The 144,179-nt window shown below is 33.8% G+C and overlaps 3 protein-coding genes and 1 non-coding gene across 5 annotated transcripts; 1 reads left to right on the top strand and 3 right to left on the bottom strand.

Annotated features, from left to right (window-relative positions):
* The first annotated feature begins 10,852 nt into the window (after positions 1-10,852).
* On the top strand, positions 10,853-36,942 carry LOC124366149. Of its 2 annotated transcripts, none has more exons than XM_046822472.1 (2): positions 10,853-11,040; positions 28,444-36,942. In XM_046822472.1, the coding sequence occupies exon 2, from the start codon at positions 28,524-28,526 to the stop codon at positions 29,514-29,516; it is 993 nt and encodes a 330-aa protein (XP_046678428.1). In that variant the 5' UTR covers positions 10,853-11,040; positions 28,444-28,523; the 3' UTR covers positions 29,517-36,942. The 2 variants fall into 2 exon arrangements, with proteins under 2 accessions (XP_046678428.1, XP_046678427.1); XM_046822471.1 differs by lacking the exon at positions 10,853-11,040 and adding an exon at positions 16,037-16,279.
* Positions 36,943-49,746: 12,804 nt separating this feature from the next.
* Positions 49,747-89,078, bottom strand: LOC124366150 (zinc finger protein 260-like). Its single transcript, XM_046822473.1, has 11 exons — positions 88,760-89,078; positions 85,276-85,395; positions 83,436-83,571; positions 82,580-82,727; positions 81,476-81,602; positions 77,928-78,035; positions 60,349-60,551; positions 56,880-57,087; positions 55,912-56,056; positions 54,334-54,496; positions 49,747-51,847 (listed from the first exon to the last, which is right to left on the bottom strand). Exons 1-11 carry the CDS (start codon positions 88,820-88,822, stop codon positions 51,574-51,576), a joined length of 1,695 nt encoding a protein of 564 aa, XP_046678429.1. The 5' UTR covers positions 88,823-89,078; the 3' UTR covers positions 49,747-51,573.
* Positions 89,079-113,629: 24,551 nt separating this feature from the next.
* On the bottom strand, positions 113,630-113,701 carry Trnat-cgu. Its single transcript has one exon. It is a non-coding gene; the product is annotated as a tRNA-Thr (tRNA).
* A 6,591-nt stretch (positions 113,702-120,292) lies between these two features.
* On the bottom strand, positions 120,293-121,627 carry LOC124366583 (nuclear envelope integral membrane protein 1-like). The gene has a single exon (XM_046823176.1). It carries the CDS (start codon positions 121,502-121,504, stop codon positions 120,362-120,364), a length of 1,143 nt encoding a protein of 380 aa, XP_046679132.1. The 5' UTR covers positions 121,505-121,627; the 3' UTR covers positions 120,293-120,361.
* Positions 121,628-144,179: the final 22,552 nt, after the last annotated feature.

Below are 144,179 nucleotides of genomic sequence, written 5' to 3' on the forward strand. Positions count from 1 at the left end.
TATACTAGGATTTTGTGAGTCCAATCTTACTGTAGAAACAAAGTTGTTAGAGAAGGAGTCAGGTTCACTCTCTTTGTGTAGCAAGAGTTACTGAGCTGACAGCTTTGGCTGTGTAGGGCTAGCGATTGTCACTTAGACAAGGTTTTCAAAGTATGCAAAATAATTTACTAGAGCGGTATGGAAAAATAGAAATAATACTTATTATGAAGGATTTTTTCAAACATTTTCCATTGTTCAGTGGTCCAAAAATAACACATTGGTTTCTTACGAAAATCTAATCTGTTTGATACTTTAGGTTTCCTTTTTAGTTCATTTTTCAGACTGGCAACCAAAGCAGCCAAATTCGACTGATGGTTGACTGATCGGTTGTTCTGCCAATTTAAAGTACGAAGCCTCAATTAAATTCCTTTAAAGGAAATGGGGTTCCGATGTATTATGTTGGTCCTAATTCATACGATGGTCTTCAGACCAGCAATTATGTGCAAATTTTACTTTTCTGTTAGCACCTTTCTTGTGTTTTCTTTGTGTTCTTTATGCTTACGTTTAATTGTCTTTTTGTCTCGCCTATGTATTCTCTATTGCAATTACATTTTATATTGTAAACACACTTTTTGGAATCCTGTGTGCTAATTTTTGGTTTTGTTTTTACGAAACTTTGTGTAAGAGTATAATGTGTTTTGAATGCTGTTGTAATGTTGTACTCTCTACCTATTCTTCTAATTTTCTCCAATATTCTTGGCACATACGGGTTTGACATTGTAGCAAATTTATATCTGTTCTGATTTACTGACTCATAAATGAGTCTTCTGGTTCGTTTGCACTTGTTTATTACTGATTGAGGGCATCCAATGTGTCAATCATCCTCCATGTACTTATTACTCACATGTTTGTTAAGGTCTTATCACATTAAATGAGAAACGTTCATGTGAGGCAGAAGCTCTCCTATATTGAAGAGTTTCAAGATGTCTGCTGTCTTCAAATACACTTCTCTATGCTGTGACATACAAAAATATTACAAACATCTAAAGGAATAATAAATTGTAACTTACATAGATGTCTCAATAAAATCACATACACACACATAACATAAAATCATAGTACATACTGATAATTTTGTTGAGTATTTAAGTTTCCCAAAAGAAAAGGAAAATTACACGGTTCTTCTGTACAAGTTGCTTGCCCTACTCAAATACTTTGTTTGAAGTTTATTTTTGACTATGGAAGGATTGTGAAGGAAACAGGATTTTTCCGGATATTTGCCATCGTTCAGTGAAACAAGAAATCAGTAACACTACGTTTCGAGATCTGCAATCTGATCTATTCTTCAGGTAAAGAACTAACTTAATACATAATTACAAACTAGGTTAAAACCTAGGTTATTTTACTCAAATAACAAATCTTGTGACATATCTACCTAGAGCTTTCGCCAACGATCTTCGCTCACTTGCACCATTGACAATAATCTTTGCTCTGGCAACCTCTCACCAATGGTTCCTTTAGCACTAATGGGTGATTGACCATATTACCTCCTGCCATAGTTTGTATATTTTTATTCACACTCAAGATGGTTGCTATTCTAATGGTTTCTTTCTATAAAGTATTAAATTTGTCATTCTAGCTAAATGTTTCTTGAAAGAGATATACTCTGTTTTGAGACATTATCACAAAAGTGGTGTTTTAAATTGACCACTACTCATCAACCGAATAGTACATTCTCAGATTTTCTTCTGACACACATGAATATTTCCTTAAATCTGGAAAGTAATTTGAGGAATGAGAGGCATGTGGAGAATGTCAAATATAGAAAGTATTACAAAAATTGAACTTCATTCCAGCTAAGGAATTACGTATAAGAACTTTTATGCTCTGATTGTGTTTTATGTTAGCATATCTGCTTCATATTAGCGTTTTCAATTCTGAACAACAAATTTGTACCACTATGTTTTGGTGCATTTTTGGCCTAAATTTTAGTGGCAAATGAAGAATAAAGGTTAGAAATTAATGTTTTAGTTGTGTTAGTAATCTGCCAAGAGAAATAGTAGAAGATAGGTTCTTTTCTCCTTTATTCATGTTAAATTTAAGGCTTGAACTCAACACAATGCACATTCTCATTGCCTTGCTGTCTTTATTAGCAGCTTTTGATTGAGATTTGACCATAGAAGAGTTCAAGATGTACTATTTATAGTATTACTAACATAATTAATTATACAGTTTATTACAATATCAGTTTAACCAACGTATCAGAACCTAAAACATATTCTCTGAATGTGCATTACTGCAAGAAGAAATGTATAACTGACGAATTGTGTTGCAGGAAATCGAGAGGAAAGAGGCCCTTCAAGATATGGGACAGTTGGCGCAACATAAGGAAAAGTCTTGTCGTGAACAGTCTTAAAGATCTTGAATTTAGAGGTAAGTTTTTCAAGTAGTAGAATTATACAACAACAGTTACAGGAAATACGCTTATTTGATCTTTTGTCAGCATAAGCAGAGGATTGTTTGTTTGTAATGTGCCGAGTAAAAGAAGCGTATGAGTATCGCAAATTGTATTGGTGAATTCACAGAAACCTTCTTTGAGACTTATTTTTCAGACTATGGAGATTTCTTTGACCACTTCTTTTGAAGTATAACCATACAAAACTGGGAAAATCTAGTGTACTGTTGAGATGTGTGAATCTGTCATAAAGAAGACAATACTGACAGTAAAGTGCTAAAATTACTATACGAGGAAAGAGGACTATTTTGAAATACATTGTTACACTTGGTATAGGCTAATATGATGACGTACATTTATTACTGTAATCATTATTATCTCCAATATCACAATTTAGACAGTTTAGTCGAAATCTACCTTAATATACAGTGATTATAGTGACCACAATAAATTAACGAATACATCAGGACATTGTTGTTACACTAGTGATTTTAAATCTATTTTCTCACATAATCTCAGTTGTATGAATGTATTAATATGTCAATACCCTTAATGGTGGTGGTCTTCACTGCTAGGATATTATTTATACACAATCATTAACAATGGGTATCTTTCATAAAACATCAAGGACTACAACCATTTACTCTGACTAATACAATTTGTTAATATTATATTTTTCATCCTAGTACTCATGTTTTAATAATTATAGGCTAACGTTTTCAGTCAATAATAGTTTTATAAATATATATATATATATATGGATAATATTATATATATATATAATACTAGTACCGTACATAAACACGGCTTCGCCCGCAATTTCTGCGTAACATTCCATGTATTTGATTGAATAGCTTTCACGATTCCAGTAACAGTTGTAGAGGAACTGCAAAGTTAAGTTCATAGTTCATAAGTCCTTTCTTAGTGAAAGCACTTATGATGTAATATGGTAGGGTCCTGTGATATTTTTAAAATAGAATTAGTCATATATCATGAGAATTAGTCATAAGGTATCCATTTTCATATAAGAGGACCAGAGGTTAAGCAAAAATGCAAGTAATTCTTATTTCAGGTTTTACATTTCTAGTTCAAATTAATAATATTTTCAATGCAAAATTGGAGTTTGATATTTTGCCCTGAGAAATAATACATATGTAGACATACATATGCAGATATAGTATAGACCTTATTATATATAATTTTGTAATTAGGTTGGATTCAAAACAGTTCAGTTTTCTTAATTGAATAGATATAGATATTGTTATTGAAAATTAAAAACTAAAATCAACATAAATTATAATAACAGATTTCAATACTTACATTATTTATGACAGTTGTAAAGATGATAACTGATACAGTAAAGTTCTTGCTTCCCCATCCATGTTCACTATATCATATTATTTCCGTGGTCCAGTCTAAGAATTATATCTAAATATATACGAGTATATATAAACATTTACATTTACTTTTCCAGAGATCATTAATACAAGGTCCACTTGAAGTTTTGTTGAAGCAAAAGAAAATCTAAGTTGAAGAGCAGTCTGGAAATGAGATAGATTTTGTTTAATGGTTATAGGTTTTTTTCTATACTAGTGGTATTTTAAACTACTACTAAACATTTTTAAGGAAAACTGGTACAGATTAATTTGCAGGTGTTTATGACTTTCCCAAGAATTGAACCCGTAACCTCTCAGTTAGAGAGCCGTAGTCTTACTCTATTCTAGGCCGAAGGTCAAAGATTTTTGGATTTGGTACACATCGAACCCACACTCAGGTGGTAGTTTTGCCCGCGAGAAGATTGCAGATAAGTAGGAAGACCGATCAGAGGGGATATTAGGGGAATGGAGAGTCCTTCAGTGAAGACATTGTGATGGCATGCACTACACAGGGAGTGTACCCTTGTAACACCTATGCTTGTGGGGTCTGTTGCCTTTTGCTGGGCTTTCAGAGGGTGTAATGTACACCCTACAGTATAGCTCAATACAAAATGCTGATGCGGCACTTTTCCTCTCTTACGTTTTGCTCACTGTAAAAAGTTAAGATAATATTATTTGGGAATTTAAAACCACTTGAAAACATAGGGCAATAAATATGATATAGTTTTCGAAATTACATTTTAGAAACCAATTTAGAATTTTAGATAGTGAGTATTTGGCTACAATCAATTTGGTAGAATCTCTGATGAAGGTTGTGAATTATAGTACAGATTTTGAAGTAGATCAATATTCAACATGCATAATTTTTTTTATAACCTAACATACCTATTAATGTACTTTAAACTACCAATTTATCTATCCTAGGCTGGAAATTATGATGCAAACTCATCTAGCACTTTCCATATTCTGTGCTCCTGTCTCAATATACATTTTTGAGAGGAACACAACATTCCACTATGATTGGTTTTTACACATTTTTTACTTTTTAGGGTTTCTAACATGATGTTTGGAATTCTTAGTTAAAGCAAACTTAATAAAAAAATAAATGTCTCAAGAATTTTAAAATAAGCTGTTTAATCAATTATGTAGTAATTAGTAACATTGTTTCTGAACAGTTTCCTTTTTATTTTTGTAACATTTTTTTTAAAAATCAAATCTTATAATTTAGAACTACTTTTTTGGTTCCCTTTTATTAGATCAAATTCTGCTCTAAATTCAACAGTGAGTAATGTGATATATCTCTTTAGTTTTTTCTTCTTGTAAAAGTAAATATATAATTTTTAATTTTTTCCTCGTTTCAATACAATAGCCTCAATAATTTGTTAGTAATGGTAAGTTGATTAAATATTCTATTTGATTCATTAGCAACTTTAATTTTTTGTTTAGTGTTCATGTATGTTCCACTGTATTTCATGTACACATACAATTTTCTTTATCACGCATCTATGCATGGTTCACTTAAATTTTCATAAAACCTTGTTTTATTACTGGATCTTCCACTCTCATCAGATTATATCAAATCAAATCATTCATTTGTCATGTTAAATTACATGAGGTTCAACTTTGCTCCTGTATTATATGCCACATTAAGAACATTAAAACATGCTAAAACCAAATTGAATAATAAGTTATAAAGAGATTAACATTTCAGTGATAATAATTAACTAGTAAACATTTTAATTTCTGAAAGTAGTGATAATGGTATTACTTTAGGAATGAAAGAGTGAAACTCTTCAACTTTATATATGCAAGATGTAGTAAGTGTTTTGATGAAAAACAAAACAAATTTGTTGAAACTATCTTCTTTTTTATCTACTGGCAAAATATTATAAAGTTAAATTCTCATGTAATTTGAACCTTTTCCCAGCAAAGTAAGACTATGGATTGGAACTTGGTTTTATGTATACTGTTGTGGTATAAGAGCTTCTGTAAATAATTGAAGATTTTTCCATAAGAAATTGTAAGGTTTCTAAAATATAAAATGCTGGAATATTTAAGATTTTGCCTTTAACAGTTTCTCTGCATGGGTCTCTGTAATTTAGTTTAATAATGAATCTAATATCTTCTTTTTAAAGAAGAATGGTTGAGTCAATCTTTGAGGTTTGTCCCTAAAAGATTATGCAGTACTCATCAGAGAAATAAAATAACTATGGAATATATCAAATGTGGTCTGTCTGTCTGTCTATCATTTCCGATATAATCTTTATTACAAAATATTGACTTGCTCATCTTCTTTTGAAGCATATTTTATCTGATGCTTCCAGTTAAGTCATCTAATTTTATTCCCAGAAATTTAAAATATCTTTAGTTGGTAATATAATATCAGAATAAGTATCAGTATGGAATGTTTAAAAATTTAAGAAATATGTTTTAGAAATGTTCAGTTTCAAATCACGGTGAAAGCATTAAAAAAACAATCATACATTTCCGTGATAGAATTCTTAGCTGATTTTTTTCAGTGATAATTGATTTCTATCAATTGTTAGACTAGTGCAGTAATAACATCTCATAGAAACACTGAGCTCAGAAGGAAAGGAATGCAGACCAATCTGAGAATCAAGAAGAAGTTTTAAGTGGTATTTCATAATGTTATAGATAAAAATGTTTCAAGCTTTGTATGTATGTATGTGTACACATGTGTTGTAGTACGTATATATGATATGTATATGATAACTAAGCATGTGCACTAAAGAATATGTTTGAATACTTGTTTTAGTTCTATTAAAATCTATGAAAATGTCACCACATTGAGCAGAAGTGCCAGCACTGATATTTGTTTGGCTTTGGGGTTATAAACAAAATCTAAATAACCAAATTTCATGTCTATTCTGAGTATAGTTTGTAATAAATCATTTAATACATGTTAAGGATATTGAATTGTACCGAGATATTAAATTACTGTATAAGAGAAGGTTATTTAGTAGATTTCAATTATTTTCCAAGCATACATAGTTAACTATAAAACTAAATGTTTAAACCAATAATATGGATTGTCCTTTTCATTCAATACTCCCCCTTCCTCACTTGCATATATTATTCAACCAAGGTAATTATTACTACCATCCTTGAACTACTGTATTAATATAAATTAAATGGAGAGATTTTAAATTGAAAAACATTTATGGGTTCTTTACTCAACTAATATATTTTTAGTTACTTCAGCCAACCTTGAAAAAAAACCTAATAATGTCTTGCATTTTTTATAATGCTTATTCTGGATATTTCAGGATGTTGGTCTATAGGACATAAATAGCCTAAATTAACTGCAAGCAATGTTCTATCTCCTATTGTTTACTATCAGTTCTGTATGTGCTTCTTTATTAAAATATCATTGCGTTACGGGACAGTGAAAGTCCTGTTGTACTTGAACAAGGAGGAAATCAGCAGCAGAAAGATCTTCACAGAACTACTCATTCATTTAACATTTGATTGCATTTTCCTTGTTTAGTAGGAACTGTCAGGTACGATACGTACTTGATATCAACATGTTTCACCGAGCACATGTCACTTAGAACGAACACCAGTTTCGTAGAAAGGCATATTTTACTCACCCAGTTTAATCAGATTTCTTGGTAAAGATCTTTCAGACAATGTATTGTTTCAGTTTACTCTGCAAATATACATTGTTATTTAAGTAATTGGGTTCTTGTGTTAGTTTAGAAATACCTACTCGCTTTACGTAATAAAACTACTTCTCTTACAGGAGAAAGATTTTGGAATAATTTGTCAAGTGTCACAGTAAATGTATTGCTTATACTCAGTGATTCAGAACTCTCATTCCATATTTTAGGATATTGTTTTTTATTTTTCTGTAGATATTTTCATTAAAATAATAATATTTTTAAATATGTATTTTTAAAACTACTCAACTGACTTTAACCAAAGTCAGTAAGTTTTTATTATTGATAGTTGATTTTGTAAAATTAATGCTTTTAAGAAATTTTGGATTAGATATTATGAATAACAATGACTTTAAAAATTTAACTCCAGAGTTCAACCACACCTATAGCAATAAATCCCACCAATTTAAAGAATTTTCTAAAATTTTGACAAAATGGTTAAGTAGTTTTTAAAAATATGATGGGCTAAATTAACAGTTAAAGACAGACAGATGTGAAATTAAAAGAGATTTGTTTGCATTTAGTTTTTTGGCTCCTTTCTTTCCATGGAACAGTATTCTAAATTTTGTACTGAAATTACTTTTATTATTATTTGTTAATTAGGTACTGTAATTGATTTATTTTCTAACTTTAAAATACATCAACATTGATGTATAGAACTTAACAAATCGGGTGACATTTTTTTCTCAACTGAGGAAGAATTAAAAAAAAGAAAAAATTATAAACAGAAAATTGTTTTTATGAATTCATTAATATTTTATTAATTCAAGTGAACTTAAAAATTATTCTGATTATACATAATATAGTTATGAAACAATGTGTTGCCTTCGGTTACAAATTTATTGAGTTAATTTAAATTTGAAAACTAAAAATAAAAATTTAAAAACCCAAAACACTGAGAATCGATTTTTTCTTAGGGGGATTTTCTTTATAGATTTCAAGAACAATCAGATTGCGTGCTTATATATTGGAAATTGACTCTTGGCTCCTGGAATATTAAAATTATTACAACCCCATGTTGAGTTACAGTGATTCTAATATAATTGTTAGATAACTTGAACGAACTCGATATGCAAAATGTTTTATTACTCTATTAGTTCACCAATTCGTTATAAACTAACATGATAGTAGTTGAGTTTATAGATTTTCTGATTAAAAATTAAAAACATACTAGTTTTGCAATATCATAGAATGCTACCCTTTGAAAAATCTTACAGAATCTCAATGTACATAATTATATGCTTTCTTGTTACTTTACTATTTCAATTGATAATTAGAAAGATAATTAATGTGCCTCCTTTATACTAGTTTCATATGGCCCAATCTCTTATTTTAACAGAAGTTCCAAAGAACTCATAAATGAATATAATTGTACAGTATAATTGATTAAGTCCTCTTCAGAAATATTATTTTCACTTTGACTTTAATTCCCCCTCCCCCCACAATGTAGTAAGAGAATTAAGGCACACTAGACTAATATTATAGTACCTTTCATCTACTGGTAGGGTAGGTAGAGCGTATTGTTTACCTCACAAGATGTTTTATCCAACAACAGTGTTTATATTAAATATTTGACATCCATATTGTCTACAAATTACAACATATTAAATCTTCTAATGTTTTATTATTAGAAATAGCAGCTGTAATTTCCATATATTTATGAAGATACTCTAGAATGCCTTTATGGATGCATCAACAAAAAAGTTAAAGTTTAAAATCGTTTAAGTTTGAGATATTTATTATTCAGAAAGGAGTTATTTTTTATATTATAACTCGGTGCAGTAAATTTGATAATTTACATGTTGTATAAGTTGTCAACAATTTCTATATGCAACAACATGGAGCTGTATCTCGGACTGAAAAGGGCCTGTAGAGTAAGGTATGGGAAGATACTGTACAGGTAATACGTAGTGAATTTATCTATTACAAAGCTACGGAATCTATTAATTAAATGCAACATTTGTAAAACCAATGTTGAGGCAACAAATAACTGTAAAACTTATCTTGTGTCACACCATTGTATTGTTGTGATTTCAAAATGGCTTAATCATTATTTTATTAAATAAAAAGTGTACAGTTTATTATTATAATTATTCAAACAACTTTTGTTTTTCATGGTTTGGATACAATTAGAAATAAAACTAATACCTTCAACTTTAATCTCCTTGTATTATGTGGTAACGCACTCCAAAATAAATTACTGTTTTAGTTTTTAAGTAGGTAATTAACTTTGTAAAGCTGAAGCCGAAAAATAAGCAGTACTATAGGTTTGCTCACAAAGCAGGCAGAAGTGTTCTTTAGTTATTTATTAACAAATTAAAAAGATCTGTCTACACTGTAATGAGCAATTTGTATTTAGGAAGAATAGAAACACAGAGCCAGCCTTCAAGTCATTTGTGAATGGATTGTCTGGGGCCTTAGATGGTTCACAGCTTGCAGCTGGTGGGTTTTGTCACCTTTCTCAGACTTTTGATTGTGTTAATCACAGGCATTTTCCTATTAAGATTTTAATTTTAAATTTTAAGCATTGGAATAAGGAATAATGCACTTTATATCATGCAGTCATATTTAACAAACAGCTTCAAATCTACATGGATTAATGCTTGTTTTAGATTTGTCCCACAAGGGTCAATCTTGAGACCAATTAAATTCTTAATCTGTATAAGAAGACCTTCCTCTGAATTTCATACAATTTTGCAACGAGGATTTTGGTTAATACAATTAATTTTGGATAGTGGTTAATCTCTTGAAAGTTGCAAAACTGTTTATTTTTCCTACATCCAACCTGTTTAAAATATGGGATATTCATACGGGGAGCCTCAAACAGTTCACAAAAACACTTTAAAGCCCAGCAAAATGTAATGAGAGCATTTATGAGGACAAATAATAGAGCTAGTTGATGACCTTTATTCAAACAAACTAAAATTTTCACTCTGCTTGCCTTTATCTATGAAATTTTGATAGCAGTACACAGAGATCACTTATCATTTGAATATTTTAAGCAAAAACATATGTATAAAACTAGACATAAAACTATTTAGAGTTAATAACTAAGTTCACAATATATGGGATTACGTCTATATAACAAACTTCTCGTAAATTTGAAATCACTACATTACGTACAATTATTCTGTGCCAATCTTAAAGGTTTTGAATACTACTATATTGTTAAAAAATATTTAAACAATATTTATTTACTATTACTAAGCTAGTTATCCTAGTTTTGGCTGTTAGTTTTAATTATAGAATTAGAATTTTATATTTTGCAATGTGCCAGTTAGTTTTACATTGCTTGTAAACCTGTCAAACGTTTGTGCAATAATGATCTTTCATATTTATCTTCATCTAACTGTACTGAAACTGGGTGTTGTTGTAGGCAAGGAGAAGCTCTGCGTGCCAGCCAGCGAGCCGGTTAGACTAGTCCTTGAGTCCGATGGAACTCAGGTAGAGGACGGAGAGTACTTCCGCACACTTCCCAACAACACTGTGATCTTACTGCTGCGACAGGGAGAACGCTGGTACCCCACCGGAGTTGACGTTATCCGCACTGGTAATAAAAACATAATGCAGGCTGTAGTTGGTTTGAGGGATTACCTATGTTCAACCTTTCCTTCCTTCCCCAGAAAAAGTTTATAAATGGTTTTATGAAAATCTTAAATTAATTTTTATTTTGAGGTTTGTAGTTTGTAGATGAAGTATTTCCAAATATCATGGGGAAATCATGTGGCAATTTAGTATTCTCTAACATTGCAACAAGATTTTAGTTTAGTTAAAATAATCATCAGAATCTATCAATTCACTGTCTTTGATTTGAGCATGAGGTGAGCTTACACAAAGACCAACTAAATTTAGATTTTGTATCCTCTTAAGTTCTGATCAAATCAATCAAATCAAATCAAAATCTTTATTGTCTTTAGGCATATAGCAATCGACATGGTCATCATTTTATGTTACAAATCATAACTTGTCATAGTTAATGTTTATACTACTTAGGTAGGACTAACTAGTGTAAATTGATAATATAAAACATCATTTTTGCTATACCTAATTCTTGAATTAAAATAACATTGATAAATATCAAATAAAATCTTAAACTAAATAATAAACTAAAATAAATAGTCAATAAATAAAATAAATAAATCTTACATATATAACAAACTTACAAAACATTAATTTCAGAATTTGGCATGTTTAAAAATTCATCGATACTATAGAAGGGATGAGCAGCCAGCCATCTATGTAACTTACATTTAAAGAGACTAAAAGATAAATCTTTGGTTGAGAGTGGTAACTTATTATATAGTCTAATACACATTATAGTATGGCTAGATCTAATTTTTTCCAATCTTGTGAAGGGTACATCAAGACGATTACCATGCCTTGTAAATCTTTCATGGATTTCATTCCTTACATTATATGATAAAATATCTTTATGAATATATAACAACAAATAAAATATATAGAGATTAAAAACAGTTAAAATACCTAAATTAATAAAAAGTGGTTTACAATTAGTCAGGTAGTGAGACTTGGTAATTATTCGAACAGCCTTCTTCTGTATCACAAGGATATCTTTAAGGTTGCTGGAATTGCCCCAGAAAATCAAACCATAGCTTATTATGGACTGAAATAGACCATAGTAAACAGTAACAATATAATGTTTAGGAACACAACTCATAAGACGTCTTAATAGATAAATCACACGAGATAGCCTAGTTGATATTTGTTCAATGTGTTTTGCCCATGACAGCTTACAATCAATGTACACACCTAAAAACTTGACACAATTATCAAACTCAATATCATCTTTAACAGGCCTAAGACTAAACAGAACTGATTTAGTTTTGTCATTATTTAAAAGTAAGTTATTAGCTGAAAACCAATTTGAAGCTAGTTCTAAGGTATTATTGACTTGTAATTGTAAATCAATGAAGTTTTTATCAATAGAAAGAAAATTGGTGTCATCAGCATACATACAAGTTTTAGACTGTTGAATATTAATAGGTAAATCATTTATTGCTATTAAGAACAAAAGAGGGCCCAATATAGACCCCTGTGGAACACCACATCTAAGCTCCCTAGCTGAAGACCACCGGCCATCAAGATAAACAGCTTGACTCCTCCTAGACAGATAAGATCTAAAAAATTGTTTTGCAGATCCACTGATGCCATACTGTTCCATCTTTTCAAGCAACAAGCTATGATCAACACAGTCAAAAGCACGGCTTAGGTCAATAAAAGTGGCCCAGGCATATTCTTTGGACTCAAAAGCGTTGAGAATCTCCCTTACTACAGTATCAATGGCAGATATTGTTGATCTACCTTGCCTAAAGCCAAACTGTTGATCAGACAAAAATCCATGCGATTCCAAGTACAGGCTTACCTGCTTATAGACAATGTGCTCAATTACTTTACCAAAGACTGGAATAAGCGAGATGGGACGGAAACTTGCTGGACTTGTTGTAGGCCCTTTTTTAAATACCGGTATTACTTTAGAAATTTTCAGACTATCAGGAAATACACCCTGCTCAAGGCATAAATTAATACTAATGGTAAGTGGTTCTGCAACATGATCCACTATTTCCTTCAACATATTGCTAGATAGGCCATAGAAATCCTTACTATCTGTTTTTTTCATTTGACTAATAACAGACCTTATTTCAGAAACTGACACTTGATTCCACTTAAAACTATCTGGGTTTGCAAACATTGGGCACATTTCAGTAGCCAAAACTGAGCTAGGCTTTTTTATATTAGACCTTATTTCAGTTATGGAATCAATAAAATAATTATTAAAACTATCAGGGTTTAAGTCCCAGTTCGACTTATATTTAACTGTATTGTTAATATCATTAACAATGGACCAGGCAGCTTTACACTTGTTATTTGAGTTTTCTATAAGATTAGCATTGTAATTTATTTTTGCTTCATCAATGGCTGCTCGATAAGACCGTTTAAGTCTGGTATAACAATTTTTATCACATATAGACATAGAAACTTTGTACTTGTCATAAGCAACCATTAACAAAGATCTAAGATATTTTAAATCGTCATTAAACCAGTTACCCCTGTTTTTAGTTTTATTATTGGGCATACAACTTAATCCCTTAAGAGGAAAAATATTATCAAAGATATACATAAATACCCTAAAGAACCTATTAAAAAAGGCATCAGCATCATTAAAACACAAAACACTAAAACATAATGTATGATTCCAGTTGATCCTTGAGAGTTCATTCCTTAGTTGAAAGGTTTTGTCCCGTGAGTAAACTCGCTTCTTCACCGGTTGACTCCTTACAGGTGCTGGGTGGACAGTTGAGGAATTACTGGTGACATAGACCCTGAACCATAGCGCGTTGTGGTCTGAATATGGGAAATGTTCCACAAAAGAAAAATAGTTTTGAAGTGGGATATTTGAAAAAACATTATCCAAACACGCATTAGAACGAGTAGGTTCAGAGTTATGACAATACATATTGAATTGTCTCAAAAGATTTAGAAATTCTTTGACAGACCTAACATCTTTGGTTACATCAAACTGAGCATTAATGTCACCACCACACACCAGTCTATAATTAGCCCACTTATCAGTCAAAAATGTCAAGAGACTTTCAAGTTTTTCCAAAAACAAACACTCATCACTTGCAGGAGTACGATACAAACTTATAACAATAATCTTGAGTTCGTCAAGCAATAAAGCACATGCCTCAAAATGATTGTCAACACAAAAAGACACAATATCAATATTACAACATTTTAGCCTATTAGAAGCATAAATAAGTGTACCACCATAATTATTAACTTTTCTCTGATATATTGAAACTAAATTAAAGTGTTTTATGCTACAGGCATTAATTTCAGAACTGCTCAGCCAATGCTCGGATAAACAAATAATGTCACAGTTATTATTCATAATCACAGACTCAAGAGCGTTTAGCTTGCCAAGCAATCCGCCCTGAATGTTTAAAAATAAAAAGGACAAAGGAAAACTGTTCAAAAAACTAGACTCAGAACTAGTTGTTCCCAAGCCTCCTGACCCAGGGCCTGTGTTAAGCTGTAGATTTCTTATAACATTGGGCTCAGTTCTTAATGTAGTCTTAGGTTCTACCGAAGAGGGGATCTTAGAGGACAAGAAGAGTTTCCCAGAGACATACATCCAACGTCTTTTTGTGACTTAAGAGCAGGACTAGAATTGTCCATCGGAATAAACTTAAGTTCAAAATCTTCTACCGCCTTAATTATTTGATTAGACAACCATTTTTTCCTCTAAGATTAAAATGCATCCCATGCCTTGTATGAAGAGTCCTTTCAGCCTTACTAGCCTCTACTAAAGCTAAATTTGGATTTTTGCTACATAGTTCCTTAAGAATTGAGTTAGTTTTATTAACTTCCATGTTTACACATGACCATTCCACCAGATCATACCTTGTTGGCAAGTCTACCAAAACTATCTTGCAGGTTCCATTAACTCTCTTGAGAATATCAGAAACTCCATTGATGAGTACCTGTGACTCATTCTTTGCCACATCGTTCGTCCCACACAAAAGAACCAGAGTGTCTTCCTTGTGAAGTTCTTCTAGATTGTTACACATTTCTATCACTTGTTTTGAACCAGCACCGGGTCTGACAAAGCCAACAGCCTTATGTTTTCCTGTTGCGAGTTTACATACCACGACAAATCCTTGCCATGGCTGTCAGCACAAATCCATATTTTCTTTTCAGTATTTCGTCCGGAAGACTCAGGCCCCATACCAATCTGTATACTCTCTTTTTCAACCATATTTTCCTCTTCGACTTCCAATACCTCAAAACGGTTAGTGGAATTAAAACTATAGTTTGACCTTCTAAGCCTACGCTTAGACTGATTTAGTTTTAAATTATTTCTTTTGTTTTGTTTCTTCTTAACTGTACTAGAATAATGTTTTGCAGTAGGGCTGGTCATGCCTAACTCATTCATTTTTATTAATTCCCCATTATCAATTTTTGGTGTTGAGATTAAAGTGTCAATCAATCGTTCATTCTCTTGTTGTTGGTCTAGGCCATTGGCTACTTTGACGTCTTTAACTAATTCAGTTAATTGTTTTAATTTCCCTTCAAGTAATATGATCTTTTCTTCTTTTTCCAATACAAGTATTTCAAGTTGGCTATTATGGTTTCTTAATTTTTTAATCTCATCATTAGTCAGGAGCAAATCTTCAGACATTGTCTTTATTATTGAGTCTTGATTTCTCAATTGTTCCATTAATTCCTCATTAACCAGATTATCATCTTCATCTTTCTTGTCAATTTCGGATGTAGTACAATCTGAACATGCCCATTTAATTTGTTGTTTTTTTTACTTTTTCATAAATGTTATTTGATTCATCAATACATTTACAATGAAACCACTGTAAACAAACCTTACATAGAACTGCTTTACTGTTCTTAGAGACATTTTTTAAACATTTGGCACAGGAGTATTTGGGTCCTTTCTTCATCATTACCACTATATTATTAGGATTTGAACTGATGAACTTCAGGTTGGGTGTCCACTACTCTATCAGTTGTGCTATCACTAGCTGATAAGAAACTGGAGTCAGATAGTAGTATCCTTCTCTTCCACCTGTTAGTTCAAGCATGTGACATTTCCTGTGAAGTAGTGTAGTTCTCAATAAATAATATTATAGCAAGCCACATTGATTACAAACAATTTGTTTGTTTTTTGTCTTTCTTTAATATGGTAATAATTTGCCTCTATGGTGCTGAGTACATACAGTGAAAATTACAGAAGTTCAAACATGACCAAGCTGGTAGGCCTAGGTTACACTGATTATTTACAAATAGTTCACTTTTAAAATAATGTGGTCATTATATGCACTACTTAACACTGCCCTATTATTCTGCAACAGTTACCAGTACGGTACTGATAATGTTTAAGAAAATTATCAAAACAGTATTCAGTAGATAACTTTTTAATTTAATTTTAGGTTAATTATGTCTCCCTAATAAGTGTAAAAATAATAGAATCTCACTGTAAAAAAAAAACAAAATTTTATTTCTTAACTTGTTTACTATGAATTTATTGATAGTATAAACAAAACCAAGAGTCACTAGTTAGCACTTTACATTCAAAAACACTTATAAAACAGTATCAAGACTGATAGCACACCCACTAGCCAGAGGAACACTTGATATAAGGTGATATCTTAACACTTGATATCTTAAATCAATTAATAATAGGATGTAAAAGGTAACAGAAACCTTTCACAATTATAGAAAAATGGTGAATAAATGAATACACACATTTACACTTGTTATAAGTCTCATTCTGGTACAGATGCAATTAAATAGGAAATCCATAAACCAATTTTGAGGTGGTTAACGTATACAAAAATAAACTTTATGTATACTGTTGTGTTCATTGTAACAGAAATATTACCAAAACTCATTAAATTAATCATTAATTATTTTGTTTATTTTTAAAGAAGAATATTAAAATGTACAAATTTACTTTTGAGAATGGAGGTATTTAAAAATTTTTAATCAAGCAGTTTATATCCCAACGCAAATCTAGTAATAAGGTAAACCAATACAATGGTGTATTAAAGAATTCAACAGAATACGTACATACAATCTAAATATATCCATATATAAACAACATGGCACTGAATAGTGGCATATACTGTCACAATTTTCCCCTTTGACCTCTTGGCCCCTAAATCAATAACGTTTTTCCTTTAATCAAGACGAACATTTATACCATGTTTCAAGTCTCTTAAGATCTTTCCATCAACAGTTATCGCACAAATGGACAGACACAACGACATGATTACATAAAGAAGGACCTGTAGGTAGTTTCCTAAATACCTTGGCCTTTAACCCCTTTGTATACAGTGTGAGGTAAAAGTGTGGATACACTTTATTTAATTTTTGATGGATAAAGATGAAGGGATGGAAGTCGAGACACCTTTCTAGGAAATAGTGATGTGAACTTTTTAGTCACTGTTACAACTTTGCCCATTTACCCAAAATGGGATTTTTGGGCGAGGGCTGCTCAAAATTTTTAAATGTAAAGACCCATTAAGTGACAACTCATTTGAAAGGTCTTGATAAAAGATAACTATATAAACCTGATTTTGTAACATTTCCTGGTAAACCTCGGCATTAAGGTTTCCATCAATAAAAAAGGGCCCAACAAACTGATCCCTCACAATGCCAAGCCAAAATTTTAATTTTTCAGGGTGTTGGGTATGTTGTTCTCTCATCCAATGAGGGTTAACATCGACCCAATAATGAGCATTGTGTCTGTTAATGTTATTGTTTAATGCTTCATCTGAGAAAGCAATATTATTTAATCAGATTGTATTATTATCAATGTTCCGCATCATTATTTCACAAAATTTTACTCGACAATCATTTTTACTCAAGTTGTCCTCACTTAGCTCATGAACTAAACAAATTTTGTACGCTTTATAACCACTGTCATGTAAAACTTTACAAACCAATGTTTGAGATATACCCAATATTTAAGAAACATTTCTTGTTGAGGCATGAGGATCTTCTACAACAAACTATAAAACATCAAGTGACAATGCTTCATTTGTAACCAATTTTGGTCATCCAGGTTTGGGGCGGTCTTTAAGGCTGCCTGTTTCCTGGAAACGTTGGGTTACTTTTTGAACTCCTGATTTAGATACAGGGTTTTAATTGGGATAAGTGTCATTAAATAAATTCCTTACTTCATCATAAGATCTCGCATCATCAGAATAATAATACGCTCTTGTTCACTTAAACACTCCATTTCTACATAAAGTATCATGAAAACACTTCTTAACTTTGTTAATTCCAACCAGAAACTGAACAGACTTCCTCAAAACCAATGTTAAGAGAGGCCTGCCCTGCAGCAGGTAATAACTGTAAAACAGGTTTTGAGATTGTAAGGAAAGTGGTTGTCTATTGAAGTTATTTACCTTCTGAATGTGAATGTTCATGCTTTGCCTCAATTAGTTTTTAATTAATTTCAATGAGCTGCCATTTTGTACTGGGTTGAGATTGAAAGCTCTAGTTTCCATTCTTCGTTTTTTATCAAGACCTTGCAAATGGAATGTCACATTTTGGAGAAATGGACAAAGTTGTAACAGTGACTAAAAAAAGTTCATATCTATTTCCTAGAAAGATGGCTCGAGTTCCATCCTTTATCCATTAAAAAATAAACAGAGTGTATCCATACTTTAAATTCACACTGTATATTAAAAAGGCTAACTCTAGAACACATTTAATTATATGGGAAATCGATTAAAGTATTGATGAATTATGATTTCTAAAACAACAGAGCATTACGTAAAAAGAAAAGAAATACAAGTATATTTCTTTTTTTAAATAGAAAGAATCTTAAAAGTTATTTAATTAAATGCTCACATATTACAGTTTTCTTTCCAAAAATGTTAAAACATAGATAAATGAAGAAGTTGTATTCGTTTAGTCTGACTGCCCATTCCCCAAAACATAGTCATAACATTACATAGGTACATTGATAATGTAATATGTGGACAATGGTGACTATATGTGCTGTTGTACAAACAGAACTAGAACCTATTAATCTATAAATTAATCTATAAACCAAAAGCCAAAATGCACAGAAAAAAATACACAATTTGGTATTTCTTCAAATCTATAGAGGAATTTTACTTAAGAAAGAAATAGATTATTTGCCACGCTAATTTTGGTGGAGGTTGAAATGAGAAGGTATCAAAAGGGTTAAAAATATGAAATGATTATTTTTTTTAGATTATATATTTTTATAAAACACATAAAACCAATTATCAGACAAGTAAATAATAGTTATATCATCGTCGCACAACTATATAAAAAGATTGAAAGTCACCACTTAAGAGTCTATAGTTTATGGATGTTGATTTAACATTTGTTTGTGTGTCTGATGTTTGGTTTTAAGTATCTCAGACCATGAAAAATATGATCTGGGAAAGAAATTATCATTTATCATATTTTTTAACCCTTTTGATGCATTCTGATTTCAACCTCCACCAAAACTTAGTGCAGCTGATGATCGGTTTTTTACTTAGGGGGAATTTCTATATTCACGAAAATTCAATTCAATTCAAAATTTTTTATTCATTTTTATGCACATGTGATACAATGAATAGTGTCAAAGTTACTAGATACATTAGATACTACCTAAATAATATTTACAATGTTAAGTACAGCTAGTACTTAATTGCAAGCATCTTGGAAACTATACAGAGAGGTGGATAGTTCCTCAATGGAATAGAGGGCTTTGTTGATCAGGTACTCTTTTAGATTTTTTTTGAACTTAGGGCCACTTTCAGTTTTTATGTTTTGTGGGATGTATTTTAAAAATTTGTTCCCCATGTATGTAGGTTTTTTTTTCATAAAACTTCAACTTATGGTTCGGAATAATCTCGTTTTTTGCTCTAGTGTTGTAATGGTGACTTGGTGACTTAGAATTTAAATTTAATTGTTGATTTTTTGCTAGAAGGATTGATTCAAAAATAGATTGTCCATAAACAGTAAGATTTTTAAATGTTTAAAATGTTCTTTAGCTGAATCATTATATTTCAGCTTCAGCATTATCCGTATTGCCTTGTTGTGTGCTTGTACAATGTAAACTGGCTCTATACTCCTGGTCTGTATAAATATATACAAGTTAGAATTATACGCCAAGTGTCATGTAACAGACTTCGCTCAAGTCCATCCATTATTTTTTTCTTTAGATTTTCTGCTTACAGTCAGACAATCAGACTGTTAAGAAAATTCCATTAAACAGACAGAAGAGTTAATCTGCAAGTATACTGCTGATGATTTCCCATGGATGGACATGAACCTTCATAAATTTTTGCTTGTGTAGAAATGACGTTACATGCAGAATTTCATTTCCATAGAATTTTTTCTTGAGATATACAGTGTAAAACGTACGCACAGGTAGATAGATAGACAGAAGAGGAATTTTGCTAAAACCCTTAGCAATAGCTAAGCAAAATATACAAGATTTCAAGTTTATAGCTCAATCCAACCTCGAGATATCAACCTTAGTTATATTAAGCTTTGCTAATGCTCAGGCAAATCTAATAGGGTGACATGGACCATCACCGAATATGAAAGGAAACTTCACATGTGGACAGAGATACCAATAAAAAATTTCTCCAGCCCATCAAGTAATATGTTTCACTAACGCTCATCTAACTGTTCAACTCTAAATCGAAAGCAAAATGCCTCAGCTGATTTCCTAAAAAAGTTAATGCAGAATACACTTTTTTAGCAATAGAAATAAAATTGTAAATTGAGAATCACAAAATGTTAAGAGTAAAAGTTTGTCTAATAGAACAGAAACTAACCATAGAATGAGTTTACACTTTACATAATTTTTTCAATAATATAAAAGGTATACTACTTTGAAATATGACAGTACAGCACTAATTGTGAGGAAAAATGCAGGCAGTGAAACTGTCAGTTTGTGTTCTTGAATTTCCTTACCAATTTCCATAGTTTTTGTTGTGGAATAATATGAGTATGATGTAATATTGTCTAAAAACAGTTGACAAGATACAATGCATACAAGCAATGGTAGTTTCTTTGTTTATAAAAGTTCTTTTTTCTAGCAGTAGATAATTCAATACAATAATTTTTAAGTTAACAGAAAAAGAATATAATTATTCTTGAATTTCCTCTTTATTGCAGATCGTTGTAACAAAAATAGAAAAATTTTACTTTTTCAACTTTAAAAATATTAATAACAATTAAAAGCATTTTTAAGGAGAAGGCTGATGCAGGGTATGTGAAATGGGTTAACAATACTCTACGGAAAATTTGGTTTATTATTTTGTAAACATATTAGTTATGATCAAGCCCACCTTGTACATGATAAGTTTTACAAGTTTTATTGTTGCAAAGTAAGAACTCTTTGCTTACTTCAAAAAAATAGACTGGATAAAAGAAACTGTTGTATAAAATTAATTAATTTTTTTTAATTATTATCTATTAAATATTGTAAAAGGTGTTTGATTCATGAAATGTATACTTATCCTTCACAGACTGCATATTTAAATATACACAAATCACAAGTAAAAGATATTTACACAGTTTTGTGGTTTGAATTATTTTCTTCTCTCTGGATGGATACCTCTGTACTAAATGAATAGTTCCAGTCAAGTTACAAGAATTCTAAAACTTTGCCACTCGCTTCTTTGCTTACAATATTCATAATCTTCTGGTTAAATATTTGAGTTATTTTCTTGAACTGGATACCTCAGTACTAAATGAATAGTTCTAGACAAGTTACAATAATTCTAAAATTTTCCACCTGTTTCTTAGCTTACAATATCCTTTTTGTTCATAATCTTGTGGTTAAATATTTCAATTATTTTCTTCATCTGGATATCTCTGTACTAAATGAATAGTTCCAGTTAAATTACAAGAATTCTAAAACTTTGCTGGCTCACTTCTTAGCTTACAATATCCTTTTTGTTCATAATCTTCTGGTTAAATATTTTAATTATTTTCTTCATCTGGATACCTCTGTACTAAATGAATAGTTCCAGTCAAGTTACAAGAATTCTTAAACTTTGCCGGCTCGCTTCTTAGCTTACAATATCCTTTTCGTTCATAATCTTCTGGTTAAATATTTTAATTATTTTCTTCATCTGGATACCTCTGTACTAAATGAATAGTTCCAGTCAAGTTACAAGAATTCTTAAACTTTGCCGGCTCGCTTCTTAGCTTACAATATCCTTTTCGTTCATAATCTTCTGGTTAAATATTTTAATTATTTTCTTCATCTGGATACCTCTGTACTAAATGAATAGTTCCAGTCAAGTTACAAGAATTCTTAAACTTTGCCGGCTCGCTTCTTAGCTTACAATATCCTTTTCGTTCATAATCTTATGGTTAAATATTTGAAATTGTGGGATAATGTAACCTTGTTACATTGAGTGTGCAGTTATTGTAACCAATTGAGTCAATTGCTGCTGAGAATACTTGAATACTTACTTGAATACTTGTGATCTACGTCGCTGACCGACACTTGTCAGATAGACTGCGTCATTAATACACACAGTGTACAATAAATAGATAATTAAAACATGTAAAAAATACATTACAAAATATTTACAAGATGGCGTACGACGTGAAAGTTAAAAAAGTGGCTCATGATTTAGTTCTTCCAGGGAGTACAGAGGCCTCTCAAGCAAAACGATCCTTTAACACCCTTTTAAAATCTCTCATTTCCAGTACTCGCACATTCTGCGGCAAAGTGTTAAAAATCTTGATTGCAGACTGTGGGTAGGCCTTTTGAGTGCCACTGAGACGACAGCGGGGCATGTCGAGGTCCTGAGCTCGGCGGGTGTTTATATTTTATGCACGTTTGTCTCTGGTCACAAAATCAGCCAAGTTCTCCCTAAGAAGCACCAGGGTGTTGAGGATGTACTGGCTGTATACGGTGAGAACGCCGAGTTCCATAAAAAGGGGCCGGCAGTGTTCGCGCGCGGGGCCGATGATGTTAAGATTCTTAAGGCCTTTTTCTGCAGCAGCAATACATCCCGAACAGCCGGGGAATGTCCCCACAGCACAATTGCCATACATCAGGTGACTATGAAAAAGGGCATGATACACAGTCAAAAAGATAAGGTCTGGTTATCAAAGCCCTTAGCTTCCTCAGGAGGTAAATGACTCGAGGAGAGTTTGGTACATACCTTTGATAAGTGGTCGTTCCAACTTAAACTTAGAGTCCAGCCAGAACCCCAACAGCTTTACCGCCTCCTGGAAGGGGGACCCCAGTCTTCAGAGTGCAAAGCAGCGTCTGGGTTTTTTCTTCATTTATCTTAAGTCTATTACAGTTGAACCAATCTTTAGCCTCCTCTAGTAGGTAACTGGCTTCCCAAACGTAGTTGGGTGATGTCGCTCCCTCTGCTCATCAGGGTCGTGTCGTCTGCAAATAACAAAGTTTGGTCGTTCATATGCAGGTCATTGATCATGATGGTGAACAAAAACGGCCCAAGAACAGATCCCTGTGGAACACCATGCAGGATACTTTTAGTGTTTGAAGAAGCCCCCATAAGTGACACTAGCTGTTTACGATTGGACAAGTAATTGCAGACGCTGCTTAGCACTGTGCCCCCTATCCCGTACTTTCGTAACTTTGCTGACAAAATTTCGTGGGAAACTACGTCAAACGCTTTACTTAGATCACATAGACCAAGCAAAACGGAATCTCTGTCCTCAAAAGCTTCAGTAATCCTATCAACTAGGCTAAGCATGGCTGTGTTGTTGTTGAGCGTCCCCTTCTAAACCCATGTTGAGCGTCAAGTAGCAATTTGTTCTGCTCAAAGTACTTCCATAAGTTGGGTTTTCATTTATGGTTTCAAAACACCTTGGAAAAGATAGGCACCAAGGAGATCGGACGAAAGTTAGATGGCAGCATGGGATCGCCCTTTTTAAAGACTGGTACTGTTCGAGAGGTTTTCAGAATCTCTGGAAATATCCATTTCTGAGGCATGCATTAACAGTTAAAGTAAGAGGCCCTACAATCTCATTTATTACAGATTTCAAAATAAAATGTAGACAACCCATGAAACATCCTGGCTCCTTGAGTCCTTAAATCCCCTAACCATGCTTAGTACTTCAATGGTACTCACCTCCTTCCACTTAATAAGCCTCAGTCCTGGTATAGGGTCCATCATTGTTGCAACAGGGTCTGTCTGCACATCAGGCAAGCTTGAAATGATGTTATCAGCTACATTGGCAAAATAATTATTGAACTCATCAGGAGTCGCCATAGTCATGGGGACAGGACCAGATTTCCTGTGGGACTGTTTACTATTTCCCAAGCAGACTTGCATGGATTGGAAGATTGTAAGATGTGGTTAGTATTACTGTTCTTTTTAGCCTCCTTGACCATCCAACCTGTACTCCCTTTTCCTTTCACAGTACATTTTGTAATAAACATCCTTAAGAGCCAGGTTACCAGCACTCTTATGATAGTCATGAAGAAGCAAAACAGATGCACGCATTTTAGCAAGTTCAGGGGTGTACCATTGTTTAACCTTGGGTCCTCTGTTGGAGTAAGATGGTTTAGGCTCATTATGCTTATGCTTGAAAAACTTTACAGGAAACAAAGAGTCGAATTTGTCCTTAAATGTCAGAAAAAAGATTCAAAATTAGCAGCAGGGTCAATAGGTGTTTTGCTTAATTTCCACTGGGCATTCATTAATTCCCTACGTAGCAAGGACAGGTTATTTGAATTTATAACTCTCTTTTCAATCCTGTAATTAGCAAGCCAAGAATTGGTGCAGGGTCTTACCATGTCTGTTGAAATCGTCAGCACCACAGCTCCATGGTCAGCTACGAGGGGATTGACCACTTCAGTTTCTGTGTTCCACGAGTCAGCGTTAGTGGCTGCAGCGTCCAAACAAGCAGCCCCACGGGTGGGCACACGAGATGTTATATAGAGACCGTAGCTACGCAGAAGGTTTGAGAATGCGGCCTCTTCTCTAGAGGGTATCTCCAAGTGTATATTGAAGTCGCCACAGAGAACTATATTCTCAACTTTAAGTTTGGACAAGTAGTTTAAGCACAAATCAAGCAGGTCAATAAAATGCTCAAAGTCCCCAGATGGAGATCTGTACACTGATACAAGAATGGTGGACACATTAGACATCTCTACAGCTGTCAATTCCAAAACCATTTCAACACAAATAAGCATCAAGATTAATTCAGCATCGATGTAACTTTCATTCCTAGACGGGACACAAACAAAACGGCTTTCTTGCGGCCGGTGTAATGGTGGCGGAGTGATTTTTGGACGTACCAACAATAACTCTAGAAAAAGAACTACAAAAAGTGTAATGAGGTTAAAATTAATTGTATTATACTTTTTGATTGTAATCTTTTGAAGCGTAACTATCACTGACGTGTTTTATTTATTTAATGAATAATTTTATAAAAGTATTTTGTTAGTATATCAATAAAACTAAATTCAAAATTATTTCTAATAATTTATAAGAATATAAAATCCCTTGATTTGCTTAAAAATGGTCACAACAGAGACTGGAGCAATATTATTTGTACCTGTATTCCATTCTTCAAAAAGTAACAAAATCTAACTGCTTTTTGTGGCTGAATTCCCAACAGAAAACCAGTCTATTTTACATCAGAACTGAAACAAATCTGATCAGTTGTATAAAACTCTGTCTATTGCAATCATTCTAAAAAGGAATATCGAGAAAATATTTATACTTATTATAATCTGCAGTCAGAATTATATCTCGTATTTTGTGCTTCACCAAAGGAGAATACCTGTAACCAAGATTCAGTTGTGCATTTTTAATAGTAGTATTGATTCAGCACATTTTTGGTTTGTTATTTTTTTTAATTTTAATTCATTCAAAAGTTGAGCTAAGCATCTTTAGTCATTTTGAACTCCTTGCTGTGTTTAAAAATAACATCTATGATAGTCAAAAGATCCATTTCTATGGTTTTTGTGGTGATCAAACACATCTCAAATCCCTCAGGCTCCAAGAAATGGAAGATTTGAATGATTAAAACCAGCATTGAGGATACAACAAGTGTTCTGAACATCCAAAATCTAGGAATGCTACTCTGTGGTTTGAAATCGACTTTTAATCTCACATATGTTTAGTTTAGTATTGGTTCTGACGGTACTCATAACTTCCGCAGATACCACTGTTAGAGCTTTTATTCAGTCACCAAAAAATCATCAATGATAGAATCATTAAGATACTTTATTATATCTAAACCAGATCATTAAATATAAGACATAACAACATATACAATAATGTTGTACTTGACTGTTACGTCTTTTAAGGAATATAAGGTCATGTAATCTTGAGTAACAGTGCCATAGACTGTAGTCTATGAACAATGCTACTAAAGAAAACATTGATATGAACGTATCATATCAGTGAGCTGAAGCGCTCTTCCTCAATTCCTCCCAGCTGTTCTCTCTGATTTATTAAGTTCAGATTAAACCAAAGCCAGCCGAAAAAAACAATAACAGAAAGTATACTTATGCTCTCAAGGGTCCTTGGGATTGTCAATAGCATAGTTGAAATGGCATTGTGAACGGCATGGGTGAAATTCAAGTGCCAAAGGATGTACCAATTGAACTTTTGGAATGGGCATCAGGTTGAGAGCCAGCTTCTTTATCCTTTGTCACTGGAACTTCCTGCTACAAAATTCAGATTTATTGAAAATTTAAGTCGTCTGGAGGTATAGATGAGTATGCAGGTTATTATAGATTCACAAGTGAAGTAAACCAGAATTAGATCGCTGCAGAAGGCACAATAAACTATAGAAAATGATGAAAATAAGTCCAATTTACTTCAGAAAATATGTTTTCCAGTTTTTGGAGAATTCTCCTTCTGTTTTAATTTACCTCACTGGGCTGTGGTCAAGGTTTGAAGAATACTTTGCTTCCGCAGTTGCTATTAATCTCGATTTAAGACCAGTTATAAAAGGAATCAGAGGTGGTAAATATATCTGAATTGAATATTTTAATTCCATCCAAATTGGTTGATGCTAAAGAGTCTCCAAACAAGGTTAATCTCGCTCAGCCTGTACAAGTGATGATTTTTCAGTGTTAAGTATGAAAAGTATCACATATATCATTGCTCCTGCTCCATTGTTATTGTTCACATTGAGCTATTGATAGCATATTTTCCTTCCACCTGGAAAATTAGATTAGTAATGTAAATTCCAAAAAAGAGTCCCCAGATTCTCTCTAATGTTGGACTAATTTGTAGATGTCACTCTGTAGATGTCGCACCAAAGGTAGTCTTTTTTATGAAAGAGCTCAACATCTTATCTCTCCTTACCACTGTCATCTGACTACTATGCATTGACTGATCCTGAAGCAGAGCAAAGAGGTCATGATGATACTATCTACCTCGATTTCCCAAAGATATGTTGGAGGAGTTCTTCCAACATATCTTTGGATTTTTGGATGCTGCAGAGAAATTCCATTGATACCTACAAAGTCTGTTTCACTCTCTGACTTCAGAGCTCCAAAACACTGTTATTTAAGTTTAAAGTCTGATTAATCTAAGCTGGATCAGGGATTAGAATAGCTTCCAATGACCATCACTTATCTCAAGTGTGTTTGGTATGCCTTTAAAAAATATATGATCATTACATCCCTGTTATTCATATCAAATTATACTATGAGTAGGAAGTCATGAGTAACTGCTAATTAGTATTAATAGTATATATAGACTAATAAAACAAAGAAAATATTCATTTGAACAAATAGACTTCCATAGTTAACAATTTCATTACGTACTAAAAAGCTATAGGAGTACACTAATTACATATTGCATAACAAGTTTTGCTGAAGTTACATGCACACTTTCAAATCTATAGCTCTTTTATTCTTGATATGTCACCTAAAGTTACAGGCTTGACTAAAGTTTAGACAAATCCCATGGAGGGAAATGCACCATAAACGGGGAATTCTGTCTTATCTAGATACAAGTAAACCAATACAAGGGAAAATTGAGGTACCCGTTAAAATGTATTGAAACTATTACTGATCAATCGAATAAAATTACCTCAGTACATATGTTTTTATGTTACATGGTAAAATTGCACATGACTGTACACAAGTTTTTTTACAACTTTGTTTATTCCGGTTTTCGGTTTTATTTTTGCTATCATGGTTACCCATAAGACCAATAAAAATATTCACTTACACTCATCCAAATCCAATAGAATGACGCACCATTATTGAACTCGATATTGCGTTTATAAAAATTTAGCTTTATGTAAAATTTGAAGTACATAGGTTAGCTCGTTTCCGAGATATCCTGTGGAATAAATACCAATTATTAAAATAAATAAACAAAGAAAAATCATTCATTTGCACATATAGACTTCCATAATTAACAATGTGTGACATAACTAAATACACAATTTGTTTTGTTCACAGCTATCTCAGCGATCCCAAAGATCGTATGTGAGACGATTCATGCGTTGGAATTGCAGAATGAAACACCCTCTTGGAAGATCATGGACAACAAAGGTCGGGTCACTGTCGTACTGCACTGGGACCAGCGACAGCAAGGCAGCAGCAGCAAGAGCGAGCCGGGTACGGCAGCGTCTAGCGGCACGGCGACACCCAAGAAACAGTCTTCTCTGGTGATACAGACCAGCGTGGACTCCAGCGGCAAGAAGGAAACGTTGATCAACGATGTGTACCCGCCACGCTACTCGGCTAGCCCACAGATCACGGTCATCAACCACGACGATGTCACGGCGGGCAGTTCCTACGGCTCCCATCACCACCCGCGGCTCACCAAGCAGGGCTCGTCTTTCGAGAGTGCGACGGTACACGTCCACACGCCTGAGTGTGCCAATCACGCGCACCAGCCGTCCGCCTCACGCAGCGGCTCGCCCAACAACAACGTCAGCGAATGCGACTTTCACTGCTGCGCGCTGCACGAGGAAGGCAGGAAGATCGCCGTGCACAAATCCGTGGCGACTTCTCCGATACAAGATTCGCTATCGACGTCGCCCCAGCAGCACCCGTCGTCGATGTCGGACGGCTCGCGAAGGGCAGCCGGAGTGCCTAAAGGTCACGTTCGTTTTTTAGACATTGAGGGGGGCCACCAACACCCCCACACAGATCACGAGAGTTCCGAGTCGGAGACGGAGAACACGGTGATGGAAGACGAGGCCATCACCACCGAGAAGTTTCTGCTCCTGATAGATCAACTGTCGGTCGATCAGAAGAGACATCTGACGATCAAAGATATAGGTATAATATTGGAGAGGTTAAGTTCCAAAATTCTCGATGTCGAGAGACTCGATAGAGAGAGCGAGAGCGACGACTGTTACAACTGGACGATCAAAGCGACGATCAGAGGAGACGTGCTCAGAGAGTTAGGTGTTATTTACAACGGTAATTATTACGCGATATCGGAACATCCCGGGTACAAGGAAGAGTCGGAAGAGACTCGTGAAGATGTCGAAGAAGAGGAGGAGGAAGACGATAGACTTTAAAATCAACTGAAACTAGGCGGCGTGTTTAGTTTAGTTTGTTTTAATAATGAAGTTAAATTTTCAGTGGTTTAATATATTACAGACATAGGGTTTTTCTAGATTTTTAGTGTCTAAAGGGTGCTCATAACGCTCTGTATGGTGTAACCATCGGTGGTGAACATTATAGTGAAATCGAAGTTGCCCCGTATATTGACCCGATACCGATTCTCCCTGAACTAGACGAACGATGGCAATCAAGTGTTTTAAACCACAAACTCTACTGTATACTAGTTTTTTAATGCGTAACACGCGTCATGTATAAAATCGTTTTGTTGTTGTCCAGCGTGTTTTCAATTCTGGACTATAAAAGTGAACACGGTTATGTAAACTTAATATTTTTAAATGGATGAACATTTCCTGATGTTTTAAGGGGCCTCCCTCAACAGTAATGGACGAGTGTTTGTTGCCGTGTTAGTGACGGTTGCTAGCGAACAGACAGGCAGTTCGTTCACTTTTCTCGATTCAGTGCGTCAACTGTGTTTTTACAACTTTCCTCCATTTATTACAACTCTAGATACATTCGAGCAATAGGTATACTAAATATAGTTGTTTTATTATGTGTTGATAAATTAGTTGGTAAAACAGGTTTTTAGGATAAGCTCGAGCTAGTATAGAGAACTCTTCTCAAAGACTATTTAAACTTTGATACATTTTTTGTACCCACAAGTAAGTCACACACTGAAACAGTTTTTGTGTTTGCTTCAACAAAGATTGGTGACAGAAAACCATACATATTTTACATGTCCACAATTATGTTAAAAGAATAGTACTTTTTTGCTGAGCAACCTCTTTTTCTTGATTTCATGATTTTTTTGTTAAATAATGTATTAAAACAGAGAATTTGTAAAGTTTACCTTGAAAGTAATGAGTGAATCGTCTATATAAGAAGAAATACCCAGAATGGAGGTGTTAACTGTCCTGACATAAAATATATGGGTTATGTAACAAGGTTTTGGAAATCAGTCTCCAATAAAATATTATAAAATGTTTACAGCAACACTTTTTTGTTTACTTCTCTTAGCAAATAATTAATTTTATGGATATTAAAATCTTCACTTGAAATATGTATACAGAATATTTATAATACAATTTTCAAAGTAACGTTGCAACCCTGAAAGAGCTGCTTATAACTAGAGTAGGACCATCAGGAAATTTACAGATAAGACTTGAAAACTACAAACACTGAAATAGGATACACACTGTAGAATACCATATTAAGAAATAACATCCTTGATGCAGGCCTTTTACTCATTCTGTTATCAAATGTTCTTAACCTAATACTTTATTTTAAAATCTCAAAAAAATGTATCCAAAAAGAAAATGCTTTGTTACTTTTTACCTGAATAAATAAGTATATTTATTTCAATAGTGAAAATGCATTTTTTCAGTTATTTGTCAACTAATCAAAGAAAATCTTTTGCCTTTTCTAGGGCTGAAATTACATGTCCCTGCATTTTTGCTATAACGAAAAAAAAGTTGAAACCAAATAGTTCCATTTAAGATCAAAAATTATTTGTAAGACTAACAGCCATAAAAAATTAAAAGCTTTCAATTAAACTGTTTAGAATTATGAAATTTTAGATAAAATAAACATATACACCAAAGTAACAATTTTCTGACATTTGATATTTTTAGAATTTTTGTTTTTCTCAATACAAAAAACAATCTCCAAGTCATTAAAGTGTTTGGAAACACTCTATATCTACAAAGAAACTAAGTTAAAATACATCACAAAGTAATATGTAAACAAATTTTGAGTGGTACTGTATATCAGATTAATTTACAAAATGTAATACATATTTTTATGATGGTTTACAGAATAAAGTAACCCAGTTTTGCAAAAAAATGTCTCAAATCTGTCACATGACTGAATTTGTTTTCGGAATTTTACAAAGGGTTATTTACCAGGGGGAGGGGGAGATTAAAGACAGTTTGTTTGTACAAAAATTTAACAGTGGGTTGATTACCCAGGGAGATTTATGGCTAATAGTATTGTTTGGAATGTGACAATGACTTGTTTATTCTGAGAGATAACTATTCAAGTTGTTGTAGTATTTTTCATGATAAGTTTATTATTAAGGACATTAATAACAATTTATGCCTTTGAGTAAGTTTTGCAACAAGTTCATTATCAAGGGTAAGGTAACAAAATTTTGTGCTGTCAAGAATCACCTGACAGCAGTTGGTGAGGGATAGAAATTACATAGTAAAAGCTATGTCTGAGTTACAATTTTATTCATTACATTCAACACACTGAACTTACTATCTTAGGATTCACCTTTTAAATGCTACGTTTTGACATACAGATTCTGCACCACATAAATATTTTTTCTGTAATTTTCTTCGACTTTGAAGATTAAAAAAAAATCATCTGATATAAATTATTAATTATAATATCTTGTATTAAAGAGACTTATTTACATTAAATGTTATATAAACTTTACAGAGATTAAAACCATTGCATTACAAGGCTTTTGTTACTCACATTCCCCTTCTTGAAGATTCAAGTTCTTTGGATACAGTTTTCCCAAACTCATTAAACTTTTATTTTAAACGGGTTGTAACAACTTTTCCACAATCCTCACGCCTGTTTACATACTGCATTGAATTAAAGACAGATTCATTTAATTAATTGAAAACCTTGTAAATTCACTCACTCTGTTAATTGGGTGAACTCAGCAATAAAATACTGTAGGAGTCCTACATTACTATACAATCCACCGTTTTGCTATCAACCCTCGAAACCAAAGAAGAAAATCGATGTACACGCAGTAGAAGAGTTCTCTAGCACGCATGCCGAGCGCTGAGGGCGAATCATTCTAAAGCAAGACGTAGGCTCAATGTTTAAAACACTGCCGATAGAGGACAGCAGATGCAGTTGTTGCATTTATTTTGGCTTTACCAGGTGTTTTATTTTAATATAGTTACAACCATTATTTGTTTGTTTTTCCTTCTCTCTCTCTCGCACTATTAATTTTAATTTCTTTACAGAGATTTCCTAAGGGAGCCATCTATATTATAATATCTACCACCATTAAACCCTTTAGAAAGAAAATAGTAAAAGAAATTAATTGTGAACAACTTTTAAATAATCATGCGCTTTTTATGTGACTTTTAAAATATTACAGCGTTTAAATTTGATTTTTTCCTATGTATACTTTTAAGATAATACCGTTAATTTGTTATACTTGCAAGGACATTTAGAAGGCCTGACAAGTTCAACATTTCTGTGTTTTGCTGTCTTCCCACTGACGTTAATTTTTGGTTAATTCTAAAAAATTTGAACTTTTTAGGCAATCTTTGTTGCTAAATATACAGGACTGATATATAAGAGTAAGATACTTTACTACACACAAAGTGTTGTAATAAGTTTGTAAAAAACTAGATCGTTTAAGATTTTTTATAAGTATAATATTTATTTCGGTTGATAATAAATCTATTTAATACACAAAGACTAAGAGGAAACTACACTACAAATATTACAAAGCGATATGTTTAGAAATAGTATAACGGAGAAAAAAATCTGTCACGATTCTGAAAAGGTGGTTGTGATAAAATTTTGAATTATTTCCACCGTTTTGCGACAAGACAAGGGTTAGCTTAGTGTCAGACAAAGAGTCTTAAAGCACAAAAAAATTGAGTGTTAACATAAGTTTGTTTAATAGTGCTAATAATAAACCTAGTTAGCGATGGACTCGATTTATAAATGTTAATAATCTGCCAGTGGCGTGGGCAGTGCACTGTTGGGTTGCTTGGGTTTTCTTTACTTTAGAATGACTGAGTCTGTCTCTCTCTGTTTTTGCCTGTTATAGCTCAATAATTTGTCTACTTTTACACTATTTGTGCCAAATGTTTTGTGCCAAATTTGGTTTGTGCCAAACACCTAAATACTGTGTGCCAAAAAGTATTTATATGTGGACTGAAATTTTGAAAAAATTACCAGAGTTAATAAATTGTGACATCTTGTTAAGAGGAGATATGATCTCATTAATAGAATTAAAAAAAACCTCTGGACAATGTTTTCGTAGTTTGAGTCCTTAAACTGAATAATAAAATTGAAATAAAATTATGTCATATTTAAAATAACAATATTTTTAAAAGGCTGGAGAATTTAAGTTATTCACTGTTTTAGTATTGTTTAAAAATATAATGCTCAATCAATAGTACAAAATTTTAATAAATATGAGTGATAAATAAAAACCTAAAACAGCTTTAATATAACAAAACTGTTAAAAAAAACTCTATAATTTGAAACAAAAAATATCCAGCAAAATGTAAAAATTTTATTTCAATTGTATCTGTGCCAAAACCTAAATATTATATATCTAATGTTTCCCCAATACAGCTTATAATAGTATGTAATACATTTAGTTTAACTATAGTACATAAATACATATTATCTACTAGCACAAGTAACTTGCTTGAGAGTTGGATCAGTTTCTGTAAAATATTTTACTATTGTGGAAGGAGTAAACTGCTTTGTAGTTTAGGGGAATAAATATACTAGTAATGTATTTATTATTTATTTTTAACTTACAATAACGCACAATTTGTTAATGAGTTCTAATAACAGTAAATAATGAAGTTTCAGCTGTATTATATATTGTAATTGTTTGTGTACTGTTAATGTTAAGTACAAAATTTACCTTAGATTGTTTGGACAATTCTTTATTTATAATTACTAGGCCTATTACATTATTTTTTCCACTGTCCAATGATTAATTTTCTTCTGATACAAGTGTATTATTTTCTAATAAAAAAAATTATTTAAAAGTCTCTATAGATACGTTAATTTTAATCAGAATAAGATGTACTTGGGGAAACTTGTTGTGAATGGTGAAAACTTAACCTATAAATGTAACTGCACGAATACTAATATTTTCCATACTAAGGTTGTTTCCCAGAAACTCTGTCGCATAGTTGTCTGTTGTAAGCTCCTAATGTTTTAGAAATTAGGCATATTTTTTAGACAATAAGAGGCCAATGCTGGTAGTTGGTCCCTTATTGTCAAAAGAATACATTGTGTTAATGTTTGTTTTTAAAATGTGTATCTTAATGGCAGAACTAACAAACATGTAAACACGTTGGATCGCAAACTTTAAAAATGCCTACTTATTATAAGTTTTGCTAGGAAACTAATTTATTGTATTGTGACTTTTTCATTTGGAAATTACGGGTTTCTATAACTATAATAGGAGTTTCTGCTTTTACTAAGTTTTTATTAATAGGATGCGTGTACGAGAGTGATTGTGAATTTTTTCATGTTAACGATTTTTGTGTAATCATTTAGTGTTGTTTTTGTTTGAACACATTTATGTAAAAATTTCCATTTGAGTCATATCCCCTTCAAAATGCCTACGGTCAATAATAAAACAACCGTGTGTGAACCGTTTTCAATTCACTTACGTAAGTTTTGTCAAGTACTCGACACCTGTACACATAGTTTTTACAAATTTTCATTTACAGAAGTAGATGTTACGTAAGGCCTGTAAAATTGTAAAGCTCAAAACATTGTAATTTACGTCTCATAATCTGACAATCACTCAGATGTGGGCACCAAGCTGTGGGGCTGTACTGTACATAGTGGTGACGTTTATTTGTGGTCCTTGTGCTACGTTACGCGCCGAGCTGCCGCCTTGTTACATGTTGTCTTGTACAGTGATTGTTACTCTGACGCCGCGGCAGCGCGGGGACTGGAGATATCTGGATAATTTCACCATCTGCAGATCTACAAAGGTCATTCCGATGCAATGTTCTTGTCAAATATGATTTCTGCTGCAATTAAACTCAACAGCCATTAAAAATGGTTTCCTTTCTTTGTCAAAAATTGATTAAATTTAACAACTCCACAGAAAACTCTTTAGGTCAGCTTCAATCAGATCTCTTAATCAGATTCAAAAAGAATAAAATGTTAGATTTTATATTCATTGCTGTAATTGATGTTAATACTGTTACCATTAAAAAATTGATAATTTTCTAAAAAAGTTATTGGGTAAAACTTTTGCTTTTTTTTACTCTGTGATATTGATAATACACTATCACTATTTAATGGTACTGTTATTAGTTAAGGAAATTTGTAATGTTTTGTAATTTTTGAATGGTTTTCGTTCTGTGTAGTACTTTATTGTTGTAATATTTTTTATAACCATTTCATGAAAAAATTGAAACATTAGACTATTGTTAAAATACTTTTATACTGGTAAATAATACTTGTGCATTACTGCTGATCCTAAAAAATGGAGTTAATTTACCTTTTTCTTTTCAACAATAGGAAAAACTAAACAGATAATATCAACTGCAACGGAAAGCGGGTGAAATTTTCCAGAAGATTCCCCCGAAAAAGATATCTCTCAGATGTAGAAAAGATTGTAAATTAATAGAAATCGCAAGAATACCTTTTGTTACATTAATTATGTTATTCTTACGTATTCTATTTGGCTGTTGTTGTGTTCGTCCTTGCTCACCCGATTGGTTTGTACTCCTGTAACATAGGTTCTGTGACGCGTTACCTGTGGCCAGATCGAGAAGCTCAACTGTGTATTTTCGTTCACTAGTGTAATATATTGATTTAAGATGTTTCAGTTGTTAACGCTGCAAAGGTTACTTGCCCTCAATAGGGTTATTGTAATATATTGTTCTCTTTCTAAATTTGTATCAAGGTCCTGGTCGCGGAGGCCCTGGTTGTCAGATCGTGTCACGTAGATCTCACTTAGCAACAGATCTCGCACCGTTTATTTTTGTGTGAAAAACTCACTCAGAAAGATTTCAGTTTTTTTTAAGTAACATCCAAACTTTTATTTTATATTTGCAACTGTTTTAAATTTAGAATAACAGAGGCAAATATGTATGTTTTATTATTGTTATCGAAGATTTAATTACGGTATTTTAATAGCAAAATAACCTTTTTTTAACTACCATAAATTTTAAAGCTGCTGGTGCAAAAAAACAGAATGCCTTGATACCACATCTGGTTGAGTAAATTTGAATTATTGTGAATTATGAAGTTGTTTTGAAACCTTATTCAGTTTGAAAGTAAGCTCACTGTTAACGGGTTGCTGCGAGTGGGGTGAGGTCTACGCTCCAGACGACCTTGGCCAGGACCAGGTTGGCAAGACGACGGAAGGGTAGGAAGACGATGCCCATGCTAATCTCCACTGCCAGTTCTAACAGCGACCGCAATTCGTTCAACCGTTTGTTCGTTCTGTAAGTGCGAGAATGTTTTTATCGGCCAGTGGGCAGCCATACACTTGATTATATTAATACAAATAGGTAGATTTTAAGTAAAGTTAATCCAATGTGGAATCACGCATTGTGATTTTCACTATGACGACTAATTATATTTGTTCGTTATTATAAAGCAAATTATATTTCATTTTCAAAAAAATAACTACGGCAGTGTTTGTCTCAATCCCTTTTCCCCACATTGATGCAAGATGTGACTCTTCCAGATTTAATGTAAGTATAAGTAGATTGTTTGAATGTACAAGCAGATTGTGTAATTGATTGAGTATCCAATGTAATTGGATCACTTTGTGATCTTAAGGAAATAATTTTACAGTGTAACACAATGGCTATTGTTATGAAATGGATTAAAGTTTGAACCAAACTGAAATGGTTTTATTCAACTTAAAACGAAGCTACATTTAGATAAATCGATTTACAGAAAGTAAACAGTAAGCATAAATAATGAGAATAAATAAACAGCTCTTTTAAGGCAGAAAAGATATAAGATAATACCATATTCACCCTTCCTTTATTTAAATATAGTCTCTGAGATATGTAGGGCTCTTCTTACTCTGGAGGAGTGACGGATTGTTGACTGCTCTAGGTGATGTGTTGACTGCAAGTCGTCATAGATACAATACTGCTGTATCATTAGGTTCAATAGGGGCCTCCTCTTGCTGGTTATTATTCAATTCTTGGCTACTCCTCCTTGTTTGAGGTGAGATACAAACTTGATTTGTGTTTTTGGATGCAAGATCAGAGTGTGAAGATGCTGGTATGTATAAAGAGTCCCTTATTTTGTAGAGTAGCTTCAGGTGGCGCTGCAAGGTTACGGGTTGATATAACTGCTTCTCTCCGAAGGTTGTAGTTGGTGCGAGCATAGTCAGGGTTAGCTTCAAGTTGTGCCTGCGTATCCAGAGATTCGTATTTGTTACTTCACACTTGTCTCCTAACCAGTACCGGACCAGGATTCATCAGCCACTGCGGTTGGGATGTTCCTACAAAGACCTTCTTGGATGTTTGAAAAAGCGTTCGTGTGGAGTTTCGTTTGTGGCACTGTGGCATAAGGAAAAAATCAGTGCAAGTCTTCTGGAACAACACATTCCCATTGTTTTGTCTTCATTCCTTTACTTTTCAGGATAAGTGAAATCGTATTTCAAATGATTCCGTTGTAACGCTCTACTTTAGAATTACCCTGAGAATCATTGGGTGATGAGCGACTTTTGGCAATTCTGAATGGTAACACATCCTCTAAGCTTTGATTACTGAAGATGTGGATGTATGTATCTGAACATCGAATAGCAAATGGATATCATGAAAACTCATCGGCAATGGTTAGAATGTATTTGTTTCGTGTAACTGAGAGAATAGGTTCTGTGAAATTAATATTTAGTCTCTAAAAAGGTGCCAGAGCGTTAACTAATGTAGTTGTAGGTTTGCGATAGAATCTTGGCTTCATTTTTGCGCAAACGGTGCATGTAGCAGTCATCCTACACACATCCTCTATAGAGTAGGGAAGATTGGGGATCTTGTTTTTCAAGAAGTGAAACATTCGTACAATATCTGTGTGCATCTGATAAAGTTTTTCAGATTCCCGAGTTGAAAGAGAAGAGGAAACATGAAAAACAGCATCTGCTACAACATTTTCTTTCCCAGATTGGTAGACACTAACATAAGAATATAGTGCTAATATAGTCTCATCAATTGTAATCATACTGGAACTCACTATTTCCTCTTTTAAAGTCTTGAAGGCAAATTTCGCTTCACTATTTAAAGGGAATGAATTTATGTTAGTGAGAAACCGAATCTTCTAAGATAATTTTTGTATCCACTTGACATAGTAAGATGTATACCAAGATCTCGGTAAGAGTTGCATTATAATTTGGGTCGGGAAATTATAAAAGAGACTTGAATCGATTTGGATCAGGGCGCATAGACATGTTTTCCCCAATGTACCCCAGAACCAGAATGATAGTTTTTGAGAATTTACATATGTGTTTATTTACAGTGAGATCGTATTTATTGATTGCTTCCATGAATCTGGAAAGATTACGATCATGTTCAGCCTGGTTTTGACCACCAATAGTGATGTCATCCAGATAAGCAAATATATCTGAGATTTTTTAATTCTATAATCTGATCAAGAGTTATTTGAAAACAAGCTACACCATTAGCAACGCCAAAAGGAATACAAGTGTAATGGTAAGTTATCTGTTAGTTTCAAATGCTGTGAATGGTCGTTCTTTAGGAAGTATTGAAATTTGATGATATGCTTCATTTAGATCAATTGTACTACTGTAAATACTTTCTTCAGATCAATTATTGTACTAAATACTTTGTACTGAGTAATGGTTGATACAAATTATTCTATATGCGGCAAAAAATATGCGTCGAGTTGTGTTAACCTGTTAACAGTTTGCGAGTAGTCAATGTACAAACGTCTCAAGTGTCCATTATTGATGACAACTACTTGGGCTCACCACAGCGTGCTACTGGGTTCAATTATTCCTTCCGAGTGCAGTCTTTTAACTTCATTTTTTATGAACTTGCTGTCTTCTTTAGAGTAGTGATGAGACTACATCATCGGACAGATTACTGAATAATAGTGGTGGCTGGACTTTGGCACTAATAAGGTTATAATATACATTCAAGGGTGGCCGTCCTCCATCAAACTTTAACTCTACAGTTGAATGTTGGTGAAGAATATCATGTCCTATAATAACATCAGGGTATAAATCACATAGAATTAGGAGTTTGCGGGTATTTATGTCCGTTATATTCCATGTCAACAATACAATGGCTGATTGTAGAAGAAACATGACTGGTTGATGCCATAGATATTTGATGCTTCATTGGATATTTACGAGTGTTGTATTTTCTAACAACAGTCTCAGGTATAAAACTATCAGAGCTCTCTGTGTTAATTAAGGCTTCGACTTGATTTCCATTGATAACCAGGGAACTGTTGCTTTGGAAAGACATTTTTTAGATGTAGCCAATGTGGATGATGTCATGGAGTTTACTTCTGTCCTTTTGCTTTGAAAGTGTTTGTCCTTATTTAACTAGATTGATTTGTAGAATTAAACACTGTGGCCCAATGTCCCTTTTTCTCAAATATTGCAAATAGAATCCTTAGCGGGATATCTGTTTAGTGGGTGCCTAGGTCGTCCACAGAAATAACATTCATTCTTCTTAAGTGAGGAGACTTGATGGGAAGACAAATCAGTCTGATTCAGATTCAAAAGAGTACACATTTTTATGGTATGGACTTGAATAGCCTTTGGACTTTGGTCTCACCAACAATGCTCCTCCATGCCCTCCTTTTTTGGCTTACTCTAAGATTTTTCCTATTTTCCCCAGGTCTGCTATTGTCTGATATCCCCACCTCATTCTGGGTCTTCCTCTTGGTTATGTTTCCTTTGGTCTTCCTTCCCATGCTTTGAATGACCAATTCCTTCCCCTTCTATTAATATGGCCCAGTAATCTAAATTTTTTGCTTCTTATTAAAAAGAATTCTTGTCCAATAAAAAATTTAATTTATACTAATATAGTTACTTTTATTAAATGCACAGCCTAACATTATATTAGTTATTTCAAACTAGCAGTTACCGGTGGCTTCATATGAAATTTCATAGGTTTTGCACGTGAATGAGCACTTGTGGTTTGAGTAAGTTATTTTCAATACCAAAGTTCAGTTAGAAAATATGTAAAAAAGTGTACATTTATGGGTAATGTAATTTACTCCGCTTTTAGTAGTTTTTGTTCCAGAGTTAATTTTGCCTTGTTTTCCTGATCAAAAAAATATGTTCACAGGTTTGAGAAGTCTACATCTGTCAAAAAAAAGATCGGTCTCTAAATTTGTAGTAAAAGTTATATAAAACTTTGCATTTGATACTTACTTGTAACTTTAAGTATATAGTAAAAATTAGATAGTAACTTTGTATTTTATGTAAACATTACAATATTAACCAAGCACTGCATACTTAAAATTTTATAAAATGTACAGTTAAAGTAAATTTTAACTAAAACTTTTAATTTTGTATCTAGATAGTTTCCTACTCTGTGCTCAACAGCAGTTGCAGACAGGACCGTACTCAGCTTTGACGGGCTCCAGAAAAAGATATTTGGCCGGGCCCTGTCAAGTTCCACCACCGCGTCTGTTGATGCAGTCACTTCAAATAAACGTAAAATTGTTCCAAAACCGGTCTGAGTATGAGTCTGGTTACAGAAAAATTTGAAATAAGAAGTGTTACTATCAATCATAATCATAATAATATTTTTATTGCTTTCAAATAATTTTGCATGGCATTTTGCAAATGTCAATAAATTCAGCTAAAAAGCTTGCAGATTTACTATTCTAAAATTTATTTATTGCACACATACATATATTACATTACATTCTCTCACTCATTTATACATGGCATTCATACATCGGTACTTAGTTACGAAAACTAGTCCTCCCAGCGGCGTAACATGAACTCATCTACAGAGTAAAACACTTCAGACACTAAAAGTCGTATAATTGAACTTTAAACAATGTTGGGTTGTTGACATTTTTTATGCTCTCAGGAGACTATTAATTAATCTGACACCAGCTTGTAAATTTGTTGAAATGCCAGTCTTCTATGATGCATCCTGTAGCTGTCCCCTACCTTTAGTATCATACTTGTGGATATCTCTGGCCCGCACTAACTCACATCGGAATCAACAATATAGTGCTACATCCAGGATATAGAGGCAGGGTATGGTCAGAAAACCGTGTTAGGGAGCACGGGAAAAGCATTGCAGCACATCCCTCTTGGTTTCAATTTGAACATAATTCTAATGACTTACTTCTGAAGCCCCTGAAAACTCTGTTGAATCTGATCCTGGCACATCCACCCCAAAGGTATATGCCGGGGGGTATAAAAGGCCAAAATAGGTCATCTTTACAATGCCATAAAAGCAAACCTGTGCCAAATCCCTCATGGCAAAACCCCTAAAGCAACCATTGCACATACATGCTTAACATGATTGGTCCGAGTTAATCCTCTGTCGAGGTACATTCTTATAAAGCGAGTCGATTCCACTTTCTGTAGAAGGGTGTCCTTTACCATAGTAATGGATCGAATTTCATTAATTTGTTGAAGGAGACAAAATCGAACCTTGGATATGTTGTCAGCTCTCTTCAGTCTACTTTCAATATCACAGACTTTAGCTGCTTTTATGACTTTTAACAAATTTTAAACCACTCATCTTGAGATTCCCTAAATATGGAGTAGTAAAATTGTGATTTTTTTAGAGTGCCCTGGATAACCCATTGACTTTTTTTGAATTTTTATTTTTTTCCTTGAACATTTTGAATGGGCAAATGGCATCAAGATGTGTGGTTACAATTACTGACTGCGTTGCATGCCTCATTTGGGGATTGAAAATTGTTTAATAAAAGTCCAGGATTCCTTTGAAAGAGCTGACAGAGATAATAAACATTTCTGGGATGTAGAGACTGAATGTTTTAGTTTGGTGTTCCGGTTCTGGCGTCACTTCATGGATTACTATCCTCCTGCACAAAATGGTCAGAGATGGCGGTGTCCTATACAAAGACCTCAGTAGTTGAAATGTTTGTGATGACTTGTCAATGGCTGTGCTCGATGTAGCGGTCACTCTAGTGGGCAAGCTCACAGCCCACTCCAATCCGAAGGAATATAACACGTCTAGAAGCCGCTGGGTCATGGGGTCGGTATGGTCAATGTATTGACATCATTAGTTCCAGTGATTAGTGTTGTACAGCTATCAGGTGGAGGCAGAGTGTCGGACGTCACACTTAGAAGCTTCACTCCTGGCTTAACCATCGCAGTAATCCTAGGACGCAGGTCTATAATCCCCTGAAGTAATGCTGCAGATGGCCGTGGCTGTTACTCTCTTTGAAATATAATAAGTGGAAGGTTTTGTTGCTTTTTACAACTTTTTGTTTTCTGCTTATTTCTTGTTTGTTTATTATTAGTTGGTTTTTGTTTTGGTGTTTTAGAATTGGTGTAGTAGAATTGTTTCTGTTCTTTTTTCAGATTCTGGATCTGGTTGCGATGGGCATTTTTATTCATTGTTAACTTGGAGGGGACTATGCTTTTTGTTAATTTGCACTTTCTACTTGTGACTGCTACCTTCATATCATTGAGGCATTTTATTTCTGCTCCATAACCTCTACGGTGTTCTTGAGGCTAGTTATGAGGGTCTTATCCTGCACGCATTGAGTATTGTGACAAGCTGTCTGACGGTCACATTGCACCGTGATGTCTATGGTAGAAGGCGCAGCTGGAGGGGGAGCAGCTGGAGGGGGAGCAGCTGGAGGGGGAGCAGCAGCTAGTACTGGTGATGTCATCGGGCTGGTTGGGCCTTGTGAATTCATCACAAACATTTCATTGGTGAATACTCATATATTAGATTCTATAGAATGGTCCAAAATTGCCCTTACTCTATCCCTCAGTTTAAAAACATTTTCTATAAGAACATTATTTTCAGCCTCTAAGTTTTGAATACAAGAAGGATGCGAGGTACTCAATGTACTTGCAACTGGAGTGGTCTGGGAAGCAGAGAGAAAAGTAGAAAAGAAGGCTAATGGAGTCAAAGACAATTCCAGTGATGAAGGAAGAGCGGTGGGTGCGGGCGTGAGCAAGATGGTGCCTTACTCTATGCAAGCTTACTCTATGCTTTTAAGACTATAAATGTAAACAAATTGAAAGTAGTGGTTAAATTAACATAAAATATGGTTGTGCTTTGATAAAACAATGTTTACACAAAACAGTTGATTACGTACTGAACAAGCTCTTTAAATTAATAGGCCTAATATTTGTTTGCTGTAATACTACTTTACAGACCAGTGGGACGTAGCCTGGAGTGATTTTCGAAATAAGAATAGGACTATATGTTAACCAGGATCCTAAGAATGTCCATGTAAAGTTTCAGTACAATTGGTCCAATAATTGTTATGTGTCTGAGTACACAGACAGGCACCATTAGATGTTTATATAATAGTACAGATATACAAGTGAACTACCAAAAACAGAGCAAAAATTCAATAGTGTAATGTACAAATGCTTTAAGATGTTTAAACAATTTTTCATTAATGTTGTTTTTGTAGAACCAGTTACTTTTTGTACATACAGATATTGAAAAGAAGTGAGCTTTTAACATGTGCACAGTAGCTCCAAGGTTCTAAATGTTATCTAGTTAAAAAATTATATTCTATTTAATATGTTTTTAACCCTTTGCAGTCAGGACTGTCATTTAAGAAATGTTCTCTCACTTCTGGCCATTCTGGTTTCTTCGTCACGTTTCCCTAGCAACAACATAGAATATAAACAAAAATGATGAATGGCTTTTCTGGATATTATATGGGAAGAAGAAGAAATCACTAGTCATATGGCTTAGTATTTAATGTTTCCAGTGAATTAATTATGATAGTGATGGTTAGAAAAAGGAAGAGGCTAATGTAACTATTATTCTGAACCATCGAAATTAGTGCTATTCTTCTATTGCATTGCATTGCAGTTGCAACATATATCCGGTTGGGGAGGTGTTATTTCTTATCCCGGCTGAGTGAATAAAAGAAAGCAATAGACTAACACTAGAGTTAATTAAAATAATTATATAAGCAATTAACATATAACTTGAGAGTATATTTTTGTGAATACTCAATTATATTTTGTATTAACAATTTTATTGAGAAGTGCAATAGTGTCATACATGTTAATACAATGTTAGGTCAGTTAAGTAAAATTAGGCATACAAATTTTAATTAGTCTTTGCGCTGTGTTGACAGGATTCCTCTAGAGTGTGATATCTTTAATTATACTAGTTACACACATAATCAAATCAAAGGTGAAATTTAAGCCCTGGGTGCATGTTTTGAATTCATCCAAGCTGTAGATTGGATCTGCAAGCATCCAGTTTTATAATTGTGTCTTCAGGTACCCTTGGAGCACTCTGTCTTGAGTTCAGGTAGTAGTAATATGAATTAAATGGTCTAAATATAGCATATGAGAGTTTCTTTGTGAAGGCTTTCATTCTGTGCACTGGTAAGGCAAAGTCAAGTGAATTTCTTGTTTACTTGTTACAAAAATCAGCTAGTCTGTTTAAATTTTGTCCTGAAGAATACAGAATGGTTTTTAGGATGTAGACTGCTGGTAGTGTCCAGATTTTGAGACATGTCTACAACTAAGACTGAATGATCTAAGAATTAATAGAACAGCATTTCGATGATTTGCCAGTTACCTGTAAAGGCAGATCTCAGATCGTGGAACTAACCTACTCAATCAAAGATGGAACATGCAAAACAAGATCTATTCCATTACATGTCTCTAAAGGTGTTCCTCAGGGGTCAGTGTTGAGGAAATCTTTATTCATATTGTTTATTAATGATTTACCCACCTATATCAACCCATATAGCAAATGCTTCATGTACGCTGGTGATACTGTCATCTTATCTTCACACAAATCTGTGAACAATCTTGAGATCAACTCTTTCATAGCAGTGAATATGGCCCTTGACTACTGCAACAACAATGACTTGGACCTTAATGAAGAAAAGATGAAGTAGCTGATATTTGGAGCAAAGAAAAATGAAGTTGCTGGTATACCTAATCTTGAAACTAAAGGCCACACCAAACATCTGGGAGTTATTGTGGACGTTGACCTCTCTTGGAAGAACCATGTTGACATCCTCTGTGAAAAAACTGCTTACAATAGTCTTTTTGAGAGCCATATGACCTATGGAATCACCTTATGGGGGGGGGGGAGCTCACCCTATAGCAACTTAGAAAGGGTTTTGCTTCTCCAAAAGAGGGCAATAAGAACATTGGCTGGATTGGGAATACGTGATAGCTGTAGGAAAACTTTTCAAGATATGGGAATTCTGACAGTGGTTTCTCACTACGTCCTGGCAGTGATTTCGTCTGCTTGTACAAATGAATTTCAAAGACTTGCTGCTATTCATCAACACAATACCAGATTTGCCAACAACTGCAAACTTCCATTTCACAACACAGCATTGTACAGGAAGAAACCAGCATACGCTGGTGCCAAGTTTTAAAACCATCTCCCAAATGAGTTGAGAAGGTTGTAAAATAAAGAGTCAAAACAACCATAATCTCAGACTCCATTTAAAAAAAATGGCTTGCTCAACAACTATTCTACACTGTGGATGAGTTCCTGCCCTGGAAAAACTTTGACAAATATATTTAATGTAACATTGTTCTGTAAAAATGTGATGTAGTGTAATTTTTTGTTGCCTTTCAAATCTTAATGATTTTTTAATAAAGTTATTCTCTCTCTTTCTCTAACTACCTCGATGTTGCAGTTCTGTCATTATTCTTAAGGCACACTTCTGTAGAAAGAGGACTCTTTTTGGAATTTATTATTTGACAAACTATATAGCATTATGCTATGGCTTTCAAAAAGAGCATGGTAGACTATTAGAATGTGCCAAAATGGCTAGAAATATCTTTTTGACAAACAAGTACACTTGATACTATTTGCTGGCTCTAGTTCTAGCTTAATCTCCAAAAAAAGAAGTAGTGTGTCCTTTCAGATGACAGTGATTAAGCTAGTGACAAAGTAAATTGAACACTTTTAAATATACTACAAAAAGTAAATGGCAATATTGATAGTAAACAAAATTTGTTACTATTGGTCTATTTATGTTCTAGGCCTTTATTATAACTGAAAATATTATTATTAGTTGATGTTGATAACTGATGTAACTGTTTTAAGCCTGTACTTAAATATGACATCTGTAAACATTTTTACCCAGTAATATCTGCAGTATATTAAATTTTACTTCATCTTAAAAAATATTTGCTAGAAGTCATCTCTCTCCTCAGTGGAGAGTCTTCAGCTAAATTCTCCCCCCTTTCTCTCATTTCCTTATGGAAAACCTATCTTACGTAGACTTGGTCTTACATATTCATTCAACCTTGTGTTGGCAAAACTTCCACTCCTCAGTCAGTTATGGTGGCTTCTATTTACAGTTATTATGGACCTGAAAGTTCACCTATGAGATAAATTTTGAAAAGAAGGTCCTAGACACTCGAAACTCCGCACATAGGTTTGATCCAAAGAAGAATTTTATTGATTTTGAGATCAAAATGTCAAAGAAGCAGTTTGTCCGTCTGTATAAAATGGGTTAGTTTTTTGGCCTTAGCCTCTTAACTTATTTGCTGAGACAATTTTGAACTAGATGGAGAATTTTATTGATTTTGAGATCAAAATGTCAAAGAAGCAGTTTGTCCGTCTGTATAAAATGGGTTAGTTTTTTGGCCTTAGCCTCTTAACTTATTTGCTGAGACAATTTTGAACTAGATGGAGAATTTTATTGATTTTGAGATCAAAATGTCAAAGAAGCAGTTTGTCCGTCTGTATAAAATGGGTTAGTTTTTTGGCCTTAGCCTCTTAACTTATTTGCTGAGACAATTTTGAACTAGATGGAGCATGGGGCATCAGCATTTGCCTTAAGACCAACAATGTGTAGTGTTTTGTTCAAAATGTAAATTGTTTTGCATTTCAGACTTGTTTTAAGTTTCCCATAGGCCTGGGTAATCGTCAAACAAATCAAGGATATTTAAAACTGTTTACGGATATAAGTTGCGGACACTTTTATATTGATCACTCTGTACATAGAATTCATTGAAATAACTACATATATTCTACATTCTACAGTGGAAATTAGCCTACATGGGCAAGCAGCCTGTGCGTAGGCTAATTAGCACAAGCACAAAGTAACACTTTAAGTTTGTGTTTGTCAAAACTGACCTTGTTCTGAATGACGCTAAGACAAAACAGCAAAAATTGAGAATATATTGAAAAATAATGTAGGGCATTCTTAGTGTTACACTTACAGAGGTTCAGTAGCGAGTAATAAAGAGAAGCTCTATGGGGAGGGATCCATAAACAGTTGCTATGTCAAAAACTGAGCTGCTATCGTTGCTATGTCAGCACTCCATGAATGAGCAAAACGGCATACAATATATGCTCCTACAGTATAAACCATTGTGGTCTGGTAAGGCTTGGCACCAAGAAATGCACAAGAAAGGAATGTTCAATCCATAATTAGTTCAGTCAAGAAAGAAAGCTATAGTCAAGTATTCATAGATCTAAGAACTCTCGTATCACTCTCAATATTCATCTTGTTGACCATACCCCACACGCTTCCATACACACTTTCAAAAACACAAAGAGACATGTTTTCTAGATTAGAAATGCCTCTGACTACGAATTGTTTCTACAAGGGAAGTACTCTATGAGAAGAAAATCCACTTATGATGGTGCAAAATTCTTTAAAAACCTACCACAAACACTCAAGATTCCCAACCAAAACCTGTCCAAAAAGGAATTGACTGCATGGCTACTGGCATAATCTTTCAAAGGCTTAGAGAAGTTCATGACCTGAAGGGACAAAGAACTTGAATTGCTGCTGAACACCATTCAAGAACTCCAGACAATTCACTTACAGATGCCTTTACCTTTTATATACTCGTACAATGGAATATTATGAGATTACCACAGTCACAAGTTAACCATATCGGTTATGTAACTAGAGATGAGGGGGATATAACCCCCTAAATTCCCTGAACAATAAAAAAAAATATATATACATATATATAACAGAAAAATTATGTGTTTTAAATACAAAAGTTGAACGTTTTACTTTGAATTAGGCCTGCCTAATTTATTTAACCCTCCTACTGAGAGCCAGCAACTCATTTTGGGTTCCCCTAGATTCACACTAATGATCAGCAACTCATTTTGAACCACTAGTTTTTAGAATCAATTTTCTTTGTAAGTGCTAATACTTTTTCCAGTGCAATATTCAAATTCTACCTATTTTGGTAAAAATAAATATGTATAATAAGTGTACTTTTACTTAAGCATGTCCATTTTTTTAAATAGTTTACAAAAACCCTTACAAATCGATAGGAGGGTTAAATTTATATTTATTTCATACCGTCTGGTGTAGTGTGTTCTTCAATCAGATTCATCCCCCAAACCCCATCCCTCCAAGTCCCAGTTACACCACTGAACATTAAAAGGACAGGTATAAAATATCTGTTTTAAGAAGTTGGTGCTTTTGTTGTTGTTATTGTTCTTTTAGGACAAGAAGCTCATAAATTGCACCTAGTCCAATAAGGATCTTTGGGCTGCTTCTGGAGTGACAGGATATTCAAGATGGGTAAAGAATTCAGGAATTTAGGGCACTAATCTCATAGTCAGTCATGTCTCCTCGAAAGAAGGGAAGGCCAGCTCTGAACCAGCCTCAAAGCAGGTTGGGAGTGGTAAACCCTTGTTGAGGCTAGCAAGACCTCTGACACTTAGGGAACGAACCCTACCAAACCCAACAATCATCTCCCGCAGTAATTACCCATAAGGTTGCCCAGATTTAAGTGACTCATCGGTTTTTGCTGTGCCCAGTGGTAGGTTCAACTAGAAGGTATAAATAAGCCAGACGTGATCCCTGCTGGGTTAAGAAGTTAGTATTACGCAGGTTTATTGTTTTCTTCAGATTAAAAAATTATTGAGATTTGTAAATATCATACCTAGGAAGTACTTTTTTACAATTAAATTCATAAAATTTGAGGAAAAATTATTTTTGAAAAACTTTTACTTTTGAAGCTCTATTAAATTTTGAGCCTAATAAAGTTTTCTCATATAAGTTATTTAGTGGAAAAATACTTGTGCAATTTAAAAGCAATAATATTATTACAATTTGTGTCTTAACTCACGTTCTGGTATGCTTAATAACTCTCTTGTTTAACTATAATAATTGATATATTTTGATACATTTTTTTCAAACAATACATCACTTTTTTGGTCAAAAATTATTCTTGAAAAGTATATATTATATTTACAAAAGTGAACCAACAAAAAGAAACAAAAAATGAAACACTTCCCAATAACCACTGAGGATTTCATTTAAGGATGGCTAAATAAATCCCACTTTAATCATTGAATATTGTTTAATATAAAACAAACAGAAATTATTCTCCACAAATATTTACATCAATTACACCAAATTAACAACAACCTTTTGATTTGGAAGACTAATATGTATGTACAAAAATATAACATTATATTAATACTGTAAAATAAATACTGCACTGAAGTTTATAACGATAATCAAAGTAAAGTAAGAAGCTGCTGAATCGTGTTATACATAAATTATAAATAAATATAAATTTTTATACAAAATTCTGTTATTTTACAGGTCTAATATGGTAAATAAATGTACCAGACAACATCACATTAATGCTAAAACTATATAGCTGCTTTTCTTGTGATTCAATTTTACAACCATTCTGTAATGTCAGAATATTTTTATATTGGTTTGTTTTGTTACAAACGATCAAAGTCCATACACCATTTTATACACAATATATGAAGAAAAATAGCTGACTAATTTTGTTTACTGAATTAAAAATGTAAATTTTGTACCCTAAATAATTCATGCAAAAGTAAAAGTTGTATTAACTTAATAATAACTAATTCAACTCTGAAATCTGATATGTTCATTTTTTTTTTATACTTGCAAAAATTACTTGATTTAATATTTTATATTCATACCTTTGTGTATAATTACCAATATGTATAATTTGTATACAATGATCCAAAAGACTGTAAACTGCCATAAATAACTTAATACTAGGTAATAATCATTACATACAAAACTTTATTGCTCTACGTCTTCGTTTTTTTGCTGTTCAGTACTCCATACAAAATATACCTTATATATTTTAATTTTAAAATAAAAAATTACTTTTGTGTATTATCAACATTTTTCAAGAAATAAATTTAAAAATTTTATTATGCTTGATCAGAATAGAATCTTGTTTCATAAACAAATAATCAAATTTATTTTATCATCCCAAAATTTCGTTCTAAAGCGTAAGGGTATTATTGTGATAAGAAGAGGCTTAATCCCACTTTGATAGCAAGAAAGTACTATGTACATGCAAAATACATGTAGTTTATTTAAACCTAATTTTTAGCGTCAGGATTTCATGACACTGACTGAAAATACAATATTTATTTGGTGATCTAACACCCTTGAGAATGAGTTTTGTCTTCAACCACTTACGACATTCAAATTAAAATTAGTTTATCACAGCCGTTATAGTACACAGTTTCTGTAAAATCCTCTCATATAGTAAAGAATTCAAGTGTAGTCACTAGTTTACAGATTTCATGACTATGAATTTGAATTGAAAAAGAAAAATGTTGTAGTATGAGTGCTTAAATTTCTTGTATTCTCGTTTTACTACACCATCAAGGATTCTTTGTACTTTGGACTACAATTCTATATAGTTAATCCCATGTTGTATTTAAGAAACAAACTATTCCAAAAATATTTTTGTTTTGATAAAAAAAATAACTTTCAAAACAAAAACCTTTTACTTAAAAAAAGTCTTTGCTTAATTCATGTGCTGCTTGAATGATTTCCCTCTTTTTTCTGAGGAGGTGGTTCACAATTACTAACCAATCATATCTAACTTAAAACTATTCTTATAGCCTTTATTGAATTCTAACAGTTGTTTCACTGATAGCTTTTCCATTTTCATGTATGACAACTAGACCAGAAAGGAATCATAATGCTTTCAGATGTGCATTACATCATAAAGCGTCAGCAGAAGTAAGGTGCAGAATTCTGCATATTGCCAATGAACAAACATGCTGATATTTACACTCCTCTTGGAGCTGTAATTCAATGTGGATTGATCAAACATGTTCCTGACTTGTGGTTCCAGGAGAAGAGTAGTCCATCTCAGATTCACATGCCCATGACCGTCTCGTAGCTGGTGATGACCACACTCTGCGGAACAGTCACCGATCTCACCATCTGCAACGGCTCCTGATAGAACTGCATGCTGTTGTACAACTGACTACCAGGGTTGTCAACTTGCAGGATCAGTGAAGAAGGGTACATATCCACACCGGAAGGCTCCGGATGCTGTTCCACTCTTGGCAAGTCCGGAGTCGCTACTATACACTCACTATCAGCTGGTGCCGTATCAACTAAATTCTCTCCAGATGGGTGGATTTTCCTACAAAAAAACAAATTTCAGATTTCGTAAAATATTTTTCTCCATGTTTAGTGTATTACAGTTTAAACGATCATAATAAGGTTTATTTAATTCTAGAGAAATGTCAAATCTACAATCATATCTCAAGGGAATTTGAGAAATCTACAGAATTACTGTTTGTTTTGTTTAAAAGTATATTAATTTTTATGTGGAGTCGTCTGCCAATGAAACCTTTGGTTTTGAAAGGCCTTGTCCCAAAAATAAAAATTATATTGGATAAGAGTTGTTATTAATAATTTAAAATTATTTCCAATTGCTTCAAGAGTCTTCAATGGAAAACACTGTTTTTGGAAACCCAGTTATCCCCATAAACATCAACACATCAACAGCTCTCTTATGGAATCCCTTAGAAACATGGGGACCATACTTCAGATTGGTGACTTTCTGTTTTATTGAAAGAGAAAGATTCAACATTTGTGCAGCTATAAAGTTGACAAAAAAGCTACTTCAGAAACTTAAAAAAAACCAAGCTTAAAAAAGTGAAAATAATTGTTGAACATCACAAAAGTAAACTAACAATAATAAAATGGCTTCATAGAGACTGATATACTTTTTTCATCCTACCATACACACACATAAATACTGGGTAGTAATAATCTGGAAAATAGGAGATAAACCCTGTTCTTGTGTATGATTATTATAAACAAATGGCAAATGTAAATGATATTTGTTATCTTGTGCAAATATTTTTTATTGAAAAGAACAGGAGTACAAAATGGTAAAATAAATTATTTTGAAAACTATTTAATGCACATATATTGGATTCTTATGGAGTTTAAGAAATCCCAAATCTTGATGACATGAACCAACACAAAGGTTAATAAAAAAGTATGAATCGCCAGGGCTAATTAAATGTCATGTGAATGTCTATTTACAGTGTTCCTTCAAAATGTGTGCTGCCTGTGGAATACGTTTTTGACAGCAAGAAACATTTCAGCAACAAAATTCACTGACAAAAGTGAAGTGTACAACCACATTGCGATCAGAGGCATTGAAATGTGTAAGTGGGTAGGAAACTTTCAAGGATGGACGGAAAAATGATCATCATGAATCATAATCAATGATCTACATTTTAGTTGATGCCATGGACAAAAAGATCAATTAAGACTGGCAATTCACAATCTCAATCTTAACATTGGAATGTGTGTAGAACAACATTGGACAATTGCCATTAAACAATTAGTGATTATTGGTAAATCTTACTAATACAAGGTGTGGATAGAAATTACCAGATTAGTATTGGTGGAGTCACAAAACAAATGCAATAAAGCTGAATATCGTACAGCCGATTATGTGACTCCCCCTTCCACCCCTTCTCGAGTTTTCTATGGCTCCTGTACTTATTCTGCCTGTAGTGTCAGTTATAAGCAGTTAACCTTTTCTATCTGTGTTGGAAAGTATTAAGTATCAAGAAAGAACGGTATCAAATTTCTATTCAACTTGGAAAATCTGCAAATGAAACATTTGTAATGTTACAAAAAGTGTACTATGAAGACAGTTTATCACAAACACAAGTGTTTCAGTGCTTTTAACATTTTAAAGATGGCCACAAAGACACAAGTGATGACGCACCATTTGGCAGACCATCGTCGTCAAAAACTAATGCTAACACTAAAAAGGTTGGTAAGCTTGTTCAACAAGAAAAGTGTTAAGCAAATTATTCATGAAAGTTTCAAAATGAAAAAGTGTGTTCAAAAATAGCTCCAAAGTATCTCACACCTGAACAGAAGGAATGCCATAGAATGATTTGTTCTGACATTTCACAAAGCATCGAAAGTATCTTCCTTCTTAGAAAACGTGATTACATACGATGAATCATGCTATTTTACTTACGATCTCAAAACTAAATGTCAAACGATAAATTAGAAATCCTCTGCTTCTCGATGGGTAAAAACCATGAATGACAAAATCAAAATTCAAGGCCATGATGAATGCGTTTTTTTATATCAAATGGATCGTGCATATTGATTGGATACCGGAGTGAATCAAAATTGTCAGTGAAGACTTTTTTGGTGGAATACCACATCCCCATCTTATATCATCAACCCTGATCACCTGACGAGGCCCCCTGTAACATTTTTTGTTCCTTGTAGTCAAGTCAGCTTTGAAGGAATGCAATTTGAGACTATTGGAGCAGTAAGAGAAAAAGCGATAGATGTCATGAACAAGGTTACAGAAAATGATCTGCAGCATTATTATACACAGTGGAAAATTCGCATGAAGCGGTGTATAGTTTGAGGAGGAGAATATGTTGAAGGGGATAACGTAAAATTGGAAATATCTGTCACTGAAATTTGTTTTCAGCCTCAGTCTGCTTATTTTCTAGCCACATCTTGCATATCAGTAATCACTAATATTAGTAGAATTATTGGTGAAAATGTTAGCAATCATCAGTAAAATAACAAAATTATTGGATGACACCACTCTGTGATTAGTGGCAGACAGACCTGAGATGTATCCTGAGGTCAGGTTTGTTGGCGTACTGCTTCCCACAGACAGGACATTTGTGCCGCTTCTCTCCATTGTGACGTTGCAAGTGTTCCGTCAACTTGGCCTTGGACACAAACGATTTGGTACATCCCAACCGGTCACACACAAACGGTTTCTCCCCTAAACAATAAACACAGTTTATAGCACCTGTTATAACGAAAAAGAATTCCTGAACATGTATTATGATTTACTCCTGAAACAGTTAACAATTTAATTAAATTTATGCATACAATTTACGACCTTTGAAACTAAAAATAATCACAGAGGATTAATGTGTGATATCTTATTATACATGGGTCCTTTGTTCATGTTTGTTTTTGACAACAAAGGTTTGTGAAGAGGAATTTTTTTAACTTGTGAATTTTCAGTGAAAAAAATCAGTACCACAACATTTCGATACAGATTGTAGATGCAAATCTGATGTCTTACTCACTTGATAACACATAACTACAATCTAGATTAAAATAAAGAAACTATACCAAAGCAGTGTGATACACATAAGTCAGGACTCACAACAGATTTTGTGTGTCTTTTCCAACTATTTATTATAAATTGAACTGAGTAACATTCTATACACCCAGCAGGGATCACTTCTGGCTGGTTTATACCTTCCAGCTGAACCTAACACTGGGCACAGCAAAAACCGATGTGTCACTTAAATCTGGGCAACCTTATGGATGTCCAGGAGCGGCACATCACTAACCGCAAATGTCGAGATTCTAGAGTGCAAGGGTAATTCGATAAGTCAACAAGGGTGTGCCACTTCCTGCCTGCTTTGACTGGAGAGGCTGGTTCAGAGCTGGCCTCTCCTTCTTCCGGAGGGACATGACTTTGAGATTAGTGCCCTAATTCTTCCTCATGTATCTCAATAGGAGGCGGCTCCTACCCCCTAACCTCGCCCATCCTGAATATCCTGACACCCCGGAAGCAGCGCTAAGGTCCTTATAGGACTAAGTGCAATTTATAAGCTTGTCCTAAGAGAAAAAAAAAACATTCTATAGATCACAATAAATTTGCTCGCAATAACCTATGCCGAAAACCAACTGGTAACAAATAATAAATTGTATTAGTCAATGCAAAAACAAGATTGAGAAAAATCAGGGAAAGGGGTGAGCCATTTTTATTATTGGTTCATTCTAGAGTTCTTTAAACCATACAGTGACTGCATTAATTTCTTCTGTTTTACCCCTTAGGTTACCTATTCAGTTCTTTTTTAAATATTGGCAAGCAAAGTAGCCTAATAACACAATGACAGTAAACGTAATTTAAATCAGTCACCATCTGCTTGTGTCCAAAAATTGCTGCCGAATAAAATCAATGGATGTGTTGTACAGCTTATAAATCTAAATAACTGAAATACAATTGTACTGTTAAATAAATTATTATAATATGGATCTTTGAGTATCTAGTAAAACATATTACACAAACTGTATTGGATAGAATAAAACTACTTTGACATTCTCTCATTACAAAATACACTTTGAAAGTAGTAATAGTAGGAAAGTAAATAATTAAATACAAACAGCCCAACTTACCCGTGTGAGTTCGTACATGGAAGGTTAATTTCTCATTGGTGGCAAACAGTTTGGAGCAGATGCGACACTCAAATCTCTTCTTGTTGGTGTGGAACTCGAGGTGACGAGACAGACTGTCTTGAGTCATGAACTTGTGTCCACACACCTAGACCCAAATATCTTTCAGCCAATACAGAAAAAAGCAGGAGCAATCAAAAATAGAGCTGGTTTACACACATCATGAAATTTGAAGAATTTGAACTTGGAAATTTATCTGCCAGTGTAATGTCTTTGCCTCATATGCTAAGGCATTTCAGATTTGTATTCAAGAGAAAAACATATTATATGAGATAGAGGACTTACATAATCCTCTAAAGAATCATAGAGTGCATGAGAAAACTTCAGTACCAGAGGTATACCAACTTAGAATCATTCAGTGATCCAAATATCAACCATAATTCTACACCTAAGTACAGACTGGTGGACTCTACTAAATGCTTATCTATTTAGCTTTATCCTTTTTCAAATGTTTACAATACCCTAGGCAATATCCTTTTACTCAAAGTTTTTCACAGTTTTTAGTTAACTTTAAATAAACTGATACAATAGAGATTCAAGGACCAACAGAAAGTATCAAAAGAGTGCAATATGCGATAACATGGGCGGATAAACAGTGGAATGGACTGCTATTTTATCCTATGACCCCAAACTCAATACAGTTCTCCTTAACCCAGGAGAAACCTCAGTCAACTATTTTCTTAGGTCAACTTTCAAGAAAAACTCTGTGACTTCTATTCTTCAACCAGAAGAAATCTATGTACATGAAAAATCTCTAAGAATTTTCTATCAAGAGTTATCGCATAGACGGTTGGACAATGACACGATTTTAGCAAGACCTTGTTGGGTCCTTAATAATGAAAAAGTAATTGGTGTTTAATTAGAATTTCTGTAACATTTTTTAATACACTCCCTTTGCCATGAGCACCTACCTGACACAGAAACTTCCTCTCCATTCCATGGACCTCTATCTTGTGGTTGGTCAAGTGTATCTTCTTGGGAAACAACTGACTGCAACCGTCAATGTCGCAGACAAAGTGGTCCTGGCCGCTCTCATGTCGGTTGACAAGGTGTTTCTGCAGAGAAGTGCGTCGCTTGAAGCCCAGCCCACATTCCGTACAGAAGAAACTCTCCACTCCTCTATCAAATCAACAAGAAAACTAAGTATAATAATAAGGAATAAAAAATAAAACTAAGTATAATAATAAGGAATCAAAAAATAAAACTAAGTATAATAATTAATTGTAGTACCAATTCTTAAAAAATCAAATTCAATAAAATTAGACAATTTAAGACCGATAAGCCTTCTTTCGGTTTTCTCTAAAATTATTGAAAAGATTGTAATAATTCGTCTAGTCTCCTTTCTAAATAATAAAAGATTTTTCAGTACAGACCAGTTTGGGTTTAAAAGGGGAAGTCAACAGAGGACGCTCTCATTGACGTAACTAACTTGATATATGGTAGCTTAAACAATAGTAAATTGACAACTGGTATTTTTGTTGACTTTAAAAAGGCTTTTGACTTGGTAAATCACAAAATACTCCTAAATAAACTTGAGTCAGCCGGTATCAGGGGTTCCGCCTTAAGCTGGTTCAAGCCGGATGCAGTATGGTATAAATTGTTGGGGTGGGACGTTTAAATATCTAATTGAAAAATTAAGAGTTACGCAAAACTACTTCCTCAGAACAATTTTAAGTAAACAAAAAACTGACAGTTCATTTCCACTTTACGTTGATTTAAAAATATTACCGATTCAACATCTGTTTGTATATAAGGTGTTAAGAAACCTTCTTTATTAGAGGTGGGAATAATGGGAACCAAAATTTATTTTACTCTACCCGTAATGTATAACAGGGCACAATAAGAATTCCTAAAGTGAACAAAGAAATGTTTAGGCATTCCTTCCAATACCTTGCTCCTAAATATTTTAATCAAATACCAATTTCTTTTAGGACTTGTAATTCATTTAAAACAAATTGTGCTAAATTGTTCAATTGGATTTTATTGCAGGAAGATGTTAAGTTTTAAATTATGTCCTCAGATAAAATGTAGTTCAGTTAGTATAACATGAACTTGAATTTGTATATTTACATATTATTAGATTTATATATTTGTTATTTCATTATTTATTTGTTACATGTGTTAAATGATATATTGTTGATTTGGTACGGTTATTGTTAAAATGTTATTGTTATTGTTAAGATTTTATTATTGTTATTGATGTGTTACTATTAGTTTGATTGTTGTTATTCTGTGTTGAGTTATTGATATAATTAATACCGACATATATATTGTATATGATCTACAGTAAAATGATTGTGCATTCAGTAACAAGAAGGAAGGAAAAGATATATATTTGTTATTTCAATTATTTATTTGTTACATGTGTGAATGATATATTGTTGATTTGGTACGGTTATTGTTAAAATGTTATTGTTATTGTTAAGATTTTATTATTGTTATTGATGTGTTACTATTAGTTTGATTGTTGTTATTCTGTGTTGAGTTATTGATATAATGAATACCGACATATATATTGTATATGTTCTACAATAAAATAAGTTAGTGCACTCAGTAACAAGAAGGAAGGAAAAGTTAGAATTGGATTAGCTTACCCAGATAGAGGTTAGTTACACACAACACAATACTTGTATCACTTGTATTAATTACCACACAATCACAACTATTAATTTTCACAACACAGCCGCTTGTGGCAGTTTCAACAAAATATAGAAAAACACAATGTGGATAGGATAGTAAATTGTAAATTGATAGTTTAGTATAGTTTAATATTTATTTCTGATGAATTGTGTCACTAAGTATCCAGAGTAATGCCGGCTAATGCATGACTGAGTCAGGCACAATTTGGAAAAACCTCTGTCGGAGAGCAAAACTGAACATTGCTCTCTGAACAGGTTGGACAACCAATGAAAATCACTGTTGGCAGGCGTTATTCAACGATATTTGGATATTGATACAAACCTATCAGCTCTGGTTCATGTCGGTAGTATTAAAGAATAAATCAAATTAAAAGAAAACACTACAATTGGAGGCTCTATTTTAAATAACTACTTAAGTTGCTGGACTCTAGATTAAGGTGTCTTAATATTATTATTAAATTATATCACTGGCCACACTACTGGTAATAGTGGTCAGTAAATTCTGAAAAAAGTTATTGTGAATTATACTTTGTAAATTATTGATGGAATAAATTATTATTATTATTATTATAAGGAGTAAAAAAAATTCCGATAAGAATAATTTTGAATTTGGTATGGTAAAAGTACAAGACATTTATATATTTTCATAATACAAGAAATAATTCATTATTTTGAAGACCAGAATAAAAGTTCTCAAATAGTTATTCGATAAACTTTATCATCATCTGTTACAGATTCCAACTTTTCATTGTGTCCACTTTGGCTTTCTTCTTTTACTACTCATATTTCTTCTAGTGTTCATCCCATACGTCTCTCCTCGTCACAATACTAGATCCTAGTACCAGTATTAGATGGTCGATTTCAACAGCCTATGAAGGTAGCCAAAACTGCAACCCACGATTTAGAATCCATGCAACATTGATACAGGACCCCTTTGGTTTAGATTGGTCATTGAACAATGTATTACTTAAATGGATTTTGGCTATGATCTTACCTAGTAACAAGGCTATACACACAACCGATTATGTAACCATAGTAATTATAAGAAATATACATTATGATAATGTAATTAACATGTGAACACTCCCTATTTTTTTATTTTACGTTGCTGAGATATATGTGAGGTTCTCTACTACATTAAAAATTTACCATCGTGAGTGGCAGCAACTTGTCTATTCTCAAGAGCCTTGACCTATTAATTCTTTGCTTAAATATTAAAGTTGTTTAGTCGATAACTGCCTACACAGTAACTTATTGTTTTAACAAGAAATTATGAAGTTCCGTCGCTTTCACTTTAGTATTCGATTTTTGTTATTTCGGCAATTTTACATTTCCCAAACAATTCAGCTTTCATGTTTCATGCCTCACGTCAGACCTCCATATCCAGCATTGTTTTTAGATGAAAAATTAATGTTATGTTACGTTCTATTACACAAGCACTCATGATAAGTGACAGTGGGTTAGGACAGAAAAATTAGAATAATTCAAAATAAAACAAAATGTCTTACAATAAATAAACAGAGCAGTACAATGGATATAATCGTATTTGGAAGCTACGAATTTCTACGTTTTATTTACTATTTGCACAATTTTCTAATCCAATTCATCAACCTGATGTCACATTTACTTTCACCTTCAAAAACAGACTTATATGTTATTTCAATATCCCAAATCCGTAATATTTATCTGAAAAGAAGGAGAAAATGAAAGAAGGAGAGAATGTTTGATGAAAAATACATACTTGTGACACTTCTTCTTGTGACGATTGAGAAGTTGCTTGGTAGTGGCAACATGAACGCACAGTTCACACTGGTAGGGGCCGGCATGGCAGCGCGCAGCGTGATACGCGATTCGCCCCAAGCTACGATACACCTCACTACAAACGCCACACACGAATTTGCGGTGTCTCTGCAACTGCGCAGTGTCTGTCATCAGCTCCACTTCCTGCAACATTGCCACTATCTTCATTCTCTCCTCGATTTGAATGGAAACAAACAGGGCTAGCTCGTAGCCTCAGAAGAGTATCTTATGTACAATCTCAATTATTTTCCTTTATGTATAAACTGTTGACAAATAATCTTACTTTTACAACCACCAGAGTCTTCTAATGGAATAAATGTAACAATTATGAATAAATAACATACGTTTTGAAACAGCCTATTCAACAAAACCTTAATTAAATAAGAATGTAATAAAAACAAATTTGTCCAGCAGACAAGTAATTCACAAACTACACTAATGTTTGTAAAGTTTTTACCTGCGGACTGCATCTAAGATGCAATTATTTTACCTCTGGGTACATACACTACTTATGATCAAGTGATGACCGCGGCAGAGGATTTAATATATATTTTAATGTTAAATTGGTTCATGAGAGAATTTTGTAAATTGATTAATATCACTTTCAGTTGAAAGTATTGTCTACATGAAAGGAGACAGAAGAGTAAAGTCTAGTTTATTGAGTCTTACCATTAACACATACAATATACAATCTATGATTGGCTATTCATCACAACTTAAAAAAAAAATTAAATTGTTCACCAGCTATTTATTCACAAACTATACTACTGTCTGAAATGCGTAAACTGCTGACTGCATCGAAATTGCAATTACTTTACCTCTAGACTCTAGACAGCACTTACGAACAAGTGATGCTCTCGAGAAAGAGGAGTTGTTCTTTGTTTACATTACGATAGTTGATAAGAAAAATTGTTACTGGTTCAGATTTGTTTCTTACACATTAGATTTAATGATATTTTAAATTAGTATGACAGTCAATACGACAAAAAAAATACAGATGAATTGATATTCAACAAAACCTTAAATGCAAAATATAATATACTTTAGATTGTTCAGCAGCCAATTAATTTACAGACTATACTAATGTATGTAAGCCATTAGTTGCGGTCTGCATCTAAGTTCAGTTCACAGTATCTTTTCAAAACCCTCATAAAGAAAACAGAATTAGGCATTTACCATTATTATATGTTACAAAAAGAGAATACTACAAATTAGAATCTATAACTTTATGGAATATAACAATGGAAAATAACTTGCCATAACATAAACAAAAACAATATACAATCTATAACTGGTTATTTATCAAAACCTTAAATACAAAATATAATACATATTAGACTGTCCAACAGTGCAACATTTACAAATAATACTACTATTTGAAAACGTAGTAACTGCTGACTGCATCAAAGTTGCAATTACTTTACCTCTAGACTCTAGACAGCACTTACGAACAAGTGATGCTCTCGAGAAAGAGGAGCTGTTCTTTGTTTACATTAAGATAGTTGATAAGAAAAATTGTTACTGATTCAGATTTGTTTCTTACACATTAGATTTAATGTGTATGATATTAAATTGATGTATGTGATATTAAATTAGTATGACAGTCAATCTGACAAAAAAATACAGATGAATTGATATTCAACAAAACCTTAAATGCAAAATATAGGTAATATATTTTAGATTGTTCAGCAGCCAATTAATTTACAGACTATACTAATGTATGTAAGCCATTAGTTGCGGTCTGCATCTAAGTTCAGTTCACAATATCTTTTCAAAACCCTCATTTAGGCATTTACCATTATTATATGTTACAAAAAGAGAATACTACAAATTAGAATCTATAACTTTATGGAATATAACAATGGAAAATAACTTAAAATACTTTCTTAACACATAAACAAAAACAATATACAATCTATAACTGGTTATTTATCAAAACCTTAAATACAAAATATAATACATATTAGACTGTCCAACAGTGCAACATTTACAAATAATACTACTTTTTGAAAACGTAACAACTGCTGACTGCATCAAAGTTGCAATTACTTTACCTCTAGACTCTAGACAGCACTTACGAACAAGTGATGCTCTCGAGAAAGAGGAGTTGTTCTTTGTTTACATTAGGATAGTTGATTAGAGTTGGTACAGATTCAGATTTGTTTCTTGCACATTATATTCAATGTATTATAAAGTAATATTATATATAAATATACATTACTGAAATAGATCATTCACTATTAGGAATATAAAGTAACATATAAATAAAGAAATAAACATATATATATATATATATATATATATATATATATATATATATATATATATGATATTGTTTTGCAATTAGCTAAATGTGGTACTATAGTCACAATAGGTAGCAGAGTGCTTGTACAATTGTGATACAGGCTAACACTGTGATAAAGTGAGCCTAATTGGTGTGTTTGTAGCACAATGATACATATATCTGCTATTAAAACTTAAGACGTCATCCGATATGATGTTCAAGTCCTTCCCGTCTAATTTTGATTTTACACACAAGTCCTTCCTGTCTAATCTTGATTTTTCACAATCTCAGCAAGTTTCTTACACAAAAAAATTATTATACTTTAATAATAATAACGATAGTCATCTAAAAGACAAATGGTAGAAGATTTAATATCCAAAAATAATAACAAATATGGAATGCTGATACAGAGTTTGACATTAACGTACATATAAGATTCCACATACTCACTAAGATAAAAAAGGAACAACAACCAGACAAAATAGAATAAATAGTATACAAAAATTAAAAAATCCTAGAAGGAAGAGCATCAGAGAGAAAAATCATGAATAATTTTATAATATTCAAGTAAGTTGTTCTCTTGTTGATCTCTATACTGTCAGTGAAGAAAGAGATCTCTTGGAAATTGTTATATGCAGCAAGAGGAAAACTGACATTAATGGGCTAGTTAAACGTGGTGCAGTTAATGTGCACAAATATACCATTCAGGAAAAGCATATTAATTTGGATGTCTTATAAAAAAAAATAGATTTAGCCTACAAAGTAATGAAAACATGTTATGAATTTACACTATCACTCCAGATCTAGGGTTAATAAGTTTTAACCCATGGCAAATGTTCGAAAGTCTACTAACCTTACAAATCATCCATCGCTAATAAAAGCTTTAAAGAAAGAAGTCTCAGTTGATCCAAGTGGTGAACTAATTAAATTATCACATAGCATATGATAATTAATTAATTCATAATATGTTTTTAAAATAGCCTATTCAACAAGACCTTAATTAAAGAAAAATATAATAAATACTAATTTGTCCAGCTGTCAACATATTCGCAAACTACACTACTGTTTATAAAGTCGTTGCCTGCGGACTGCATCTGAGATGCAATTATTTTACCTCTGGTTAAATACACCATTTATGAGAAAATAATGTCTATATATATATACATATATATATATATATATATATATATATATATATATATATATATTAGAATAATAAATTGTTAACTAAAACCCTTTTATTATATAAAATATATATATATATATATATATATATATATATATATTTTAATGTTCGAATAGTTCATAGGAGTTTTTTTTTTTTTTTGATTAACATAAATTTCAGTTGAAAGTATTTTCTGCTTGAAACGAGACAAACAGTTGAGCAACACCTGGTTTATTGAGGCTTACTATGAACACAGACAATAAACAATATATTATCAGCTATTCAATAAAACCTTGAACACAAATTGGAATACATATTAGATTGTTCAGCAGCTATAAAATCACAAACTATACTATTGTTTGAAATCCGACTAACTGCTGACTGCATCGAAATTGCAATTACTTTACCTCTAGACTCTAGACAGCACTTACGAACAAGTGATGCTCTCGAGAAAGAGGAGTTGTTCTTTGTTTACGTTAGGATAGTTGACAAGTTGTATACCTCTGGGCTCACAACATCACTTATGATATTCTCAAGATAGAGGACTTAAAATATGTTTATGTTAGAAAAGTTCAAAAGAAAATTGGTTTCATTGGTTATCTAAGAAGAACATTACAGATTAGCCAAACCTGGTTTATTTGGTCTTACGATAATCACAAACACTACTTACACTTAACAGATAAGAAAGTGAGTTATTACAACTTTCAAACTACCATACATGAGATTCATGCTTTGTTAGTTCAGGCTCTTTATCACTTAGCTTGCTATGAACATGACTTGCAGGTTAAGTCCAACAATCAATACAACAAAGTAATTTCATCACATGTGTTGATGTTACTGAAATATCTCATATAATTAGCCTTCACAATATAGGTTACTCTGTTTACTAACTTGTTGTTGTGTTGTGTTTACTAGAGAGTTGGTAAAGATTTAGATTTGTTTCTTGCACATTACATTTCATAATATTATAAATTAATATTACAATCAATGGGACATGAAAAACATATGCATAAATGAAAATATTGTTTATTGAGTCTTACGATATTCACACAACATAATGCAGGCTATGATTGGATATTCAACAAAACCTTACATACAAAATATAAGTTTTAGATTGTTGAGCAGCCAATAAATTCACAAACTGTACTAACGTCTGTAGTGCTGTTATCTGCTGAATGCATCTAAGTTGCTATTATTTTACATCTGGTCACATTACATGACTTAAGAGCAAGTGATGTTCTCCTGACTGAGGAGTTAGTCTTTGTTTACATTAGGATAGTTGATTAGAGTTGGTACAGATTCAGATTTCTTTCTTTGCACATTATATTCAATGTATTATAAAGTAATATTATATATAAATATATATTATTGAAATAGACAATTGACAATTCACTATGAGGAGTATGAACACACACACACACACACATGCGCGCACGCACGCACGCGCACGCGCACACGCACACACACACACACGCACACAATACAATATAACTTTATTGCCAGTCACAATTTTAACATTGCATAGCATGCGTCACATAATAATAATTTTATATTCATTACAATAATAAAATGACTTATGCTAACGATTTAATTTTTTAAATATCGTATACAATATCGTTTTTAGTTAACAATAAAAGTTGACAAGCAGTAAAATTAATATATAATAAAGAACCACTTTGGATGTGAACCCCTGTACTATCGCACACTGAAGCTAGTGAGATGGTCCATGAATTCACCAACTGTATAAAATGAATGAGATACTAAAATGTGTCGCAATTTTACTGTCTGCAATGCACTATTGAACTGATTTAGATAATTTATTGATTTTATTTCTTCAGAGAGCCCATTTAGAAATGTTATGCTAGCTTGAGAAGGAAGTTGCTCGTATCTTCTCAATCTATGCTCAGCAGGTCTGAGATTTTCACGATACCTTGTATCGTAGTAGTGAATGTCCTGACCTCGAACCATTTGGCTCTTAAACCGACAGTGTACAGTACTTTCCAGTATATATATAAATATGATAATGTTAGTATTTCAAGCTCCCTAAATGAATTCCTACACAACTCTCTAAACTTTAATTTAGCAATAATTCTGATGACTCTTTCTGCAAGACAAACAGTCTGTGGAAGTGGCTATTTGAACAGCCACAATAAATACCGTAAGATAAATGTGGGTGGACCAAACCGTAATATGCAGTCTTCATTATTTGATCTGAACAGTATTCGGCAAGACCTCACAAGAGATAAATATTACTTGATAGTTTCGCACAAGCACTGTCCACATGGTTCCTCCAAGTCAACCCTCTATCGAGGTGTATTCCCAGGAGTTTCGTACAGTCAACTTCATTCAGGACCTTCTTGTCCAACATCACAGCAGGTCTGTACTGAAATGGTGCAAATCTTCCACCAAAAACCATGTAATTTGTCTTCGAACAATTAAGTTTCAAGTTTATGTTTTCAAAGTATTTGGTACATACATTTAATTCTTCATAAGCTTGAATTTCAACTTGAAATTTTGATTTGCATGTGAAAGAGAGAGTCATGTCATCTGCATATTGGACTATGTGTCCTTTATGAATCTTTGAATTCAAATTGTTTACGTACACCAGGAACAAAACTGGTCGGATGATGGATCCCCTGAGGGACTCCATATTTAGGACTGGTTGTATGTAAAAATGAATTTTGAAATTATACTTGTTTTCTATCAGAGAGGTATGACTGAAACCAGTGGCAATCCTCTAATACCGTTATTGTGCAATCTGTTGAGGAGAATGGTGTGATCCACACAATCGAAAGCTTTAGTCAAAACGCTGAGCATTACTGTTTTCTTGTCCAAGCTATCAACAATCAGGTCAATTTCGTGTGTGATTGCATTGATTGTGACCTTAAGCCAAACTTTGGAGATAATATATAATTTTTGTCAAAGAATTTAGCATCCTACTTAAGAAAAGTTTTTCAAAAACCTTACTTAGCACTGATAGGATTGAGATTGGTCGATAATTATTTACTTTAAATGAATCATGTTTCTTAAAAATTGGAATTACTACAGCTCTTTTCAGTGCCCCTAAAACATACCTTCTTGGAAAGATGTATTGATTATCATTATCATTGTCAGTGGTTTCAGTAGAGGCATATAACATTGCTTGAAAAGCCATGTAGACACGCCATTTACGTCAGTTGACTTGTTTCAAAACAACAGCTAAGATTTTGATTTAAAATATTAGAAAAAGTCATTAAAAATTTTTGCCACATCTGAATGGTCCTTAATTATTTCCTGATTGATTTAAATTTCTATAGGTTTATTGGGTGCCTTGGGTTGTTTGGCTTATTAATTATACCTCAAGCGGTTTTATAAACATTTTTCGTTTCCTTCATTGCTTTATTATATTCATAGGCTTTGACCGCTTTAATAACCTTTCAATAGATTAATTTATACTTTTTTACAACATTTTTGAATTCTAAACTTGTTGATAGTTTTGATCGTTCCCGATACAACTGTAACTTATTTCTAGAAACAATTATTCCAGGAGTAATCCAATTAGTTTTTCTTTTCTCTTTAAAATTGATTTTTTATGGACAATATACATTTAGATTGTAATTAAAGCAATGATTTAAATAATCGAATATTTCCGGCAAGGATTTTATTAAATTTCCAAAGTTCTTGATTTAACAGTTTTTTGTTTTTTTTTTAAGGCGAAGCTGATCTCCTTTTATGCCTTATTCTGCCCGTCCTTATGGGCCACTGGCCTGTGCGAGGATCTTATCAAACAGAAACTGGTTTAACTGGTTAATGTTGGAAGGACGTGTATCTCTCCTATATACAGTGACGTCTTGTGTTTTTTTAACCTGTTGACTAATTTTTATTAATTACGCATCATGGTCAGAACTGGTAATGGCTACAACGGACACGAACGTCCCGAGTATGTCGGTCACAACGTTACCTATAGCAGTCTGAGAACCACCAAACACTCTCGTTGGTGAATTCACCAACCATCCCAGATTGAAGCTAGCCAGTACACACACACACACACACACATACACGAAAGTTTGTAAAGAATGATGATTGGATATTTGGATGTTTATTAGTCAATAACAGAAAATCTAGTGGACCGGTTGAGACGAAACTTGGCATATATACTGTTCAGATATCAGAATAATACATACACACATTTTTATTCCTAAACACTACTTATTATGAAATATTTATTCCAGAATTTTGTATATGCATGAACATAAACCATCAGCTATTGTGCTGTAAATAGTTTTGACAGTAGTATTAACCTTTTACAATAGACGGCAGTAGTGATGAATTCAAATTACTCGGTTTATTTTTAGATTTACTCAAAATTAGTTTCCTTAGACGTTGTTAGGACAGTGTTTACAGAGAATAGTCCACTAGAAATTCTTCCTTTATTGGCATTGGCAATATTTTGTTCTGTTTATTTCTCTAATGGTTGTGTCAAGGGGTAGCTCTAAATGATGAACTTTAAAGAAGAAAGAACTTTATAATAAGCAAACCTGGTGTACGGAGTCCTGCCACTATCACAATTAACAGATAATATACAATTTAGCTATTCTGGAGGGTTGTCCAGAAAGTAAGCGCCGTTTATGCATAGCATGAGAAGTAGTGAGGTTAGTGCTACCACGTTCACATCGGTGTGTACGGTGGTTCAGCACACTTCTAAGAGAGGAAGGCGGAGTATCGTATGTTCACATGTTGTCCTGCTGTTCAGTTATAACATACATGAGTGCCATAATAGAAAAACCCGCTAAGTGTGAAGTGCGTGGTGTTATAAGATTTCTTTGGGCAAAAATCACTCGTCAGTTGAAATTTATCGTGAATTGTGTCCGTTCATCAATGGACTATTTAAAAAAATGAAATGACAAACATGTACGCAAAGAGTATTAGGTCTTCATCAGTAATGACGTACTGAACAAAATCAACAAAAAAGTTTGTGAGAATCTTTGGTTCACAATTTATGAACTTTTTGATCATTTTCCTGAAATTTCTAAAATTCCTTTATATGAGAGTGACAACAAAACTAGGCCACCACAAGTTTTGTACCCGTTTGGTACTAAAATTGCTTACAGAAAACCACAAAACAGAAAGAAGAAGTTCTGCCATGAACTTTCTTTCTCTGTACAACTTTGAAATAGGTGAATTTTTGGACAGGATTGTTACTTGCAATGAGAATTGTGTTGCCAATGTGAGTCCTGAGACTTCATTTTACTTACGTCTTAACATATTTTGGACATTTGCCATTATTATATGTTACAAATCTAGTAGAACACTACAAAATACAATCCATAATGTTACAGGATATATCGATGGCAAATTAATGTCTTCAATATTTTTACTTTCAAACAATCCATCCTGTCAGTTTGTAATTCAGATAGCTATTCAAGAAAACGTTATATAAATACAAAACGTAGTATATACTAAATTGTCCAGCAGTTTATGATCATGTTAGGATAGTTCGTAAGAAAGGCAGTTTCTAATTTTGTTTAAATTAGTTTGAGTTAAAGTATTATAAAACTAACAAGAAACATATAAATAAACCAAAATCTGTTTATTTAATTTAACCAAAATTGCATAAAATACCCGTCTATAAATGGCTATTCTACAAAACCCCAAACACAATACATAATACCTATCAGTTTGTTCAGCAGCCTAGAATTCACAAACTATACTAATATTTGCAAACAATTCAACTGCTGACTGCATCAAAGTTGCAATTACTTTACCTCTAGCCTCTAGACAGCACTTACGAACAAGTGATGCTCTCGAGAAAGAGGAGTTTTCTTTGTTTACGTTAGGAAGTTGACAAGTTGTATACCTCTGGGCTCACAACATCACTTATGATATTCTCAAGATAGAGGACTTAAAATATGTTTATGTTGGAAAAGTTCAAAATAAAATTGGTTTCATTGGTTAACTGAGAAGAACATTACAGATTAGCAAAACCTGGTTTATTTGGTCTTACGATAATCACAAACACTACTTACACTTAACAGATAAGAAAGTGAGTTATTACAACTTTCAAACTACCATACATGAGATTCATGCTTTGTTAGTTCAGGCTCTTTATCACTTAGCTTGCTATGAACATGACTTGCAGGTTAAGTCCAACAATCAATACAACAAAGTAATTTCATCACATGTGTTGATAAGTTACTGAAATATCTCATATAATTAGCCTTCACAATATACGTTATTCTGTTTACTAACTTGTTGTTGTGTTGTGTTTACTGTGTTTGTCTCATTGCCAACATAGTTACCCATATATATTTTTTTAACCTGGTACAGGAAATAATAAACAAAACATTTTTTAACAAAACCTATAAAGACATACATCTATATTTGCATGGCAAGCCATGCATCAACAAATGAAACAACGCATAGAGGATGACACTGGTTTTGGATTTTTTTTGTCGCAATATACATTCTAGTTCGCTTCTTGAGGGTTATAGATCATAATACCATAACACATTCCAGTACATTCGCGGCACTGTAATGTACACAATAGACTAAAATAATAAAACACGGATATGTGTAGTAATTACAGCCATTTCGATGACATGAACATATAAGTACGCCATACTTAAAGGCTAATATAGAGACTTTGATGATCATGAGAGACACTTGTGAAGTCTATGGTACATTGTGCGTAAACACAATTTTGGCTCAGACTCAAATCCTTTCCTGCAATGTTATCGTGCAGTCACGCATTAATAGTTGTGAAGGTTAGTTCATACAAATGTTATGAATATGATAATGTAATCAATAGAAGTTTTCGATGTTAATTTAATAACTGTAAGAGATAACTAAATGAATAACAAGCTGACATAAATCATGTTTGTAAAACATATTAAGATTGTTTATAGATACTCACAACACTTGCTAAAATTCCAAAACAAAATTCTTCTTCTAAAGCAATTTGTATGGCATCGGAAAAACACATTTGGAAACTTAAACAAATGCATTAGAGTAATGCCAAATTAATATATCTTGGCTAGTACCAGTGGCTAGAACCCTCCCCCAACCACTGTTACCAACTAAGAACTAAACTTTCTCTGTCTCTGTCTCTTACACTTAAAGTGGAAATATGTCAAAGAATAATCACCATTCAAATTAATGCACTTAAAATATTGTCGCATACATTTTCCAATGCCGTCTCTAAAGAAATCTGTTGCCAGAAAATCCAACCACTCGTTTACACCGGTACGCACAAATTTGTGTGAACACATTCCAATGACTTGCCTTTTTGTTTTACAATCGAAATATTTTACTCTAGTTTTACACTTATGTTACCATCAATGACTTTATTATCATTTTTGGCACAATCTCCGAGGAAGGTCAGTGCTACAGACAGTGTCTGTTTATGTGGATATCTTTTACTATTTTGCAAACCCAAAATTTTGTCAACTTCTATCCAACACAACAAGTCAATGTACTACACTCGAAAAAATATACTGAAAGTTTTCTAAAAAGTCATAATTGTGAAGAAACTATTTTCAAGTATTAGTCATTGATTTTCTTCATGAGTTGTAAGGGAAGTACAAGTACAATTAATAAATTATCGTTCTCAAGCCTGTATTTAGCTAAGTGCTCACACAGGTTTGGGGAGACGGCAAAATTAAAGAATGTAATTTTACATATAAATAGCAAAAGTTATTTAACATTAAAATAAATATAATACATCATGTAATATTACTCATGAGTCATACAATTATATGATCTTAATGAGGGTTGCGATCTGTAACGTAAATAGGTTTGTGTATAAAAGATGTTGTTCTACAGCGATACATCGCCGCCTACTGCTCTACTACTCTTGGATAAAAAAAGTATAAAAAACCAAGTTTGAATTTATTACCATATTGAACCACCAACTAGCTAATAAGCTAAAGTTAAATAATTTAAATTTAGCTTATTTATTTTTGACCCAAGGTTTCACTCTGTACTTTGTTTCAAAAAATACTATACATAAAAAAAATATTTTGTTAGACATTGGTATATGGCCTAAATGCAACTTTAATAGCTTCCAGTTGGAACTGTAACAACCGTAACTAATATAAATATATATATATATATATATATATATATATATATATATATATATATATATATATATATATATATATATATATATATATAAATAAATATATATATAAATAACTGTATAACATCCCACACCTAATTCTATTCAAAGCTCTGAAGTATTATATATACAAATAAAGGGACTGGAAAGTGTTAAGCTTAATTGAAAGTGTTTAAAATCTGGTTCATTATAAACTTAAATTAAATTTTTTGTGATTTTCTTATAATATACAATATTATATACATATATATTTTTTAATATACAATATTCAGATACAAAATATAATATATCAGTTTGTTCAGCAGCTACTAATTCACAAACTATACTACTGTATGAAATGCGTAAACTGTTGACCGCATCGAAGTTGCAATTACTTTACCTCTAGACTCTAGACAGCACTTACGAACAAGTGATGCTCTCGAGAAAGAGGAGTTGTTCTTTGTTTACATTTGGATAATTGATAAGAGAGTTGGTTTGCATTCAGAGTTGTCCTTTGTTTATGTTAGGATAGTTGACAAGTTGTATACCTCTGGGCTCACAACATCACTAATAAAATTGGTTTCATTGGTTATTTGACAATAACATTACAGATTAGCCAAAACTGTTTTGTTGGTCTTACAATAATCATGAAAGATATGCAATCTATAAATGGATATTCTACAAAGCTCCAGATATGAAATATAATATGTATCAGTTTGTTCAGCAGCCTAGAATTCACAAACTATACTAATATTTGCAAACAATTCAACTGTCGACTGCATCAAAGTTGCAATTACTTTACCTCTAGCCTCTAGACAGCACTTACGAACAAGTGATGCTCTCGAGAAAGAGGAGTTGTTCTTTGTTTACATTAGGATAATTGATAAGGGGTCGGTTTGGATTCAGATTTGTTTTCTTACGTTAGGAAGTTGAGAAGTTGTATACCTCTGGGCTCAAAACATTACTTATGATGTTCTCACGAAAGAAGACTTAAAATATGTTCATGTTAGAATAGTTTTTAAAATTTGTCATTGGTTATCTGACAAGAATATTACAGATTAGCCAAACCAGGCTTATGTAGTCTTATGATAATCACAAACGATATGAAATCTATAAATGGGTATTCTACAAAGTTCCAGATACAATATAAAATACGTATCAGTTTGTTCAGCAGCCAATAATTTACAAACTATACTACTATTTGTAAACAATTCAACTGTCGACTGCATCAAAGTTGCAATTACTTTACCTCTAGACTCTAGACAGCACTTACGAACAAGTGATGCTCTCGAGAAAGAGGAGTTGTTCTTTGTTCATTCTAAGAATAGTTCTAAAGAGAATTTATGTCTTAAATATAACTCTCAATTTACATAATTCTGGTAAATTTAATACTGGAATAATAAAAAATTAAAAACAATAACCAAATTTTCAAATGATCATTAAAAGCAAGTTCTAAGTATAAGTTGTCTAATTCCATCAAATGTTTATAAATAAATATTAAGATTAATTGTGAATATAATATTGACTAGTTTTATTTTCACAAAAACTGTGAGTTCTGTTAAGTCCAAAAACTATTTGTATTTTATATTAAAATACATCATATCTACGCTGGGAAGGGTTGATTCAATGCAAATAACGAGTTAAGCTTCATTTCACTCTTCACTTAGTGCAGTATCTGAACTCTAACACAAGTATATATTGACTCCTGGAATGTGCAGTACACATCTGTACGAAGAGATCTATAAAAAGTCAACGATGAAGAAGGTTCCAACATATAACGTGTAGAACACTTGGTCCACTATGCTTTGGGATCGTGTCTAAAACACAATGAGAACATCTCTTCATCTAGACTACACTGGACAGCTGCTGGGTAACCAGACTGTACTCCTTTGTAGCCTAGGGGCCTCTGATGTCGAAACAGAGTTTGTATTGAATGTCTTCATCACCAAATTTGTATGGATCTCTTCGGACAGACATCTACAGATTCCAGGACTCAACCTATACCTTTGTCAATTTCAGATGGTGCACTAAGTGGAAGGTAAAATAGAGCATAACTCAATCTTTGCTTTAAAATATAGCTTTTATATTATTAAATTTTACTACCTATACCATTTAAAGGGTAATTATTTTACAATATTTTACAGTTGCAAATGATTTCTTTCATTATGAGTTCTTCAGTTTTTACTTTAAGAATGCTAACAGGTTTGACACTGAGAAGTAGAGAGGGCTTAATTAATAGCCTTTTTATCTATCTCTTTAATGAAGCCATTTTCATTTAATTCATAACAGTGTAGAAATATAACGTACTTTTTGTATTGTGACAGTAAAATATAATATTCTAGATAATCATGTATTAAATAAATAAGTTGTTTTCAGCATTAAATTTGCTACAAATTGTCATTTCAAAATTCTGTTATATAACAATACAACTTTTAATTATGTGTTGAATGTACTAATTTGTTTTTCAATTTTCTAGGGAAAAACATGTTTAATTTGCAAAAGTTTTCTCATACTTTTTTTCTAAATAACTGAAAAGAAAATAAACTAATAATCTGGTTTACCTATTAAGGTTTTACATTTGTGTTTGTTTTACATCATATTGGTAAATTTGGATTTTAGAAAATTTGAGTTCAATGAAAATATAATTTTTGAATAATTATAAAGTAACTACTACATACCTTGCTAGTAGACAAAATTTACCAAGAACTTCAATTATTCAAATATTTTAAATGTAAAAATATAAATTTTAATACTGCTGTATATCTTAAACTCTCTTATAAAAAAACTTTACTTTTTTACAGGTATCTACTTTAAAAATGTTAAAACAAAAACATAATTAAAAAATAATTTAAGACAAAAATTTAATTTTAATCATAAAAAACTATTTTTTAACTATTTTATTGTTTATTATTACAACTATAATCTGTGAACAACATTAATTAGAATTATAAATAATATTTTAAAGCATATTGCAAGTAATGTAAAATATATATAGTGAACCTCCTCAAGACAACCAGAAGTTGGCCACCAAACCAGGAACTCTTCACTGTTGCTTTTACAGTTGAATACATCTCTATAATACGAAGATTATGCAAAACACTCGTATAAAAATAATAATAAGCTACAAAAATCTTCTTTAAAGGTATATGAGCAATACAATTTAGTTGGTAATGAAGAACACGTACAACCTCATAGAACGACATCAAGCAACTGAGCACTGAGACTAAATGATCCGTTTGATGCATGTAAATGTATTTTCATGTTTGTGCAGCTTGCCGATTGAGCAAGCTACTGCATGCAGTCAATATTAGCAAGCTGTTGCATGCAGACAATGTTAGCAAGCTACTGCAAAGAGACAGTACTGTTAATCAATATCTTTCATTCTCCTTTGATAAAGCAGTAGTTGAATTTATGGTTATCACTAAAACTACATTTTAGAAAAAATTAATAATAAATTTATATTTTAGGAAAATAAACAAATAATTATTATTACTAAATAACAAATTGTAGACTATTAATATAACAGATTATTAGGATTTTATGTCAGGAATAGAAGAAACTTAATGTCTTTCACTTTTTTTCTACTACGTTTTTTGTTGTTGTTAAGACAAAGCATGCTTTAGTAACTTTTCCTGCCCAGAATTTTTTAACTAATGTGGGAATACGAAGGATGAATTTATAGACTCTTGCAATCTTAATATTGCAGTGACAGCTAGGTGGTACAAATTTTTGTTTTTTTCTCACTTTGGTGGCTGTCAACTTGGAACTGCTTTCACATAAATTCAAGATAAGCTCAGATCACTAAATTGCAATAAAATCCATAACAACCACTAATTCGGTATTATTTAATCAAATAGTTTCTGTTTAAAAAAACATCCAAACTTTATACATACTAACTCCGAACTTCGAGTGAAATTTTATAGAATAAATAATTTTATCTTGGGGTCAAGAGTACACTATGTAAGTTGTCACATATTATTTAATCGCATAGTTTCTGTTTAGAACACATCCAAACTTTAGATGATTTTTAAAACAGGATTTTAGAAAATGTTTTTAAAACATCCAACTTCAAATTTCTAATGAAATTTTTAAGAAGAAATAGTTTTATTTTGAGCTCTAGAATAAATTCTAGAAGTTGTCGCTTTAGGGTCAATACTCTCAGTACAGTTATTGAGCTATATTAAAATTTTAAGTTATTAACAAATTTTAAACGTGAATAAAAATCCCATTATTAACTATTATAATTCAATAAAATTATAATTTTTTATCGGTCTACAAAATTATTTGATCTTTAACCTGCCTAGTATCCAATTCATCACAAACAAAAACTATTTTATGGCGGTATATTTTATTGTTATCTCTGTATAAAAACTAAGTATCAATTACAAATTTTTGTTACTTGTTACGTATGCAAGAATAACAGTTTTAAGGGCAATTGACCCATTAAAACCTATATATTTACAACTTGTTTACTTTTGTAAATGAAGGTGACCTAAATGAGATCACAAACAGTTATTGTTAAGTAATATTATTAATTATTGTAATTTTATACGAGGGTCGTCCATAAAGTAACCGCCGTTTGGGCGTGGCGCGATAAGTAGTGGGGGTAGCACCGCCATTCTCACATCGTGTGTGCGCAGCCGTTCAGTACGCTTCTAGCTGTGCAAGGGAGTGCATCATGTGATCGCACGTTCTTTTGTTACAACGTAGAAACATGAGTGCCGTGATAGAAAATCCTGACAAGTGTGAAGTGCATGGTGTAATAAGTTTTTTGTGGTCGAAAAGTTACACAGCAGCTGAAATTCATCGTGAATTGAGTGCGGTGTATGGCCCAAACATTATGAGCGAAGGTGTAGTCCGTCAACGGGTTCGTTTTTTTTTAAATGGAAGAACGTACGTTCATGATGAAGACCGGAGTAGTAGGCCATCTCTCGTCAGTGATGACTTGGTGAACAAGTGAATGAGAAAATTCGCGAGAACCGTCACTTCACAATCAATCTCGGAACTTTCAGATCATTTTCCTGAAATTTCTCGAAGTCTTGTGCATGAGATAGTGACAGAAAAACTAGGCTATCACAAGTTTTGTGCTCGTTGGATTCCAAAAGTGCTCACCGATGATCACAAAATGAAAAGAATGAGTTCTCCCATAGACTTTCTTACTCGGTATGACGTTGAAGGAAAAATATTTTTGAACAGGATCGTTACAGGAGATGAGACTTGGGTAGCCTATGTGAATGCCGAAACAAAACAACAGTCAATGCAATGGGGTCATACCGCTTCGCCAAGCAAGCCAAAGAAAGCTCGCCAATCTTTTTCAGAGAGAAAATTGATGGCTACAGTTTTTTGGAATGCTAAGGGCATCTTGCTCATTGAATTTATGGAGCGTGGTACGACCATTACAGCTGCAGCTTACCGTGAAACCTTAAAAGCGGCTACGACGTGCGATTCATAACAAGCGTTGTGGTCTTCTAACATCTGATGTTGTGTTTGTCCACGACAACGCCCGCCCTCATACAGCTCAAAGAACAACAGAACTTTTGGAAAAGTTCAAATAGGACGTTTTTGACCACCCCCCCCCACTACAGCCCGGACTTGGCTCCCAGTGATTTCCATCTTTTCCCGTACATGAAGTGGTGGCTTGCATCTCAGAGGTTTGTGAGTGATGAAGAGCTTCAAAACGCTGTGACAGGTTGGCTACGTTCTCAGGCGGCAGATTTTTTTAAAAACTGAATTTCAAAAACTGTTAAAAGATATGATAAGTGCTTGAATTTGTATGGTGAATATGTAGAAAAGTAGAGAAAAGCTGTAGTTTTAACATTTATATAATAAACTTTTTTTATCTCAAATGGTTTATTTTTTATTTCAAAACGGAGGTTACTTTGTGGACGACCCTCGTATTTCAACACATCTGGAAGAACACTCAACAGAAAATGCATAAAAAAAACATTAGGTGATTTAAAACAGGACCAATTCTGCATCATTAAAGCAAATTACCTGAGTATTGTCAGTGTGTGTATGTTGATCGAACATCTCCCTCCGACTGTACGTGGAGTAGCAAACGGAACAGACATACACGGACAATTCGACCTCCTCACAAGATGTCTGCAACAAACAATTTACTATAGCTCAACAAATACCATTTTGGATTTAAATATTTTATTCCTTGACAACGTCACATGCTATGTCAGGACTAATATACAGCAAATATTGTTCTGTATAAAACCTAAAATACTCTTGTGGCACAATTTCATGGTTAAAATTGATCCAAATAAATGATAACCTGTTCTAGATTTGTATTAATTGATAATTCAGCAATAGAACATAATTGTGTATTTTGTTTTCAAGTACTGTTTATTGCCAAGTTCTACCCTTGCGGTCTAGTTGAGTCTCTTCCGACATACAGAGACAGTCTCTAGCAGTCTAGTCTGTGACAGTTTCAAATTTCAGATGCTGCACTAAATGGAAGTTGAAATGGACATAAACTCAACATTCACATATACTATTGTCTTAGGTTAGAGTACAACAGTCACTTTACAAACAATTTACCAATATCTATTACTGTGTTAACCCTGTCAGAAGTGTCATATGAGGTTCCCTTTTACTCATAAAATAATGTATTAATGAAGCCAAACCCTAAAATGGCCACAAAGTGAAATTACCAAGCAAAACATAATTTTATCTACCCATATTCAAAAGGGGGACTAACTGAAATAAAACGTCTTAAATTTGTAAAAATTACAGGACTTTTTTTATTTACCAAGCAGTGGTGATAGAATTATTTCATTTAATTTTTTCACTTTTATTTATTGTCATCTGTCAATTTTACATTGCTATAGACCACGTCAAGAAATAAAATATGTAATACATTACACTATACAAAATATACATATTATACATTATGTTAATTTAAAATACATAATAATATAATTAGCCTAAAAATGATCAAGTGTAAGACCAAGGTAAAGTCCACACTGCCCAAAGGACTGTACCATCCAGACACATTGAAGTGCTTATACAAAACATGAAAATAATACTAGTAATAGATTCAGGTCAGCCCAAACAGAAAAATCCATCCTCAGAGAGTGAGAAATTGCCACACAATCTCTTTATTAGTGTAAAACAAAGAGATATGGGGTGACAGAAGTGATGACTGCAACACAAATACCTGTGGAGAGGTATTTTCTCCTCATAGGGCTTGGATGGGACTGTAATCTCACCATATATATTTTTGTTGAGATGACACTGTCAGCCAGGGCTACTCTCCCTTAATTCACAAGCAAGGAATTCTAACAACAAACTGAAGAGCGCACAAGACAACTGTGACTCAACTGATAAGTATCAGCTACTACATAATTGTGCCGATAACGCACAATGTTCTATTTGAGAGAAATGAGGTGATATAAAATAGAACAATCTTGACTAATTTAATTATTGATAGTACTCATAAGAAAGGTACAAAATTAGACACAACATTTGGTTCACTTTTAAATGGGGATTATACAATGTAAATGATCATGTTAAGATTGATTGGTATTGTTTTGGTCACTATTAGTTGTATAATACGAGGGTCATCTGTAAAGTAAGGTCCGATTTCTTATAAAGAGAGAGGAGAGAATCTTTATTTCAAAATCATCAAGATTTGAAATGGTGCTATAACAATCAATAAAAAATACATAGTCTAAGAGCCCGTGACGCCCAGGCATTCGTTATTTCATAAAAGCTGACAACTTGTCAGTATACGAGTACTATACAGGTATAAACGTACCTTGAGTATGGAGCCTGGGTCGCGGTGGCTTCGGCAGGTAACAGGTGAGTGAAATCACAGTTTAAATTCGTAATAGTGTAAAGCTCAGTTTTTATACATTTCAACATTAAACAACGATAGAAAGCTGCATGTGCGATGCCGGACACTTAGTATAGTTCCAACCCCCTGCCAGGCACCCCTAAAGTACGATTAATAAAAATAGTACTTTCGTCATATTATAAAACTTGAGATTTATATATGTTATTAGGGGAACTATAAAAAGATGTTTTCTCAGTTCCCAGACACTTTCTATGGTTCCTTCATGCAGCCAGGCACCTCAAAAGTTGCTCTAGGTGCGAGCGCGAGAGATATACATACAAGCGGGTGCGAGTGAGATAGTACGTAATGTCTACGGCGATCTTTTACTGCGCATCAGCTGTCTTATACTCCGAACGTTTGTTTGAATACATAGTAGTGTGAACGGTTATGCGTATAATAAGTGTATTATTATTTAATAAATTTATTGTTTTTAAAATCGTGCCAGCCTCCGAATCAGGCACGATCCGAAAGAGGCTGTTCTCAAACAGCTTCTTTATATAAAATATAAATGACATATTAAAAAAAACTTGTTTTATTTGATTCCTGACATCTTTCTTTATTTTTCAACATTTTTGAATGCCGATGTTGTAAAAGTGCCGTCCGTGAAGATAAAGTAATATAGTGGAGTTTGTAGACAACAGTTACCGAATTCTGTGTTTCTTATCTGTGGACATCGTCAAGACAGGGGGTACAAAGTGAGTGCACTACAGATTGAGTATGTGCTGCTCAACCATCCGGACATGGTGGATGTGTCTGCAGTTCAGCTACCTGACATCACTTGGGGACAGAAGATAGCAGCGGTTGTTCAAATAAAAAAAAAGGTTTTTTGAAACTGAGGCAGGTTCAACATTTCGTCAAGGAATGTAATTTTGATCAATTACTCAGAACACCTTAAATTCACACAGTAGACAGCAATGTAGAGACAATGATTTCACTGCAAATGGCGTCATTCCGTACACAAGGCATGTTGGGAGTTGGGCTAAACAGACCTTACTTTCCGGATGACCTCAGTATGTTGTTTGTTATACTGTTAGTTATTATTCAATATTATATTTAATTTGCTTGCCTATAGGATTATGTTTACCTAGTTGGTTCTCACAGAATTTGAAACTATTGTCCCCTTAATTTTACTTTAATTCAACTTACTAATATTTATATTGTCAACTTACAGTAATAACTACATATTATAAGTTTCCTCACATTGCATGTTCTCATACATATTTGCAAAGTACCATTATACAAATTTGAACATTACTTTCCTTTGTATATGTACGATTTGTTACAAACTGCAGTACGTGCATGAAAATATGGTAGACTTCCTTACTGTCCCAGTCTACAAACTTTAATTAAGCTGGTGAGACTCAATAATGCATGTGCTTATCCAGTTATCCTGTTATTGTGGGAAATCAATTTATTATTATTATTTGTAGATTTTTCACACAAATCATAAAGGGTTAGTATGAGTATAACCAGCCGACAAAGCAAAAATTAAATAACAAATTTGACATAAAAAACTCTTTACAACAGTTATAATTTGTTCCAAGTAAGAGTGGAATAGGTTTAAAAAAACCCAATATTTTGCTAAAAATGTATAGTAGGATGTAAAAACATTAAACTGCACATTGAAATCATACAATGGAATTTTGTACCATATGTACATCCTTAACCAAAAGTGATTAAAGTAAAGAAAAATCAATACCTGAGAAACATGCTCCTGTTCTGAGGCCACAGGCTCCGGATCGTCCACAGACTCGTCATCTCTTGTGTCAGTGACAGGAGCTGCCTTGCAACTGTGCTTCAGGAACTTCTCACTTGTCCTGTACTTCCTGCAATGATGCTAATGTAACTATGCCACACCATGTGTCACGTAACATGCTTCCCTGACATTGCATGCAAGACAATGTCTATAGCTAAATGTATTGTTATGAAACGTGTTAACCCTTCGCACGCCACTAATAAATCCATTAACTGTCCTATAACGCGAAGACAAGTAAAGAAATGTTGTTTCTTTAAGTTCAAAGCTAATTTTTATTACAACTAAATTATAAAAAGTAAAAGCAAAAATATAAAACAGGGAATTTACCTAAAATTAGCGTATTTATTGATCAAAATAAAAAAGAGCTATTTACAAAACTGTTTATTTCAAATATATTTTAATTTCATTGTAAAATGTAATTAAACTATAAAGATAAATATTTCAAACTAATCACAAAACACTACCACTCGATGAATAATAATAACAAGATACTCATTAATAAGACTCATTATCAGCTACGTCCAAATTTAAATTTAATGCAAATTTTAATGCCTACAGAAGAAAACTTTCTTAAGATAGAATTTCACATAACATCCACATTTTTGTTTATTCAATTTCATAACAGGTTCAAATAACACAAAATCAAATCTTCTCATTAATTTTTATGTTGACTTCCACCTCTATTACAATTTTATTTATAAAAAAGTCACTTGTTGAAATCTCATATAATTGCACTCAGTTTGTTTAAAAATGTATGTAGTTTGCAATTTTCTCATTACCATCATAGTTGCCCACAAGACTAATGTAAAAATATTCGTTACTGCTCAGACAAATCCCATATAGTGACATGCACCATCATCGACTCAGTGTTGCCTATATAGAAACTTTCAAGACAGAAAGTTAGTTGAGACATTCGTGCGGACACATAGAAATAAAATTTTCCCAACCCGTTGAGTAAAGGTCTCGCTAACACAAACTAAATATTACAAAGATCGATATTTGTCTTTACACAGATTAGATCAGACATATCCTAATCCTGCGACTCACCTATTGCAATGTTCACAAGTATACACCGAGTTCTGCTTGTTTGACTGCTGCGTAATCGGAGTTTCTTTCAGTTCCACAAACCTAATATCTATTTCCTTGCCGACACTGTCACAATCCTTCAGCTCCCATTGGTCCTTGGGTCCAACTTCTGAAACATTCACTCTTAACGCTTATTATAGCCTTATAACACATTTTTTCAAAATATCTATTACCAAGATTGTTCATAAAGGTATCATAATGTTTCATTCTATCAGGCATATTCTAATGGTACAATTTAAAAAAGTTTGTTCTATAAGTTTTTCCAGGAATATATCTTTTTGAACTAAAAGTAAGTTAACAATTATTTAAGCAGCTACATTAGTTCTTATTCAGGGGATCCCTAGATTTTTAGGATTTTAGAATTAATAAAAATATCATCCAAAAAGTTGGAAACTCTGTTTTAAAAAAATAAGACTATTTTGGACATTACCAGCTATATTTATGTTGGATTATGAACTTATTTACTTAACTGGTCTAGCCAAGTTTTATTATTTTAATATTAATATAGTCTGACACTTTTGTGATACGTCTAACGAAGATAGCCTTGATGTCGAAAGGCGTCACAAAAACAAGTTTTAAGTATTGGTTTGTCTGTTTTAAATGTAATTAAGTTAATATTAGCCAAATAAGCTCTATCTTCAACATAGAGAACCTACTGTTTATCATTAATCATTAATTTTTAAACTTTGGGGAGTTTTAATTACAAATCAATCCATTACTGGAAAATAAGTGATAGGATAATAAAATGTTGCTTAGACTTCCTTCCACATTGTACATTCTTTAGTTTTTATTTCATTATCACCAATTCAATGAATACCTTGATGGTTTGGCAGTGGTGCATCAAACACCTCAAAATCAGGGTTGGCCGGCTGTAATTCACAAAACGTCGCCACTGCCTTATCTATGCATTCAGGCTTGTCATTTCCATCAATTGCACTCTCTTGTAGAATCATCTGCAAAAGTATTTAATTAATTAATTTGTGTGACATTTCTCAATACAGTAAACCCCCGGTTATCCAGCTTGGTCTTGGTGCAGCAATGCTATTGCATAAATAAGAATAAAACGGAAATGAATAAACTATGTTATTGATCGGCCTTGTGTTGTATTTGACGTGTCAAGTAAAGGTGAACCGATGTTATTGATCTGGTTAGTAGCATTTGCTAGGTTGTTATTAAAACGTCATTGAGAATACGCAATTGTGTGTATAGTAGTTGGCGTAGCCGCCATGCGGCTAGTGGACTGCAAAATTTAGATATTTAGATTGGTAGAGTGTGTTGTGTCAGCTGTCCCACCATATCAGTTACCAGTGTACATAAGTGTTCTCTATGAAGGTCTAAACTAATGATGTTTATTTATGCTGTTCCTAATCTCTACAATGTTATGTTGGGAACCTTTAACCGTTTTTGTTGACATTGCTGCACTGTACTATAAACAACATGTAACATTTTTCCATTAAAATGACTAACATTTACTAAATCATGATGGTTTATTTAACTTTAGGATCATCCTGCCAGCAGTCCAGTACATTAGGCCTAATAATCAGGCTCATTCAATATTATAATCTTATTATAATTTATTTTTAACAAGAATATTTCCATATAAGTGGTTTTTGCCATTTTATTCCTCATGCAATTAATACAAATAAATTCAAAGTAATTAAAAGTACAAACAGTTTTTCCTTTGAAAAAATTACAGTTTGTGATTTGAAACAATCTTAAAATATTAAAGAAGAAAAGAACTCTTAGTGAATTTTCAATTACAATTTTAGGTGAACATTTTTTAATATATTATAAAAATACATAGTATAATACATTCTATATTACTTCATTTATTATTTTTAATAAACTATTTTTATATTATATTTTTTTAATATATCAAAAAATGTTCTTACATAACAAAACAACCAGAAATGTTGAACAGTAATACTGTATTTGTAGACAGTCTAGATTTAGAATTTTTTACAAAACCATTTTTTTGGAATACCAAAATGAATATTATCCCCAAAAGAACTTAAACATTATTTTCCTCCCAATAAATGAACATAGAATAAATAAAAATAGAAAGTAATAAACTGTTTACCCCCTCATTCCAATGCTTTTGAGGAGCATTTTCCCTGCGATTTACGCTATAAAGAGTCCTATATTTATCATTATAAATAAAGAATCCTAGTCTTCAACCTACTAGAATGGATTTACTTGTACTTATACTTTTACAGCTACTTAAAACTTTTATCTATGTATATTTTGTACTTTTTATCAGACACAAATCTGTACTTATGCCTATTATAGTTCATTATGTACATTGTACTAAATAATGTAACACTAAGTTGGTTACTGGCTTAAATTATGGTTGTGTTATTATAATAACATTCACAACCATAATTATAATAACTTATTCACATTAGCCTATTTGATCATTTGTCAATTTATCACAAACATTTAATTTGGAAAGTGTGATTTGACATTCTTCAATAATGGGTAAGAAAGAAGCATCTATAACATTACTGATAAGTATTCATCTAAAGAAATATATACTGTAATCATAAAGCATATCTTGAGCCTTGATTCTTGAACTATTACATAAATCAAAAAAATTTAAGCCAGTTACTCCACTAAACCAGAAATATATAGAGAACTTTTTTATGGTTTAAACCTACCTGAAGTTCGTTGCACAGGTCCATTACAAATGTAGTAAACTGTGGTGAACATTGTTCCACTGAATCGACTTTTATTTTGTAATTGAATATCAGTGCTTCAAATATATTCAACGTTGTTGCCTAAAAATGCAGTTAAATAATTGTGAATAATTGTTAAATAAGTTGAATAATTTGTCATGTTATGTCACATACCTTTTATTATATTAAAACAACATGTGAAAAAGTTTTTTACATACAGATTGAAGAATGCTTTTAAATCATAGATCAATTAAAAAAGAAATAAATACTTCATTCTAGTAGATATGATTTTTTTCTATATTGTCTAGACAACTGTTTTGAATTTTATGAACGCATTGACTTTAACCCTTTGAGTAGTACAGGAAACTGCTTCAAAATAGTAATGACGTTCCAGCACGTCAAATGAAAAACAAGCCAAAAGGAGTAGTGACGTTCCAGAACGTCATTTATTGTTTGTTATGAAATTGTGTTTTTCTTTTGTTTTTGTTTTATTTGCATCCATTTAGAACCGTATAGTTATTTAAAACTGATTTTAAACCAAACCATAGTTGGTAGTGTAATTTTTGAGGCAGAATAATCGGCAAATAAGACATTATTATCAACCATCTTATTTCTCGAGCGGACAGGCCGCACACGCCATCTATTAGAAACAACAACTACTCCTGAAGGTCAAGCAAGGAAAGCTCAAAAGCGGTGTTATATATGCTAAAACACAACCACCCGTGAAAAGAAGAGGAAGGATACCACATTTCCCTGCCCAGACTGCAATGTAGCATTGTGTATTTACCCTTGTTTTGGGGAATTTCACAACAACAAAATTTGTAAATCACATAAAATGTAAACATTCCCACTTTTGTACATTTTTATTTGTAATCAATTTAAAAAAAATACGTTTCATGTGTTTTTTTGTTTATTCCTGGGTTGTATTTTCATGTTTCAGCTGTTACTCCTGTGGAACAGAACCTAGTGACGTTCCAAGACGTCATTACTCCTCAAAGGGTTAAACACCCTACTCAATCGTGATCTGTATTGTTTGCCTGGCCTATTTACATTTATTTTTATTGATTTAGTTAATTATGCTCAATATTCTAACTTGTTTACTACCTATATTAACATCAACAATTGACACTTTGAGAATTAAAACTTAATTCTTAAAATTTTCTTAACACTGAGTTTGGAAACTCCAAACTTTCTCTCCTGGCACTCATAAGTTAAAAACAAATATATATACAATTACTAAAATACTGTGCAAAATTTAATTCACAATCTTATTAGGAAAATAAATTCTTTGTGATTATTGTGTTAAAGTGCAAATTAATGTTTTGTTCAATTTATATTTATAAACAATTTATTAAATTTAACACAGGAATTTTATACAGATATTTTCGATATCCACATTTATGAACATTGGAATGGAAGGAGTTGCAATTGGTTTAAATTGTTCATTATGTATGGTGCAAGTAAAATAAAATCAGTAATTAAGTTTAAATATAAAACAGCATAAAACACAAAAATATTTAGTTTTCTGACATGCTGAATCACCGTTAAACATAAAAAATACAACCAATACAGACATACTTTCAAAAGGTGGCTTTTAGCTTTTTAAATTTACCTCGTAAAATATTTTATATATATATATATATATATATATATATATATATATATATCTAATAATAAGTAATCATCCCATTGATTAAAAATTAGAGTTTGAAGAGAGGTTAATAAGGATAATAATGAATTAGAACATTTCAGCTATATACTAGTTATTGTAAAAACCTCACAAACCTAACTAATAATCCTAATTTCACTATATTTGTTATACGACAAAATACATTTGGAGGTTTTAACACTAACAAATTTTTAAAATACACTGGAAATTTAAACACAACCATAGCACCGAAATTAGGAACTTAGTCACTAGGCATATATTTGTGAAAAAAATTTTTAAAATATGCAACCACAACCCATCTGGTTTGACACATTTAATGCCACATGTACATCGCCATTTTAATTGCGGCATATTACTCACATACCATAAAAATAATTTTTATTTTTATTAATTTGGAACAATATTAAAGAGATGGCATTGATTAATTATTAATAACTATAACTAGTTTGTTCATGAATTCGATAGTTTAGAAATATTTAATCGATGATTTGGCACCATGATATGATTGTGCTGGTGGCCGCTTACTATATTGCAGCCAGCAACAATTTCATCAGGCTTATAATGTTTACAAAAATAAATTGGGTATTTAGGTAGTATCCGGAGACCACTATTTTTGGAGGAGTTTTTCTTACCGTGGATCTAAAAAAACTGCATTATTAGAAAGAATATATTGGACTTACTGTGAAAATTACATGTCATTATGATGTTTAGTTCTTGTTTTCTGTCTCCCAAAAGGAAGCGATGGCACTCGGTCCTTATTCTACTACATGTTATTACGAGATGTAATTAGGTTTAGGTTATCGGAAATACGTTACTCGTAAAGCTAAGCTTTACGAGCGGTCACATGATCTAAGGTTTAATTTGGGTAGGCTACTATCTCGAGGGATGTTTTTTCTTTTCTTACCGCCACCGGACCATGGTGGTCCAATCGGACCCTGGATCATGTCCTAGATCGTCCAACTTTTCCAATGTCAAATCACTGAACGCGTCAAACTGGCACATGATCTGAGGCAGGGAAATTACCAATCAGCAATGCCCCTGGCCATCAATGTGGGCTTTGGTTGAGGTAGCCCGCACTTATGGAAAAAAAAAAACATCCTCCGAAATAGTACCCAAATTCAAGTTTAGATCACGTGAGTGCTCGCTAACGGTTTATATTTATAATATGTACATATATATTTACATACTTATATAGCTTAATGATAAATAGTAGATGGGACAGAGTGGCCTCCTTCTTGCTGACATCGCTTCCTTCTGGTAGGCAAAAAACAAGAACCAATTGTGATAATGACATGAAACTTTTGTTTGTTTGTAATTTTTCTAATTAAGACATATTTTCAAAACTCTGTTGCAAGGAAACTATAACTCCTATATAAAAACACATAATTGACCATAGTAGGTCCAGAAATGAAGCTTTTCATTGATGGAACTTTAAAGTTTCTACAGAAAATAATAACACGAATGGACTTTTTCAAGTTACTAAATTTCGTCAATGCAACTGGTCAACTACCACGAATCGTGACTTTTACAAATTATTGTACTTTTTCTTTTACTTGTCGTAGACAAATGAAGAAAGGACGGTTATTTTTTATACAAGAAAATTAAAGTTCAGAATCCTGTCTTTTAAATTATACATGCTGTTATGATTAAATGTAGTTATAAGCATTAAATCAGAAGTTAAAGGAAAAATAGTCAGATAGTCAGAAAACCGATGGCTTCCAACTCACAAAAAAAATCGACACGTCTAGAGTTAAATTATTAACTCTAATAGCTTAGACATTGCCAAAGCCTACTTACTCTTTGAAGAAATGTCTCTAATGAAAGGAATGTCTGAGTTAAGAAAACATCCAAAGATCTCATGTTTATATCAATTAATCAACCCAAACTATGCTAAATAGTAGTAGAATTGGAACTGTTGTCTGGATTAGTAATAGCCTACTTATTTTTTAAATTAAAAATGGCAAAATAATACAGGGAATTTTTTTAAACAATTAATCTTAGATCATTAAACAATTGCTATTATATATAGATTCTGATAAAAATACACAAGAACGCTACAGCACTTTTCAATAAAAGATAAAAATGCAATAACAACTAATACAACACAAAACAAAGAATGACATAACCAAACAAAACAATATTATTGTTGACTTTCTTTTTTGAATGTTCCGTTTTCGTCAGTTCTATCTCAGACGATTCTACCATTCCACTACATTCCATTCAGGCGTTCCGCGTTTATTTTGCTATCTGTTGTGATTCTTAATTTTTAATGAAACCTTTAATTTTACGATGTAATACACCATATAAACGATGTGAAAGTCTGAACGGAAAGAACTGTATTTTTATGAAAGAGGATTGTTTTTTCAAAACTCAAAAATAGAAGAGGGAGTTGGAAAGTAAATTATAATTAATATCCTATCATTATTTGTAGTATAATGATTTAATATTGTGTAACCAACATTTTGGCGTGGTATGAACAGAAAAGTGTAAATGTTAGATACGTTACATATTAGAGATAGGGCGCTAATTCGTCTGGTTTCGAAAAAATTTATGTTTTAAAACGTAAATTATTTACTCACTTCTTTATTTTTGCCACCCATTCAGTTGTTTAATTGGCATGAAATTTAGTAATTATAACGTAGTAGTTACTATGATGATAGATCTGGTTTGGCTCAGAATAAGTCAAATGGGAAATATTTTTATGCGAGGAATGGTCTTTTAAATTTTTTACAAGTTTTAAAACTTATTTAAACTACAAATAAGTTTTCCTATAAGAAATGGGCCCACCTTCATGATTCACTGTAAACTGTCGAATCAACACTAAAACTGAACTAAAGTACACATATTCAAATCAAATCATCTTTTATTGCATTTTCTTTACAATTCAACATTGCATCCAATCGTCAAGAAAACCCCTTATAATTATAGTTATAAGCAACCCCTTATAATTCACACACACACAGTCAAACTTACATCTTCATACATTCTCTCAAACACATTCTCACTGACCTCAGATCCTATGCTCTCATAAATCCCAGCGGCTCATCATGAATTCATCGACAGAGTAAAACGCTCTAGACACCAGTAGGCGTCTTAGACGAGTTTTAAATTGATTTTGATTGTTGGAATTCTTTATACTTTCAGGGAGCCTATTGATCAGTTTGACACCAACTTCTTGAGGTAGATGTTGCGACAACGCCAGTCTGTGATGCTGAGTTCGATAGTTGTCCCTGCCTCTTGTTTCATATTGGTGAACGCCCCTGCCACGAATCAGAGTACACCTTGATCTGCAGTACGTAACCACCTCAAAAATGTAGAGGCAGGGCAAAGTCATAAATCCAAGCTCCCTAAAAGATTCCCTACACAACTCTCTGAAACTCAATTTTTGTATGATTCTGACAGCCTTTTTTTGAAGTCTGAATACTCGTTCCAATCTATTTTTGGCACAGCCTCCCCAAAGTCTTACTCCATACGCAAAGTGTGGATGGATAAGGCCATAGTAGGCCATTTTTAAAACTTTGGGGGAAACATAACTTTGCTAGGTTGAGCAAGGCATATATACCTGCGGAAACTCTAGCACATATGTGGTCGATGTGGTCGTCCCAGGTCAGCCCTCTGTCAAGGAACATTCCCAGGAAACTTGTAGAGTATGTTTCCTCTAAAAGGGACATTATCTACAAATACAGCTGGCCCATCCGAACGTGTATTCTGCCGAATGCAGAAATGTACAAAATTTGATTTGGTTTTGATTTGTTTTCAAGTTCATTTCAGAAAAGAATTGAATACATGAATTCACTTCAACAAACGTTGTGATTTCCAGTTCTTGCAGTGTTTTGCTTTTAAAACAGAGAGTCGTGTCATCAGCATATTGAACTAGTTTCCCATGTTGGATCACCGAGTTCAATCTACTGACATAAATCAGGAATAAAAGAGGCCCAAGGATAGATCCCTGAGGGACACCATGAGGCATTTTGATTTTGTTAAATGTGACGTTCGAAATCTCCACGCTCTGATCTCGCTCCCTTAGGTAAGAAGCAAGCCACAGCTGCGGGAGTCCCCGAACGCCACATTTCTCCAACTGGTGCAGCAGTGTCTCATGATGCACACAGTCAAATGCCTTGGACAGGTCAAGAAATATGCTAAGCACATGTTCTCGCCGTTCCAATCCATCGACAACATTTTCCAAAAGGTTGTTCACAGCGTCAATTGTGGATTTGTTTTTTCTGAATCCAAATTGCTCTGGATTCAGAATCCGCTTGTTTTCTAGAAAGCTTTCAAGTCTTTCATAGAAAATTTTTTCAAACATTTTGCTGAACACCGGAAGAATTGATATGGGCCTATAATTGCTTGGAATGCAAGGATCGTCCTTCTTGAAAATTGGAATGACTTTGGCTGTCTTCAAAAGAGAAGGAAAAGTTCCAGATTCGAATGAGGAATTTATCAGTTTTTGTGAGTGGTCCTAATAAGTGCCTGAGGCACCGTTTTAAGTAACCAAACTGACATCCCATTTGCGTCACCTGTTTTCTTCGAATTCAGTCCCTGTATGACACGTGCTTGCTATCTCATCCCCACACACAGGAGGCAGAGCCATGGACGCAACCGGCTCCGGAAACACGCCTTCCACAAGATTGATTTTCGTGAATGACGGATTCATTGAGGCAACAGAAGAAAAAATATTTATTGAATTCATTTGCCACTAGTAATTGATCTTCAACAATTGTGTCATCAACTTTGATCACAAATGATCTGGAACCTTGTCCTTACTCGCATCTCGAGAAGAATCATTAATAATTTTCCAAGCTGTCCTTGAAAAATTTTCACATTCACCCAAGGCTCTATTGATGTCATAGGCTTTAGCCGCTCGTATGACTTTCTTGTAGATCCTCCGGTATGTTCTAAAAAAATGTTTTAAAACGTTCATTTTCAGATTCAATAAAAGATTTTGTGAAAGAATTGTAGTTTTTCTCGAGATATGAGAATGCCCTTGGTCAACCATGAAATTTTCTGAGGTTTGGTATTGATTTTTGTTTTTTTAAAAGGACACGCAACATCTAGATAGTAATTGAAAGCATTACTAAATGCCCGATACATGTCATTGACGTTTTGAAAGTTATTTTAAAAAGTTCCAAGATTCATTTTTTAAAAGTTTGTTACAGATGGCAAAATGTTTTTGAAAATTACAAACTCGTGAAAATTTTGAATTTTGAATTTTGAGTTTGTAGTTTGCATCCATGAACCACTATCTCCTGCGCAAAATGGTCAGAGACCGCCGTATTCAAAACAGAGACTGTGGTGTTAGAAATGTTGGTAATGACGTTGTCGATGGCAGTACAGTACTCGGACGTCGCGGTCACTCGTGTCGGTGTATTCACGGACCAATTTAAGTTAAAAGATCTTAGAACATCGCGAAGCCACTGGGTAAGGGGGTTGGTGTGGTCCATTACATTGATATTAAGATCACCAACTAATACGAAATTCATTGAATTTTGAGAAAGACGATTTAGGAGATGCTCAAACTTTTCAAAAAAAAGAATGTTCACAGCCATTTGGAGACCTGTAAAGTCCAATAAACCGTTAATTTACCAAAAGAGTTTGACGAGACTTTGATACCTACGGCCTCAAAATCCAAGTCCAAAAACTGTTGTCAATTTTAAAAGATTCGATTTTTGACGATTTTTTCACAAATATTGCCACACCACCCCCTTTAAAATGATTTCGACAAAAATAGTTTGCCAATTCGAAATTTTGAATTTTGAAGATATCGATTCGGGCTTGAAACCATGCTCCGAGACAACCAGCACATCAGGTTTAAGCTCTTCACACAAAAGCGCCAATTCGTAAACCTTGTTAGTCGCAACTTGAGCGTTCTGGTGAATTACTTTAAGCTTGTGAATTGAAATTTTTTGAATTTTGAATGTTGAGATTAGAAATATGAGCATTTTTTGATGTTGGATCCGAGGTCCTCCCTAGGTTGGTTCCGCACTGGGTCAGCACTGTCAAAGTTTTTTGAGACAGGAGAACGTCCATCGAGACCATCACTAGGTAGTCCTCTCACGGTGTCCGCGTAATGAGAGGCGCTGGAGATTTGGAGATGGCTGTAGGGTCCCAGTCGAATCTCCAACAACCTCAGTAGGCACTGGCTCGAGCGGAGAAGATGCGATGGCCGCCGGAGCGCTCTCGAGGGACGTTGACGGCGTCTCTGGACTCGAAGAAGCGAGAGCTCTGACAATCATCCCAGCCAGCATCCGTTTCCCCCGCATGGAGAGATGTTGACCGTGTCTCGTGAAATACCTTCGGCCGACTTCATCAAATTTCAATAAGCGGACGTTGTGCCGGGCAGCCAGTTCCTCCACGAAGGCATTCACGAGCACGGTCTCCACGTGTACGGGGTGGTCCAGGTCCAGGTCGTGTCGATGCGGCAGAGTGGCGAGGAGAAGCTCGGTGCCGGCCGGTCTGGCCACGATGTAGTTCTCCAGGTGGCGGTAAATGTTACGCTGCTCGCCGACAGCCAAGTCATTGTGCCGGCGATTAGCACCTCACACCGTGGGTCCAGGGTCAGGTGACGTTTGGTCCGGACGTATGATGTCGAGCTCCAGGCATGCACATGCCGCTAACCGATGTCCTAGGGCCGGTCAGCTTCATCACCATTCCCGCGATGTGACGAGCGTGGCTGTCTCCTCTGACGGTTAATTGATGGTGTAGTGAGGGATACATGTCTGAGAAGATTGGAAATTTGCGTGTGTTAGTTGAGCGTTTTGTTATTTTTTGAACTTTAGGATTTTTGACTTTTGTGAATTTTTTTTGCTGCATTGTCAATATTTTTCTGCTTTAGTTTTTTATTTTTTACTTTTTGATTCAAGGCAATCGGCGTTTTTTTCCCCACTTGCCTGCTCCTGTGGTTTACTGCTTGTTGCTATTTTTTGTTTATTTCTTCCTTTTACCTCCGTCCATGGCTCCGCACACTCAAACTTTTCAAGTTGGAGTTTCAAACACTGGTTTTCAGCTGTTAATACTTCCATGGTTGTCTTTAGTGATTATATTACAATAGGCCTGAACTCAATTACGAACAAAAAACGGATTACACAATTTTTCAGTTCAGTTTTAATAATTTGGGGTTTGTTCTATTAAGTACAACACGTACGAGTATTTAAGAGATAGTGTGCATGAAATTAACACACAGTGTGTTGTCATTCACGCTGTATGCGTCTCACAACACTATGGCATGAGTTTTTTTGGTTTTAGTTCAGATTGCAGTTATATGTGTAGATTCGTTATTTACCTGAGGATTTTGGCTTTCCCAGAGAAAAGGCATTGCATCCAAGTGGGGTTGGTGTGGTAGGGATTTTGTTTGGTAAATCTGTATCGATATCTGTTCCGTATATATTTTTTATATGTCGATGGGCTAGTCCTGTTCTGTAACACCTTCACTGCGACATGAGACACGTATCGAATTAGGATATCCGAAGTATTAGCGAGGTGCATCCATAGCAGTGAATTTGTTAAAGAATAGTGGTATCCCTATTGATAGCCCTTCTGTACTAAATCTTTTGTTCAGAGTTGTAATATATTTCCATATTATAGTATTATGCGTAATATCTAATCAAACTTAAAATGTTTATTATTTTCCATTACTGTCAGAGTTTACTGAATATGATATGTGTGTAATAGTTTTAGGTAATATATTAAAAATCACAATTTCTTTCGTTTGCCGCTATATAGCACACGGTCATGTTTCAAGTGGCGACAGATTTATGCATTGGATGCAGTAATTTATTATAGACTGGTACACTTAACGCTGAGGAAGAGATCACATTGCAGGTCTCGAACATAGTTAAACTAATTTCTTGTATCATTGAACAATGGCCAGTGTCCGACAAAAATTATGTTACCTTCACGTTATGCATTTAAAATTTACAAACTCAAATAAATCAAAACACATTTGAATTCATGTGAACGTCGAGTTTAGCTCCATTTTACCTTCCACTCAGTGCAGCGTCAGATTTCAGACGCTGGATTAAGTGGAAGGGGTCTAAACCTTTGATTGTATTAGTTTTATAACAGAATCTAAGGCTAAAATCAAAATTCACAACTAATCCACCTTTCTCAACATATATGTATTACATTAATTGTGAATGGAATATGTTTAATTTATTTTCACCCAAATTCTACTAGTGAAGGTAGTAGCTAAGAGCCAATTTGCATTGAACAAGCACATAATCTTGTTTTCGTTAAAATAAATAGAGGAAGTTCCTCTGTAAAAGTAATTGATCGCCAGTCGCACTAGTTTGGAGAGGGCCGAAATGCGAGGGCACGAAAAGGGTAAAAATATTAAATGATAATAATTTTCTCAGATTATATATTTTAGTTTGGTAGACTTAAAATCAACCACAGACGCGTAAAAACAGTTATATTACCTTCAGCCAACTAGTTGAAGGAACAGAAATCAAGAACGTAGCTAGGGAAAAAATATTTTGTTGGGGTCCAGACAACTGATATTTTCCCGTACTGGACAGAGAGTAAGGCCCCCATTTTGTTCCTTAAAAAGTTCTTGACCCGTTTCTTTGTTGAGAACGATCTTTCAGCCTTACAGGTCAGTAATACTGAATTATTTAAATAATAATAATCGTTTACGGTACTAAAATAGTGATTTAAAAATTGAACATTTGCGGAGGGGAGTCAAACCCGTTGGACCCCTTCGCTGACTACGTCCTTGACAGAAATTTACTATTTTCAGCCAAGTTGTTCTTTATACTGTTGGGCGATGATTTAACTTTTAGACAATCAGTTTTAAATGTGTCATCTAAAAAAATATGTTTTGAGAAAGAAGTCATTGCTTACCGGTAACGTTTTTTTACTCTGTCGATACTTTTTCATATGATTCCCACAAAAGTATAGTAGCTCACGTTAAATTCTTATCTTAGAGGAAATTCCCTTCGAGTTCCATATCCCTCGAAACTCGTAGTACATCCCGAATCGTTGTCTCAGATATTTTCCAAATGCACAACACAATGAGGTGGACGTACTCGTACGTGCAACCGTAATAGCCTACTACTGGACTTATTTCACTATCAGAGTGATTCTAATTATTCAGTCTGTTAAAATGTAATATTGGCCCAGAACATATTTTATTTTAATAATTAATGCGTTAGTACATAATATAACCTAACTTTACAGCAATGAAAGTTGTCTTAATCTATGTAAACCCACTGATTGTTTAAATACAAATGCGTATTTCTTAGAAACATTAAAGTTTAGAAATACCTACCTGTATATAGGTCTATTAGGGGACTTTCAAGAAGAGGAAAGCTATTAATTAAAAACCTCATAAGACCAGAGAAGTAGTACCTAATATGAACATTTGAAAAAATAAGCGATCTATTTTCTATTTACAATAACGACGATTTTCTATTTACAAATTCATTTTAATGGATGTATACAGATCTTGTTTAAATTCATTCAAATTTAGAGAACAAAGCAAATATTAGTGTTATCATCTTTTCGTCCGACACAAGTGAAATATCAATTTGTATATTTTTACATGGTATTTCGTTGTTTTAAGCTGCAACTTATAAACCACCACTTGTACTTCTCCAAACGGGCCAGATCCCTGTAAGAGAAATGGCTATGCAGTTACAGCTACAATTTAAAGTGTTTATGAGTTACTATGTTTAAAATACGTGCTGAAAGTAATGATTAAGACAACTTCAGTCCACAAACATTTACGACAGATAAGTATATTAGGCTAGTACGCAATATTATTAAAATAAAATGTCAAACTTCTCTCCCTTGAAAAATTAGATATGAATTTTTACCCCATACAACTGGCTATGTGTTGTTCGCTATAACACAAGAGCATGTAAAAAACTCAAATGGCAAAAATGTTTATTAACATTTACTTACAAATAATATTTAAAAAGTTCTCCTGTAGATATTAAAATGTATATAAATTTTAAATTTGTAAAACTCAAATGGTAGCTTTTACAGCAGCAAAGAGGAGGATTTATGTAAGAACACTATGGAGGATTTATGTAAGAACACTATGGAGGATTTATGTAAGAACACTATGGAGGATTTATGTAAGAACACTATGGAGGATTTATGTAAGAACACTATGGAGGATTTATGAAGGATGCGCTTACTGTTAAAAAATAAAATGAGTTGTTTGGGGGTTAACTTTTTAGTTATTTGTAGTTTTATATTATAAAATGTGCGTCTCATATAATATTAATTATTATTATGTAATAATTAAAAATAGTATTTTTATGGTAGTTGTAATACTCGTAGTATTCCTTGTTACGCTTGGATAAATTAATTCAAAGATTTTACACATTGTAATAAATTGCAATAAACAATGTTCCAGTGATTATTAATATTATTGAGTTTAAGTATAATAATTATGTTTGCAACTCAAACTGTAATGCATATATTTACTTTCCTGGGCTACAATACTTTGACCTGAATAATGTTACCTGTTAGCCTACGTTTCATAAAGAGAACCGGATTCCATATCCCATGCAATGGAGCAGGTCAATTACTACTATATTGTTTGTAGTTATTTCAAAACTGTAGTAGTCACAAACGTTTAAGCTGCTTAGCAAAAATACTTCCAAAGTAACGACTCTTATAATTAAATTTAAGTTTTGATTAACGTTGAAATTTACAGTCGTGTTAACTGAAAAATGTGTTTATTTTTCACGAGTCGATGAGTTATATTTAAGTAACTTTAAAAGAAACTGTTTTTATTTAAATGTCTACTCCTTAAAATATTTCTAGAGAAGTGTTATTAAGGTTTCATCATCTGAGAAAAGGTTTTATATAAGGAATCGCTAAGACTATATATCTCATCTTGGTGACTACATTCATTAATCGTCATACTTCACTATTACGGACTAGGCTATTATAGTTACAGATAAGCAATCCTTCCATTACTTTTACTTCGATACCTCTTACTTGATATCTACGCTCTAAATAATTAAAAATCACATAAATCATCAGTTATCCATGCAATGTTAAATGTTTGCATAATATCAGAAATACTCGAATTCAATAAGACTGCGATATAACTTAGAGAATATAGCTTTGCAATACTTGTGCATCACAAGATTTTCTTTCTTGCTATTGTTTAATTCATATAATTTTGTTGTTGTTTCGTCTATTGTTTTTATTACTAACGAATTTATAATTTCCTTTATAAACCTTGTAAATGAGTGGCCTTCCATGAAAATTAAATTAAATTACTTATTAGTTCCTAGTAACCGAGCCTCACAACTCGCTAAAAATCGTTTAGTCCTAATTCCATAACACCTAAATGACTCCGAACATACCAATTTTCAAACCGAAGTTCGAATCTATTACCGATTACGGTGCAAACGCCGATAAAATTAGTGAGTCATTATAAAATTCAACCGAATAATAACATTTAGCTAGCCTCCCGCGAGTGCTGTGGGTGAATGGCCTTGGGTCAGTGCGGACGCGGGAGCGAGCGGCGGCATTTGTGAAGTGAGGTTATGTTGTGAAATTCAAGAGGCACTGTAGGGCTGCTATCTGCCGACGTAATTTGTAACGACCAACGGAAACAGCTGTCAGACATGTCTAGTCAGCTGACTGTGATAAAACCAACCTCTGAGATGCTAGCGTGATGTTTGCACAAGGTAAACAAAGTATTGTTATCAGCGGTGTTGTAGTAGTTTTTCGTGTTTGCCTTGTCTGATAACTTGGTCTTTTACGAGGGTCAAGAAGCTACAAAATGAGGGCAAAACCATTGTACGGTTATCTACTATCAGACGTGGCCACTCATTAACACAACATATGGGAACATCCAGATGTGCTACTGAGTGAAATCTGGTCCACTGGTGTAGTTCAGAATGCCTATAGCAAGAAATCTCTTCAAAATCTCCATTTTGGACTCATATTTGATTAATCTTACTATCCTATTTCTAAGTTCCGGTACTTTGGGATTATACCGACCACACCAGTATGAAGAACACAAAAATATAAATTTATAGAAACAAACATGATAGAACGAAAAAAAAACTCTGTAATTACAAAATTACAAACTTACAAGCATTTCCAGGTATTGTGATCGGTATTGTTGTCGCTGTTATCTTATCTTTCTCGAGAATCCCGATTACGGCAGGCCGCGCGGCATCACATGATTTGCAAGGTACATAATTGCCTTTCCATTACAATTCAATTTATATTTCTGATCAGCCCCTCTAGAATTTGATATTTTACTGATAGGTACTATCTCGAGGGATGTTTTTCTTTCGTTGACGGCGGAGGCACTCGAATTTTGGGTGGCGGAATGTGATCAAGAATAAAAACAAGTTTGGAGTGTTTTTTCAATAAAGAGTTTAGTTTTAGTTTGGTAATGTTTGTTTTTGTTGAATTTTTGTGTTTGGAGAAATGTAGAGGTAAAACACGGAAGTACAACAAAGCGACGCGACTCTGCAATCACGTTATCTACTAGACCGCTCGACTTTGACCTCTGTCTGAGGATGAGGAGGGGTTTGCGATAAGACAATTCCTGTTTTATATTGACGAAATATTGTTTTACGCTAATCTAGTAATCAGTAGAAGCAAAATGTCAAATAATGATTCATGTCTGGGTGTGGTCGGTATAATCCCAAAGTACCTAAGTTCCTATAAGAAATACGTGTACGGAATCTTTTCAATTTGTAATTAATAACAAAACACTAAACAAAATGCAGTTGAACCTCAATTTTATAGAACTCCGAGAATGAATACTGAGTTTCCTTTAGGCCAGACGCATACTGAAAGCTATGTGACGTTACATGTGCCTCTCGATGGTTTTGTTTCGAGGCCAAATATCTCGTTATGTTATTTTCAGTGTGCGAGTACTTCCAAGGAGTAGTTAGAAGTAAGTGTCAATATAACAACTAACTTTCCATCACACTTCTGTAAGTCAGATATCTTTAACGCCTGCATTTCTAGTCATGATGAAGGTAAGATAATATAGCTTCTTTCCCCGACTAATCCAACTGGAGATAATTTATTGATGATCTTCAATAACTCATCAGGTGCACAATTGAGTGAACTACGATGCTCTGAACATGTTCCCAAAGTACAGTGAGGCAATCGAGCTTTCTACACATAGCGCATATATGGTGGGCAGGGTTCATTCAATGTAAATGTTGAGTTTAGCTCCAGTTTACCTTCCTATTAGTGCAGCGTCTGAATATATCTCCAGATTTTGGGAGTCAAGTCTGTGAAAGCGTCTGATTTCAGAGGTTGCACTAAGAGGAAGGTGAACTGGAGCTAAACTCAACATTCTGAATCAAGACTTTCCGCCATAGCTATGTTACATAAAGTTACAATTTTGCCATATTACAAAAAGTTGCAAAAAATGTATACAGTCAAACTTTATGAGTCGTATATCTTTTCTAATTAAGTTTTCTTTAGAACGGAATATTCCTTGAAGCTTTTAAACCTTGTAAAGTATAACACTCCTCTAATACAAAAAAGGAAATATTTCACAAATTACAAAATTATTATCCTACTTCCTTATTGCTAACTTTAAACTAAATTCTTAAGACCATAAAAAACAAATGTGTGTGTGTGTGTGTGTGTGTGTGTGTGTGTGTTCTCTCTAATTATTAATGCACTTTTTGGATCGTAATAACCAATATGTAACTTTAAACACTATACTTTTACAAATATATTTAATAAATCTAGGAACTAAATAAAATAATTAGGAAAATTTATAGAGAAACAAAAATTGTGTAGGCTATAAGTAGTTGTTAACAGTATTATTTAATATTGGAATCATTCACATTCAATTTGATTTAAATCTTGCTTTCACAATAGAACACAGCCATTTCAATTTGGACACAATTAAAATTTGGGACATTACAATTTTTTGTTATTTAAAAATTTAAAGTGGGCGATTAATACAGTGTGCATTGAAACTATTTTTATTTGCAACTAGGATTTGAAGACAACCTAAATCTATACATTTTCATTTTATTCTTATTGACCACTTAAAATAAATAGTTCAAATGCCATTATTGCAGGCTAGAAAACTAAGGCTAACGATAAATTATCATACGAAGTAGATACAAACCCACTTTCAGTTGTTAAAAGACATATATAAATTTTACAGTTCAAATATAATTAAAGTAAAATTCATAATTTAAGCCTTCACAATCTTTAGCCATATGTTCAAATTCAAATGATATATTATATGACTTACAATAAAATATAAAAATAAGTTTCAAATCTGCTCTAAAATATTATTTAATCATTGCAATTAATGTAATACATAATAGTAGCAGTATTTATAATTTAGATATACTTCTATAACGCTTGCAGAGAAATAATGCAGTTGCAGTACAATTATGTGGAATAATTGCGGTTTATCATTGCAGGCGTTTGGTTTAAACTCCCAATTAGTGGTTTAAAGGGATAAAATATTGGCAGTAAAATAATACATACAACAAAATCATGAGATTTAAATTTAAAGTTATGTTCAAATAGGTATACTGCCATTCCAATTCTATTCTAATGGTGTTTCTAAATAGAAGGAATCCAAGAATATTGAACGACCATAATATCTGGACTTTAAGGAACACTGGTGTTGGGTTTTTGTAATTACGAATTCCTTCTTGTTGAATAACGAGTATCATCAACCTGAGTACAAGTTTTGTGTGTTTTGCAGTTAATATTTTTAAGAGCTTGTGTGTTTATTGAGTGTGAGAAGCACTCAGACTAAGAAGGCTTACATTGCTTAAGGACCGACAATTCCTTCATAAAATGTTGTGTCTTTGTCCGCACATTTGAGGTCAAATACCAATGGCAGTCGGAGTGTTTGTGCGATACTCTTGATAGAAAGACCCTAGAGGCTTGAAACTTGGTACATAGGTTCCTCTTGGTTCAGTCCTCTTGGAAGAACTCTGTTAATTTGGGGGTCAAATGAAAAATGACAGTCCGTCCATCTATTTGTGTGATAACCCTTAATAGAAAGATTCTAGAGATTTCGAGTCTAGTACTTTGGTTTCTCTCAATCCAAAGAAAACTCTATTAATATTTGGGTCAAATACTAATGGCAGTCCGACCGTCTGAGAGGCTTAAAACTTGGTACATAGGTTCCTCTTGGTCTAGTCCTCTTGGAAGAACTTTACTGATTTTGGGGTCAAATGAAAAATGACAATCCGTCCATCTGTGTGATAACTCTTAATAGAAAGATTCTAGAGATTTCGAGTCTAGTACTTTGGTTTCTCTTAATCCAAAGAAAAACTCTATTAATGTTTGGGCCAAATACCAATGGCAGTCCGAGCATCAGTGTGGTAACTCTTGATAGAAACGTTCTGGAGAATTGAAACTTTTGATTGAAGAACTTTATTGATTTTGGTGTCAAATGTCACATTGCAGTCCGTCCGTCTGTCCGTCAACTCTTTCGTTTCATTCTGTCGGATCTTTTGATACTTGTATCTACCGGTTTATTCTCTTTAAACTCAACCGTCGTTCTCTTCAACAGTCAGGGGGAGTAGTACTATGGAGGCCCATAACACCCTAGAAGATAAGATAGAATAGTTGTAGACTGGTGCTGTGCTAATAAGTTAAGTCTGAATACTGGGTTAGGTGCAGGACTTAGCACTTAGCTTGTCACCGCAAAGGAAAGAAATCTGTGCTTTGAAGCTCCTGGGTATATTTTTACAAACTGACTTAAAATGGGGTAATCATATTAACAATGTAGCCACCAAACTAGCAAAGGGGGGCTCTTTTTGTTGAGATCTCTGAAGAGCAGTGTTACTTCTGCCATCCTTCTGAGCATATACTATGATTCATAGCCATCTTAGCTACGGTATCTCCTTATGGGGTAATTTCGGATGGTGAAAAGTTTTTACATTACAGAAGAGGGCAGTCAGGTTAATATGTGGCGCTCTGGATCAAACTCATTGTAAACTTTTATTCATATAGGCCTACCTAGGAGTAATTTAATTGCCATCACTGTACGTCTTCTCAACCTTGTTGCATATTAAAGAAAATATTAATAAATTTAATGACTCACCCAGTATTCCAGCTTTAACACTACATATAAACATAATTTAAACACGAAAACATGTGTGTATACTAGTACACAAAATAGTTTTGAATATATGGGTATAAAAATGTACAATGTTTTACCAAATAATGTCAAGCAATTGCTGTACAATAAATTTAAGTCCGCAGTTAAGAGCTTTCTAGCAAAAAACTGTTTATACGAGGTCTGTGAGTATTTTGACGTAATTAAATCTAACTTTAATTGGAAAATATTCTAGCCTGAGTGATCTTTGACCATCGTTACGCTGTACAGTCTTCAACATTAAAAATCTTGAATCTTGAAGTTGATAAAACTTTTGTATCTTTCTTCGATGACAAAGTAAGGAGACCTTGAGAAGCAGCCTGGTATGTGAGGAACGCGAGCAAGTCACACACGCTACCCCAATAAACCGGCAACCTCGGTATATTTGTACAGAACATTCCGACGCTATCTCGACAGGTAATATATGGCAGTGTAGGTGCGGAGCGGCGCGGGCTAGCGTCGTCACCACGTTAAATAAGAACATTACTTAAATGGTTTGTTCCTGTTGTGCTTACACAATGAGGTAGTCTCTGTGTCAAAACAAGCCAGTGAGGAGGTGGAGGGAACATTACGTTTTGGCACAAATAAGTCTTTGATCCTTGAAGGAAATTACAAGAAAGAGCGTGCAGAGCAGGATTCCGACACGAATGATTTTGTTCATTAAAATTTACTGGAATTCACAGTTTATAAACTTAAAATTCAATTGATTTAGTCTAGTAGCCGAAAGCAAAGTTGCACTGTATGATCACAAAAGATTTACAATGTATACACAATTCGGTCGCCAGCCGCGCTTATTTGGGTCGTAATGGGACGGTTTCAAAGGGTTAAAATTGGAAATGATAATTTTTCTCAGATCATATTTTATTAACTTCACGCTTGATTACCAACCATCACATACGTAATTTAATGTTAAACCACTGTCCGCTTGTCCTTTATACACCAAATATAGGGCGAGTTATTTGTGGTGATACAGACATGTTGGCGGTTACATATGATGGAGTAGGAGGAACCAATACATTTGAATGTACATTTAAAATAGTCAAAGCTTCCATCCAAACTTTAACAAACAAAATAGAACAAATTACACTTATTATTATGATTTACAAATAGGTACGATCAATCGGCGACATGAATTGGCGACACCCACGTTTTTATTAGCTTTTGTAGTTTTTGTGAGCACCAGAAAAGGCTAGACAATCGTAAACAAGCGATTCAATTTTGGTTTCTTGTTACTTATGAGTGTGTGGTTACAATTTCACACAGCATGAGATGGTACAGTTTGTTTCACTGCAAAAAACAAAATTCGCTCCGACCGACGTTGCAATTCGGGACCGATTAATTATAGGCTACTAATTAATTATCTATGAATGAAATTCTACTGATTGATTATTGTTCTTTCCTTAAAGTGTGTTATTAACGTTGGAAGGTTTGAACGAATAATAGGATTTCGGACATTTGCCATCGTTAAACGTTACAAAATGTATACAACTTCTTAAAAATTTCGATGGTTGAAAATTATCCTCTTCTTCAGGTAATTAGAAAGTTAGTAAGTACGTAAAATAGAAAGAACAGAAAGTAAAAAAAAGAGAAAGAAAAGAGGCCTATCATGGATTAGTATTGTTCTGTATGTATTGCATATTTAGTTTATTGTATAACAGCGTTTGGAATTTCTTTCCTCCATCTTGTGTGAATCAGCCCACTAGGCTACTACCAACTGTAATCTGAAACTCTGGGCCACCTTCGGAGAAGTGCGCAGTTGCCAGTTCGTGCAGTCTTGTAATTGCATACATTGTAAATAGTGATGATATAATCGATTGAATTTTACAACTACATTCTCAATCGATTGTTTTATACTCAATATGGGTTTTCAGTTCAATGAAACAATCGACATGTTAGTTTATTTTCAACGTTTCATTTCAGTTACCGTACATGATTAATACTAAGAGGCAAGTAAAAAAAAACTAACAGAAAATTGTGAATAGTGTTGAAAATAAATATTTACTAAGTACTGAATCAAATTTACAGTGAAATTTATTGAATGAACAACCCTTATTTACTGTAACCGCTCGAAAATTGAATATGTTGGTTATAAAAGAGTTAATCACAGTAATCGATAAACAATCTTAATAAGTGGATTTTTACTTCTATAACAAAGTTTATATATACTTGTTTAAAAGATGGAAGCCCTAAAATGATAACATACTAACAGATTTCATTCTTTTAACGAAAACAACCGATAGAACAATACTGACTTAAACTGCTCATTAAAAAAACAACCCATTCGAGAAACTCGAACCGATTGAATAGGTGTTTTGGAACATTGATTGAATCAATTGTTGTCAATCGGTTGTTCCTATCACTAATTTTACATTGTAGGTGAAATCTTATGCAAATTTGTATATAGAATTGAGTGGAGGAAACTGGAGTCTTCCTCGTTCGATACAATTTTCGTCAGCCAAATTATATGAAAATAATATGAATGTGTCGTTTATTCTTCTTTACTCTGTATTTATTAGATAACTGCACTTTTAAATTGAGCACATTACTATTTTAGTATCTTGAAAAGTAAAATGAAGATACAATAAAGTTAGCCTAATCCTTCAAGTTAAACATTGAACATTTTAAAGTATGCCTTTTCACATACACTCATGTTCATGTGTCTGCATGTTCTTTTTTCACTTTACTGTAATAATTTTTTATTATAGTCTATAAACCGGCTGGTAGTGGTGTCTACTTTAGTAGCTTTCAAGATAATGGCTAAACGCATATCCTTGTCATGTTAACATATACTTCTGTACTTTAAAATGTTATTCTTTAAAATGTGTGTACAACTCGCAATTTACTAAAAAAGTACATGGATGGCATTGACATTTATTTGTTTATCCTTCAGGTAAGAGGATAACAAGTTGGTGGCGGGGCCTGTTTATTCCAGATATTTGCGACTTTTGTAAGGATTTTAGAGGTTGGAAACTTGAGCCACTTGGCTTTTTAACAAACTCCTTTGGGCTTGGATATTTTGGATGTGAAATCAAAACTAGGTATAGGGCACTTGATTTTAGCAGAGTATGCGTGTAGCCAGAGGAAAATTACCGTGACTCGGACATCATAATAATGTAGAAATTTCTTGTTTGCTGTTAATATATCAATTATTGACAGACTACTTCTAGATAGTTGATAGGTAAATACAATGAATTTTTAGATAGTAACAAAGGTGGGTACACAACACCCAACAATTTCAGTCACCTTCAGTTTATACCTCTAATTACCTCTTGCTCGACACTGTCTGAAGTTGAAGGTGTATTGAATCGTATTTGAAACTCAGAATATCTTTATTGGCTGACCGTAGCAAAAAATCACTCCTGGGCGTGGACAGTGTCATTTGAATCTATCTGTTTATCTGTAAATTTTGCGTAAACCTTCATTTCAACACAGACAACATCGAGTTGGATGATGGTGTATGTCATTATATGGGATTTGGCAGAGCGTTAGCGAACATGTTTACATTACTGGTATGGGTAACCATCACGGCAAAGAGAAATCGCGGATTAAGTAGATTCGGAAACAAACTTAGTACGGTCAAATGACATTTTAATGTGTGACAGTAACATAAGTATGTAGCTTAAGTATCTGTAAGTAGGTATATATCTCGAGAAATGTTTCATCTGTAGTCTTTAAATTTCGCTTGAAACTTTATTTCTGCTTAGACAAGAGTGAGTTCTGTGATGGTGCATGTCCATTGAAAGGATTTGGATGAGCGTCATAGAATCTATCGCTCAGTAGACTTGTAAAATTTCTCTTTTGTGTGCTCAGAGGATGTACAATTTTCATTTCTGTATTTTCTGATTTATGTATCAAAAAGGACATAAATCTGCCCTCAAGAGGTCTCAAGATAAAACGATTTATAAAATTAAAATTGTACATACGAATTGTACCTCAGCGAAGTATATTACGCACTACGTGGTGTGGCGTACTCTTGTAGTAAAAACATTTTACACAGTATTTATAGCTCTATAATCTGGTGAACAAGCGGCACAAATTAACCATTAATTTGATATTTTTATTCGGTAGACCTTCCGAAATCCAGAGTGTTACCATCTGGTTGTCACGTATTCCCTCTTGAACGAAATATAATACCTCTGCTCATTTTTCAGCATAACACAATCTCAGATAGTTGGGAAGTTAGTTACAAAAACCAATTCCACTGATATAGTGAAATATTTCCAATATCTTCTTTAACTTTCTATTACAATTGAGGAATGCCGTCGGTAGTTTCGTTTTATCTCTCGTCAATTCGAGACGGTAGCGGCAGAGCTCGCCGCGGTTTCTTGCTTGAGTTTTTAGCGGTACCGGAAACGGATGATAAAGAGGACGTGAGCGGAAACGGCTTCCGCCATTTTGGAAAGACGTGCCGCTAGCCACCCACCTCACCTCAGTCCTCACAGTGTCAGTGGACCGCTACCGACAGGATCTACCCAGGGAGCGTTGATTATTAAACAGTCTATGAGAAATTATGGTTTCTATTGTTAAGATCTGTTGGCACTTGAAACGTTTGGGTTGAGCGCTATCTGGTAGCAAACGAAAGAAAAATTGGTATTAATTTTATAGAAAAACATTAAACGTTTGATATTGAATGAATTGTAACAATAACAAAATACCCACCAATTTAAATTTAGTTTCTAGTTTTAAAATGTGGCCATTACTAGAAGATTAAAATTGATTACAACTCTAACAAATAATCTAATATGATAAAGCTATTATGAATTTGTGTGTACCAAACAGAGGTACAAAAATCGTACCTACGTAACGTAATCGTAACGTAGTGACACTACGTTTCGAGATCAGATTGCAGATCTCGAAACAAAGTGCTACGATTTTTTATATAACTGAACGATGGCAAATGTCAGAAAAATCATGTTCCCTTCACAATCCTTCCATCGTCAAAAACAATAATAATAATGATATCTTTATTGCACTTTTAAACAATTTCTGACATTGTATTGCAATAATTGTCAACTTTAACACATTTTGTTTAAAAAACCATGTACACGTTTTCAATCAGCCAGACATACATTTTAAACATTCATACAGACACATCCATTCCGACATCAGATCCAGCTGTTGAATTTATTTTAAATTTCGATTTTTAAATTTCCCAGCGGCTCATCAGGAATTCTTCAACAGAGTAAAACGCTTTAGACACCAGAAGGCGCTTGAGACGAGTTTTAAATTGATTTGTGTTGTTTGAATTGTTCACACTTTCAGGGAGCCTGTTGATTAGTCTGACACCAACTTGTTGCGGGAGGTGTTGAGACAACGTCAGTCTTTGTTGCTGTGTTCTGAAGTTGTCCCTGCCTCTGGTTTCATATTGGCGAACCAAGACACACTTGGAGAAGCAGTAAATGATCACCTCAGAAATAGAGAGGCAGGGTAAAGTCAGCAATCCCAACTCTCTGAAAGATTCCTTCCACGACTCTCTAAAGTTTAATTTTCCAATTACTCTTACAGCTTTTTTTTGGGGGTTTAAAAACTCGCACCATTTTGCTTTTGGGACAACCTCCCCAGAGTCTTATTCCATACGCTAAATGTGCATGGATAAGGCCATAATAAGCCATCTTTAAGACTCTTGGGGAACAGTACATTGCTAGTTTTCGCAATGCGAATATGCCTGAGGAAGCTCTAGCACAAACGTTATCTACATGATCGTTCCAGGTCAGTCCCCTATCAAGGAGCATTCCCAAAAACGTCATGGAATTAGTTTCCTCCAAAAGGTCCTCATCCACAAAAACAGCAGGCTGCTCTGCATCTGACTGTCGGAGAGAGAAATGAACAACATTTGATTTCGACTGGTTGGTTTTCAAGTTTATTTCCGAAAAGAACTGTATAACTGAATTTAATTCTGTGAAATTAAGAGGTTTATTTTTGAAGCAGAGAGTCGTGTCGTCAGCATACTGAATCAGTTTCCCATGGTGGATTACTGAATTCAATCTGCTGACATATATAAGCAATAGAAGAGGCCCGAGGATTAAACCCTGAGGGTCACCATGAGCAATTGTGATTTTTTCAGAAACAACATTTGAAATTTCTACGCACTGGTCCTTGAGGTAAGAAGATTGGCATGGCTTTAGCGGATTTTAAAAGAGATGGAAAATTTCCTGTGTCAAATGAGACATTGATCTGTTTTGTTAGTGGTCTCAAAATATGCATAAAGCATCGTTTGATAAGCCACACCGATACTCCATTGGCATAACATGATTTCTTTGGGTTCAGCTTCTGCACAACACGCGCCGCCTCCTCCACACACACAGGGGCCAAGGCCATGGATGCAACTGGAATTCTAACATTTTTGCAAGGTTGATGTTCTCTGAGCGACGGATTTACCAAACCGACAGAAGAGAAGTATTTATTAAATTCATTGCCAACTTGTGATTTATTTTGAACAATTTTGTCTCCAATCTATATAGCAATTGATTTGGTATGTTTTTTCAAACTCTTATCTCGAGACTAATCGTTTATAATTTTCCAGGCAGTTTTTGAAAAGTTTTCACAGGTGTCCAGGGCTCTATTAACATCATAGGCCTTGACAGCCCGTAAGACCTTTCTGTAATTTCTCCGGTATATTCTGAAAAAGTTTTTTAAATTTTCATTTTGAGTTTGAGTGAATATTATATGAAATACAAGCTTTTCTCGAGATACAAGTATTACTTTGGTCTACCAGCAGTTTCGTTTTTTAGGTTAATTTTGAGTTTTTGGAAGGGACAAGCAATGTCCAAATAATAGTTAAAGCTAATGCTGAATGCCTGATACATGTAATCGACACTTTGGAACTCGTCTAAAAATGCCCAAGACTCGTTACTCAGGAATTTATTCAGCAAGCATATATTTTGATGTTTGATTGACCTCATGATTTTAAGTTTCGGACTTTGAATATCCAGTTTGCACCCACGAACGAAGGCCTCCAGCGCGAAATGATCAGAGACAGCCGTGTCCACAACAGGAACTGTTATGCCCGGAATGTTAGTAGTGCCCGGAATGGTTGTCGATGGCAGTGCTCGTCGTAGCGGTCACTCGTGTAGGAGAATTCACGGACCAATTTAGACTGAAGGAAATAAGAACATCGCGAAGCCGCTGGGTAAGAACTTCAAACAAACAGAGGTTACTTTAACGAAAAAAATATTACCTCACAATCCCCGTACGGATGCAAAGACCATTTTCTATTTTAAAGTCAAAGGACACAACAAATAAATACCCCCATATTTTAAAATTTAATCATGCCAAAAAAAAGAGTTATTGAGTAGATTATTTTTAGTTCTCTAACACTCCACCAAATATACTATACTATACAGTTGTAATTATTAAATTATACGAGATAGGCTACTGGATACACCTCAACTAAACATCCGCAAAAACATGTTATAGAATATACATCATATATAGTTAATAGGATTTTAAAAGAATATAACTCTATTATTTCAGAAGAATTAAATGCTACATTTTGACATTTAACTTATAGCGTAGCCTATTCGTAAAATGTTTAGTTCAAGATTATTTTACATTGAGGAAGGACGAAGTAAAGTCCATTGAAATAGTTTAATCGTACCACATATAAATACAAAATAACAGCTATGTACTCGTATGCAATCCAATTACGTGTATAAATGTATATGCTGGCTAAATTTAGCGTAGTATAATGTACGGGCAAAAATTTAAATGTTTCAATAATGTTATAAAAGTTAACGGACTGGTATATCATAAAACGGAGTGTGGAAAAGAAAACTTTTAAATCTTTCCGGTATTTCACACCATATGATTCCAGGTCATGCTATGAACAGCCGTAGGTTATTACCTACTATTAATGCAGAATTTCATGGTTTTTGTTGTTTATAAATTCTAATAAAATGTCTTCTTGTTATTTAATACAAGTAGTCATTGTAACTACCGTTAGTCGGCCTAACCCTTGTAATTTAATTGTAAACTATCTAAAAAGTGAATATAAACGTGTTTTATTGAGATAATTTTAAGGTTAACTCTGACATTTTACTGACTCGATATAACCAGCCTGTGGAATTGTATGGGTTGAATAAGTACCAAACCGTTAGATAGGTCATGCAGTTTAATAATTTATTTCTCCGAGGCAGCCAGAGAGCCATTCATCACTCCTACTACCGCTACGCCGCCAAGTCACACTGTCAGTATTCCATTAAATTAGCGGTGGTCCATGGTTCACCGTTCCCACGAGGACACAGAGGCATGCGCGACGCGGCAACCAAGGAATAATAATGGTGATAACTCTATGGGGACTGTGCGCGGCCTCGCCTCCAACAGCTGAGTCTGTCAACGCCCACGAAACCGCGCGGGAATGTCAGCTGGCTTTGGTCGCGTGACCTAACCTAGAAACTGGCTGCAGGATTGCAGAATAGTAAATAGTTTATGTAAGTGATTCAACAGCTATTTGATGAACAAACTAAATATTATGTTGCTCGCAGATACTGAGTTATTTAGTCATGAGGAAAGCCGATAGTATTAGTCATTTTATGGTCTAATCGTATAACAGATGAGATAATCTATGAATTGTATAATTGACGTTCATATAGGCAATTTAGTTCCTTTGAGCTGTTTCCACGCCAGTAAAAGTAACGTAATTTAGGAGACGAAAGACGATTGTGTTGCATAAGAAAATACGCTACTATTACTAATCTCAAGAACGTAGCCAGAAAAACAATTTTTTTTTGGGGGGGGGGGAGGGGTTTAGACAACTAATATCTTTCCGTAGTGAACAGAGAGTAAGGCCCCATTTTGTTCCTTGAAAGGTTCTTGACCGCTTTCTTTGTTGAGAACGATCTTTCAGCAGTAAATATCAGTAATACTGAATTATTTAAATAATAATTACTTACTAAAAAAGTTAAATTACTTACCCGATTTTAAATTTGGATTTACTTCCCCGGAGTTGAACTTGTAACCTTTTAGTTGGAGAGACGCATCCTTGCTCCTAAGAATGGCTGAAAATGGCCTTTTTCTGTGTAGGGTTTAAAAATATCTGGTAAAATTATGAACCATACTGAAAATATTTCCATAAATATATAAAACCTATTTCAATTAAATATAAAGTTGATCAAGCGTTAGTGACACAGTAGCAAAAATGCTCAAAATAATCCCCACTATCTAATTTATTTAGTTTTGATAAAAAATAACATATTAATTTCGTTAATGTTTTCAAATTTATTTGGTTTCAGAGTACTCACTAAGTCTAGTTACTCTTTAAGAATCAATAGATTTTTTATCTGGACAAACCACATAAAGTTATGCACAATCATATTTCTACAAATGTTGAATAATCCATTTGGTACCACTTAGTTTATCCGAAATATTTATTGCCCAAATGGTGGTTGTCCAAAAAATGCAGACAAAATGGGAAAACGTTTCCATGACAACAAACACCTGCGGCCATCAAATTAAAATTACTGGAATTATTTTAGTGGACGTCCCATATTTCTCCTGCGTTGTTAGAGAAAACATATCGCCCTTGCCGTTCTAAAACATATATCACTCCTATATACTCAGTCGGCAAGCAATATTTGAATTAACTAGCTGGAACAAAATATAGGATGGGCGGAGTGATATTGTCTGAAGTACATTATAGAGTTCACTAGTATTATGCAATATCGGCGGCTTAGTACTACTTAAATATGAAGGAGACTAAAGATTGCAAGAACTGTTGTGACGAGTGAGAGATACAAAATATAGGATGGGCGGAGTGATATTGTCTGAAGTACATTATAGAGTTCACTAGTATTATGCAATATCGGCGGCTTAGTACTACTTAAATATGAAGGAGACTAAAGATTGCAAGAACTGTTGTGACGAGTGAGAGATACAAAATATAGGATGGGCGGAGTGATATTGTCTGAAGTACATTATAGAGTTCACTAGTATTATGCAATATCGGCGGCTTAGTACTACTTAAATATGAAGGAGACTAAAGATTGCAAGAACTGTTGTGACGAGTGAGAGATACAAAATATAGGATGGGCGGAGTGATATTGTCTGGAGTACATTATAGAGTTCACTAGTATTATGCAATATCGGCGGCTTAGTACTACTTAAATATGAAGGAGACTAAAGATTGCAAGAACTGTTGTGACGAGTGAGAGATACAAAATATAGGATGGGCGGAGTGATATTGTCTGGAGTACATTATAGAGTTCACTAGTATTATGCAATATCGGCGGCTTAGTACTACTTAAATATGAAGGAGACTAAAGATTGCAAGAACTGTTGTGACGAGTGAGAGATACAAAATATAGGATGGGCGGAGTGATATTGTCTGGAGTACATTATAGAGTTCACTAGTATTATGCAATATCGGCGGCTTAGTACTACTTAAATATGAAGGAGACTAAAGATTGCAAGAACTGTTGTGACGAGTGAGAGATACAAAATATAGGATGGGCGGAGTGATATTGTCTGGAGTACATTATAGAGTTCACTAGTATTATGCAATATCGGCGGCTCAGTACTACTTAAATATGAAGGAGACTAAAGATTGCAAGAACTGTTGTGACGAGTGAGAGATACAAAATAATCGTTGCCTCCTGTGAGGTTTGAACTCACGACCCCTGGTTTACGAGACCAGTGCTCTGCCACTGAGCTAAAGAGGCACTGAAGACGCATTTTCTTGCTGCATATCAGCTGACAAGCGCACTTTATAGACTTCTGTATTATACTGTCGGTGCAGTTACAGTATTTTATTGAGTTTTATATAAAAGATCCAAATAAGATTGTCCTCTACTATTTAAAAAACAATACACATAATATATTATCGATTTAAATTTGTATATATATTTTTTAATTAAATTGAAACAATGCAGTGAGTGGTACATCATGCTACGTGTAGTGTAACAGGCTTCAATGAAGTTGCACGCAAAATTTCAAGTCTATAGCTCATTCCATTCTATAGTGATGTCTTGCAGACAAACAAGACATTTTTAGACCCCCACCTCCCCCAAGGCCGACAGAAAAGAAAATCTACCAGCCTACTGAGTAGATAGGCTATCATTGACGCTCAGTCAAATCTTATGGAACATTGGTTCTTTATTAACCTCGTGTTTGTTAAAAATAAATAAAGTTTGATGGAATATTTTAAGGACATGAAATTGTCCCAAGATATAATGTGTACAGTTAGGCTATCTCAATAATCAGCCAAAACCCATAGAGAGACATGCCCATCACCAAACACGACTAAGAAGAAATGACGTTAAATTTAAAATTTCAAGTCCATAGCTCAAATCGTTCATCATGTATCTTGCAGAAAACAGACGCACAGTTATATAGACAAAAGAGAACATTTTCTGAACTCTTGACAGCTAAGTGACAGCTAAGTAAAGTATACAAAATTTCAAGCTTTTATCTCAATTCTGGTCAGTAACTCTCAAATTGCGATATATCACCCTGAGTTATAGACTTTACTAATGCTTGAAAACAAATTCTATGAAGGTCAAACCAAGCTCATTCGTCAAACTTTGTCGTGCTTGTATACAAATGCATTTCGATTACGGTCCGTTAGAATTTTATATTTTCTGAATTAATTTTAAATTTTGTATTTATACTTTTATACAAATGTACTTTCAATTGTATGTGCACTATAGTGATGTAAAGTCGCTTTTGACACGAAATAATACGCAATAGACCGACACAACAAAGTATCGAAAGGACCCAACAGAAAGTAATGGAAAGTCATACCGGCCAATCCAACAAAGTAACCTCATAACACATTTACTACATCACATCATATTTACAATCTGTTCATTTACAAATTTGTCCATTCTACGGTTTTTTCGTAGTCATCTTGGTTACCTCTAAGACCAATTTAGAAACGTGCGCTTTACGCTCAGCCCAATCCCATTGCATGTAATGCACCACCATTGATTGGTCTATGTAGACAATTATAAGTCCAAATAAAGTCTGGACATGATAATAATGGAACGAGTGAGTGGTCTTATTAAAAACAGAATCTGACATCTACATTGTAATGACAATGCAATATGCATTGTAGTATTGCAATAAAGAACTATCACTATCGAACTATTAATGTTGAATATATAATGTTGGTTATGCAGAATGTCAAGGCTGTAGATTTTTCACCCAAAGTACTTTGTCATTATATGAAGACCACTATTATACTCTACCCCTATCTACTACTTGTTATTACTTTACATAAGTAAGTACATGAGTATGTATTATAAGTACAGAAAGTTAAAGTTAACCTTTACGGGGGCTCTCGTGATCTGAGCTTGAATTTAGGTACTATCCGAGGGATGTTTTTCTTGCGGGGTTGCGCTTAAGGGTTGCATGATCTGGCACGTGGTCTGAGGTCGGGAAAGTATCGATTGGATGTGCCTCAGGCCATCAGTACAGGATTCGGTGGGGGTAGACTTTAATAAGCGGCCTACACTCGTTTTTTCGGTTGTTTAATCGAAAGGTTCGGTGTTTTTATACAAAAGAATAATTTGATGTTACAATGTTTTTTACTTATGATTTCAAGTTGTTATTTATAGTAATTTTAATGTAAACAATAAACAGCAAGAAGTAACTAATATTTTGAGACTTTGAAAATGGCGATGAATATGAGGAAAATATGTGAGATATTTCTCACAAGTGATGATATTTGTTTAAGTGGCTTCAACATGTGGGTTTGGCTCCTGGTAACACATGGGGAGAATTCTTTCCTCCATTTCTCAAAAGCTGTTACTCATTGATATCAAGCTAGGCAAGTTACAAATATTGTAAGGTTTCTTTGATTTTTAAGTGTATGCCATAGTTGGTTTTGTTGTTTTGTAATGTTAGTGTTAAATGTATGTTTTTAAAATTGTAATATGCGAGATATACGGTAATTGTAATATACGGTAATTTATCATAACTATTATTATGTACGATTTTTTACACATAAAAGCTGGACAATATATCGAATTGTTCGATAAAACAACCGAATAACGAGTGTAGGCCGCTTATTAAAGTCTACCCTTCGGTGGCGCCCTCGGTGCCACCCCTCCCTTCTGGTGAAGAAAGAAAAACAGCTCTCGAGATAGTACTTAAATTCAAGCTCAGATGCCGTAGACGCCCATAAAGGTAAACTTTATCTCTGGTGCTACTAATAAATACCACATTTATGGTAACCTAATCTAAATCTTTTTATATTTTAGATTAGTTTATGAATCTTCCTCTGAATAGTAAAAATGCATTCTTTACTTCCAAAGCATTTTTCTTAACTTTTTACGTTAGATCTATTTATAATTCTATTTCAAGCCAGTTTTAACACTTTGACTATCCAACCGAGCGCTACGGTGTTTAAGGAAAGCAAATCTAAGGAAACCTTAGCTACGATATATTACAACATATTATTGATATTGCATTGTTTTATCTCTATTATGGATTGAGTTATTATTTTTCATAGGCTTGCATAAAAGGTAGTAAGTGCCTTATCAAAATTATGAAATAAGAATAGCTTAAAAATCAGCCAAATAAATGTTGCATTAACACTCGTGCTTGATGTCTTTTGTCACCTATATTTCCATACTTATTGTATCCTGGTCTTTTCAATCACCAGAAGAATATAGAAGGACATAATCAACTCCTTTGCTCCCTTTATTATCTAAGTCGTAACTAAATTTTATGTAACATATTTTACTTACATTTTTTCATTTCATTCATTTCATTTCAAAAATCTTTTATTTAACAGTGTTTACAAACTGTACAATATATTTATAAAAAACAAAAAACAACAAACAATATAAAACCATTGATCTTGAAATATTTACAAACTTAAAAATAATCAAATAATAATATAATCTTCAAACAAACTAAAAGTAAACTTAACAATCAAAAAGAACTTACAATAAAAACAAACTCGATAATTGTGAAATAAAATAGAGCATCCAATAGGCAAAAGCCCGATGAAGGATGCACATCAGATTAAAATAACATAATTAAACTAAACTCAAAGAAGGAATGAAACCGCTACATAATAATATATTAACAAGAAAACCATACAAAATCTTTAAAAACAGGTCATGGACGTAAAAATAAAAAGATCAATTGGAATTATAAAAGATTATAAAAACGAACCAAAATGTACACATTATTCATTACTTCATTCAACAATTTTCAGAATGCACTCGCAATTATCCAATACAAATAAAAACATTTTTTAACCTTTTAAAACACGATTTAATGGTGCTAAATGATCTAATTTAAAGGAAATAAGATTAAACAATCTTGGAGCATTAAAAGTAAAAAAATGTTTGAAAACAGTTAGATTAGGCTTTGGAATCGGAACAAGCAAACTTCTGAAATTATATTTAATATTACGTGTGAGGGCCGGGTTTGAACTTCTTATGAAAAATAGTTTTAACACCTTATATATGTAAAGATTTCGCAAAGGGAGTATTTTTAAATTTAAAAATAGTGGCCAGGAATGATTGGTTTTATTTGATTTAGTAATAATGCGGATAAAGGATTTTTGAAATGTAATGAGAGTATAAAGCGTGGATATATACGTACCTCCCCAGCATACAAGCCCATAACTTAGTCTGGAGTGTATTAAAGCGTGGTAAACATTCAGCAGTAAGTTTGGAGGACATACATCGCCCAACATATAAAAGCTTCTCAAACTTCTATAAAACTCTTTTTTCAGTGAATTTACAATAGGCTACCTTTCCAAGATAAATTTGAGTCAATGGTAAGCCCAAGGTATTTGTATCTGTCCACTTTTTCAATCTTTTTACAACTACAAACGTTACCCGCAGAGCACGTAAAATGATGATAGTATACATCATATTCAAAGTTACTTGTACCTTGTAAGTTAAATATCATGAATTTTGTTTTGTCACTTAGGAGCATTGCATTTTTATTAAACCAAAAATTTAAAACTTTTAAATCATCATTCATTTGTCTACGAATAGCTTCCAAATTGTAATCAGAATACTCAGTGCTGTATCATCTGCAAAAGCTTTCAATTTACCATTTAATTCTCCATTACATAGGTCGTTTATGTACACAAGGAAAAGAATTGGACCTAGAACTGAACCTTGAGGCACACCGGATTCAACTGTTTCAAAATCACTGTATACTATTCTCACACACTGCTTTCTATCTTTTAAGTAACTTTCAAACCATTTGTGGGGTAGACCTCTCACACCTGCTAACCATAACTTTTCTAATAATATCTTATGATCAACTGTATCGAAAGCCTTTGTTATATCAATGTATAAAGCTGCACATTTTTTGCCATCATTGATATTATCATCATAGATATTCTAAAAAAAAGCCAACAAAGCATCTTCTGTACTCATTTTTTCTCTAAATCCCAACTGTTTTGTGCTTAGATAGCCGCACATTTTAAAGAAATCAATTAATCTTTTTTTTAATATTTTTTCAATGACTTTAGCGAACACAGAAAGCAAAGAGATAGGTCTATAGCAATTACTTTTTTCTCTACTTCCACGTTTAAAAAGTGGAATTACAACTGATACTTTTAAGCGAGATGGAAATTCACCTTCTAACATGCTTCGATTGAATAAATCTATCTATGGCACTATACGTTTATAAAATCTCTTTAAAATGTAACTGCTAATGTTATCGTTTCCTGATGATTTATTGTTTTTTAAAGATTTTATGGTTTTTAAAACTTCAAATTCAGTTGTCGCAGTAAAAAAATAAAGAATTTGGTACAATTTTAACTGGAAATAGTTGATTAAACATAACTTGATTTTGAGTATTAATAATCATGTTTTTAATGGTTTTCGGTGCATTTATGAAAAAAGAGTTAAATTCTGATGCAATCTCCTTTTCATCGGTAATTATGTGTGAGTTATCCTTTTCTATTTTATTAATTTCATTTTTATCTCGATTTTCTCCATTTAAATCATTAACCATTCTCCATTGTTCTCGTGAGTTCCCAGCACAATTCTCAAATGTCTTCAAATAATAATTTTCTTTAGCATATCTCATATTAACTTTCAGCCTATTTCTAAATGATCTGTAGTATTCCTTCAATTTATAATCATGAGGTCTAGAAATCATTAGCCTATACATCTTTTTCCTTTTATCAACTCCTCTACATAAATAGGCCTAATCAGTTATCCAAGGTGTTTGTTTACATAAGATCTTTCTTAATTGTGGTTTTCTCTTTGCATTTATTTACAGAATTTTTCAAAATATTAATAAACAAATCAAATGCATCTGAGACTGAATTCTCATTACTGATATGTGCCCATTGTAATTCCAATTCCAATTTACTATAATCGATCTTTAAAACAATTGTATCGTCGTACATTTTATTTAATTTTTTGGTTTCAATATTTATTTTTAAAACGACCATTGAATGATCTGTAATGCCAAGATGTAATATTAAAGCATCGTATTTAACGTTATGCGTAATTTTATTAAATCTAACAAAACATTGATCAATGCAGGTTTTACTTTCGCCTACTATTCTTGCCGGTTCGCATATAAGGGAACGTAGCCCATAGCTGGCCATTAAGCCTAGATACGCGTCAGCTGTGACATCATCCGCCAAAATATTACAGTTTATGTCACCTGTAAAAATCAAGTTTTTTTCCAACACAGCATGCTATCAGGTGTTCGATATCAATGAGGAATTGCGCTATCGGGACGCTATGCAACCTGTACACCGCTAGGAGGACGAAGTCCACGCTATCTGTGTGGCAAGTGAGTTGGAGACAGTCAGCCGATCGCACGTCTGTCAGTATGTCTACACTGCACTGATAACAGGATCGAGCGTACACCACCACTCCACCCGATCGATAATCTTCGTTACAATGACTGAAAGTTTTGTAACCATCAATTTTTATACAAATTAATTTCGTTACTAGTAATCCAAACTTCAGTAAGCACAATGAAATCAGGAAAAAAGTTACAAGCAAACTCATGCATACACACACTTCGTCTTTGGGCGAATATATACGAACAATATAAAAAATATCTCAAGATTAACACTGTGCAACGAATACCAAATTATATTCAAGGAAAAATGGGCCGTAATGAAAAATCAAATTCAGTTAGATTTAAAGTAGAAGAAAGTATGGTGCACATTTTATAATCATTAATCAATTTATTATAAGTTATTAATTGTAGAGGCTTTCCAGAAAACCATTAAATTATAAATTAACCATTAATTACAAATTTAACATTTACTGTGAAAATTAAGGGAATCTACGTATAATAATGCTTAATAACGTACAAGTATTTAACTTTATTTGTTTAAATTTTGTAAATTACAAAAATCATTTTGAATGAGATGTTTACTCACTGTCTGAATCGTCATCTAACAGACTTGAAGATGGTTTCACTCGTTCATAAATTAGAGAACATTGTTTGTTACCAGCGATCATTTTCTGACAAAGCTCCTGCCACCGAATACATTTCTGATACTCCGCATAGTCTTTCGTTCGTCTGTTATCTTTCTTCATTACTACTTGGGTGTTTGGAGCCTTGAAGAGCACATTCTGGAGCCATCTCGGCCATTTGCTGTAATGGAAGCATGCCTCACAGAGCAGTAAGATGTCGACCGTTGCAGTGAACTCCCTCACGTGGCTGCTGTAGAAGATCACGGTCAGGGCGATCGCTTGTAAGAACCACTTGACAAGGTTCCTGGTGCGAGGATCGGTCGCAGGGCCGATCCTGTAGCAGACGATGAAGCTGACTAAGGCCGAAAACGACAGGTAGCTGAAGATGTACTGTTGGTTACTGGCCAACATTGCAATGAAGTGGATCGAGAAGGCTTTGAAAAAGAAGTAAGTTAATGACGATCCTCCGACCACCATTCCGAACATAACCGATCTCTTCAAGGGCAGTAGCTTCAGGAGTAAGTAGACCAACACCAAAACAGATAATGCAGTTCCAACACAGATTCCCATCAAGTAGTAAAAGACTGAGGTACTGGCTAGATGTGGTGACAGGAAGAACAGCGAAAGACCTAGAGCAAAGATAGCCAGACGGAAATAGTTTTCTTCGACAGCTTCCAGCTTGATGGTGTAATCATGGTGTGTTTTTATTCCAAAACAAGTGCTGTTAAAAGGGTCAAGACTAATATAGCTCTTCTGTTCGTTGTTCCAGAATATGTTCCAGTTCCAAGAGGATGCCCGGGCCTCGAACCGTTCCAAGACCTTCCTACTGTCCACTCCCTTGTAAAGATCATACTGTTCCGCAGGCAGATCTATCAAGATCGACACGGTTCGCCAGATGTGGAATATTCCCCAAGGAGATCCTTCGTAGCAATAAACAGCCGGCAACTCTCGGTTCATACCTAAGTCGCAGCAGTAGTACACCTCCCCTTCTCGAAGTACTTGGAACTCTGGAGTCGGCCCGACATCTTGCACTGTCTGCGGGTCGCAACTGACAAAGGAGAAGAGAAGCAAGAACATGGCTGTAATAGCACTTGACATTTTACCTTGGATGTGTTTTGGCCTGATGTAGTTTTCGGATTTTATATAACAGATTGGTAACTCAAAATTTATTGATTGACAAATTTGTGTTTGTTGTCAGTACTTAGAACATTCAACAAATCATATGGCAATGTAAATTCCAATTAGGTCAAGGCACAGAGAAAGAACCACAAAGATGTAGATCTTTCATATAAATGATGTAGTTTCCTAGAACCATGTGGGGAAAAACTTCTTAGACAGTAATTATTACAAGCATGTTTTGATTTTTATTTCAATATCGTTTAATTATTTGCATTTTGTGAAAATATGAATTTATAATTTCAAAAACAAAACCACAATAAGGGTGTTATAACAAAAAGCTTATAATACTTGAACATCAGGAATTTTTCTCAGAAATTTTTTATTTTTTGCTATATAAATATGACTTGTTACTAAACATTTAGCATATAACAAGCAAATCTGCTTAGAAAATATTTACCATTTTATGAAATAGTTTATGAAAAGAAGAGTAGCATTTCGTCTTGGACTAGTTATGTGTAGTTTCATAACTTGCAATTTATACTGCACGGTTTTTTAGTACACTACCACACCTCAACCCAGTATGGAAGTATGGAAGCTTTTTATGGAAAATGTTTCTCAAATGTTCTGCACTTGGGAATTGGAGATATTTCTGAGCTTCCTGAAAATTTTGAATTAGCTTGAGCTGTCATTACCTCGAATTCAATTAATTTTTAACGTATAAAAATATTGTAAGGTTAAAAAGATATTTTTGAACGGGCCATTTTATTGGAAAATATAAATGAAACGAACATCAAAGTATTCCGGTTCATATCTCGTGGAAACAATGTTTTCACATATTTCACATACATAATAATTATACAATCATAAAACTATCATTAAATATATAATAACATTTTCATACAAAATAGAAAATGGCGTCTAGCGGCTAAACATATCTATGTTTATAGGATTTTTTTTAAATAATGAGTACTATCAGCCACAGAAGTACTTATACTTCCAAATAATTTAATCTCAAACTCCAAGTCACCCAATATTTTCCCTTGCTTGAGGAGCACCCTCCTCGTGACTAAACGCCGCGCCGCGTAGACTCGCCATAGAGAAGGAAATCTCTATCCATAGAGAAAAAAGGTTCAATAAACAATTAATCTTGCTTTTACCAGCAAGCCTTAAAAAAGGTGGGACCGCACGCTAATTCTATCAACAATTAGAGTCGGGCGAGTAAGCGCGTTTTTACGCGGGAACGGTCGCTCGCAGGTCAGCAAGGCGCGCGAAAGCGCGGGGAATTGATGTCGTGGGTTCTTTGAAGCGCGAAAGCGAGCGCCTTTTTGTGAGCTCACCAAACTGATGAACATGATGAGGGAAGCGGGCAAGAGCAACTTGATTGTTGGTTCAGTTAATATAAATATACTAGATTAATCCTATCCGATAAATAAAGCATACAATGTATTTTGTGTTCAAACAACACTCACATCATGTCATGATGTGAGTGTTGTTTGAACACAAAATATTGGAACTGACACTTCAATAAAATCAAGAATGGGCAATAATAGGTCACAGAACTACACATAAATGGATTATTTTACGTACGTGAGAAATTATATGTTTGCCAAGAAGTTATGCAAACTACCACCTTTGATTATGTAACAGTCTACTTAGATTATAAACAAACAAAAAATAGAGTAGACAGTCAATGTTCAAGTCGTTGCAATGAGTTGATTTCAACGCACTCTCGCGTTGTAGTAACCACCCCAGCTCACCGGATTTGGACATCCTACTTTCCGGCTCCTTAAACGTGGCGCCAATTTCAAATTTATTAATACTACTGTTCATTGATATTGACAACACAAACAAATAGTGATAATTCTGTCGACTAAATTTGTTAACATGTCGATCCAATCCATCGATCGATTGTTCCAGATTACAATACTTTATGAATGCACACCATTAATTGTGAAAAGAACTAAAAATACTGAGCCTGCGAGTGTGATAAACACAGTTTTCAATGAATTAAAATAAACTTGGTATGCTTGATAAATCATACTAACAGTTTTAGGTTAATAACAAAAACTGTAAAGAAAGTAAACAATGAATAGCCGTACAAATTTATCTTGACAGCTGTTATACTGATATTAATATCAGTCGATCAGAAACGAGTTACCAATTCGATGGTTCCCAATTAACGCCCATGACCGAAGAAGATTTGATTAAAGTAGACTCGATTTGCGATACTTAACGGAATGGTCGATGTGAGTGTGAGATTTATGTAAAACATTTTTTTCAAGTTTTATCAACAACATTCAATTTTTCTCGTTACAAAACTAGCAAGAAAAGAGATAATTTTTTAAAACGTATTTAACTGAAAAGATTTAATAGGGATGTTTTTATAAAACATAGAGTTATATGCATTTGTTTCCGTGACAAACGATGTAATAAATAAGGGGATTTCATGGTGATATAGTTATGTTAATAAATAACGCTGTGATCAGTAATCTGTAAGAGATTAGTCCTGGCTTGTCAACGGGAATAGCGTCTTCATATACCTCAGGATTATGCAGATATAATGTATCACACTTTGAAAGAAAAATGTTTAACGATTGATAACAACAAAATGAAGGAATTAACGTTTTTCTTTAGAAATCAGTGGGCGTGGTGGCGCCTCGGAGTGGGTGTCTACACAATTTAATTACTCTAACCTGTTTTAATTACCTCCTAAATTTTGCGTTAACCTGCTTCAATGTGCGCTACTTTTATTTCCAGCATTCAATTTTTATACGCCGAAAGTTTTGGACCCGGTACCTCTTCCGCTGACAACTCGGAGGTTAGCAGTAAACTGCAAGAGTCTGCAGACAGCAGACGACGTGCGGCACCACGACCAAGGAGTCGTTATGAATTATTCAGGTGGCGGTGCCTCTGACGTCATCATACGATCTTAACGGCCTCGAATCGAAAGTGCGGCAATAACTGCAAATGTGCAAATGCATCGGCCACTACATTACACGCGCTTTCACTATCCTTGGACCTCGGGGGCGGAGAGAAGTACTGAGACAGATCCTGGAATCGAGGAGTTACTCGCGCCGATCACGATATCCTGAAAGATCAAGCCGTCCTGAAATAGAACCAACTGATCACGTATTACGTGTGAAATTATTGCGCGATTATTGTGAAGCAATAAGACCTTTTAATGGTTCTTGAGAAAGCGTGACATTGGTACTCGCTTGTGTGAACCCCGCAATCTTCACATGTCGGTCTAATCGGCGTATTTATGTCGTCAAAGCTTGAAATAACGGGGATTTTACTGTTGAGATTTCTTCCATTAGAGTTTGTTTATGTTTATGTTGTTAATGGACCTAGTGTAATGTGTCTCAAACGAATTACGTACACCTCAAACGGGTCACTATTACTGGTTCTTGACTTGATGTTAGTTGAAACAACAACAACCTCCCAACTGCCAAATCGAACGTTATCAATATAGTAAACATTGTTTAATTGAGTTGAAATACAGAATATGCCTCATACAGTCACAGGTTTAAAATTCCAAATGAAAAATTAGGTATTATTGTATATAATTTTAAACCCTTCCATTAACTAATATTTTGGGAGTGGTTAATTTAAAAACAAAATCTTAGGTTCACCAACAACAAGATTTCCGCCCCTGTTCATAAAACTGCTGCATTGAAACTCACGTCAGTGATTCGTAAAAACCACAAGATCGTAAATTAAACTAAATATGAAGGGACTTCTCAGCCTCCGAGAGCTCAGCCTCTAGGATCTCCTGGCCTCTGGCACCTCTAGAGCTCTGAGAGATATCAGCCCCTAGAACACCATGCCTCTGTTTAAGTCCCTACATTCGGCAACCATAAATCTCAGCCAGGACTCAGGACAAATTAAAAGTATATTACAAGATCACCCGCAATTTTTAGTAGAAGACGTGAAGAGAGGAGGAAGAACACTACACAACGAAGTACGAGGGTTTGTACAGAATTCTGTGCATACATATGTCCAGGCAGTGAGTCAGAGGCCAACAGCGCAGTACGGGGAACACATAGTGTATTATTAATAGTACATTAATAACAGTAAATAGATTACGGGGTGAAAACGACAATCGAGCAAATAGAGTTGGGGCGGTTGAGATGGAGACATCGTATCGAATGCGGCTCCAGTAATGGCAAGAATTGCACTATTACATATATTCAATTCAATATCAATATGCTGGCTGCATGCGGCGGCCATCCAGAGGTCAAGCCTCAGATAATCACATACCGCTCGTGACTTGAGGTTGGTTTATCTCCCCGCCGCCTGGCGGCAGCACACGCGACAAAGCAGCTGTCCAACATCCAATTAATGCCTCTCAGTTGATCAGCTGAGTTTAATTCTAACAGCGTTGCCAACTATGGAACTATATATCACCCGCCATTCCATTCCACAATATGGTCTGTGGACCCGCGCCGCGCCGGTTCTTCTTGTTCAAGATGATTTTTCGTTTGTCGTTTTCTCTCCGGGGTGGTTGCATTTCTAACACTGATGAGTGCGACCTTCCCACGACGAACGTAGCTGGAATGTTGTTCGTCTTTCTGTACTCGTCCCTTCGACATTTCAAATCGAAATGGCATTACGTCAACATCGTAAGAAATGTACTTCATCTTAGAAACGGCATATTTACGTCTCAAGTAGAATAAAAGTGGTGATGGCATTAAGTCCGAAGTGTATATGGTACGCGTCATAAATTCGCTTGCAGAAGACTTGTAGCAATGTTTCGGGTAATGGAAATCCGGCATGAAGTATTGTTGGGACAAAAAAGAGTAGGTTAGTTTGCCTGCCCCCAAATCTCAAATATTTATTCTAAGAAGTTAGGCTAGTGTATTATTTGTGATCAGACCCTCTAGAATTGTGATCTGTCATTTGATAGGCACTATCTCGAGGGACGATTTTCGTTTGTTCTCGTCCAACTCATATTTACACAGGCCAAGGCATCAGTGTTAGCCAGATATGAACAATGAATTGAGAAGATTCAAATTATCGGAACACACCAGAAACTAGACATACTTTTTAAGGTTTTTAAGTACTGTATCCATAAAATATCATGGAAATTTCAAGTTTTAGGGACATTGCAGGAGCAATTCTTTTGCAACGATGTGTAACGCCGTTTCAACTTCAAACTTCTTTATCGACAAATTATAACTCAATAAGCAATAAATATCATATTTCAGCAGTGGAAATATCAGTAGATATCAAAAACAGAATTTATCTAACATTATATAAAATAACTAGGAAAGCTCGTCTGTATTAAAGAGGCCTCAGACCCGCCGACCTCCGTTCCTCAACTCATCACTGGCCTCCCGAAGGCTATAGAAAGCTCTCTCGACCAAGTAGCTTTGTAAGTAAACTAAATTTACAGTTTACTATTTTAATTAGGCACCTCAATTAAAAGGAATAAATGATTATTTATAAGAGATTTTAAATTTTAAAGTTTCTTTAAACTCTAGTACCGAATTAAACTATTTAGGTTCATGCAGGTTCAACTGATTGCTGTGTTAACAACAGCCGATATCTATCCACTAGAAGATTTTCTTTGTGCCTTGTATTATAGTTGTGTCCAAGAACTGAAAACATATGTTTATTTTAATAGACAAAATTTACTGTGTGGTAAATTAGCAGGCTGGCGAGAGTGAGGGTGAGATTGAGATTGAAGTCTAAATGGACCCCTAGAAACGTAGTCCAGAGTGAACTGTTAAGGGTGAGTGTGTTCAAAGTAAAGTGGTTCGGAAGGTTTAGAGTTTTTTTTTGTTTTTTTTTTTTTTTTTTTCTTTGGGAGTGAAATTCTGTGAGATTAGTTTTTTGGGATATTAAGAAACAGTTTATTCGTGTTGACTAATCCAGAAGACTGGACGAAGTTAAATCAAATTTCTAGGCAAGGAATTAGTAAATCGCTATAATTGAAAATCAAACTGGTGTAATTTGCAGAGAGGGTTACAGAGAGTGCTTTATTATTAACTGAGTTATAAATAAAATTAGGAAGATAATTGATATAAGTGGAAACAAAAGTGGTCCCAGCACTGAGCCCTGAGGTACACCTGTCTCCACTACTCAAAATTCTGGATTATAAATGTTACAATTGTTGTGGGCTTCAACACGCTGGCCATGGCCACTCAAATAAGATTTAAAACTGTCCAGGGTTATTACCTTGATATCACATTGTTCAAGCTTCATTAGCAGGATATTATGATCAACTACATCAAAAGCCCTACTTAAGTCACAAAATAAACCAAGTGTGTATTCACCAGAATCCACGGAGGGCAGGAATTGTTTCAAGGTGAAAGCTATGGCAGATGAAGTATTGAAAACGGGCCGGGAACCAAACTGATACGGAGAGCGAACGTTGATACGATGTTTCTAGAAAGGTATAGTCTGAAGTGAACAATTTTCTCAAAAATTTTCGAGATCACAGGAGTTATGGATTTTGGTCAGAAAGAATGGGATCAGTTCGATATGGTATGTAAAAGAATGACGAAATAATACGCCATTTATAGTCATGTGGCAATTGAAGCTTTTGCGAAAGTGGCCAAGTATTGAAATAGCCAGCTTAGCTCTGTAATCGGTCCGATTGTCATGGGTCAACTTGCCTCATACGATTCAAAATACCACCGAACCCACGTTATCACAAATATAAATATATAATATATATATGTGTGTGTGTGTGTGTGTGTGTGTGTGTGTGTGTGTGTGTGTGTGTGTGTGTGTGTGTGTGTGTGTGTTTATTTTAGTAAAGTTAGAAATACTCAAGAAGAAAAATAACTTCATCAAAAGAAGGCAGCATCAGATTGACAAGGTGGCAGCAGATTTTGTAAAACAGAAACTTCATTGATCGCTGATTGGTTGAAGTTTCCGACAATTATCATAATGGTCTGCTCCTGCACTAAAGTTGTAAGCGGATATGTATTACTGGCCTTGCCAGTATTGTTTTAACATCCTGCTAGCTGAAGATGACTCTCCATAGCAAGGCTGAAATATCTCAAGGTTTTAATTGTGTTAGCAATTTTTAGATTGCGGTGTGAACAGGAAAATACTTAATGATAGTCCTAATACTGGCCACGTAAACACTAATTAAGATGTAAATTCTTTGCCTCTTAGATTTGAACAGAAAATGTTTCGTTACCCTACTGGCCTTAATATAAAGTTAAATACGTACTAGTGGGATTCCAGTATACATTCTTACGAATTCCTTTGAATTATGTGTTATACGTTTCTTGTTGTTTTTAATGCTTACTGACAACCATATTTTCCTGCATATTTCGGAGTTATAATCTACTGGCTTTCAAATAATGAGCGTGATTTCAGAGTTATGTATATCTTTAAATAATATAACAGCTAATTTAAATGCCGTTTAAAACGGTTAACTTTGGAAACCCTGTTTAAAGAATAAAAAAACCCTATTTTAAGAGACAAATGCGTTTGAAGAAACGGTTATGACATGTACTACCTATATAAATCAAACGCGGTCTAATAAATTTCATTCAAACAAATGTCAAGTTACATTTAATTGTCATTTAGTTTAGAAGACAAACGTATAATTTTTTATACTTCTTGTTTGTGTATTTATGCATTGATTTTTATTGTCTGTGACCTTATAAGTAATAATTTTGAAAATCATAGTTAGAATTTTCTGCATTGCTAGCTTGTGTTAAGCTATACTAAATTATTCATAGCATTTTCATTGAGATAGGTTTGTACTTCTTTGCTACAACCAAACAAGCTCAATACATTTTAGTAAATAAATAGTACTGTACTAGAGCAGCCAACCCTAAAATAGTCCAATTACGAAGCCGTGTTGCAATAGCGTTACTGATCACCAGCTTTTGTTCACTGATGTTGAAGGATCAGTACATTTTCACAGATGTAAAACTGGCAACATTGTTTGGCGCGGGTGTAGAGAGGGGGGGGGTTAAAACTCAATAGCCACCATCGGAAAATGTTGGTGTGGGCTTGCTAGAACAAGATTTGTAAAGGATTAAACCAAGGATGTTCAATGCTTTTGGAGATTTCATAATTTGGTTAACTTGAACAACCATTTAATATTTATATTTCCAACTGTAAGTAGACCTCTTGTGTATGGTTCGATATGGACGATCCCACGCGTCGGTCTCGGTATTCTGGAAGTTGCCCGAGGACGTGGATAGCACACGAGAGCAGTTGGTGATTCACCACAATCCTGCAACCATGTGTCGTGTGTCCTTGGCCTTCTCGGATGGTTTCAGGCCCATTCACGTATCAGGGTTTCCTGTTCCAGGCCCTATGTCTGGGCAATACTAACCAACATTACAAACAGAGATATCTTCACTTGTCATTTGGACTTATAAGTGTCATCGTGGTAATATCAGATATGGTGGAACTTCTTCATTTCAAATACGAGTAGACAACGAAATAGTCGAGCCGATAGCCAGTTTGCACTGTTTAAGCACAGACTCTGGGTTTTCATGGAATCGGTAGAGGAATTTATTCAAAGAAAGAATTGATCTTCGACCGCACCATTTTTTATGGAGGTCAAAAAGAGGGGATATCGAAAGGGTTAAAATATGAAATAAAACATTGTTCCCAGATATTATCTTTTAAGCTTCACACATTTATAAACAACGGTCAGACACATAAATAATAGTTACATCACTGTCAAAAAAATAGATAACAAGACTGAAATCACCACTTTTAGGGTTAGTATATGGTTAGCTGCCGCTGGTTTGACATTTTTTATGTGTCTTACTATGTTTTAAATGCGTCAATCTAGAAAATACATTTACCTGTAGACCCATATTTTTTACCCTTTTCATGCACTTACACTGCACCTCCACGACTGACGGTCGATTTCTTTATTAAGAGAAATGTCTCTATCGACTTTAAGAAAGAAAAAAAAACAGGTTTTGTGTGCTTATAAAATGCAAATTGTAAAGTTTTGGTACTGTGTTAAAAATGTATTACATTTATATATTACGCTTATATGTTATTGTTTAGTTATCTATACCTGAGTATTGAACGGATTGGTAGAGTAGGAAGGGATTTTATTTTCATATATAAAAATAAAGAGAGGTAAATAATAGAGCTTAAAGAGTTTAAAACAGCTTTCTACAACTGTCTCAAAGAGTCACTCCCCAGACTCTTCTCAAGGCCCTCTTCGGAAGAATAAAAACTTTCTTGAACAACTTTGCTCTGTAAAATTCCCAAAAACTATACAGTAGCGCAGTTTTGGCTTTAATAGTCTACGCCCCAATCCAAATTTACCCAGTGTTCTTGTTATAAAGAGCTTCCCTTAATGCAAAGTCAGACAAATATGCCAGGGAAAATATAGCTGAATGACGACATGAGCACTGCCTTAGTTGAGCAAATCTGAAACACTTCCTCATATTTTGATATGTTAAACAATTCGGTTGAAATTGAAGAATGGCAATCTCTTTTATAAAATATTATGAAAACATAATAACGATATTTTGAAAAACTACTATTTAGTGAAAGTATAGCTTTGAAAATATCGGAATATCCTGTTCTATTATACTAAGACGAATTTCTGACAGGCTTCATAAAAGAAAGATTTGATTCCGGACACATTTATATTAGTTTTTAGTGCTTACATCATATTGAAACATTTGAAGTGAATGGTCTTTTCTGAGTACAGCAGTTTCTTGCGATTCTTAATATAGTTAATGCACGTATAGCAGGAATTAAAGATATGAACAAAGAAACTTTAATTGGTTGAGAGTTATCAAAGTATTTCACTCTAGGGGCTGGAGAAATTTAATTTAAATCTGTCTTCCGTCCGCAAGACGCGACGCCGCGACGTCTCGATACAACTGACCTACAGACTTGAAATTTGTCACGAAGCTTCAATTCTATTATAGGCAAAATCGCGCTCGATGATTATGCATGTCGCTGCACAGGATTTGGTTGAGCATTTATATTTAGATGGGTATTATGGGTAGCCAGGCAACGAAAATAGCAGAATTAATAAATCTGTAAACAAGCTAAGTGCATCCAAATGAGATTTAAACATGTGACATATCTGTACAGTTAAAAAATAGTAGGGTACAAAGATTTGATTTCAACGCACTCTTGTGTTGCAGTAATCACCCTCAGAGGAACATTTATTACTTAAACACTAGTATGATACCTACATTAACTATAACATATTCGTATGTATCATGTGGCATTTATAGATGAATGCGAGAAAGATTTCATCTGTAGACTTTAAATGTTGCATACATTTCTGATGTTTAATACAAAGTCTACCTACGCACCTGGCTCTTTTAAAATTAATTTTGCTAATTGTAAAGTAGTTAAATGAAACAGAATTATGCCTAACCACTCTTACTAAGTGCTGAATAGTGTCTAATAATACACCTGTCCAATTATAAAGATTGAGGAGGGGTTTGCATTATTAGGTTCATGTCCCGTTCAGCATCGGTCGTGAGCTGGGGTAAGGGTGGAGAATTATTCTATTTGTGTGCGGGAGGGAGCAGCAGCTGGTGTTTTGATAAATCTGAGAGGCCCAGCTGTTTGGTGCGGATCGGGCCCGACAGCTGATGGCTGGCACGCGACTTCCGCCAGAACAGCTGTCGGGTCCTTCCTTCGTCATCTCTGCACATCTGCCTGCCGGCAGACCGTCTTCTCTTGGGCCTGCTGCTGAGCAAACACAAATCTTACCTGGGAGTCCCCGTCGTGTTGGGATAAATAGTACGTTATCTTCAAGTGTGATGAAAAGTAACAAATGTACTGTTACTAGACGAAGAGACACAAAATATAATAGCTTATTGTTTTATGGAATAAGCTGACCATATTACTAATGACATAATTGAATTAAATGGCGTTATTATTGCTTTAGGAATGTTCCATTACCAGTATTTCTCTTAGAAGGTAACTTTAAGAAAAGTATAGTTAGTAAAACGAATTTGTGGCCGTATTTGAAATTTTTTTTAATTAAATAGAAAATGTTCAAAGGAATTAATTAAACATCTCACTTGTACTATGTGTTAAGGAGAATTAATCTTAACCCATAATGAAAGAAAATAGCTATGTTGTAGTGTTTATATGTATTTAATCGTAAAATAAATGTCGTATGAAGTTTGAAATTTAAAACATAATTTACTTTAACTTCACATTTCAGTAATTCTTTTAGCCTCATAAAATCTGTCCGAGATTATCAGTGCAAATTTTTGTTTGGAGGTAGATCAATTTAAAAAATTATCGCATACAGAAAGGTTAATAGTCTACAACGGTAATAGACTGGAAAGATTGCTAAAAATTGAAAAATTCTTACAAATTGTTATTCATTACGTGGATTTTTAATATTTGCAATGCTGTCAGATTATTTATTAAGAAGCATAATGTACAAATTTGGAATAATGATACTTCTTGGGTAATTTGGGTTGGGAAAAGAAGACGAATTACTATCTTTAATTTCCAACTCTTGAACTTAAATTTGAAGATCAGGAATTATGGAAACTCGACCTTTGGACACATTGGTTGGAAAATAGTAGTATTTCCAAATTCAATACAAGTTCTAGGCAGCTGTAAAATTCCATGCCGTGCTATGTTAATTAATATTTTGTATATTATACAAAAGACCAATGAATGCAGTAATGATGTTTAAAAAAATCTATGTAAAACGATGTGTAATGTTGGAGAGAGACGAATTTGAAGCAAACAGCAGTTAATTGGCACAGCTCGAGATTGGCTGCTGTTCACTGTTTATACAACGTTTCTTGGATTTAAGCACGAACCCAAGATACTGCCTTATTATACCCTCGTTACGAGTGACTTATCCTATAATGAGCTGAAACAGAAAGAGTGTAATAAAAACTGGGGAAATTATTTACCACGTGATGTAACCATGGCAACCACACGGACCAATTTGTGGTAACGATAGTTTTGAATCGTTGACACGGGTTGCATTTAGGCTAAAAGGAATCTTTGTGGACATAGCCTAACTTAAGGTTGAAACCTTACATCAAAAGATGTGTGCACACTTGAATGGTAGTAATGGTAGAACCTTTTATTAATGTGAAGGTATTGAAAACTATCAGTTCCCTGGCTGAAAATCTACAACGGCTAAAAATTCAAACACGATTTTGAATAGCGTAACTAAATTATGGCGCTCATCTACATTTTTAAAAGTATTTCTTAATTTTTCTATGGTGATTTTAGGTATATAAACCTGCTTTTTGTTTACACATTTAGTATCAACTGAAAGCTCTTACGTTATAAATGGGTCTTTTGTGAATTTGAAATACAACCTAGTAGTATGGGGGATTGGGTAAAAAATTAAAAAAAAAAAAAAAAAAAAAATGGAAAGTAAATGTTAAATTCTTCCAATTTCACATCTATATAGATTTTGGCTGTACCGATAATAATGATCTCTGATTTGTTGGATTCGTAGAAGAATGACTATTAAAATGTCGTAAAATTCACTGAAATAAATAAGGTAAATAGGAAAAGAATTCATGTAACAGTATATATTCAAAGAGCCTAAAAAGTTGAATCAACTCTTCTGTGTAAACATTGTTTATGACAGAGCGGACTATGTGATTAATTAATTTAACCGCTATTTTCAATAATTGGTTTACACTTATAGCCTTGAAACCATAAAGTAAGCTTGATATTAACAACACTTCAAACCTTTCTGCAACCACTGTTGACTATAGAGTAAGAAAAGATCGAGATAAAAAAATTGAATGTTTTAGTAAATATATATTTTTAACTGTAAACTTTAGTAAATATTAAGTATGCAATGCTTGTTCAGTGCTGTAATGCAGATATCAAAGCAAAGTTACTATCTGACATTTACTATAAGTTTAATGACTGTTAAAAAACCCATCTTAGTTATACATTGAGAGAAGTAAGCTCCTTCGACCTCTATGTGTGTGAAATAGATGTTGTGTTTAAATAACTTATTTGTTATTTTATATGTCTGGCGAAACTGACCGACATTTCAAAATCAATGAATCAGGATAATGTTAATAGGGTTAAGTATGATCAAAATAAAACACATAGTTCTACAGCTTCCCATACATTTACTAGGGTTGTATAAATTAGAAGTCAATCTGGACTAATCGTTACCAGTATGGTTTATTTTAGTGGTAATTCCAGCTCCAAAACACCTGCACGTTAGTGCAGCTTCTGAAATCTGACGCTGTCACAGACTTCTGGAATCTGGAGTCATGAAGAGATCCAAAACAAAGTCGACGACGAAGGAGGTCAAAACGAATTGTTTCGACATCACAGAAACATCGATTACAAAATATAGTGTAATATAGGTGAAAAGGTATTTAGTATCTCCACAACGATCTCTAAGCACTGTGGAGCAACCGAATTTTATACACATAACAAGATATGGTGGGAAGGGGATATTCATTGTAGATGTTGAGTATAGCTTCTTCCTAGTCTGTCCCCTCTGTGTAGTCTAGGTGTCTCTGACGTCAAAACGATGTAAAGAGTTCAATTTGAGCTTCTTCGTTGCCGATTTGTTCTCTTCAGACGAGCTGACTCTCAATTCCAGGAGCCATGTCTGTGGCAGCGTCAGATTTCAGACACTGCACTAAGAGTAAGATGAACTGTAGCTAAACTCTACATTCACATTCAATCAATACTTCCCACCATAGGTACATTATGGTTTATTTATTGATTACTACACAAATGATACAATCAATACGATTTATTTATGATAAGTATTTTGAGCACGTATAAGCTTACACAATCGTATCAACACATCTCATGTACCCAAAGCTCTGATTTCTAAAATTAAACAGTTCAAAGTATACATACAATGTTTCTCTGGGATTTTATTTTTAAATAATAGGTTTAGACATTAAATACTTAAATTCTACAAATCAGTGCATTTCGGAAAAAGACACGATAATAGGCTGTTGAAATATTTTTACTATATTGTATTTTACTGAATTGTAAGTAAACATCTAGTAAACCTTAAAATAAAGTACATACTTGTCACTTTCACTTTAGGTAAGAGAATATGTTGGATCTCAAACTTGACAGGCCGTTGAAATTGTGTCGTCTGCTTGTCTGTGCGGTATCTCTTGATAGAAAGATCATATAGACTTGATACTTGGTACATACGTTCCTATTAATCTAATAGGGAACGTTATTGCTTTTGGGATCAAAATGTCAAAGAGCAACAAATTTCACCCAATTGTACCAAAAGTTGGTTAGTCTGGTCATGGAACATCAATGCCGGTTGGACCCATAACGGTTTGCTTCCCTTTCATGGGAACAGCCTAAATTTTCCACAAAGGAACATTTTGAGCTATCGTCAATTAATTTTTGACAATAAAAAAAACTTTGTCAGTTCTGTAAACGTTCATTGCGTTGTGTTCGGTCCTCTGATATTCCATTGTGACGGATTATTTATTTTTTGGGTCTGAAGAAAAGGTTTTTTTTCATTTCCCCTGATACTAATAATTTCGAAAGCACTAAAGATAAGCAATGTAATAATAATAATCTTTATTGCGTCAACAATTATTGGATTGCATGCATGCGTCAAGTACATTCATAATAATATACAATTCCATTTCAGTTGTTGCTATTTGTATAACAGAACTAGGGGTTTAATTTTATTCTTGTTTTCAATAGTTTTCAATAATTTTCATCCCAGCAACTCAACATGAACTCTTCAACGGAGTAAATGCCTTTGACACCAGGAGGTGTTTTAATCGAGATTTGAATAGTTTAGAATCAAAGAGATGTTTTATTCCTTCAGGCAGCTTGTTTATCAGTTTCACACCAACTTGGGACGGCAAGTGTTCAAATGCACTCGTTCTATGTTGTACAATCCGAAAGTTGTCCCAGCCTCTTGTCTCGTATTGGTGGACGTCACTCACTGCCTTGGACCAACTCGCATTTGAGTCGACAGTACAGAACGACGTCGAGAATATAGACACAGGGTAAAGTTAACAATCCAAGCTCTCTGAAGGCATCTTTTCGCGACTCTCTGAAATTCAATTTGTAAATAATTTTGACAGCTTTCTTTTGAGCTCTAAATAATCTTTCGAATTTGTATTTAGAACAGCTGCCCCACAGTCTCAAACCGGATGTATCAGGCCTCTTCCAAGAGAACATCGTCCATCATTACCGCGGGACGATACTCCTGTTCTTGTCGATGCCGAAGGCAGACATTTATTGAGTTTGATTTTGAGCTGTTTGTTTTCAGATTGAGTCTTGAGAAATGTTCGATGCATGAATTTAAATCGATAAATGATTCCACTTCAAGATCAGTTTTATATTTCGATTTAATACAGAGAGTCGTGTCATCAGCATATTGAATCACCTTTCCATTCTGGATTGATGTGTTCAACTTGTTGACATAAATAAGGAAGAGAATTGGCCCTAATATTGATTCCTGAGGGACACCATAGGGCATCTTGACCCTGTTAAAACAGAGCATTCGCAATCCGTACCCATTGTTCTCTATCTTTAAGATACGACGAGAGCCAATCGCACGGCAAACCCCTAATACCACTAGTCTATAACTGGTGCAGCAGTTTCGCATGATGCACACAGTCAAAGGCTTTGGAGAGGTCGAGAAATATGCTCATAACACGTTCTCTTCTCTCCAGACCATCGACAACATAAGTACGGTAAGTTCAGTTACGGCATCAATGGTCGATTTGTCTTTCCTAAACCCGAACTGTTCAGGACAGAGAATTTCGAAGCGGTCAAGGAATTGTTCAAGCTGATTGAGGAAAGCTTTTTCAAAAACTTTGCCAAGGACTGGGAGGATGGAAATTGGACGATAGCTGCTTGAGATGCAAGGATCGTCTTTTTTGTAGATTGGAATCACAGTGGATATCTTCAGTACGGACGGAAAGAAAACCTGTGCAAACGAGAGATTGATTACTTTTTGAAGATTTTTGTGACTTGTGACTTTTGTGAGTGGTGTCAAAATATGCTTAAAGCACTTTTTGATTAACCACATAGACATTCCATTAATGTCACAAGACCTCTTTGGTTTGAGATCCTGCATGATACGGGCCACCTCCATCTCACTCACAGGACGAAGGAACATGGACGAGGCCGATCTAGTCAATAACCCCTCGCAGGGGATATTCTGATTCAAAGAACTGTCTGTTCCAGCAACAGTTGAAAAGAAATCATTAAACGTAATTGCCACTTTTAATGGATCATCAATAATTTTATTATTAGTTTTAGGTTTCGGAATTGAAAATTTTGAAGTATTTTGTTGTTTTGTGTTTGATTTTCATATGATTTGTTCTACCCTCAGTCTACTGTAGCAGACTATTGTATTCCTGCGCCAGATAACCGTTAGCTGTTGGTGCGACAAGGTGTTGCTTATGTCTCCGTAATGACCGCCGCTCCAACTTCCTTTCTTCGCCAGGGGATCAACAGCCTCTCAAGAGGGAAAGAGCGACCACCGCAGCGTGAGGCAACGCCGGACCAGTCCCCCACTCACCCGCTCCAGTAACTCACATTGCCTCACCGCAGTTGTGGTCAAACCCCGGCACCCGCCTTTATCTGGGAGCCGATTTCGAAAAGCAATCAGCTCCTCATTCCCATAATCCGATCAATTACCGTTACCGGATCGGCCCGATCGGACCGTCACGCGGCGCACCGGTCCACTCTGCCACAACGTCCTCTCTTTGTGCGCTAATTGTCGTAGTTTGCGTCAGCCCCGCCAGGTCGCGCCAGGCGAGGTGTCGGCGCTGCGATCCGCTCCATCGGTCCCGTTCCGTTGGGCAATGGTAATGGCCGGCTAACCGCCCGTGGTTGTAACTCGTATCGCCCTTGACATTACGGTTTATTGTCCGCGGCTTCCGTACTCTGCCAGTGTGTGCCGACACCTCGTTTATCTCCTGCGAACAATGAGCAGTTCACATGTTAATGCTACTTTTCCATTGTAAATTCTCGGCTTGCTCCATTTTTCTCTTGACACTTGCACAAGACTTTACCACATACCGATCCCCGCCGAGCCCCATGTGAGACCATTTTAACGATAAAAGATCTGTCAGGATATAACCTTTTGGTTTATATACACACATTCTTTGCTGGTAACGAATAGTCAAGTAACTTAACCCTTTGAGTGCCGCAGCGTCTACATAGTAGATGTTGTGAAATGTGCATAAATTGCAAGCATCTACCCAGTAGACGATTTGTATTTAATTAATATCACATATAATTCATTTTTGTTTTGACAAATAACTTATTTCACGGCAATCTACAAGTTTCGAACAATCGATTGTGATTGATTTTTATTGTTCACCGCCCCCCTTGTAGTTATTTACCATCAGAAAGAAAAACAGATGACGCAATAGTTGGTCAGCTGCTACTTGTTGCCATTAACTACACAGTTTCGTTTGTTGTGTGTTTACATTGTGCTAGTTTCGTGTGTTTATGCTGAAAACTGTTGTTATTACTATTCTGCAATTGTGTTCAGTAAAACTTACAATGCATTTATAAACTTCTTTTTTCGTGTTTAGTGACGTATATTTTATTGTTGGATTGGTGATGAAGTAAAACGCAAGTTCCAATCAAACTATTGATTTTAGGTGAAGTAAGGTTATATTGTAGGCATGTGTATATTTTTATATACTTTTTATATAATTAGTATTTTACAGTCGTCTTACTTCATTGAGTGAAATAGGATAGTTATAATATTGTTTCTAAACTTTTGACAAACTTGAACAAAAATTGCTTTTTGTTGTTTTTGTATATATTGCAGTATCTGGTTAAATATTACTGTAACACACCATATTATGCATGATTTTTGTTCAGTTTTTCATGCTCTTTCATATGGTATAGCTAAAAAAAATTAAAAAAAATATTGTATAAATAAAATTTTAGTTCAAACTTGAAATTTATTTTTTTTTTCATTTTTTAGTTTTTTGTTATAACCTATATTCTTTTTGTGTAAATAAAAATAAAATTATAATATTATATGGAAAATATACCTTGTTTTATAACACACAAACTAAAAAAAATTATTCAAATCGGTTGAATAGTTTTTTTAATATAGTTTTTTCCACACACACTTGCAAAACAGAAGGAAATGCTCCGGCAATTTATGCGTATGACTTGGAAAATATGCCGTGGCACTCAAAGGGTTAATGGCCACAAGATATAAATATTAAAAGATCATGTTTCGTACTACAGATGGCATATCAAGTGAAATATAGCGTTCCAATATTGGCTGAATCAGGCATCTGAAAATGTTCAAACTAGTCCCATCTTGGAGATTAAAATAATATTTAAGTAGGTCTACGGTTTTGAAAAAACATTTCTCTAACAATCGTAATATATTTAAGAAATTATGCCTCGATTAAATAGCACTATAACTTAATTGGAAGTAACCAAGTTCACGACTAGTTCTCGACCTTACTACTCGACTACAACGAGGCTATAAACTCAGTAAATAAAAATATTTACTACTCATGGGTATAACATTTGCACCGATGCTCAGGATTTTAATGAGGGTAGTTTTATGGCCGACCCAAGCCATACGCGCCGATGTCAGTTTCTATAGCATTCTATGCTGGTAAGGCATGCCAGACTATGATTGAAGCTCCTTAAACCACGTATCAATGCCTTATGCTCTAAGTAGTAAATCTTGTGAGCACAAATCAAAGGCTCCAAGGACGTAGCCAGCGAGGGGGTTTAAGGGGTGCGGATCCCCCAAATTTAATGTTTTTTCAATTATTTTTTTAGTAAACAATTATTATTATTTCAATAATTCAGTATTACTGACATGTATTGCTGAAAGATTGTTCTCAGCAAAGAAAAGGGTCAAGAACTTTTTAAGGCACAAAATGGGGCCTTACTCTCTGTCTACTACGGGAAAATATTAGTTATATATAATATATATATATAATATCACTCTAACTCTGGATATAATAATATTCTAGGAGTGAAATTCAAATTTAGTCTAGATTCATTTCAGTAAACTTTATACGGCCTAACTGATTTACTCATCAATGCCCAGCAAATATGTTTATCTTGTGCCCTTGAGGCGCACAAAGAAGGGATTTTGCTCTCCGACCTCATGGCTTTGCCTCTAAGTTGCAAAAATCACATAAGAAATAAATTGCACAAACACAGTCATTTTATTAATAAAAGAGTTGATTAGATATGATCAGTTGTCCAACGTGAACTCTGCCTATGTAGGCCCATACCTCAGCATATGTTTTTTTAACGTGCATTGTAGCCTAATTAGTTTTGTTGTTAAATCGTTGTTTAAATAGTGTAGTCTTTATAGTACATAGTTTTGGTAGAACATGTTTGATAACAAAATTTTACGTTTCATTTTTTTGTTAAGTAAGTGTGTCCAAATTTGGACATAAAGATAATTATTCATTCATTTATACATCGATTTATTCGCTGAATCAAGCGACTGCTAGCGTTTTGTATGTAGTAAGTAGTATACTGCAGTAAGAATGACAAAAACATGTACCTTTTATTATACAACGCATCAGTAACAAATTCAAATCAACTTATTCTAATCTGTATACTATTTAACATTGCCATTAAGTTAAATTAGGCTTATTGATATATGAACGAAAGGTACCCGATAATGGGTTCATTTCATATTGATAGTTGAAAGAAGAAAAGAGGGACAAGCAATAACATAACTATATACACCATTCCTTCCTCAACCATACCTTGGAAATGCATCAAGCAAGTGGTTCTTGCACATGGAATCAAAAAACAATGCACCACACACAAAGTACATTTTTTGTTGATGAGAAATTACCGAGGAAGAAGAGTGTTTTGTACTGATAAGGAATAAGACACTAATGAGGTTTATAAAACTTGACATTATTCCTGGACTGAATCAACGAAATAGGATGGTATAGCGAACAGAGGTAAGAGAGGACTGCTCTGTATCAGGTTTACAAATATTTATTTATCTTTCCCAGAATGAAAACAGGGGATACAAACAAATACAGTGAACCGGGTCGTCTGCAAAACAAGCAGATGTTTCTTTTAGGAATTGAATATAATATAATTCCAAATATTATAGATGTTATTGTTCCGAGTTTTGTGCTCCTGTTATGAAAAAACCTACTATGTACTATTGTGTTGAAAGCTCACATACACACTAAAATGATGATCATAGGACTTCTTCATATTACATCATAAGTGCTCTCATTAAGAAAGCTAGCAAACTCCGAATGTTGGATTCCTCTCCTTGCCCTAAGCTAGTTAAAGTATCCCAGAAATCTTTTGAGCTGTTCCATAAAACAAAATATTACACGATAATTCAAATGAGAATATATTCCAGTGGCCATTACTTATATCATGAGGACAGTGCCATTTAGTAAAAATATGCGTATGAAGTTCCTGTCATTTGGCAAAAAATATCGTGCAAAGATGTGGGTCACGATATAAATAATGTTGAAGTATGAAAAATATGACTATTTATGTTGCAAACATTCCCTCGCCATGTATTTGTGTTGTAATGCATAACTAACGTCTCTACAATCTTAAAGGTTTTCAAAGATCGTTGTATAAAATAATCAGTTTAAATTCATGCATGTTTATATTAATTAAATTAACTTAAAGGAAAGGGTAAATAAATAGTTCTACCATTTCATAGAAATTGTACTTATCATATTATTATACAAAACATCATGTGTACATGTTGGATTTGTAAAAGTCTTCTTTATTACATTTATTAAAAAATCGTTTCTCTAAAACTCGAAGCAATGTAAGATTATATTTTAGGGACGTCAAATGTTGAATTTCTTTAAATGTAGTCAGAGTTGGTTCTTATTCTACAACTTAAACTGTACATTGTTGTATAAGTTGGTTGCCTAAAAACCAAACAAGATTTACCCAGCCAGCCCCACGAGTAAATAGGCTTCACTAAAGCTCAGGTAACAGACTACTTTTTAGTTTACACGATTAATAGAAATTACATAATGGAATAACCGATGCCTTCCTAAAAAGTGGTAATGATGAAATAGATTATTACATATTTCATTTAGATAATCTGTTGATGATACATTGGTTATGGTCACAAACATACCTAATGAATTATTTCTAAGTACAAATTCTTAACATAAGATGTAAAAATACTAACTGGAAAAAACTGTAACCTATACTTCGAATAACATAAGACACTTTACTGTCCAGTAAAGGCTTTAGAAGAACATTTTTTAATCTAATAATATATCCCAAATGGTATAACTTATAATATTTATTATTTATGTATAATTATATCAATAACTGTTCAGATATTAAGAGTTAATATAATAATACTAATGTCTTTATTCCCACGTTCTTCAAAGTATAATATCTGCTTTACAAGACAACTTAGGTCAATTCTAATTTATTAACACATCTATTTATAATTACACACAAACTTAAAAGAAATAAGAAAATTTTTACATTTATTTAGGTTTATGAGGTAGCAAATCTTTTTCTTACCACATTTTTAAAATTTTAAATGTCTCAAATTGGACGGCAAGAGATTTCCATGAGGTGCAAAACAGTAAAAGCCTTTTTTCCCAACTTGAGCCTCGCTCACTCATAGCAGCTGAAGCAAGAAATCCTTTCGTGTACAGCGCTTACTCATATCCTTACGAATTAAATAATTTATGCTTTTTAAATGCCGTACTTAAAGAGATCATGCCTTTATTCCTTCGTCTCAATGTTGTGTTTATTTAATCTCAGGCTAATAGCCTTGGACTCCTTCGTCCAGACGTTTAATGAGTAAAAAAACTACACAAAAAACAAAGGAGTAAGGCGAAATCCACTTTTTATTAACAAAGACTAAATTCAATAAATTTAAGGTTTACACAATTCTAATAAAATAAAAAGAAATAAAAAATTAATTGCATAGGAGATATCAAGGTAATGAATTTCAAAACCGACAGGAAGGACATAAATTCACCTACCTACAGTATTATAGCTCAAGACAAAAAAATAGTTTCTGCGGCCAATAAAAGAGAGGCAAAATATTGCGTGTACACATATTGCCTATCAAGCGCCTGGATCATTTACTAATTTAACCTACTTCTTTAATCCGTTGTTTAAAGAAAATTCGTTTTTATTAATGTTATGTTAGAATATATTTGTTCTTTAAAGCAATCTTGTTCGTTTTAAATATTTTAGCGTCAATCTCGGTACGTACGAATCAGCATTAAAATAAAATTGTACTATTATTAATGTACTATACCAATTGAAACTTGAAAATCGAAGTAAGCAAATCATGCTAGAGTTAATAGAAACACTCTGTCCCCAGAAAGAATAAATTAAAACCGATTCAGCAAAAAGGTATACTATTTTTCTTTTATACATTTAATTTATAAAATGCAAAAAATTACGGTGGAGGTTAGTACAGGTTTATTTTTAAATATACTAAGAATTCTCCCTAACTGACCATTTTGATATTAAAACATTTGTCCTAACCTATTTTGTCTTATTTCGGTATTAATACACTTTTTAATCAAATTATTAATTTCATAACTAGTGTTTGAATGGTATTTTTTAATGTTACTTATAATGATAATGATCATTTTTTTTAAATTTAATTCAAAAATGCAGGACAATGAAGACTTACACAAAAACATGACCACTAAATTTTATTTATCTACATAATTTTTACAACAAAATTTCTGTAATCATTTACAAAATACTTTTTTTAAATTGG

The sequence above is a fragment of the Homalodisca vitripennis genome, chromosome 7, assembly GCF_021130785.1.
Source record: "Homalodisca vitripennis isolate AUS2020 chromosome 7, UT_GWSS_2.1, whole genome shotgun sequence".
Taxonomy (NCBI): Eukaryota; Metazoa; Arthropoda; class Insecta; order Hemiptera; family Cicadellidae; genus Homalodisca; species Homalodisca vitripennis.

Bases quoted from the DNA above. Each gene is read 5' to 3' on its own strand.
- LOC124366149 (XM_046822472.1), top strand. From the start codon at position 28,524: ATGGACAACAAAGGTCGGGTCACTGTCGTACTGCACTGGGACCAGCGA.
- LOC124366583 (XM_046823176.1), bottom strand. From the start codon at position 121,504: ATGTCAAGTGCTATTACAGCCATGTTCTTGCTTCTCTTCTCCTTTGTC.
- LOC124366150 (XM_046822473.1), bottom strand. From the start codon at position 88,822: ATGAGATCTTTGGATGTTTTCTTAACTCAGACATTCCTTTCATTAGAG. The intron at 85,396-88,759 runs GTAAGTAGGCTT...CTGCATTTTTAG, and splicing joins TAGAGACATTTCTTCAAAGA to GCAACAACGTTGAATATATT. The intron at 78,036-81,475 runs GTATTGATTTTT...TGTTTGTTGCAG, and splicing joins AACAGGAGCATGTTTCTCAG to ACATCTTGTGAGGAGGTCGA.